At 42.1% G+C, this 103857-nt stretch overlaps 2 protein-coding genes across 9 annotated transcripts in view; one reads left to right on the top strand and one right to left on the bottom strand.

The window, feature by feature from the left end:
- Nucleotides 1-4725: 4725 nt before the first annotated feature.
- On the bottom strand, nt 4726-72014 carry CUNH1orf141 (chromosome unknown C1orf141 homolog). Of its 5 annotated transcripts, none has more exons than XM_021160293.2 (9): nt 71434-72014; nt 65793-65884; nt 58718-58863; nt 54399-54508; nt 29530-29594; nt 16595-16739; nt 10781-10850; nt 9504-9684; nt 4726-5783 (listed from the first exon to the last, which is right to left on the bottom strand). In XM_021160293.2, exons 2-9 carry the CDS (start codon nt 65865-65867, stop codon nt 5235-5237), a joined length of 1341 nt encoding a protein of 446 aa, XP_021015952.1. In that variant the 5' UTR covers nt 65868-65884; nt 71434-72014; the 3' UTR covers nt 4726-5234. The 5 variants fall into 5 exon arrangements, with proteins under 5 accessions (XP_021015952.1, XP_021015953.1, XP_029331726.1 ...); XM_021160294.1 differs by having other exon boundaries at nt 16595-16706; XM_029475866.2 differs by lacking the exon at nt 71434-72014 and adding an exon at nt 65982-66052.
- Nucleotides 72015-95531: 23517 nt separating this feature from the next.
- Oma1 (OMA1 zinc metallopeptidase) overlaps nt 95532-103857 on the top strand; it is a 50753-nt gene continuing 42427 nt past the window's right edge. The window contains exons 1-4 of one of the 4 annotated variants that reach the window (XM_085839133.1): nt 95539-95602; nt 97953-98047; nt 100647-101153; nt 103328-103556. In XM_085839133.1, the coding sequence (XP_085695259.1) occupies nt 100666-101153; nt 103328-103556 (717 nt within the window). In that variant the 5' untranslated portion in view covers nt 95539-95602; nt 97953-98047; nt 100647-100665. Of the gene's footprint in view, nt 95603-95693; nt 95718-97952; nt 98048-100646; nt 101154-103327; nt 103557-103857 lie in introns of those variants that run through there. The other 3 variants (XM_021160442.3, XM_029476664.2, XM_085839134.1) reach the window with 3 other exon arrangements.

Here is a 103857-nt window from a genome sequence, read left to right as displayed (position 1 = left end):
ATGCATATAGTCTACATTTCTGTATTTGTTTGATTCAATGTGCTTGCTTGGTTTTTGAGACAGGTCTTATAGATCCCAACTGGATTTGTACTTGTTTTATAGCCTAGGTTGACTCAATCACCTATCCTCTCTGCCTCCATCTCTAAGAGCTGGGGTTGTAGGGCCAGCACAAGCTGATTCTGCCTTTAGTTTTCTATGAGATTAGTTTCACCCAATCAAGAAATGGAGGCTAAAGCAAGGCATGGTGGTACATGCCTGTAACCCTAGTGCTTGGAAGCGTGAGGCAGGAGGATCAAGAGTTCAAGGTCATCCTCAGCTGCACAAGTTCAGGCTAGCTTGAGCTACATGAGACTGTGGCAAAAGATGATGGCAGGGGCTTGGGGAGACAAAAAGGAAGAAGAAAGAAAGGAAGTAAATGGAAGGAAGAGAAAGGAGGGAGGTGGAAGGACTGAAGAAGAAAGGAAGGGAGGAAGGAAAGATGGAGATAATTGCTGCATTCTCCAAGCTTTTAGATGCTCCAGTGTGGAAAGGCCTGTGTCAGGCAGAAGACCATGGATACTACACAGTGTGTCTCCACAGGAAATTAAGAAATGAGGAAAATTTCACTATATTTTTTGTACACTCATTGTTTATGGTCTTTTATGGTTTAAATATAAAATGTCCCCAATGGGTTTGTGTTTGGTCTCTAACTGGTGGCACCATCATGGAACTGAGGTTGTGAAACTTTGAGATGAAACCTACTTATCCCAAGATCCTACTTTGGGTTCTCCTGCTGCAAACTCCTGCTACTGTGACTCAGCAGCCGGGGGCCAAGTGACATGAACGGAGTCCTCTAAAACCATGAGCTGAAGTAAACCTTCCACCATTCAAATTATTCTCTCAGATATTTTTGTCACAACTGTGCCAAAGCACCTAGTACGTAGCCAGTCAGGGCTGTCCTTATCACTCTACCCCAACCCCCAAAGATTAGTGTCCTAATTTTAAAATTCCTTCCCATTTTAAAGAGATTGCTTCAGATCTGAGTCTTTTTCATTTTTCTTACCCTATGTTGGTCAGCTATATACATTTTGCATCCAGAAGACTCAAAACATACCTTACCATTATGTCACTTATATAGTTATATAACTAACCCAAGATCATAAGGTATCAAGATGGGATGTTATTTTCTTAGGTGGTTTAGAGAATCCTAGGTCTTCTTGTGGTCCTTAGTGACCACAGACCTGTAGGTGGACAAGGTGAAGGGCTTGCCTATTGCCAGTTCCTTTTGTGGAAACGTTAGAAAACATGTAGACAAATTAAATTTAACATTTTTTTGATCATACTGTAACTCATGAATTTGGTAGCACCCAAACCAGAAAAGGCTCAGATAATCTTACCTGGCACTATGAACACTGGATTTCTATAGATTGAAAGCAGAAGTGAAGTAGAGAACTCACATTTTTAGGTACAGCTAGGCTTCTGACTTTGGGGGCTATGGTATTATTGGACATTGTCTAATTTGAGTTTGGTGCCAAAAGTTGTGTACTTTGCTTAGAATGGCAGCTTATGATTGGTGAAACTTGGCCACATCATATTTCCCAGTTAGGTTATGGGTTATTTATATTCTAAGCTAGCCTATCATTGTTAGGCTGAGGCTGACAGTCTCTTGTTTGATCAAAAAACGTGACTGGTGAGATGGTTGAGCAAGGGAAAGCACTGGTCACATGACCCTGCTTACCTGAGTCTGATGCCAGAACACGTGTAAATGTGGAAAGAGATCATTGACATCTCGAAGTCATCCTCAGACCTCTACACATGCTCCTCGGGATGTACACACCACATAGGGGTGTGCGTGTGTGTGCTTTTCACATACAATAGTAATAAATTTAAAATAAAAGAAATAAGCAAACAAGACTACTGATGGGAACAAAGAAAAATTTTTGTATAGGCTTAATGGTCCCTTCAAGTCCTCTTGGGACACAATGAGAACAGGATTATTTCTATGGAAATGAATACACATAACCATGGAATTGATTCACAGACCTCAGCAGCCAGCCAGTTCACCAGTATGGGCCATACCATTACCTTCATTGTAGGCTGGCCTTGAAGGCCATGCTCACATCTTAGAATGAGAATAAAAGCCAAGGCTGACTCTGAGCGTGTTGCTTGACATTCCTGGCAGCTGTTGGTTTAAAGGATGATAGCTTTCCATTGAAAGCAGAAAACAGTGCGGAGTTGAAGTTCTGCCTCCTTGTGCCCAGCTCTCCCAGCTAAGAAACTACTTTAACTGAGTCCCCCAGCAAATGTATGTTTGGATTTTTAATTTGTTTTTGAACTAGGATCTTATTCTACTTTACTCTGTAGCCCAGAGTAAAGTAGGTCTCGAACCTATGATCATCCTGCCTTGGCCTACCGAGGACTAGGGTGAAAAGAGTACATCAACATGAATGCAAAAATGTCATTTTTATGTTTGGAGTCTTTTTCTCTTGGGGGTGGAACTGCTAGGATCTTCTGGTGTATTCTGAACTAGCCTTTTACTCACTGCGTGCAGTGGTTTAAATGAGAAATTCCTCCTTTAGTCTTGGACACTTGAACACTTGGTCCCTAGTCAGTGGCTCTTGGGGGAGGAAGTGTGTCACTGGAGGTAAAGAGGTACATTTGAGAGTAAAGGCCTTGCCTGCTTCTAGTTTGCTTTCTTTGCTTAGTGCTGTGGTGGTTCAAGACCTGAGCTCTCGGTTTCTTGTTCCTGTCTCCAAGCATGCTACTTGCTTGTCATGCCTTCCTGCCATGACAGACTCTTGTTCCTCTGGAGCCATAGTTCAAATGGACTTTTCCATAAGCTGGTCTTGGTCATTGTCCTGGTTTGTCAACCAAACACAAGTCAGGGTCGTTGAGCAAGAGGAACTTCAATTGAGAAAAATGCCTCCTTTAGCTTGGCGCTTGGCTCATAGGCAAGTCTGTGAGACATTTTCTTGATTATTGGTTGATATGGAAGGGGCCAGCCCATGTGAATAATACCATCCCTAGGCAGGTGGCCCTGGGTGGAATAAGAAAGCAGGCTGAACAAGCCATGAGGAGAAAGCCTGTAAATAGCACTCCTCCGTGGTCTCTGCTTCAGTTCCTGCCTTCAGGTTCCTGCCTTAGGTTCCTGCTTTGACTTCCTACCATGACTTCCCTATTACAACTGTAAACTGAAAGAATCCCTTGGATTCCCCTAGTTGCTTTTGGACATGTGTTGTCACAGCACTGGAAATTTAAGTAGGAGGGTCATGGTATTTTCTCACAGCAATGGAAATCTAATATGATTTTGAACTTATGTCAAACTTCAATTTGTTTTTTACTACTGATATTAAACCTAGGCCTCACTGACGCTAGGTAAGAGCTCTAGGACTGAGTTACATAGCCAGCCTTTAGTGTCTTCCTAAAGGATAAAGCTCATAAACAGTCATAGGAACCAAAACAATCAGTTACTCACTCCCTATCCCCACCCCATCCACTTCTTAAGCCTGAATAGTGTAGTTAGAAAAAACTTAGAAAAAAAAAGTTGAGTGAATGACTTCCAAGGACATTTCTTTTAGAAAAGTTAGAGCATGAGCAAGCTTATGGGGAAATGGAATAGAGAGAAAATTTTATTGAATGCTACAATGCTAAAATACCAGGCACTGTTTAACCTGGAAAATAATCTTGCCATGAACCCCTGCTGTCTCTACCTTGAGTGGGAATACAGTAAACTGAGACAGGCACCTTCACAGGCGCATCTGAATCTTCTCTAAGGGCCACTTGTCTGTATCTAATGCTGACTATAGGAAGCCTGTCACCATAGCTTGTGACATATCTTACTAGGGCTGTGGTCTATGTCTTGATTTTCTTGTTGTTCCAATGAGTCTATGGTTTTTTTTTTGACCCAGCATGGGAGTTGGGAGGGAATAGTCTATGTTATAGCAAGCTGTATTAAAGCAGTTTTCTATTATGTAATTAATTCTGTATTAAAGCAAAGAAAATGACAGAATGGAGACACTGAGAACAGACTGGGGGTGTGGGGCGTGAGGGACTTGAACATCTTGGCTGCTGTAGTATCACCACAGATGATACCTAGGTTCCTGCCCTGCGCGGTTTGCAGCTGAGCTTCTGGCCTCCAACTTCCTTTAATTAGATGCTTCTAATCCAACCTGCTTGTCCTCAAATCCCAGTTAACATGGAAAGATCCTTTTTTGTTTTACCTTGCATTTTCTTTTAATTATTGGAAATAAAAAATCATTATTTATTTTCACATTAAATTCTATTTAATAAAGGTATAAGTTAAACAGTCTTTTGTAGAATGATCGTGGAATCTATCACTACCTTTTTATTTCACGTTAGGAATTAAACTAGGATTTTGTGCATTTGAGAAAAATGGTGTAGGTTGAAGGCCTAGCCATTTGCCTGCCTTCAAAGACTGCTTTTAAGTGAAAAATATGTGGGATTCTATAGATTTGCATCCCAAATGAATTTGGGAATAAATTATTGAGTTCATGAAGAGTTCCGTGTTTATACTGGGTCAAGGAGGAAGAGTAAAGGAGTGGCAGTGGGACGTGGGAGTAGCCTGAAACAATGTATCCAGGACACTCACCAGTTGATAGGATTTTCTACCACAATTATCTCACTTACAGACCTTACTCATTAAGTTATTCCAAACTCAGAAGGAAAGCTAAATAATGCTTGGGAAACACAATAATGAAGTTCCAAACAGCTCTAACAGGTTTTATGAAGCCTTTTTAATCACATTACATTGATCATGTGACACGATTTCCCCATGAGTATCTAAAATGCTGGTCTACCATTAACTCCGTATTCAGTAAACTATTGGTGTATCTGTACTGATAGTCAACCATAGGACAAGGTTGTTGATATTTTGTGGCTTCTGGCAGCAACTTTCTCATCAATTTATGCCATAGTTGGTACTAAATGAGAATGTGCTGTAACCAACAGGGGTGTCTGGTAAGTATAATTGAGATAAGCCATGAATAGGCTAGAGAGATGCCTCATCCTGGAAAAGGTAGGCTCACAACCAAAAAGATAAATCGTGAATGAATCCCTCTAGTTCATAATTTCCTAATTATATCCCAGTGTTAGCTAACAATGTTGGTTGATCTTGAACCGAGCACTTCGGACTGAGTACTTCATCCATCAGAACATCAGGAATCAGATAATAATTTCTTCTATGATCTTGGAACCTGGTTCTTCTCGTTTTTAAATATTGCTGGGCAAATGATTCTTTATGCTCTCAAGCTTAGCAGGTTATCCAATGGGGTCATGTTGTTTAGTTTATGTATTTCAAATATATTTTTCAGAGGCTTGGAGTCATACTTGATAGGTAAGGTAGTAAGTTTGCGTGTGGGTGGTGGCTTTGTTTTGGAAAACCTTTCAAATCTGTTTGCCTTATAACTCTTTCCTTGAGTAACATCTTTATCAAAGTAGCCAACAAATTTTTTGCTTAAGCTGGAAAATGTTTGGGATAAATTATAACAAGTGTTAGGAGATATTTTCTTTGAAACCAGGCTGTCATGTTTCTTCTTTCGTTTCTCATTTCTACTCTTTTGGGCATATTCAGCAGAGAAGACTTGCAAATGTTTTTGCTGGACTATAGGTTCAGAAACAGCACTTGGTTCATCACTAAATAAAGCTTTGAGTACTTCATAATTTTTTTCTAATACAATATTCTTTTCTGTACATTTCATAGCATAGGGGGTAAACCTTTTTGTCAGGAACAGCATTTGTACATATTCAGTGTCATAGAAAATTATTGGATTTGCATGGGAATGTTCCTGTAGATTAAAGAAAAAAAATACTGAGTCATAAACCTATTGAAGCAAAGCTATATATACACTTTAAACATGAAAATGAAATTTTAAAATATTTTAAATGACTATAAAGAAGTATGCGATAACAATAATAACATTCAAATACATTTTTTAAAAAGGTGCTTTTCTATAATACACTTCCTTCTCAATAGCCAATAGCTTTATTAGTCACCAAATCCAAAGGCGTGGCTTTCTTAAATCCTTTCTGAAATGTGAGGTATATAGAAATTAAGTACATTTCTTAAATGCTTGTGGTATTGTGAGTGGAGAGAAGAGAGTGGGTAAGAAGAAACACTGTATGAGCATTCCTTAGAAGGCCATGCTCTAGAAAGAAAAGGAACAAACTATAGGGGTCCAGTCCCAACCTTTGGTTGTACTCCAGGCTCTGAGGCAGGACACAAAGATCAAAGGCCAAAAACTGATGATCTCTGGCCTTGTAACTCCCTCTTACTATTTTGTGCTAACAATAGCCAGTTTCTTAGTATTCTGTGGTTAAATGCCAGCTGGTTTCTGATAATAAACTCCTGCTGGCAGCAGCAGGAGATAAAAAAAAAATTACTTTCGTTCTTTTTTTTCTTTGACTCAGGCCTCTCACTGACCTGGTGAGACATTTAAAATTCCTTAACACTTAACACTGAGTCAGAGAAAAAAAAAGAAAGAAAAGAAAAAATAAGAGAAAGAAAGGCATTCATACAAGGATACACACATACTGGATGAAGCTGAAAATGACTGCACCCTCATTTATTTTTGGTTTTTAGCTCTTATACTCTCTCAGGATAATTGATCAAATGGTTTTCTGAGCATGTTTACATTCCATAAGTTCATAGTAAATACAATAGTTTATGTCATAAAATGACAGAGTTACGGTAGTAATGTTTACATGTCTTTCCGTTAAGACTAGTACCTGACTAAACATTAATTATGTTACTAGCTCCATAAGTTCATTATAAGTTTAAAGCAATAATTCTTTTTTATTTACTTATTTGTTTTTTATTAGATATTTTCTTTATATACATTTCAAATGCTATCCCGAAAGTTCTCTATACCCTCCCTCTGCCCTGCTCCCCTACCCACCCACTCCCGCTTCTTGGCCCTGGCATTCCCCTGTACTGGGGCATATAAAGTTTGCAATACCAAGGGGCCTCTCTTCCCAATAATTCTTATGTCACAAGTTAACACAGGTTTGTCAAGAGACAAATCATCTGCCTTGTGTTTCATTAGTTTTGAAGTTGTATATAAATAAACTAGTCAATATTTTATTTTCTGTACTTATACCTACAATAAGTTGTCCATTCCCGGTTTATGACCTTTAGTTACCAGACAATGGCCTCACAGCTAATCTAGAAGGAATGTTTGCCATGATCATAGTTTGTTCAAAGCCTGCTTTCTTATCCTAGTGCAATTAGCCTGTGACAGAGCCCTATTTATAGCTTTTAGGGGCTGGAAATTGCTTGTATAAATTTAAGAATTTTATACAATCATTATGGAATTATGAAATTATCAATTTGTCTACACAGCATTACTACATGAGATACATTTTTATGTCAATCTGCAGAAAACCTATCAAATAGCTAATGACCAGAAATCATTAAAATATGTAATAGTGACAGGAAAAGGTATATCAGCAGCAAGAAGCAATACTGGGACGAAGTCTCTTGGAACCTTGCCTCAGAGATCATACATCATAGACCATGCAAAACAGTGGTCCATCTCCAGAAATGACACTTGCATGCCTTTAGCCTTTCCTAGATGGCTTCTGACAACAAACCCCCAAAATGGGTTGAGTCAAAAATAATAAGAGACATTAGTGAATATAAACCCACATGATCACATATAGCTATTCTAATTTAAAAATTTTGAAATATGTCCATTATTATGATCATACCTTAGGACTTGATACAATACTTGGTAAAGGTATTTAATATATATTTGAATAAAGTAGCCAATTAATAGATGGATATAAAAATAGAACATGCTTTATTATAGTAATAACAAAATCTATAAAAGTTTATTTTTAATTATCATCCCCACACTTGCATAATTAATTTTCACAACCCTTAATTCTCTTTCTAGGTAAAAAGTTAGTTCCATGGAAACTAGTAAAGTATACATATTACCAGTATTTGCTTAGCAAACATTAAATCAATAATTGCTTCATTAAAAAATACATAGTAGCAATTTATTTCTTATAGCTTTGAAAGTTGGGAAGGCTAAACTCAAAAATGGAAAGGGCTTGGTGTTTGGTCTGTCCTTTATACTTGGCACTGTGTTGATGTCCCTTGTACAGAAAAAGATATAAAATCAGAAAACAGCGTAGTCAATTCCCTGGAGACCTTTGTAAGAGAACTGACCCCAATCCTGAGAGCTGGTGTAATCACCTCACAAATGTCTCCCGTGTGACCACTACACTAGCTTTTAATCTCCAGTGCCAGTTCCAGCCTATGGATGTGGGTGAGCAGAGACATACAAACCACACCAGGAGCCATACTTGGGATGGGTCATTCTGCTTCTTTACATAGCCTCAGGGAAAGGGGCTGTGCTTATTGAGTCCTTAGATAAGGAAGGCTTAGGTAGGACCTGAAGAAGTCGAGGTGCCAGAGGGATGGGAAGGTGCTGGCACAAAGAATTGGTTAGGTACCATTATAGGATGTCTGGACTAGGAGATGGACTTGAGGGAGCCTCCTCAGCTGAGGCAGAGCTTTGCCCTTCCATAGTAAACCTTGACATTTGCTCTGTCTTAGGCACAGAGATGGAGTCATCTGAATGAAGTCTTCAGCTTAGGTCCCCTAGACATGGAGCAAGTCAGTGTCTTGTGCTAGCTACAGCTGGGAGGTCTCTAGGTAGAATAAGACAGAAACAGAGCAGGAACCAAGGGCTAAATAAGCCCTGGACAGCAAGATAGCAAGTCTTTCCTAGAATGAAATCAGAAATTAGACTAATGGTACACAAGTGTTCTTAGCATGAAAAGTATTCCAATGTCTAGGACTCCCCAAAAGATGACCAAGGAACCAGTTTAACTATCCTTTGTCGATAAAAATATCACCAACTTAGCCACACTGATGGCCTTCACTTTAGTTTGGGTTTATCCACCACTATAGAGAATTTCTACCCTCTAAGTTAGTGATTCTCAATCTTTCTAATGCTGCAATCCTTTAGTACAGTTCTTCATTTTGTGACAACCCCAACCATAAGATTATTTTGTTGCTACTTCGTAACTGTCATTTTGTTACTTTTATTAATTATAAATATCTGATATCCAGGAGATCTGATATATAGTCTTTGGGGGAAGGGGTCAAGACCCACAGGCTGAGAACCACTGCTTTAAGTCTATGTGTTGTTAGGTAGAGATAGAAACTCGCTTCACCAGCCTTCCAGGAATGAGGCCAATCACATTGTCTATAAGAGTCTTCTGTTCAGAAGAAGTTGCCATGAAAAGGTGTGTTGGGGTGCGGTGGAGAGGACTAGTCTATTTAGGATTGCAGAAGCTATAGAAGTCTGACAAAGTGTCTGTCCTCTCCAGCTTCAAAGTTGTTAATTTCGACCTGTGATAGAGGCATAGAATCAGCAAAGCAGAATAGGCTTTGTTTGGATGCTTTCTCACAAGGAAGATTTCGAGTCACATTCTCTTTTTAGCCTTCCCAGGGCTTGTAATATTCATTTTCCCCAAATAGCAGTAGATCTTACCATGGAAGTATGAACTGTCCCTGCTGGACGAAGGTCAATTGTCTTTATTTTTGGATTTTTCAGTAGGTCCTCACGGTCCAGGGGAAGCATGATGCTCTGTTTGACTGGATGGGGCTTTCTGGCTTCATCATTTCTGGTTAACTCACTTTCTTTTGTAACACCCTTTGGAGGGTATTTTCCCCTGGAAATTAACATTGTTTAGGAAGTGATTTGAGCCAATCAGTTCTCTCCATACCTCTTTTTCAGGAAGTTATTATCAACATGCCCACTGATCCATCCATTAGGTATCAATCAGTCTGATAAGGCCATCCTTTCCTGCCTGCTTTGTGGGAAAGGCAGCAGGAGCAGAGGTGGAAACCAGACAGTTACCTGGGTACCTGTCATTTTCGCGTGGGGAGCATGATCTAGAGGCTGAGTAGAGGCTATGGGCAGAGAGGTGTTGGACACAAGCTTTCCTGGGGCTTTATAACAATTTAGTAAAGAGGGTGCAACACTGTGCACAGGCAAAACGAAAATAAGCTTTTCATCTCAGCTTTCCCTTGATTTAAGCTACAAGTGGGCTTATCCTTGCAGGCTTTTAAGCTAACCGGTAGCATAGACTAGGCAAAGGTAAGACAGATAGCCTCACTCACAGAGGGTGAGCCTGGAGGAGATGACAGAGCCTCAGAAAGCCCATCCTGTCAGTGGGTCCTGAGAGTGGACTCTGATATATTTCGTAGAGAATAGACCACGGCTCTCAGGCCACGATCAGCAGCCACAGGGGACCTAGGGAGGAACCCTGTGATCACTCGTCCTGACATTAGCACCGGGATCTGGTTCTGATCCTTGTCTAGTACCTTTATTTCCTTTTCCCAAAGGTCATCAAGACCCTTACTCATGCACACCTTACAGGTTCTGTCTTAGAGAGAAACAGAAGGGTGACTTAAGCCTAAAGAACCCATTCATCATTGTTCCAAAGTTGCAAAACATCCATCCCCATGGCCAACTTATTATGCAGAGATGCTGATGAGAAGGATCTAGATGCTAAGGAAAAACAAACCACTTTTCCACCTCCCCATGGAAATATAACTAAATTGGTACCTACTACAACACATACTTACACTCTCTATTTTCATTTGACTGCACTCAGTATAGGAAGCCCACTAGCAGACCAGTCTGGGGCTCCTCCTTTGATGGCATTATGACAGTAAATGTTAATAATAAGCAGAAAAAAATCATTATCCTGTATTATACAAGGCAAACTTGTTCTACCAGAGTTGTCATTGAACAATAATTACCTGCTTGTACTAGAATCTGCTGAGTGGTCTGTAGAATGCATGGACTTCTTAGTTCTGCTTTCATGTTGATCTGCAATTACAGATTTTCATAAAGGATACATAAGTACAATGCTACCTAGAAAATGTCTGAATGAAATATCTTACAGTTTAAAATAACATAGAAGGGCTGGAGAGATGGCTCAGTGGTTAAGAGCACTGACTGTTCTTCCAAAAGTCCTGAGTTTAATTCCCAGCAACCACATGGTGGCTCACAACCATCAGTAATGGAATCCAATGCCCTCTTCTGGCGTGTCTGAAGACAGCAACAGTATATTCACATATATAAAATAAATAAATCTTTAAAAAATTGTTTAAAATAACAGAAAACTTCTGGCATAGTGGCAAATTTGTAGTAGTTTGTTGACCTTTTTTGTGTGTGTTTGTGTGTGTCTGTGTCACGTGAGTGTAGGAGGGCAGAGATGTCAGACCACATGGAGTCAGAGTTACAGGTAGGTATGAGTTGTCTGATGTAGTGCTGGGAATCAAAATCAACTTGTCTGCAAGGGCAGTAAGTGTTTTTCACCACTGAGCCGTTTTGCCATCCATACTTCTTGAGTGAACAAAGTAGAAGAAAAGATAGAGCAAGACTTCAGTATTCAGCTAAGACAGTGCAAACATAAAGGAAGTGAAGAGTTTTCATGGACAAAAGTTGCAGGTTTATTCGCAGGCAGTAGGCAGAGTTGCTGAGAATAGTGTGGGCTTCTGAAACCCCAAAGCATGACCCCAGCGACAACTCCAACAGGGCCATACCTCCTACTCTTTTCCAAACACTTCATCGTCTGGGGACTAAGCACACAAACACATGATGAGTCTGTGGGGCCAAACTCATTCAAACCACCACATTCCACTCCCTGGACCCCTTGGGCTTGTAGGCATATTATAATGCAAACTGCATTTAGTCTAAGTTCAAAAGTCCCCAGAGGTTTCTGTCTCAAGACTGCTTAAAAGTCCAAAGTGTTTTAGGTATTTTCTTAACTGTAACCCTGTGTAAAAATAAAATAAAATAAAATAAAATAAAAACCAGCATTTCACATACTTCTAACATATAATGGCACCAAATACACATTACCATTCTAAAAGAGAACGGGAGCAGAGGGAGAAAATACTGGGCCAAAGATCCAAATCTAGCAGGGCAAACTCCAAATTCTACATCTCCATGTCTGATATCAAAGTGCTTTTCAGATCTCCAACTTTAAACTTTGTTGACTACAACACACTTCTTTCTCTTGGGCTAGTTTCACACACAGTCTACACCTCTCATGGTAGGTATCCCATGGCTCTGGCTGGCATCTGCAACATCTTAGGGTCTCCAATGCAATCCAGCTTCATGCAGTGACCTTTTGAGGCCTCCATGCAGGGACTGTGCTGTCAAACTGCTGGCCTTAGTGGCTTTCCTTAACAGTGGAAGAAGATTCCTTAACCCTTGTGGTGGTTTGAATAGCTTTGGCTCTCATAGACTCGTGTATTTGAATGCTTGGCCCACTGGGAGTGACACTATTAGGAGGTGTGTCCTTATTGGAATCGGTGTGGCCTTGCTAGAGGAAGTGTGTCACTGTGAGGGTGGGCTTTGAGGTCTTATGCCCAAGCTCTGCCCAGTGAGGGAGAGATTCTAGGTGTCTGTAGGAGAGTCTTTTCTTGACTACCTTTGGATCAAGATGTGGAACTCTTGGCTCCTCCAGCAACAAGTCTGCCTGGACACTGCCAAGCTTTCTGCTATGATGATAGCAGACTGAACCTCTGAAACTATAAGCCAGCCCCAATTAAATGTTTGCCTTTGTAAGAGTTGTTGTGGTCATGGTGTCTCTTCACAGCAATGAAACTCAAACTAAGATAGCCCTCTTCCTGTATCCTTTACTTTTAACCAAAACCACTGGCTGAAGCTGCCATTTTTTTCTGTTTGCTGGGGCTGAAAGCTGGGACACCCCGCCCACCCCCTAGGGTTTACTTTGACTTGTTGAGGGTTTCTAGGCCAGGGAAATCCCTCAGGCTTATTCTTTTCATGGTTGCAAGACTAGCTGGGTGGTGTCTTGTCCTTTATTCTATTTTGAATCTGGCTTATCTTACAACTTTTTGTCTCCTTCAGCACAGGACTTGACTCCAACTTTACATCTCCAGGCTGTTCCCCACCCCACCCCCTCAAACTGTCCATTTGTACTTCTTTTTGTCCAGCATGCTCCTTTTCATTGTAGATCTAGGTAAGAGTGATCACTAATAAACACACAACGCAGTCAGTATTGACTCTGACTATTGAAATCTCCTCTGAAAGTGCCTTTAGTCTAAAAATCTGCAATTTAGTCATCAGCCAACTTTTTGGACAAGGGCAAAAAGTAGCCACATTCTTTGCCAAAATTTCAAACTCTCCAATATTATTCCCTTCTGAAACCTCTTAAGACGGGCTGCCATAGTCCATATATCTCTCAGCACTATTTTCTTACTTGCTCCTACTAGTATGGCCCACTAAGCTCTGCTTCCAAAGTCTTTCATATCCCTCCAAACAACAAAATGCTCAGGCTTGTCAACAGCAATATGGCACTCTTTGGTATCAACTTCTGTCTTACTGTTCTATTGATATGAAGACACACCATTACCTAGGCAACTCTTACAAATGAAAGCATGTCACAATTTCAGAGGGCTAGTTCATAATGAAAGCAGGGAACATATACGAATGGCACTGGAACAGAAGTTGAAGCCTTACATCCTGATTTTCAGGTGGGTGGGGTCGGGGGCTGGGGAGTCAGGTGGGGAGAGAAGCAGATGCTCATGGCATGGGATTTTAAAACCTTTACACCCACCACCAGTGACAGATTCCCTCCTCCAACAAGGCCACACCTCCTAATCCTTTCCAAATAGGACATTAACTGGACTAATCATGCAGCTATATGAGCCTATCGGTGAGCCTAGTCTCATTCAAACCAGCACACATATCAGTGATACAGTCTGCTTTTTCTTGTCCTCAAGTAGTTTTATTTTAGTGTGCTGTTTGCTTTAGACTCTTCTATATTCTAGCAAATGTCATGATTAATATTGTTAGTAAAGTATTCACTCAAGTGACAGTAAAATAAAGCTATTTTGGAAAATCAAGGGTCAAAAGAATTAACAATACAGCACACATCCCTCCAAGAGTCACTAAAGGTTGTCTAGCTGAGGGAAGCAAGCGTGAATCCAGATGGCTGTGTTTAGAAGCCACTGGTGAGTGCACATGTTGAGAGGTTGTTACACATCCAATTGCTGACTTTTTAAACTAGCATCTGGAGAGGCTGGAAGATGCTCTAGTGGATGTACAGTGCTAGCTATGCAAGCTTGAAGAAACCCTGTCTGTAACTCCACCATTGGGAAGGTGGAGACAGATCCCCAGAGCAAGCTAGCTAGCTAAACCAGCCACACTGGTAAGCTCTGCATTCAACTAAAAGGCCCATCCCAATGAGTAAGGTAGAGAGAGAGTGATTGGGAAACACTCCTGACTTTAATCTCAAGCTCCCAAATGTGTACAAACACACAACCCAAACAATAAAAACTAATATTTTAAATTTTAAATTAAAATTTACTTTCTCAGGTTTTTTTTTGACAATTACATTCTTCTGTCCTGTTTTTTTTTTTTCTTAATTTAAAAAGAGATTTATTTTTATTTGTATGGGTATTTTGCCTTCATGTGTATTTTACTTTCATGTGTATCTGTGCACTATGTTTGTGCCTGTTGCCCATGGAGGCCAGACCTGGGACTGACAGATAGTGACATCCCACGCAGAGGCTGGGAATTGAACCAATGTCCTTTGGAACCAGAAGTCAGTGCTCTTATCCATGGAACCATCTCTCTGGTCCTTTAACTTTGATTTTTTAAAAACACTATTTTTGTATTAGATCTTTGAAAGACTCATACAACATGTTTTGCTCATACTCCCTGCTCCTTTAGCACTTCCCAATCCACTCCCCCCATCCCTTCTTTGAAGGAACACATCAAGGCCAGGTTGTGCTTCCCAGCTATTCTTGGATGTGTGGTATTCACTGGATTGCCATTGGCTTACCAGGCCTACACTTTTAGAGAAAACTGGTTCTACTCCTTTCAGAAGCTATCAGTTACCAGTAGCTCCTCGGCTAGAGGAGAGATTTCATGTTCACCCTGCCCCCCACCACCCATCTCCATGCTGGGAGTTGATCTGGCTTGAGCTATCATGCTGTCATAACCACTGTGAGTTCTTTCTGCAGCAGTCCTTCTGTGTGTACTAGATACTGTTTCCTTATAGCTGTCTTTGTAACTTTGCTTTATTGTGGTATAATTTATATACAATAATGTGTTTACATCTTAAGTGTATAGTATGGTGAATTGTGACAACATATTTGCTTATAGCTACACCTCATATCAAGACTCCAAAGATGGACTTAGAAGGGGAGGGGAAGGGTCACCAGACCTCTTTATTTGCTCTTCTATCCTTTCTTTTTCTTTAAGATTTATTTATTATTATACATAAGTGCACTGTAGCTGTCTTCAGATTCGCCAGAAGAAGGCATCAGCTCTCATTATGGGTGATTGTGAGCCACCATGTGGTTGTGGGATTTGAACTCAGGACCTTCGGAAGAGCAGTCAGTGCTCTTAACCCACTGAGCCATCTCACCAGCCCATGGATCTTTTCCTGCATTTCTGGTGGTGGCCACTCATTTTCTGCACTTTCTGGTGGCAAATTAACCACAGATGAAGAAGAAAGACCAAAGGGTTCCATGTAGCTGCTTGAATAATTTTTTCCAGGGATTTTTTTCCCTATTTCTTTCCATTTCAACCAACATCAGATGTTTTTCACTTCTCTTTGACAAAGTAGAGAAACAAATGATTGGACTTGATTTACACTTGAGAAAATTTAACCCTTTAGAAGCTTCCCCTTGATCTGTGTATCCTTCACTTTGCCTTCACCTTAGTTTGGGGTTGCACTGGGCTCCACTGAGCTCTCAGAGTTATTTTGGTGACTGGCTTTGTTTTTCTGAGTTTTTCTGAGCTATTTTGATTCTGGTGGGCTCTTTGGGCTCTTTGCACCCATGTATGACAGGCTTTGTCAACTTAAAAGGCTTTTGAAGTTGTGCTGTGCCACTGAGGTTCTGCTGGGTCATTTAGGACAAAGAAACAAAGGTTCTGAGGAGGTCTCTATGTAATGGCAACTAAGTATGGTTTTATGAGATGACTCCATAGTTGCTGCCAGGACTGGTGACCTAAGCTTGATACCCAGAATCTACATGATAAGAAGAGTTTCAGGACCATCATGTTGTCCTCTGACTTCTACACGTGAAAAGTAGGATGCATGTACCAGCATAATGCATGCATACATATACAACATAAAAATGTAATTCATATATTTAATTATGTTTTTGCTATCTGTGCTCCCTAGGAACATTCCCATTTGACTCGTCTTTTATAAACTTTGGTTTCTAAGCAGCGAAGAGGACAAGAGATGGAAACAGGGTTAGACATAATGGGAGCAAGGCCCCTGAAAGCAAACAGTTTAAATTCTTGTTCTTGGCCAGAAGCAGATGTCTCTGGTTCTGTTCTGGCTGGAGGTTGGTAGGGCCAGACTGGAGCTAATAAAATAATTTATAAATGGACTTGACATAAGCAGAGGTCTAAGGAACACAGACTTCGTATTTTTTTTCCAGTAGTGACTGATGTTACACAGTAATGGCATGTCATGTCTGTACATCCAAACAGGGCGCTTCCTTGGGCATATATTTCCTTGATGTTTATAATGTAGATAAGATGCTGCTACTTTTGACATAAACATATAATTTGTGTACCTGTAAATGGAGGGGAGACGTTTTCCTTCTTACTAGCATTGGATTCATTGGTGAGTTTGGGAGATAGGACTGAAGACTCCGCTGATTTTTTACACAGGTGTTTAGACCAAAGCTGTGGAAAAGGCAGGGGATTGGCGTATTCTGTCTAAACAGCAGGAGAAATGGAGACCTCTTAGAAAGTGTTTCTATCTGTATTCTCCCCGCACCCCGTCCACCGAAACAAGATCTCATGGATTCCAGGCTGACCTTTAGCTACTTCTTTTATTTATTTATTTTTAAAGATTTATTAATTTAAATATATGAGTACACTGTTGCTGTCTTCAGACACACCAGTCGAGGGCAGCAGATCCCATTACAGATGGTTGTGAGCCACCATGTGGTTGGTGGGACTTGAACTCAGGACCTCTGTAAGAGCAGTCAGTGCTCTTAACCATTGAGACATCTCTCCAGCCCCCTTTAGCTACTTTTAATCCTTCTGACTTCAGTTCTTGAGTACTGGGATTACAGGTATGTGCCACTCCATCCACAAGTTTATACTATAGTAAGAATCCAATCTAGAGGATTGTGTATACCAGCTATATAGCCTGGGGATAATTATTCACATTTCTAATATCTAATTATGATAACTACCACCTATGTGGCTCTTAAAATACTGTTTTTCAGTGCTGAGAATTGAACCTAGAGCCTCATGAATATTAATTAGGCAGGTGCTTCACCATTGAGATAACCCTTTGGAGATAAGTACCTTTGAATATGGCGTTTTATATAATCCACCCCTTGGGCTGGTGTTATCATTAACACTTTATGAATAAGGAAACAAATCTGAAAAGATTTGCCTAGGTTTGTGTACTAATTGTTATTTCCCTTTTCAATCAAAGTTGGACTTCATATTCATAAAAAAAATATTTTTTGAAACGTAACTGAAGTTCAAACCAAGGAAATGATCCAGCTCTGTTCTAATAGCATGGGAACGACAGCAGAACAGTTCTGAGTAGGGGCCAGGAAGGTGGGATGATAGAGCATGGTACTGCTCAACTTCCTCTGGCCTCTGCCCACTTGGACATGGATGCTTAGGACCCCTCCACGAATATGCATATATCACACACAAGCACAGTACACGTGTGCATATGCATACCATAGAACAACAGCAAAACACATTTCAAGTTAAAGAGACAGTCAAGGATTTTCCAGAAAGGAATTGAGTATAGAGAAGGTAATTTCAAAGATGGACGTGTGAGATCGTGTGGCATTAAAAACGCTCCTGCACAGTACATTGTTCCGAGTGAAGAGGTGGTCTGCAGAACGGGAAGAAGCATTTGCTAACTATGCCATCAGGCAGGGAACTGATATGTAAGATTCATAAATAACTGCAATAAACATCAAGAAAACAAGCCAACCACATAGTAAATAGGGGAATAAGCAGAATCATTTTCAAAAAAAGAAATAAATATGGCCAATAAATAGTTGAAAAAGGGTTCCTATCCTTAGCCATTACTTAAATAAAACTAAAATTTCTTTAAGATTCCATCTTGCTGGTAAGGACCTATTGCTGCAGACAACACCTACATACATATCTCACTGAACACAGAGAAGCTGAGCTGGTATCTAACCAGAGCCTTCACCCCTACTGCACAGTGTTTGTGGTACTGGAAAGAATTCTGCATGCTACCAGAGCAGAAAGGTAAACACCAAACCCACATAAACGCTTCCATATAACAATGGTGACCAATGGTGCAATCATGGTACAGAAGTTGTGGGAGTAACCAACCACTGTCTGATTGGATTCTAGGCTGCCTATTCTATGAGATGAAACCCATACTTGACAGCACTTCGGTGGCCAAGAACTTGAGACTAGATAGAGCAGGGACCTAGAAGAGAGCCAAATACTACTCTTCTGGTAAAGGAAGGTAGCAATAAACGACTCCTAGTGACTGCTATAGTCGTAGATAAGTACCTTGCTTAGCCATCATCAGAGAAGTTCCCTCCTGCAGTAGATGGGAACAGAGACCCACAACTGGACAATGTGCAGAATAAGAGACCTTGTAACACTCACTTCTAAATGTGATGTCTCCATCAAATTCCTCCTGTCAGGAAGAGGAAAAATTGCCACAGAGAAAGTAGAAAGAATGCAAAAGCCAGTGGGGATGGAGGACTCTAAGGAAACCATGGCTTCCTGGCACAACAGGCCTGACATACATTATAAACCATAGAGACTGGAGCGGCATGCACAGGGTCTGACAAGTACAAGCTAGTGGGCTCCCAGTAACGAGGGAGAAGTAAACACAATATCCCATCACTGACCAGGAAGCTATATCCACGTGACCATGGCTCACAAGGAAAACTCGTCTCCAATAGAGTCTCACTGGGTATTCAAACCACACCAGAACAGGCCCCATGCCCAGCAGTAGTTGGCCAACTCAAAATGAACTCAATGGTAGTAGTTTTGGAAATTTTTCTGTCTGATGTTTTGTCTGGATCTTTCTTCCCTTCCCTCCCTCCCTTCCCCTTTCTTCCTTTCTTTCTTCCTTCCTTTCTCTTTCTTTCTTTCTTTCTTTCTTTCTTTCTTTCTTTCTTTCTTTCTTTCTTTCTTTTTTCTTTCTTTCTTTCTTTCTTTCTTTCTTTCTTTCTTTCTTTCTATCTCTTTCTTTCTTTCTTTCTTTCTTTCTTTCTTTCTTTCTTCTCTCTCTCTCTCTCTCTCTTTCTTTTCCTTTCTTTCTCTCTTTCACCTTGCTTGTCTTTTGCTTATATATTATGATTTCTGGGGTAAAAAAGGTTCCATCATACCCTAGTCAAAATAGCAATTATGAATAAAATCTACTTTTGTCAAATGTTGATGATATGGGGAAAGAGGAACCCTTATACACTCTTGGAGGAATGTAAATTATTATAGGTATGATGGACATTAATGTGGAGGTCCTCCAAAAAACTAAAACTAGAATGACCGTGTGACTGAACTCTTCCATTCCTTTGTATCTACTCAAAGGATGCCAAGGGTTGTACCACAGAGCTACTTATTTATTGCTACCCTACTCACAATAACTAAGAAACAGAATCTTCCAAGATCTTCACCAGTAGGTTATTGAGCAAAGAAAATGTGATGTTTAAGCATAATGGAATTTTGTCCCTCCATGAAGGGAAAGGAGGCCATGACATTTGCAGGAAATGAATGCAATGACAAGTCTTTATGTTCAGCAAAGGTAAGCCAGACTCACACACTACTAATAGTTTCTCTCATCTGCAGACTCTAGTTTTAAATTGTGTGTGTATATGCACGTGCACACACACAGAAATCATACAAGTTAAGACAATCATAAGAAAGGAAGAGATCTTAAGGTGGGAAGGTGCTTTAGTTATGGTTACGCTATTTCTAATAAAACATCATGACCAAAAAATCACACCGGGGAGGAAAGGGTTTATATGACTTACACTTCCATATTCCATTCACCGTCCAAGGAAGTCAGGACAGGAATTCAAGCAGGGTAGAGACCTGGAGACAGGAACTGATACAGAGGTTGTAGAGGGTGCTGCCTACTGGCTTTTCCCCCATGGCTTGCTCAGTCTGCTTTCTTGTAGAAACCAGGAGGACCAACCTGGAGATGGTACCACCCACAGTGGGCTGGGCCCTCCCTATCAATCGCTAATTAAGATCACTAATCACTAATGAATCACTAAGTGCCATATAAGCTGGATCTTATGGAGGCAATTTTTGTTTTTGTTTTTCTTTTTAAATTTATGTATTTATTCATCATATTAGTGCTCTATCTGCATGTACACCAACATGTTGGAAGAGGGCATCAAACCCCATTATAGATGGTCCCGAGCTACCTCGTGGTTGCTGGGAATTGAACTCAGGACCTTTGGAAGAGCAGTCAGCTATTAACCTCTGAGCCATCTCACCAGCCCCTTGGAGGCAGTTTTTAAATTAAGTTTCCCTTCCTTCAGATAACTAAGTCTAGTTTGTGTCAAGTTGACATAAGACTAGTCAGTATAGAGGCTACAAGAAAAACAAAACTAAAAGTGCACAGAGCAATGGAACACATGTAATATACATGTAACATGATGAGCCCACAGCTGACTCTCTATAGAGTAGCCATACTCTACTCAGTAGGGAATCCTTGAAGACTCCTGCTCTAAGGTCATGAAGAAGAGAAGAATCTCCACTTTGACCAGTTTTAGTCAACACAGGACTAGAAGTCCCAGGCCAAAACTATCAGGCAATGGAAAGAAATTAAGAGTATCCAAATCGGAAGAAAGGTAATCAAGTTGTTTCTATGTACAGAAAACAAGATCTTATTTATAGAAAAATGCAAATATTTCAACAAAAACCCATTAGACTTGGTGAATAAGTTTAGTGAAGTGGATGATACAAAATCTACATACAAAACTAGCCAATAAAGCTGAGAGAGAAATTGAGAAAGCCACTGTAATTGTGAGAGCTGTAAAAAGAAAAAAAATAGCCAATTTTATCAAGGAGATGAAAAAAAATGACATAAACACATCACTGTTGCAGAATGTTTTTTTTTGTGTGTGTGTATTCTGATGCTGATTTCTACAGACATCTGGCTACAGTCTTGAGGGTGGCAGGGTCAAGCATTTCCTGTCTCGATGTTATGTAAAAATTGTTTTCTAACACCTCTGATTGATTGATATAAGAGCTGATCAGCCAATTAGCTGAGCAGAAGAGGAGAGGAATTCTGATCCCAGGCTGGAGATCGTTGGAGGAAAGAAGGACCAGGAGAAGATGAAGGTGTAGAGAAACCACGTGAAGAGAGCAGGAGGATTCTCCACGAGGTCATGATGAGAGAGACACACATGGAGCAGAGCAAGCCGGGGCAAGACCAGATGCCAGTAAAGGACTATTTGTCAAGGTATTAGCAGCATAGTTAGGTTAGAGTATTGCAGAACCTTCCCAGCTTAGGCTTGTAGCTTAAAATGCCAACCATGTCAGGAGCTAAAAGGGCTAGATCACACATGGAAATGCCCTATAGTTACTTAGGAGCAAAAGGGGTGCTAGACACCCCTACCCCCGCCACTCACCCCCACCCCCCGCCAAAGAATTGCTTTATACACCCTGAAAGGGGAAACATCCTATGTTCACGAATTGGAAGAATTACTAATGTTAAACTGTGTCCATACTGTCTAAAGCAACTTACAGATTTACCTTATTTAGCTGACAGCCACATTCTCCAAGTCTATGTATAAAACCCCCAAATTTTGTGCTACCACCAAAGTCCCTAAATGGCCAAAGAAATTGGCCTAAAGGAAGAGAAAAAGCTGGAAAGAGCAGAATACCAAAGTTCAAAACAAATCACAAATCAGGCATGGCAGCATACGTGCAATCCCAGGCTTTAGGGGTTGAGTGTTAGCACCTTGAGCCTAGTTTGGACTACAAGAGAGTGTCTGTCTTTTTTTTTTTTTTTTAATTAGAATTATGGTGCAACTCTATATAGGCTTGCCTAACAAGAGCCAGGCCTGGGTTCCCTGCCCAGCACAAAAGGAAAGATTAAGCTCTATTGTTGTAGACCACAGTGAGGTGACTATAGTTACACATTTCAAAATAACTAGCTGAGAGCATTTGGAATGTTTCTCAACACAGGGAAGTAAATGTTTGAGGTGATGGATATACTACTGATAATTATGCATTGTACGTGTGCGTTAAAATATAAACATGTAACTGAACGTAGTTATTATGCACCAGTTAAGTCTATTTCAAATAACCAGGCCCAAATAGATTGATGGATGAGTTCTTTCAAACTTTCATGTAGGAAACAGACAAACCAACTAACCAACCAACCACAAAAGGAGCCTGTGTCAATTAACTTAAACAAACAAACAAACAACAAAATCCTTTTCAGTTGTTTACATGATCGGGCGTAGTCTTAACATCAAAGCCTGAAAAGATGATGTAAAAACCTACACTCTAATCTCATAATGTTAGGATTTTTTTTTAATAACACACGTAGAGTGCTAAATAAGATGCTAATTAACAATATACAATTTTTTTTTTCAAGACAGGGTTTCTCTGTATAGCCCTGGCTGTCCTGGAACTTCAAATGAAGTTATATGAATGCAAGGTCTCTAAGAGATAATGTTTTTTATAATTCATTTCTCAGTGAGCTAAAATGGCAGGAAAATGATGTAATTTTTTGGTTACTGTTTCAGTATTTGCTTGGTTGCTTGTTTGAGAAAGGGTCTTCTTGTGTGACCCAGGCTGGCTTTGCTGTTGCAATCCTCTTGCCTGTCTGGTGCTGGGATTACAGGCAGGTACCACCACACCAGGTACAATATACTATAAATAGTATACTCAATAGCAACAATACTATAAATGGGTCTGTGTGTTGAGATGAAACCACTATTACAAATAGAACCACAATAAATCTATACAATATAACTATTTTAACACAATTTTAAAGTTTATGACTGTAAAACTAACAACCAGTAGCATAGCTGAGACAATGAACCCAGTAGTCTATGAATTGGTGAGAGTGACACCCAATTGGGATGATACACAGGTCTATGATTGCAGCTCCTTGAGAGACTAAGGTTGGAGGATCACAATTTTGAAGCTACCCTGGGGCAGCATTTTATTCATGTTATTAGCCTCAAAACAAAAAATAAGAGAGGGTGTGTGTTTCGGTGGTGGGGTCTAGACCACTGGTAGAGCACTGCCCAGCATGTGCAAGTCCATACATTCAACCCCTAACCTATGCAAAAAAAGAAAACAAAGAAGAAAAAAGTGACATCCATCATTGTTTATGAATTTTTAGAAAGGACGGAATAATGAACTAGAAATAATGATGGAACCTGTACACTCATGAAAACACACACACACACTCACAGAGAGACAGAGACAGAGACACATACACAGAGAAACAGAGACATACACAGAGAGATAGAGAGACAGAGACAGACAGCACACAAGCACTTACTTGTAAAAGAGAAAAGAAACTGAGCAAACACACCAAACCGGAAATGCCTTTGGCAATTCTGATTCACCATGAGTAAGCAGTCTCTTATCAGGAATGCCCTACCTCAGATAAGAAATAGCACAGACACACACACACACACACACACACACACACACACACACACACACACTTCTATCTCTCTCTCCTCTCATTTAGCAGAGTGAAAGAAAATAGTGACAAAGATAAACCACTGAATTCGGTCTAACTGATTTGAAGAGAGTGAAGTTGGCGTTTATATGAGGTTTCACTGGACGGCAGGCTGCAGCTGGCTTTGAGCATACACTTGATAGTAAAGCCACTGGCCAGGAAAAAACAGGACAGAGTTCAGGGCAACCAAAGCTGCTGGAAGGTGATGGGGGAAGGCTAAGAAGAGAAAGCCAACAGGGCGGTTTCTGACCAAGTCTCTGGCTGACTCAGATCCACACCGTTTGGGGAAGACTATAGTCAGCTAGCTAAGATGAAAATAACCAAGCTAAAATACAAGCTGTTCTTTAAGAGTATTTTGTCTTTTCAATGCATCAAGGGGAACTGATAAGACAATGTTTTTTGAAGGTAGGGAACTGAATGTCCTAAACACAACAGTCATGACATTCAGCAAATCCAAGTTGATGTATAGAGAACCAGGAAAATGAAGCTTCAGTCAAAAAAAGTTAAGTGAGGGTAGCCCTAAGGGGATCCAGATAGTAAGAGATTTTAAAATTTTTCTTGTGTATAAAATAATGGGTTTCATTTTGACATTTTCATATGTGTATAACATGAATTTTGAACCATTCTACCATTACTCTCCATTGCTTTCCCTCTTCCTCTTTCATTGATGCTTTCCCTCAAATCTTAAAAAAGTGAAAATTATAAGGCTAAAAATAAGTAATACTTGAATTTAAAAATATCTCTGGCTGAATTTAAAATAGAGAGATATAAAAGCAAAAGTTTAGGAATTTACAGATAGAATACTGAAGTTATATATGTATATACACACACATGCACACACACATACACACACACACACACACACACATATGTGAATCAGAAACCTGTGGAACAATAACTATACACATGCCTGAGTAACAGAAGGAGAGGCCAGGGAGAATGGATTAGAATAATATTTGATGCGATGAGGCTGGTATGTTTCTTTATTTTGGCAAAACACATGAATAGTAAATTCTGGAAGCTTAGAGAAGTCTATGAAGAATCAATATGAGAAGGACCATAAGTGGGCACAGAGTCAAACTGCTGAGACCCAGACATCATGGAAAAACTTTGAAAGCAGTGTGAGAAATAAGATACAGGACCAGCAACTCAAACCCGTGCTCAGAAGAGAACCCAGGACCTGTGAGGCAAAGGATGCTGGCACATTGACATGGGAAAAGTGAAAATATCACTCAGATACATATTAGTAAGGCAGAGTTTTGTATCAAATAAAAATTTCCTTCAGAAATGTCTTTAAAAGAAAACTAAGGTTTTGGTGCCTGTGAACCTCTACAACAAAGTACTTAGAAATTCATTAAGCCAAAGGAAAATACGAGAAACTTAGCTTCAGTGATGACAGGGAAAAAAATCAGATCTGGTTAATATTCAGTTATTTTTATATATAAAGAGAAACACATATGTTTCTTTGAAATATTCAGGAGTGTCAAAAGCAGAAAATTATGACTATGTATAACAGTACAAATGATAGGGTAATAAAAAGATTTGTACCACCATAATGTTCAAAGCTTTCTTTCATCATTTATTTTTCCAAGACAGGGTTTCTATGTGTAGCCCTGGCTGTCTGGGAACTAGCTCGCTCTATAAAACAGGTTGGTCTCAAACTCACCAAGGTCTGCCTGCCTCTGTATCCCAAGTGCTGGGATTAAAGGCAAGTGCCACCATGGCCCAGCCCATTCAAAGCTTTCTACATCAGTAGTATGGTTTTACTCTAAAGAAGTGGTTTTCAACCTTCCTAATGCTGTGACCCTTTAACACAGTTCCTTATGTTGTGGTGACCCCCAACCATAAAATTATTCCATTGCTACTTCATAACTGTCATCTTGCTATTGCTATGAATTGTCATATAAATATCTGACATGTAGGAGGATATTTGATATGCGACCTCCAAAGGATCATGACCTACCGGTTGAGAACCACTGCTCTAACAAAGTATGAAATGGTAATATGTTTTAATATGCATAGAAAATATCAAAACCTCAAACAAGTATAACATGTAGTTGAAATAGAAAATTAAAATAATTTAATCTACGTGATGATTTGAAAGAATGGCTCCCACAGGCTCATATATTTGAATTCTTGGCCCTTAGTTGGTGGAACACTTTTGGGAAGGATTAGGAGGTGTGGCTTTATTTGAGATGTGTTAATGAGGGCAGGCTTTGAGGTTTCAAAAAAACCTATGCTATTGCTAATTATCTCTGTGTCCCTGTCTCTCTCCCCTTCCTCTTCCCACCCTTCCTGCTTGTGGATCAGATGTAAATTCTCAGTTACTGCTGCCACACCATGCCTGCCTCCCTGCTTCCATTCTCCCTGCCATGATGGTCATAGAAAAAACCCTTTGATACTATAGGCAAGTCCCCAATTAATTTATTTTATAAGTTGCCTTGATCATGGTATCTTTTCATAACAATAAAAAAAGTAATTAAGATGAATCAAGTAATCTCAAAGGTGACAAGAAGAAAGGAACAGAGGAACAGTAAAACAGAAGAAATATTAGGTTTGAGTGTGAAATGTTTGTCACAGACTCATTAGTTAGAATGTTTGGTACTGTCTTGGAAATGGGACATAGCTGGAGAACACAGGAAATGCGAATCAAAACAACACTGAGATTCCACCTCACACTAGTAAGAATGGCTAAGATCAAAAATTCAGGTGACAGCAGATGCTGGCGAGGATGTGGAGAAAGAGGAACACTCCTTCATTACTGGTGGGATTGCAAGCTGGTACAACCACTCTGGAAATCAGTTTGGCGGGCCCTCAGAAAACTGGACATAGTACTACCGGAATATCCAGCAATACCTCTCCTGGGCATATACCCAGAAGATGTTCCAACTTGTAATAAGGGCACATGTTCCACTATGTTCATAGCAGCTATTTATAATAGCCAGAAGCTGGAAAGAACCCAGATGTCCCTCAACAGAAGAATGGATACAGAAAATGTGGTACATTTACATAATGGAGTACTATTCAGCTATTAAAAACACTGAATTTATGAAATTCTTAGGCAAGTGAATGTATCTGGAGGATATCATCCTGAGTGAGGTAACCCAATCACAAAAGAACACACATGATATGCACTCACTGATAAGGGGATATTAGCCCAGAAATTTGGAATACCCAAGATACAATTTTCAAAACACATGAAACTCAAGAAGAAGAAAGACCAAAGTGTGGATACTTCATTCCTTCTTAGAATGGGGAATAAAATACCTATGGATGGAGTTACAGAGATAAAGTTCAGAGCAGAGCCTGAAGGAATGATCATCCAGAGACTGTCCAACTTGGGAATCCACCCCATAAACAACCACCAAACCCAGACACTAGGCAGATGCCAACAAGAGCCTGCTGATAGGAGCTGTCTCATGCGAGGCTCTGTCAGTGCCTGGTAAATACAGAAGTGGATGCCACAGTCATGCATTGGACAGAGCACAAGGTCCCCAATGAAGGAGCCAGAGAAATACCCAGGGAGCTGAAGGGGACTGAAGCCCCATAGAAGGAACATCAATATGAACTAACCAGTACCCTCAGAGCTCCTTGGAGCTATACCACCAACCACAGAAAACACACGGTGGAACTTGTGGCTCTAGCTATATTTGTAACAAAGGATGGCTTAGTTAGTCATCAATGGGAGGAGAGGCCCTTGGTCCTGTGAAGGCTGTATGCCTCAGTATAGGGGAATGCCAGGACCAGGAATGGGAGTGGGTGGGTTGGGGAGCAGGGGGAGAGTGGAGGGGTTAGGGGATTTTCAGAGGGGCAACTAGGAAAGGGGATAACATTTGAAATGCAAATAAAGGAAATACCTAAAGGAAAGAAAGAAAGAAAGAAAGAAAGAAAGAAAGAAAGAAAGAAAGGAAGGAAGGAAGGGAGGGAGGGAGGAAGAGGAGAGAGAGAGAAAGAGAGAGAGAGAGAGAGAGAGAGAGAGAGAGAATTTAGAAAAGAGGGGAGAGGTAGGATTCAAACCTTTTTTCAAGGATTTCTAGTAAGCAGAGATAATAGGACACAGGGTCCCAGAGAGAGGGTTAGTGTGAGCAGACACAAGTTATTAATCTTGTTCTTATTCATGGCCTTTGCAAATAATGCTTTTGAAACTTGGAGAAAATTTCCTAATGTATTCGATCAACTTCTTTGTAAAAGTCAGATCCCAGTTGAAACGCCTCCTTATTAAACCTTTATGCCATGTGCACATCTGGTGCTTTAGTTAAGAACACAACGTTTTCCTGACACGAGCTTATCTATGTCCTTCCAGGGGTGGTAACAACATCTATGGCTGTAGTCTCTGGTGCCTAGCTCATAACAAGCCTTTGATAACTATACATTAGATGAATCTGTGAGTGGTCATAATTTGGTAAAGAAACCTTTAGATAGGGGCAAAGGACTACATGGACACTGGGTAGAATTAGAGAAAATAGAGGTGAAAAAAATGAATGAGTAAAGATTTTGAGTTTCATACAGTAGACTCAAGAAAGTTTGAAAGTTTTTGTGCCACAGTAAGTTAAGAGTCCCTTTAAGTCTCTTTCCAGGAGGGAACGTTTGCCATTCACCAATGCAGGCAAAAGCATCATTTCTGGTGCCACTGGTGTGAAGTGGCCTGGGCATTGGAAATGCAGCTTCTCTGAAGTAGGCTAGTTTGTCTATAACTGAAAGGCTGGTGGCTTAGACAATGAGTGCCAGTTTATCATCATGAAAAACCACTCTTATTATTTTTTACTTTTGTGCGCACCAAGTTTAGAGAAGCACTACTTTCTGCCAACCACATATATAATAAAGTCATTACCTCTTTTCCAGTTTTCAAAAAAAAAAAAAAAAAGAAAAAGAAAAAGAAAAAGAAAAGAAAAGAAAAGAAAAGAAAGAAAAGAAAAGAAAAGAAAAGAAAAGAAGTATGAAACAAAACTAATAGGCTTGGGGGAATAGCTCAGTGGTTGAAGACCTGCTTAGAACACATGAGACCCTAGGCTCAATCCCCAGTACCGCCTCCCAAAAAGATAAAAAATAGTTACTAATGATCGTCATTAAGCATGTGCAGCTTCAGGGCTAGAGAGATTGCTCAGCAGTTAAGAGCACTCACTGTTCTTCTGAAGTTCCTGAGTTCAAATCCCATCAACCACGTGGTGATTGGCAACCATCCATAATGAGATCTGATGCCCTCTTCTGGAGTGTCTGAAGACAGCTACAGTGTACTTACTTACAGATACATAAATTAATAAATCTTTAAAAAAAGCAAGTATAGCTCCCTGCTTCTTTCTCCATGTCAGTAATAATCAGTTAATAGCAAATCAATATGCATGTAAAAGACTCTATAGTAGCTTACCCTCACATAGTTTCTTACCTCTCTAGTGCCCTAGGTATGACCTGCTGAATGGTGGCCAGGTATCTGCCCAATGTCTGAGACAGAGAGGTTTCAGAATGTAACAGGAGCCCTTCAGTGAATGTTGGATTGTGACCTATTCTTGGTACTTACCATAACTGTATAATCTAACCCTAGCTCAAAAAAAATTTCTGAGCTGTACATGAAAAGATGAACAAGTTCATGTGTTTATAGTATAAATTTAAGAAATGTTTAAAGTAGATGTCCGCAGCTTTATCTTATGCATCATTTAATGTTGTCTTCATATATAAGATTTTATGACTATCAGATGAAATTGCTTGTCATCCTTACATGTTTGGATTCTAAACACCACTTGAGTTGTGATACACAGAGACATGAAGTTATTGAACTAGCTTAAATAACTGTTAAATAGTCACAGATATGTAACTTACACTCACCTCATCTTTATCCTGAAGATAACGAAGACATACAGGTCTTGATTTTAAATTTTCTTCTTTGTGGTCTAAGGAAATCCAAACACGCACAAGATGATTTTTAAAAAACTGCTTTTAGTTTCTCTACTACTAGTAAAATTTTTTTAGCTGTGTACTTTAATCATCCCTTTTGCTTATGTATGCAATGTTTTTACATTTGTAGAGAGAAATCTATTCCAAAATGACTCCCTTGAATCTTTTCATCACATTTATTTGTTTTTGTATATGTGCATGTGTGTGGGTGCATGTATGAAAGAGAACATAGATGTACTTCAGGGTACAACCTGTGAGAGTCTGTTTTCTTCTAACATGTGGATCCCAGGGATTGAACTCAGGTCATCAGGTTTGGTGGCAATCATCTTTACTAGCTGAGCCCTCTCACCAGCCTTTGAAATTATTTACTTTAATTCTGGTGTCTGAAATAATAGGATATAATTTTCAAATACTTACACAATTTTATTTTCTTGGAAAAGGAATTTCTAAATAAATTAGAAACATATATGTTATTCAAAATATTCCCCCCCCCCTTTGTGTAGCCCTGGCTGTCCTGGAACTTACTCTGTAGACCAGGCTGGCCTCGAACTCAGAAATCCGCCTGCCTCTGCTTTCCAAGTGCTGGGATTAAAGGTGTGGGCCACCACTGCCTAGCTCAAAATATTCTTTAGGTTATAAAAATAATCTGAAGTAATCCTTGGAGTAATATTCTCCTCATCCTGCATTTCCCTTTTCCTAACTATAGATGCTATTCATTTAGATTATTTTAGAATAGATCTTCTTAATATAAGCATAGTTTATGTGACAAATATCCTATCCTTAGATTTAGATAACCTGGTACTTGAACCAGACACATTTATGTGAGTTATGTTGTCTTGAAAAGTTAACCTTGCTGACCTTTCTACCCCATCTGTTAGTTTCAAATATTAGTAATTCCCATACATGGAAGCTTTGATGGCTGAATAATTCATATCTCAAACAACATGGAACCCGATATTTATTCAGTTAATGTATAGTAGGCACTGGTGCTGGGCTCTGAACTGGGATCACTCTCTAGTAATACACTCATTTTAGTTGATAACACAGAAAACCAACAGAAAGCCCTAAAGAGTGAATGCAGTGTGAATGTATCTAGGCAGAGAGGAAATCTAGAAGTTGTGCTGAGGGGAGGCTGGGGACGAGGTAGTTTAAGAATCAGTGAGTGATGATGCCCAACCTATTGGCAGAGTTCAGAACATTCAGTGTCTTTGTATTCCATAGTAAGGGTTTGGGGATAAGATGCCAGTGAAGAGGCTTCAGGATGGGATGCTAACCACCCTTTCAAAGAACACTAAGATGGCCCAAAAGCAAATAGGTTAGAAACCTCTGCTAGCATCGTGGAGGGTCAGGCAGTTAGCAATAGCTCCCTTTGGGAAAGTAACTAAAATGTTAGGGTGAAACACTGTTACGACAAAAATTTCCAGGTCTTTTATGAATAAACTTTGTTCTTTGACAATTTCATGAGTGTGAGGAGCAAGCCAGTAAGCAGAATTCCTCCATGACCTCTGCCTTAGTCCCTGCTGTAAGGTTCCCGCTTGAATTCCTGCCCTGACTTTTCTCCGTGATAGCCTGTGACAGGGAAGGACAAGACAAATGAACACTTTTATCCATGCATTAGCCACTTTCCTGTTGCTCTGATAAAACACCAAGACGAAGGCAAAGCAACTTATAGATAAAAAACTTTACTTGGGCTTTACAGTTCCAGAGGGATAAGAATACATGATGCCCCCGCCAGCTACCCACGACCCCCGCCGCAGGATTTTGGGACTGCTGGTGAGTGGAACACAGCTTCTGCTCCAATCCAATTGCGCGGGACCTGAGACTGCATTAGTTAGGGAAGCAGAAACCGGCCTGAGTAGGGCCACAGGCCTCACCCGGCCGGATCAGCGCCAGGGTAGCGGGAGCGCAGGGTTGCCTGACACCCGCCAGCTACCCACGACCCCCGCCGCAGGATTTTGGGACTGCTGGTGAGTGGAACACAGCTTCTGCTCCAGTCCAATCACGCGGGACCTGAGACTGCTCTGGTTGGGGAGAGAGAAATCCGGCCCACACAGGGCCACAAGCCTCTTCCGGTCAGAAAAGCACCTGAGCAGCTGGGGCGCAGGGTCTGCTGACACTCGCCAACTGCCCACAACACCCGCCACAGGATCTTAAGACTTCTGGTGAGGGGAGCACAGCTTCTGCTCCAATCCAATTGCGCGGGACCTGAGACTGCATTAGTTAGGGAAGCAGAAACCAGCCTGAGTAGGGCCACAGGCCTCACCCGGCCGGATCAGCCCCAGGGTAGCGGGAGCGCAGGGTTGCCTGACACCCGCCAGCTACCCACGACCCCCGCCACAGGATTTTGGGACTGCTGGTGAGTGGAAAACAGCTTCTGCTCCAGTCCAATCACGCGGGACCTGAGACTGCTCTGGTTGGGGAGAGAGAAATCCGGCCCACACAGGGCCACAACCCTCTTCCGGTCAGAAAAGCACCTGAGCAGCTGGGGCGCAGGGTCTGCTGACACTCGCCAACTGCCCACAACACCCGCCACAGGATCTTAAGACTTCTGGTGAGGGGAGCACAGCTTCTGCTCCAATCCAATTGCGCGGGACCTGAGACTGCATTAGTTAGGGAAGCAGAAACCGGCCTGAGTAGGACCACAGGCCTCATCCGGCTGGATCAGCGCCTGGGTAGCGGGAGCGCAGGGTTGCCTGACACCCGCCAGCTACCCACGACCCCCGCCGCAGGATTTTGGGACTGCTGGTGAGTGGAACACAGCTTCTGCTCCAGTCCAATCACGCGGGACCTGAGACTGCTCTGGTTGGGGAGAGAGAAATCCGGCCCACACAGGGCCACAAGCCTCTTCCGGTCAGAAAAGCACCTGAGCAGCTGGGGCGCAGGGTCTGCTGACACTCGCCAACTGCCCACAACACCCGCCACAGGATCTTAAGACTTCTGGTGAGGGGAGCACAGCTTCTGCTCCAATCCAATTGCGCGGGACCTGAGACTGCATTAGTTAGGGAAGCAGAAACCAGCCTGAGTAGGGCCACAGGCCTCACCCGGCCGGATCAGCCCCAGGGTAGCGGGAGCGCAGGGTTGCCTGACACCCGCCAGCTACCCACGACCCCCGCCGCAGGATTTTGGGACTGCTGGTGAGTGGAAAACAGGTTCTGCTCCAATCTTTAAATAGTGACAACGATAACAACTAACCCCAGAGATTACCAGATGGCGAAAGGTAAACGTAATAATCTTACTAACAGAAACCAAGACCACTCACCATCATCAGAACCCAGCACCCCCACTTCACCCAGTCCAGGGCACCCCAACACACCGGAAAAGCTAGACACGGATTTAAAAGCATATCTCCTGATGATGATAGAGGACTTCAAGAAGGACGTTAATAACACACTTAAAGAAATGCAGGAGAACACTGCTAAAAAGGAAGAAGACAATAAAGAGGAAGCACAAAAATCCCTTAAAGAATTGCAGGAGAACACTGCTAAAGAGTTACAAATCCTTAAAGAAAAACATGATAACATAATCAAACAGGTAGAAGTCCTTACAGAAAAACAGGAAAACACATCCAAACAGATGATGGAAATGAACAAAACCATACTAGACCTAAAAAGGGAAGTAGACACAATAAAGAAAACCCAAAATGAGGCAACACTGGAGATAGAAACCCTAGGAAAGAAATCTGGAACCATAGATGCAAGCATCAGCAACAGAATACAAGAGATGGAAGAGAGAATCTCAGGTGCAGAAGATTCCATAGAGAACATCGGCACAACAATCAAGGAAAATGGAAAATGCAAAAAGATCCTAACTCAAAACATCCAAGAAATACAGGACATAATGAGAAGACCAAACCTACGGATAATAGGAGTGGATGAGAATGAAGATTTTCAACTCAAAGGACCAGCAAACATCTTCAACAAAATTATAGAAGAAAACTTCCCAAATCTAAAGAAAGAGATGCCCATGAACATACAAGAAGCCTACAGAACTCCAAATAGACTGGATCAGAAAAGAAATACCTCCCGACACATAATAATCAGAGCAACAAATGCTCTAAATAAAGATAGAATACTAAAAGCAGTAAGAGAAAAAGGCCAAGTAACATATAAAGGCAAGCCTATCAGAATTACACCAGATTTTTCACCAGAGACTATGAAAGCCAGAAGATCCTGGACAGATGTTATACAGACACTAAAAGAACACAAATTCCAGCCCAGGCTACTATACCCAGCCAAACTCTCAATTAACATAGATGGAGAAACCAAAGTATTCCACGACAAAACCAAATTCACACATTATCTCTCCACGAATCCAGCCCTTCAAAGGATAATAACAGAAAAAAACCAATACAAGGACAGGAACCACGCCCTAGAAACAACAAGAAGGTAATCCCTCAACAAACCTAAAAGAAGACAGCCACAAGAACAAAATGCCAACTTTAACATCAAAAATAACAGGAAACACCAATTTCTTTTCCTTAATATCTCTTAATATCAATGGACTCAACTCCCCGATAAAAAGACATAGATTAACAAACTGGCTACACAAACAAGACCCAACATTTTGCTGCTTACAGGAAACTCATCTCAGAGAAAAGGATAGACACTACCTCAGAATGAAAGGCTGGAAAACAATTCTCCAAGCAAATGGCATGAAGAAACAAGCTGGAGTAGCCATTCTAATATCTGATAAGATTGACTTCCAACCCAAAGTCATTAAAAAAGACAGGGAGGGACACTTCATACTCATCAAAGGTAAAATCCTCCAAGAGGAACTATCAATCCTGAATATCTATGCTCCAAATACAAAGGCAGCCACATTCATTAAAGAAACTTTAGTAAATCTCAAAGCACACATTGCACCTCATACAATAATAGTGGGAGACTTCAACACACCACTTTCACCAATGGACAGATCATGGAAACAGAAACTAAACAGGGACACAGTGAAACTAAGAGAAATTATGAATCAAATGGATCTGGCAGATATCTACAGAACATTCTATCCTAAAACAAAAGGATATACCTTCTTCTCAGCACCTCATGGTACCTTCTCCAAAATTGACCACATAATTGGTCACAAAACAGGCCTCAACAGATATAAAAATATTGAAATTGTCCCATGCATCCTATCAGATCACCATGGACTAAGGCTGATCTTCAATAACAAAATAAATAATAGAAAGCCCACCTTCACGTGGAAACTGAACAACACTCTTCTCAATGATACCTTGGTCAAGGAAGGAATAAAGAAAGAAATTAAGGACTTTTTAGAGTTCAATGAAAATGAAGCCACAACATACCCAAACTTATGGGACGCAATGAAAGCATTTTTAAGAGGAAAACTCATAGCTCTGAGTGCCTCCAAAAGGAAACTAGAGAGAGCACACATTAGCAGCTTGACAACACACCTAAAAGCACTAGAACAAAAGGAAGCAAATTCACCCAAGAGGAGTAGACGGCAAGAAATAATCAAACTCAGGGGTGAAATCAACCAAGTGGAAACAAGAAAAACTATTCAAAGAATCAACCAATCAAGGAGCTGGTTCTTTGAGAAAATCAACAAGATAGATAAACCCTTAGCCAGACTCACTAGAGGGCACAGGGAAAGCATCCTAATTAACAAAATCAGAAATGAAAAAGGAGACATAACAACAGATCCTGAAGACATCCAAAACACCATCAGATCCTTCTACCAAAGGCTATACTCAACAAAACTGGAGAACCTGGATGAAATGGAGAAGTTCCTAGACAGATACCAGGTACCAAAGTTGAATCAAGATCAGGTTAATGATCTAAACAGCCCTATATCCCCCAAAGAAATAGAAGCAGTCATTAATAGTCTCCCAACTAAAAAAAGCCCAGGACCAGATGGGTTTAGTGCAGAGTTCTATCAGACCTTCAAAGAAGATCTAATCCCAGTTCTTCACAAACTATTCCACAAAATAGAAACAGAAGGTACTCTACCCAACTCATTCTATGAAGCCACAATTACTCTGATACCTAAACCACAAAAAGACCCAACAAAGATAGAAAACTTCAGACCAATATCCCTTATGAATATTGATGCAAAAATCCTCAATAAAGTTCTTGCTAACCGAATCCAAGAACACATCAAAACAATCATCCATCCTGACCAAGTAGGTTTCATCCCAGGGATGCAGGGATGGTTCAATATACGGAAATCCATCAACGTAATCCAGTATATAAACAAACTCAAAGATAAAAACCACATGGTCATCTCCTTAGATGCGGAAAAAGCATTTGACAAGATCCAACACCCATTCATGATAAAAGTCTTGGAAAGATCAGGAATTCAAGGCCCATACCTAAACATGATAAAAGCAATCTACAGCAAACCAGTAGCCAACATCAAAGTAAATGGTGAGAAGCTTGAAGCAATCCCTCTAAAATCAGGGACTAGACAAGGCTGTCCACTTTCTCCATACCTATTCAACATTGTACTTGAAGTCCTAGCCAGAGCAATTCGACAACAAAAGGAGATCAAAGGGATACAAATTGGAAAAGATGAAGTCAAAATATCACTTTTTGCAGATGATATGATAGTATATATAAGTGACCCTAAAAATTCCACCAGAGAACTCCTAAGCCTGATAAACAGCTTCGGTGAAGTAGCTGGATATAAAATTAACTCAAACAAATCAATGGCCTTTCTCTACACAAAGAATAAACAGGCTGAGAAAGAAATTAGGGAAACAACACCCTTCTCAATAGTCACAAATAATATAAAATATCTTGGCGTGACTCTAACTAAGGAAGTGAAAGATCTGTATAATAAAAACTTCAAGTCTCTGAAGAAAGAAATTATAGAAGATCTCAGAAGATGGAAAGATCTCCCATGCTCATGGATTGGCAGGATCAACATTGTAAAAATGGCTATCTTGCCAAAAGCAATCTACAGATTCAATGCAATCCCCATCAAAATTCCAAATCAATTCTTCAACGAATTAGAAAGTACAATCTGCAAATTCATCTGGAATAACAAAAAACCTAGGATAGCAAAAACTCTTCTCAAGGATAAAAGAACCTCTGGTGGAATCACCATGCCGGACCTAAAGCTCTACTACAGAGCAATTGTGATAAAAACTGCATGGTACTGGTATAGTGACAGACAAATAGACCAATGGAATAGAATTGAAGACCCAGAAATGAACCCACACACCTATGGTCACTTGATCTTCGACAAGGGAGCTAAAAACATCCAGTGGAAGAAAGACAGCATTTTCAACAAATGGTGCTGGCACAACTGGTTGTTAACATGTAGAAGAATGCGAATCGATCCATTCCTATCTCCTTGTACTAAGGTCAAGTCTAAGTGGATCAAGGAACTTCACATAAAACCAGAGACACTGAAACTTATAGAGGAGAAAGTGGGGAAAAGCCTTGAAGATATGGGCACAGGGGAAAAATTCCTGAATAGAACAGTAATGGCTTGTGCTGTAAGATCGAGAATTGACAAGTGGGACCTCATGAAACTACAAAGCTTCTGCAAGGCTAAAGACACCATCAATAAGACAAAAAAACCACCAACAGATTGGGAAAGGATCTTCACCTATCCTAAATCAGATAAGGGACTAATATCCAATATATATAAAGAACTCAAGAAGGTGGACTCCAGAAAGTCAAATAACCCCATTAAAAAATGGGGCTCAGAACTGAACAAAGAATTCTCACCTGAGGAATACCGAATGGCAGAGAAGCACCTGAAAAAATGTTCAACATCCTTAATCATCAGGGAAATGCAAATCAAAACAACCCTGAGATTCCACCTCACACCAGTCAGAATGGCTAAGATCAAAAATTCAGGTGACAGCAGATGCTGGCGAGGATGTGGAGAAAGAGGAACACTCCTCCATTGTTGGTGGGATTGCAAGCTTGTACAACCACTCTGGAAATCAGTCTGGCGGTTCCTCAGAAAATTGGACATAGTACTACCGGAGGATCCAGCAATACCTCTCCTGGGCATATATCCAGAAGATGTCCCAACCGGTAAAAAGGACACATGCTCCACTATGTTCATAGCAGCCCTATTTATAATAGCCAGAAGCTGGAAAGAACCCAGATGTCCCTCAACAGAGGAATGGATACAGAAATTATGGTACATTTACACAATGGAGTACTACTCAGCTATTAAAAAGAATGAATTTATGAAATTCCTAGCCAAATGGATGGACCTGGAGGGCATCATCTTGAGTGAAGTAACACAATCACAAAAGAACTCACACAATATGTATTCATTGATAAGTGGATATTAGCCCAAAACTTAGGATACCCAAGATATAAGATACAATTTGCTAAACGCATGAAACTCAAGAAGAATGAAGACCAAAGTGTGGACACTGTGCACCTTCTTAGAATTGGGAACAAAACACCCAGGGAAGGAGCTACAGAGACAAAGTTCGTAGCTGTGATGAAAGGATGGACCATTTAGAGACTGCTGTATCCAGGGATCCGTCCCATAATCAGCTTCTAAACGCTGACACCATTGCATACACTAGCAAGATCTTGCTGAAAGGACCCAAATATAGCTGTCTCTTGTGAGACGATGCCGGGGCCTAGCAAACACAGGAGTGGATGTTCACAGTCAGCTATTGGATGTATCACAGGGCTCCCAATGGAGAAGCTAGAGAAAGTACCCAAGGAGCTAAAGGGATCTGCAACCCTATTGTTGGAACAACATGATGTACTAACCGGAACCCTGGAGCTCTTGTCTCTAGCTGCATATGTATCGAAAGATGGCCTAGTCGGCCATCAATGGAAAGAGAGGCCCATTGGACTTGCAAACTTTATATGCCCCAATATAGGGGAATGCCAGGGCCAAAAGAATGGGAATGGGTGGGTAGGGAAGTGGGGGGCGCTATGGGGGACTTTTGGGATAGTATTGGAAATGTAATTGAGGAAATTATGTAATAAAAATATTAAAAAAAAAAAAAAAAAAAAAAAAAAAAGAATACATGATGCCGGGCAAAGGCATGGCACTAAGCTGCAAGCGTGATGGCAAGACCTGGAAGCCAAGCTTGAGCCACAAGCATGAGTCATGGGTAGCAAACTTGAAACGGCATGAATGTTTAAACTCTCAGAGCCCACTTCTAGTGACATACTTTCTCCAACAAGGCTGCACCTTTTAAAACGTCTCCCAAACAATGCCGCCAAAATGGTCAAATACACGAGCTGCAGGGGACATTCTCATTCAAACCACCACACTCCCCCAAGATGCTTTTTCTCATGGTACTCTATCACAGCAACAGAAAGCCAAGAGGACACCTGGAAAGGGGAGCTATTATATGAAATTTTTAGTGCTATTTGCATCTTTGTTGGGTATAGTTGGGAAGATGAAGAGGATGAGAGAAGTCATACTAGGACTCAAGCTAGTATTTATAAATAAGAGGTGAGGATGGTTGGATCAGGATGGCAGTGGAAACAGGGAAAAGAATGAACTCAGCATGAATTAGCATAGAGAGGACTTGCTGATAGGCTGGGCTTTGAGAATGGGGAGAACAAGGAATCAGAGGTGACTCGTAAACTTCACATTGGCGTTGCTTATCAGTCCAGCATGCTGTGTTGAGGATGCTGGAGGAATAGGGTGGAAAGAGTGGTTAGCACTTATGGTGGAGCTAGGGAATCATGAGTCTTGTGGTGAATTTAAGGTGCCTGTGTGAGTTCTGAGACACCAGTATGTAGCTCAAGAGAGGTATCTGACATTCATGAAGATAGAAAGTATAAGTCAGCCTTTCCATGAGACATTTGAAGTGTGTGGGGGTTGGGGGCTACACATGCCACAACATGCACATGTTGAGGTCTGAGTGGTCTGAGGACCACTTTAAGGAAGTGGTTTTTTCATCTTTTACCTTCATATGGATTCCAGACATCAAACTCAGGGCACCAAACTTCTGTGGAAAGTGCCCTTACCCTTCGAGCCGTTCTCATCAGACACCCCTCCCCTTTTAAAATGATATTTGAAACCATAAGATGGGTTAAGTTTAACCAAGGTAACTTATAAAAGGAAGTATTTATTTTGGGCACACAATTTCCGAGAGTTAGAGTACATGACCATCATGATGGGGAGCATGATTGCAGGCAGGCAGGCAGGCATGGGACTGGAGTAGTAGCTTAAAGCTTATATTCTTGTCTGAAAGTAGGAGAGAGGGAGGGAGGAGCGAGGGAGGGAGGGAGGAGGGAGGGAAAGAGGGAGGGAGAGGGAGGGTGAGGGAGGGATGGAGAGAGGGAGGGGAAAGAGAGGGAGAATATGATGAAGGAAAGGTGCAAGAGGAGATGGGGAGAGAAGTGTCAATACCATGGACCCCAGAAACAAGACTGACCACTGCACCAGAATATTTGAATATTTATTTATTTTTTACCTTATATGACTGAGTACTTTTTATACCATATGTGTACTATGTGTGTACTATCTGTGTACCTGGTGCCATCAGAGGCCAGAAGGTGGCACTGGTTCTCCTGTAACTGGAGTGACAGATGATTGTGAATTGCTTTATAGGTTCTGTGACACAAACCTGGGTTCTCTACAAGAGCAGCAAACATTTTTAACCACTGAACCATCTCTCCTGTCCCAGACCCAGACTCTGAAATGATCAGTTGCCTTTGTTCTGGGTCTCTGTAAAATGTTCTGGCAGGAGGTGGCCTGGGGAAGGCCGCTTTTCTGACTCACCTCCATATTGACAGCTCTCTAAGCAGAGTGCTTTAAAAATTAAGTTCCTGCCTCTGTTCACTGGCTTCTGTACTGGCAGACACTCTAACCCCTGGTATTCCTGTTACACTTTGCTCAAAGAGGTAAAGCTCTAGGACTTTCAGTAAGTTATTCAGTTGCCTCAGAGAGCCCAAAGCCTGTCCAAGACTAGAAGGCCCTGAAGTCCGGGGTGGAAAAGCTTCCAAGCAGCCACAAAGTGATTCTATTTTGGGATTTCTCTCTTCCTGGCTTTGCCTCTTTCTATCATCTTCATGTAGCAAATTAAACTGTGGTACTTTCTGCTTTGATTTTTCAGGTTAAGGCATGTCTGGCCTCTGCCTAAAAGGTGCTTTCTGTTTCTGCTTTCTGTTGTGTTTCTACTTCTTTCTAGCTTAGGGCTTATTTCTCCACTTAAAGCTTTTTCTAGCGTGTTCTTTCTGGGTATTCCAGAACTTGGACGATTAGAATGGGTGGGGCAGCTTCCATCTCTGTGACAGTTTTTTGGAGTCTGTTCTAGCAAATTACTCCAGCTATGCTTATGACCACACAAAAAGGAAAATGAGATATATTATTTTAAATTATTATAATATAATTTGAGCCACTCTGTGCATTTGGTTCTAGGGAAATATGTTTATTGAATGGATCTTTAAATTATGTAACTATTTTATACCTATCTTAGAATTGTTTTGCAAGGGAGCAGGAAAGTGGAGAGAAATTCCTGAGGCCCAGGCTTTAGTGGCAGTGCATAATCAGGTTTTGGTCTTGACTGAAGGAAAATCACTGATACAAATCTAAGTGCCAAAGTTGTTTTGGAAAAGCTATAGTCAGGAGGAGGATGAAACGGCAGCAGACACGAGTGGATGCCACTGTCAGAGATAAGACCCTCAGCCCAAGCAAAGTTAGCCATAAAACCTGCTTTTCCACAACCAGGGAAAACTAAGGAAGGTGGGAAGAAAATGAGGGGAGTCTGGAATGGTCTCCGCTTCTTGAACCCTGCAGGGTACTCTCATTGAAAGCTACTCATCCCTACTAACACTATCCCTCCACCCTGTAGGCTCCCCTGCCATCTTGACATGGGGAATACTGGGCAGCTACTTGGCAACTACTAGGCACATACTCCCTTTTTCACACTAGACATTATATACTGGAATTATACTGGGCAATCCTGTTGGGACGACCTTGTCAAACTACTTGAATCAATCTCTAGGTTGGCATTCTAGTGGCCCTGCTCACGATCCTGATGGCTGATAGAGGGCTTATACTGCATAAGACTAGAGAGGCAGTGGGGAAAATACATCAGGGCAATCCAGTTGAAACACTTACCTCTTCTGAGATAGTCCCAGGTACAGAGCCAAATTGTAATGTCAATGAGATTAGAGTATTAAAGTAGATTGCTAGCCATAAAGAGACAGCCCCTAGCCATAAAGAATAGCTCAGCCCCAGCCTGACCATTCAGCTCCACCCGCAGAAATAGTATGTTCAGGTATGGAAAGCACACTGCCCTGCTGCCAGTCAAACCATAAAAACTAGCTGTAACTTCCTGTAACTTCCTGGTAAGTACCCAAGTATGTATGTGTGGTATGGTGTGTGTGTGTGTGGTATGTGTATGGTATACATATGTGTGTGTTTGTATGAGTGGTGGTGGTGGTGGTAGTGGTGGTGGTAGTGGTGGTGGTAGTGGTGGTGGTGGTGGTGGTGGTGTGTGTGTGTGTGTGTGTGTGCATTTTCTCTTAAACAGGTTCTTATGTAGTCCAATCTGGCCTCAAACTTGCTCACAGCCAAGGCTGACCTTGAATTCTGAATCCTGCTGTCTCTACCTCTCAAACACTGGAATTATAGGCATGTACCACCATGCCTGGTTTAGGAGACATAGTTTTGACTCACAAATCCCTCTTTCAGGTAGGGATCTCTAACTAAGCTGCAGGCATAAGTTACATTCTTTTTTCCTAGAAGGCCAACAGTTTTACCTACAGCTTCCTCTGGAGCAGTGGTTCTCAACCTTCCTAATGCTGGGACCCATTAATACAGTGTCTCATCAAGGTTTGGAGCTGAGACAAAAGGATGGACCATCTAGAGACTGCCATATCCAGGGATCCATCCCATAATTAGCCTCCAAACGATGACACCATTGCATACACTAGCAAGCGTTTGCTGAAAGGTCCCTGATATAGCTGTCTCTTGTAAGACTAGGCTGGGGCCTAGCAAACACAGAAGTGGATGCTCACAGTCAGCTAGTGGATGGATCACAGGGCCCCCAATGGAGGAGCTAGAGAAAGTATCCAAGGAGCTAAAGAGATCTGCAACCCTGTAGGTGCAAAAACATTATGAACTAACCAGTACCCCGGAGCTCTTGGCTCTAGCTGCATATGTACCAAAAGATGGCCTAGTCAGCCATCACTGGAAAGAGAGGACCATTGGACATGCAAACTTTATATGCCCCAGTACAGGGGAACGCCAGGGCCAAAAAGTGGGAATGGGTGGGTGGGGGAGTGGGGGGGGGAGGGTTTGGGGGACTTTTGGGATAGCATTGGAAATGTAATTGAGGAAAATACGTAATAAAAAAAATATAGGGTCTCATGTTATGATGACCCCGCAATCACAAAATTATTTTTGTTGTTACTTCATAACTGTAATTTTGCTCTGTTGTAAACTATAGTGTAAATATCTGTGTCTTCTGCTAGTCTTAGGTGACCACTGTGAAAGGGTCATTGGACTTCCTAAGGGGTGGTGACCCACCCGTTGAGACACACTACACTAGAGGAAACAGGTTGGCTGGCAATGCAGATTATGAAGTTCATCACATGATGACACTCATTCCCGTGCTTGACTGGTCTAAATCTGAGCCTCAGAATTCTGCTTCTGTCATAGAAAAGGCTGTTTGTCCTGGTTTGATTTGTTGCTGTGATAAAAGGCTTACAATTCCAGGTCACCATTCCATCACTGAAAAAGTCAGGGCAGTAACTCAAGCAGGAAGCAAAGGAGAATTCTGTTTGCTGGCTTGCTCTGACTTGCTCATAGGCTTACACTTAACTAGCGTTCTTATCCATCTTAGGATAGGACCAACTACCTGCTTAAGGAATAGTGCTGCCTACAGTGGGCTGGACCCTTCTGCATCTGTCAGCAATGAGCCAATATAGACATATCCACACAAAGCCAATCTGATCTAAGCAGTTTCTGAACTGAGGCTTCTCTCAGATGACTATGTCAAGTTGATAATTAAGACTAACCAGGATACTGGAGAACTACTGAATCTGGATAAGACAACAGGACAAGAAAGGAGAGGAACAATATTCCTTCTGGCCTACTTGCTGGGACTAATTGTTAAGTAATTGCATGAGCCTGTTTTTGGAAAGATGCTCTGGTTAATTACAATAAACTGTGGACTACAAGACTGGGGTTATTTAAAATCATATAAAGAACATCTGGCAGATATATAGTTTATTTTCACAATAAACCAAAGTCTGACCTCAACAACAACAACAAAAGATTTTACACAATCAAGGTCAAGACCTATGCTAGAATTGACAACTCAACTTTTACTCAAATGCCAAAGTGAAGAGTTAAAATTCATGCTGATGTGTTTTGATACTTTTTAAAGGTTGGTTTAACTTTCAAGATTCAAATCCTTGTTCTTTGAATTCTATAGTGATAGATATGCCCTTCCCAATCAGGAGACAGCTGAGATAAGTGCATATGAGTGTACTTGGCAAAATACATTTTGGGTAGTTTCTTCATCCTGTGTGTGGGTGTTCACACTTCTGGGGTATTCCAAATTATACTTAGAAATACTAAAACTGGTTCTGATACTTATGGAGACCTATTGTGACTGAAAGGAGGGCCTGTATGCCTTGAGATTAGCAAATTCCCCCTGCTAAAACGTGTCATTTTCATAGACTGCATTAGTCTGGCGAAGGGTAGACTATGATATGTAATGACACCTTCACCAGATCCGATGCCACAAGTCAACAAGATACTAGAGGAATGGCTCCTGCCATTGTAAAAAACAGCTTACTATTCTGTGTCCATGAACTGCCCCAGGGCCTAGGAAGACTCATAGAATAGGTGTCCCAGAAAGCCAATCTGACTTACAGGTATGATGACTGACACTGGTTGTCAATGTTCAGGACCTAGAATCACATGGGATATGAGCCTCTAGGTATAGTGTGTGGAATTGTCTAGATGAGGTTAATTGAAGTGGGAATTCCCGCTGTAAGAACGGGCATCACCGGTCCTTGGGCTGGGATCCTGAACTGTATATATACATGGAGGAAAGAGGCATCCTGAGCTTGTGTTCATCTCTCTCAGCTCCTGTTCACACACGCAACTCGACTACATGTCACCAAAGCATCTCTGATGTGATGGATTGTAAGCCTGGAACTGTGTGCTAAAGTAAACCGTTCCTTTCTTAAGTTGTCTCTGTCAGAATATTTTATCACAGCAATGAAAAAAGTAACTACCTTACTGGGTTTAAAAAAGGGGGAGGGGAGAAAAGCACCGGGGTAGCTAGGGCGCAGGGTCGGCTGACACTCGCCAGCTACCCACAACACCCGCCACAGGATCTTAAGACTGCTGGTGAGTGGAACACAGCTTCTGCTCCAGTCCAATCACGTGGGACATGAGACTGCTTTGGTTGGGGAGGCAGAAATCCGGCCTACGTAGGGCCACAAGCCTCTTCCGATCAGAAAAGTACCAGGGTAGCTAACCAGGGTAGCTAGGGCGCAGGGTCGGCTGACACTCGCCAGCTACCCACAACACCCGCCACAGGATCTTAAGACTTCTGGAGAGTGGAACACAGCTTCTGCTCCAATCCAATTGCGCACGGGACCTGAGACTGCATTAGTTAGGGAAGCAGAAAACCGGCCTGAGTAGGACCACAGGCCTCTTCCGGCTGGACCAGCACCGGGGTACTGCCAGCTACCCACGACCCCCACCACAGGATTTTGAGACTGCTGGTGAGTGGAACACAGCTTCTGCTCCAATCTTTAAACAGTGACAATGACAACAACTAACCCCAGAGATTACCAGATGGCGAAAGGTAAACGTAATAATCTTACTAACAGAAACCAAGACCACTCACCATCATCAGAACCCAGCACTCCCACTTCGCCCAGTCCAGGGCACCCCAACACACCGGAAAAGCTAGACACGGATCTAAAAGCATATCTCATGATGATGGTAGAGGACTTCAAGAAGGACTTTAATAACACACTTAAAGAAATACAAAGGAACACTGGTAAACAGGTAGAAGACAGTAAAGAGGAAGCACAAAAATCCCTTAAAGAATTGCAGGAGAACACTGCTAAAGAGTTACAAATCCTTAAAGAAAAACAGGATAACCTAATCAAACAGGTAGAAGTCCTTAATGAAAAACAGGAAAACACATCCAAACAGATGATGGAAATGAACAAAACCATACTAGACCTAAAAAGGGAAGTAGACACAATAAAGAAAACCCAAAATGAGGCAACACTGGAGATAGAAACCCTAGGAAAGAAATCTGGAACCAAAGATACCAGCATCAGCAACAGAATACAAGAGATGGAAGAGAGAATCTCAGGTGCAGAAGATTCCATAGAGAACTTCGGCACAACAATCAAGGAAAATGTAAAATGCAAAAAGATCCTAACTCAAAACATCCAAGAAATACAGGACACAATGAGAAGACCAAACCTACGGATAATAGGAGTGGATGAGAATGAAGATTTTCAACTCAAAGGACCAGCAAACATCTTCAACAAAATTATAGAAGAAAACTTCCCAAATCTAAAGAAAGAGATGCCCATGAACATACAAGAAGCCTACAGAACTCCAAATAGACTGGACCAGAAAAGAAACACCTCCCGACACATAATAATCAGAACAACAAATGCTCTAAATAAAGATAGAATACTAAAAGCAGTAAGAGAAAAAGGCCAAATAACATATAAAGGCAAGCCTATCAGAATTACACCAGATTTTTCACCAGAGACTATGAAAGCCAGAAGATCCTGGACGGATGTTATACAGACACTAAAAGAACACAAATTCCAGCCCAGGCTACTATACCCAGCCAAACTCTCAATTAACATAGATGGAGAAACCAAAGTATTCCACGACAAAACCAAATTCACACATTATCTCTCCACGAATCCAGCCCTTCAAAGGATAATGACAGAAAAAAACCAATACAAGGACAGGAACCACGCCCTAGAAACAACAAGAAGGTAATCCCTCAACAAACCTAAAAGAAGACAGCCACAAGAACAGAATGCCAACTTTAACAACAAAAAATAACAGGAAACAACAATTACTTTTCCTTAATATCTCTTAATATCAATGGACTCAACTCCCCGATAAAAAGACATAGACTAACAAACTGGCTACACAAACAAGACCCAACATTTTGCTGCTTACAGGAAACTCATCTCAGAGAAAAAGATAGACACTACCTCAGAATGAAAGGCTGGAAAACAATTTTCCAAGCAAATGGTATGAAGAAACAAGCTGGAGTAGCCATTCTAATATCTGATAAGATTGACTTCCAACCTAAAGTCATTAAAAAAGACAGGGAGGGACACTTCATACTCATCAAAGGTAAAATCCTCCAAGAGGAACTATCAATCCTGAATATCTATGCTCCAAATACAAAGGCAGCCACATTCATTAAAGAAACTTTAGTAAATCTCAAAGCACACATTGTACCTCATACAATAATAGTGGGAGACTTCAACACACCACTTTCACCAATGGACAGATCATGGAAACAGAAACTAAACAGGGACACAGAGAAACTAAGAGAAATTATGAATCAAATGGATCTGGCAGATATCTACAGAACATTCTATCCTAAAACAAAAGGATATACCTTCTTCTCAGCACCTCATGGTACCTTCTCCAAAACTGACCACATAATTGGTCACAAAACAGGCCTCAACAGATACAAAAATATTGAAATTGTCCCATGCATCCTATCAGATCACCATGGACTAAGGCTGATCTTCAATAACAAAATAAATAATAGAAAGCCAACCTTCACGTGGAAACTGAACAACACTCTTCTCAATGATACCTTGGTCAAGGAAGGAATAAAGAAAGAAATTAAGGACTTTTTAGAGTTCAATGAAAATGAAGCCACAACATACCCAAACTTATGGGACGCAATGAAAGCATTTCTAAGAGGAAAACTCATAGCTCTGAGTGCCTCCAAAAGGAAACTAGAGAGAGTACACATTAGCAGCTTGACAACATACCTAAAAGCACTAGAACAAAAGGAAGCAAATTCACCCAAGAGGAGTAGATGGCAGGAAATAATCAAACTCAGGGGCGAAATCAACCAAGTGGAAACAAGAAAAACTATTCAAAGAATCAACCAATCAAGGAGCTGGTTCTTTGAGAAAATCAACAAGATAGATAAACCCTTAGCCAGACTCACTAGAGGGCACAGGGAAAGCATCCTAATTAACAAAATCAGAAATGAAAAAGGAGACATAACAACAGATCCTGAAGACATCCAAAACACCATCAGATCCTTCTACCAAAGGCTATACTCAACAAAACTGGAGAACCTGGATGAAATGGAGAAGTTCCTAGACAGATACCAGGTACCAAAGTTGAATCAAGATCAGGTTAATGATCTAAACAGCCCTATATCCCCCAAAGAAATAGAAGCAGTCATTAATAGTCTCCCAACTAAAAAAAGCCCAGGACCAGATGGGTTTAGTGCAGAGTTCTATCAGACCTTCAAAGAAGATCTAATCCCAGTTCTTCACAAACTATTCCACAAAATAGAAACAGAAGGTACTCTACCCAACTCATTCTATGAAGCCACAATTACTCTGATACCTAAACCACAAAAAGACCCAACAAAGATAGAAAACTTCAGACCAATATCCCTTATGAATATTGATGCAAAAATCCTCAATAAAGTTCTTGCTAACCGAATCCAAGAACACATCAAAACAATCATCCATCCTGACCAAGTAGGTTTCATCCCAGGGATGCAGGGATGGTTCAATATACGGAAATCCATCAACGTAATCCAGTATATAAACAAACTCAAAGACAAAAACCACATGGTCATCTCGTTAGATGCGGAAAAAGCATTTGACAAGATCCAACACCCATTCATGATAAAAGTCTTGGAAAGATCAGGAATTCAAGGCCCATACCTAAACATGATAAAAGCAATCTACAGCAAACCAGTAGCCAACATCAAAGTAAATGGTCAGATGCTTGAAGCAATCCCTCTAAAATCAGGGACTAGACAAGGCTGTCCACTTTCTCCATACCTATTCAACATTGTACTTGAAGTCCTAGCCAGAGCAATTCGACAACAAAAGGAGATCAAAGGGATACAAATTGGAAAAGATGAAGTCAAAATATCACTTTTTGCAGATGATATGATAGTATATATAAGTGACCCTAAAAATTCCACCAGAGAACTCCTAAGCCTGATAAACAGCTTCGGTGAAGTAGCTGGATATAAAATTAACTCAAACAAATCAATGGCCTTTCTCTACACAAAGAATAAACAGGCTGAGAAAGAAATTAGGGAAACAACACCCTTCTCAATAGTCACAAATAATATAAAATATCTTGGCGTGACTCTAACTAAGGAAGTGAAAGATCTGTATAATAAAAACTTCAAGTCTCTGAAGAAAGAAATTATAGAAGATCTCAGAAGATGGAAAGATCTCCCATGCTCATGGATTGGCAGGATCAACATTGTAAAAATGGCTATCTTGCCAAAAGCAATCTACAGATTCAATGCAATCCCCATCAAAATTCCAAATCAATTCTTCAACGAATTAGAAAGTGCAATCTGCAAATTCATCTGGAATAACAAAAAACCTAGGATAGCAAAAACTCTTCTCAAGGATAAAAGAACCTCTGGTGGAATCACCATGCCGGACCTAAAGCTCTACTACAGAGCAATTGTGATAAAAACTGCATGGTACTGGTATAGTGACAGACAAATAGACCAATGGAATAGAATTGAAGACCCAGAAATGAACCCACACACCTACGGTCACTTGATCTTCGACAAGGGAGCTAAAACCATCCAGTGGAAGAAAGACAGCATTTTCAACAAATGGTGCTGGCACAACTGGTTGTTAACATGTAGAAGAATGCGAATCGATCCATTCCTATCTCCTTGTACTAAGGTCAAGTCTAAGTGGATCAAGGAACTTCACATAAAACCAGAGACACTGAAACTTATAGAGGAGAAAGTGGGGAAAAGCCTTGAAGATATGGGCACAGGGGAAAAATTCCTGAATAGAACAGTAATGGCTTGTGCTGTAAGATCGAGAATTGACAAGTGGGACCTCATGAAACTACAAAGCTTCTGCAAGGCTAAAGACACCATCAATAAGACAAAAAAACCACCAACAGATTGGGAAAGGATCTTCACCTATCCTAAATCAGATAAGGGACTAATATCCAATATATATAAAGAACTCAAGAAGGTGGACTCCAGAAAGTCAAATAACCCCATTAAAAAATGGGGCTCAGAACTGAACAAAGAATTCTCACCTGAGGAATACCGAATGGCAGAGAAGCACCTGAAAAAATGTTCAACATCCTTAATCATCAGGGAAATGCAAATCAAAACAACCCAGAGATTCCACCTCACACCAGTCAGAATGGCTAAGATCAAAAATTCAGGTGACAGCAGATGCTGGCGAGGATGTGGAGAAAGAGGAACACTCCTCCATTGTTGGTGGGATTGCAAGCTTGTACAACCACTCTGGAAATCAGTCTGGCGGTTCCTCAGAAAATTGGACATAGTACTACTGGAGGATCCAGCAATACCTCTCCTGGGCATATATCCAGAAGATGTCCCAACCGGTAAAAAGGACACATGCTCCACTATGTTCATAGCAGCCCTATTTATAATAGCCAGAAGCTGGAAAGAACCCAGATGTCCCTCAACAGAGGAATGGATATAGAAATTATGGTACATTTACACAATGGAGTACTACTCAGCTATTAAAAAGAATGAATTTATGAAATTCCTAGCCAAATGGATGGACCTGGAGGGCATCATCTTGAGTGAAGTAACACAATCACAAAAGAACTCACACAATATGTATTCACTGATAAGTGGATATTAGCCCAAAACTTAGGATACCCAAGATATAAGATACAATTTGATAAACGCATGAAACTCAAGAAGAATGAAGACCAAAGTGTGGACACTGTGCACCTTCTTAGAATTGGGAACAAAACACCCAGGGAAGGAGTTACAGAGACAAAGTTCGTAGCTGTGATGAAAGGATGGACCATTTAGAGACTGCCGTATCCAGGGATCCATCCCATAATCAGCTTCTAAACGCTGACACCATTGCATACACTAGCAAGATTTTGCTGAAAGGACCCAAATATAGCTGTCTCTTGTGAGACGATGCCGGGGCCTAGCAAACACAGGAGTGGATGTTCACAGTCAGCTATTGGATGTATCACAGGGCTCCCAATGGAGAAGCTAGAGAAAGTACCCAAGGAGCTAAAGGGATCTGCAACCCTATTGTTGGAACAACATGATGTACTAACCAGAACCCTGGAGCTCTTGTCTCTAGCTGCATATGTATCGAAAGATGACCTAGTCGGCCATCAATGGAAAGAGAGGCCCATTGGACTTGCAAACTTTATATGTCCCAATATAGGGGAATGCCAGGGCCAAAAGAATGGGAATGGGTGGGTAGGGAAGCAGGGGGCTCTATGGGGGACTTTTGGGATAGCATTGGAAATGTAATTGAGGAAAATATGTAATAAAAATATTAAAAATTAAAAAAAAGGGGGGGAGGGGCATTTCCTACACACTGGTTCCTGAGTGCCAATCACACCATAGATAGATCATTTGTTCCCTGATGGCTACCTCTGTGACTGCTCCTCATGCCACTCACTCCAGGCCTCTTACACAGAAGTTAAGTAAGTATCTGACTTGATTTATGGTAAAAGCCTGCTGGGGCTATTGGACAGAAATCAGGTCAAGTTAGGAAAGCAATCCTAGGAAATGGCCTACAGTAGATCGTTTGTTACTGACATATCACCATAAACAATGTAAAAGAACGCTGTTTTAACTTGACAGGCAAAGCTTAGTGGGTTGAGCAAAAAACTAAAGCAGTTGATGAAGCTGTCTCTGACATCAAGGATAGAGGGGAACCTTCCCGTTGACCTGCTCTCCTGTGCCTCCTGGCTCCTTAGCCTTCCTGGCCCTGAGCAGCTTTCCACTTTCCGACTGTTTCTGCTCCTCTGTGTAGCTGGCTGCTGTTATAAATGGGCTCTGACTTACACAGCTTCCTTTGCTGCTCAGATGCTGAGCTAACTTCTATATGCCCGGCTGCAGATGCCGTATTTCATGTGAGGCCAATATGAGTTATTATGAACAATAGGAAAGAATAGGAATCAGATATGGGTACTTTGTATTCTAGTATGAGAACATATTCATACTTGCTATCATGCATTAAAAGCAGCGCAGCCAGGCACACTGCTCATGCTTTGTTTGTTCTGAGTTAACCTTTAATGTAGATATAGCCCGGGTGATGACTCAGGAAAAATGCAGGACTTGGAAGCCTTAGGTGTACGTAAGCTTCACACTACAGAGAGAGCTGATAATGACGGGAAGGTGCAGGGAGTGATAAGAAAAGTACTAACATCATGAATCTCAGGGACAGGCTGGCTCCCCAACCCGAAGCTCAAGACAAAACTTTGAAGTGATTAATAGCCTCTGTCCACATTCCCTAGACAATACACCAGCAGGAGACGGCTTGAGGCAGATTCCCTGTTGCTTCCAATATTGCTGATTCTCTACATAAAATGAACTTTCAAGATTCAAGTCCTTGCTCTTTGGTTTCTATGGTGACAGATGTGCAGTCTCTGGTGTTCTGGTTAGACGTTCCACAGCCATTCACTGCCCACTTCTGTGTTTGACCAAACATCCTTGGAAAAACTTTTCTGAATGTGTTAACTTAGCCAACCACCAGATTCCACCGTTCCCAAAGGAAGGAAGTTACCAGATAACATGTGAAAACCCTAGCTGAGATTCCCTCACTTGCCCACTTAACAATCCTAGCAAGAGTCAGAAAACGACTTAGTTTACAACTTTGTTTTGTTGCTTAGGTGTGATAACGTCAAATTTTTTGACATTGGAGCATGCTATTTGGGGCAATCTAAGTCCATGTTCTTAAGCCATGGTAACTCATATTTGGGTAAAAATTAAACTGTTTATTTATTTTTTTTGAATGAGAGGTGCGTTTGGTGTTAACAGTCCCAAAAGCTTAAAGTGGAGAGTTTTAAAAAGGAGGGAATGATCAATGACCTGAGTCTAGAGAAGAAGAAAATGGAAATGAAAAATGTTGTTTGGATTGAGCTAGCACCAGGCCTCTGGCAACCCTGATCAGTGTATTTTAAGGAGAATTGCAAGGGAGGGAGCCTGATTGGAGTGAGTTGCTATTTAAGCAGGAATGAAGAGAGCAAAGGCCACATGTATAAAGAAAGGCCAAGTGCATTTTTAGAAAACTTACAGAGCATGACACAGATGTAAGGCAATATGGGGCAGAGTGTAGACAGAAGCTTTCGTCAAGGAGGCTGGTGACACCGTAATCACCTGGTTGAATATGACAGAAAACCAGAAGTAACAGACAATGCTCATATCCTCAGAGCATCTATGAAATGTGGGATCTCCCACCACGGAGTCCTAACATTTCTAATCCTGTAACTATGTTTCTATTAAAGAAATGATTCATAATTGACTCTTATTTTAAAAATTCAAGGGAAGTCTTAGGGTTGAGTTAAAAGGAAAGTTGCCATCTCCTTCCAGATGAAGAAACTCACTCTGTGGTGGGTGTATCTCCTCACTCTGTGGTGGGTGTATCTCCTCACTCTGTGGTGGGTGTATCTCCTCACTCTGTGGTGGGTGTATCTCCTCACTCTGTGGTGGGTGTATCTCCTCACTCTGTGGTGGGTGTATCTCCTCACTCTGTGGTGGGTGTATCTCCTCACTCTGTGGTGGGTGTATCTCCTCACTCTGTGGTGGGTGTATCTCCTCACTCTGTGGTGGGTGTATCTCCTCACTCTGTGGTGGGTGTATCTCCTCACTCTGTGGTGGGTGTATCTCCTCACTCTGTGGTGGGTGTATCTCCTCACTCTGTGGTGGGTGTATCTCCTCACTCTGTGGTGGATGTATCTCCTCTAGGTGTGACTTGACCATTGGCCATCACGACTCAGCAAGTGCTGTGGTGACACATGGGAAATCTTGACCTCTGCGTGTAAGGAAATAAGGACAATACAATGAGGGGTGTGCCTATGGCAGAAAGCTATTACCGGTCCTTCCTAGGAGAGGGCAGAGTCACTGGGCTCTCTGGTGAGATTCCAGTCACCACTCTCACCCCTCCTCCCATCTCTGTCCCAAGATGTGTGTGGTCTGGGAAAAAGGGATCCCAGTAAATACAGAAGGTGGGAAGGTTGACAGGGTTAGGGCTCTTCAATCCTGTAGCTGATGGAAGAGGGGCTTCCTGGGAGTATCCTGGCAATAGTCACCATGCTCCTATAGGTAACCTCTCACCCATGTACATCTGTAGAAATAATCCAAGTGAATTTTTGATTCATCAAGCTAGACTTGGATAAAATCTTTCTTCTTGGTCTGTTAGTGCCCTATCTGGCTGGGTTGAGTTTCTATTCCTTCATGTTTCCCCAGGAAAGAAATGAAAAAACCCTATCAATGTAAAAATATATTCATAAAAATGTGTTGTGAATCAGGTGTGACAGTGTATGTTTGGAGTCTCAGTTACCTGAGAAGATGAGCCAGAGGGATCTCCTGAAGCCACGAGTTCAAGTTCAGTCTGGGCAATAAAATAAGATTACATCTAAATATAGTGTGTCTGTGTCTGTGTGTGTCTGTGTGTGTGTGTGTGTGTGTGTGTGTGTGTGTGTCTGAGTGTGTGTGTGTTGAGGATGTATACAGTGAATTATAAAAAATTATTTGTTATGCAAATTATCTCAACAGAAATAAAAATATTGTTAAGATACCAGAAGGAGGGAGTGATTAATTAGTAAATCACTACCTAATAGCACTCATTCATTAATAAAAGAAGTAATTATACCACACAGAGCATTACCCATTAATTTACTTTCTTCATAGTTTGTCATTGTTCCAAGAATAGGTGGTCTTAAATCTGACTCTTCAAGATCACTTCTGGAGTTAGGCTTAGATTTGAAAGACACAGACCTGGAAGAAATGAAAATTGTGCTAAATCAAAATAATCAGAAAATTTACAAAACAGATTTAAAATACAAATTTGGAGAAATATAAACACTCCTGCTTTGCAGATTGAAGGCAGAAGACTGAGACTGACTAGAGAAGCCTGAAGTGTTGCTGATGGTCAGCGGGGCAGTGCTGCCAGGGTAGGAACCCATGCACATGGGACGCCAGTATTCACACGCTGACCAGAACACACATCATCACACATGTCTTCAAGATATTTGGGACAGATGTGAGTGGAAAGTGGTGATGGATGGACTCGGGGACAGTTCATCTAGCAGGGAGGATGACGGCATCTATGTAGTACATGGGCAACTTTACTGTAACTCATTTTTCTAGGTATTGCAACTGTCCCAGCAGGAGCAAAGATAGTCTAAGGAGGAAAACTTGTACTACAGTCCTTGAAATGATGGACTCCAAAAAAAAAAAAAAAAAAACCAAAACTGAAATTTCTCAAAAAATCCCACACTGAGCAAAGGAGAGGGCTGAAGTCTAGCACCAGCCAGAGGAAGAACAGGTTTCTGAGAAAGAGACGTCACCCAGTGCTGGGAGATTGTCAGTCCACCTTCGGGGATCTCTGGCGATGAGGCAGAAAGGATGGGCATGACCACACGTTGAGCACGGTTGCTTAGCAATGTACACCTCTTGCCCTCTATTTAAACTGAAACCCCATGTCAGGACCCTGAAAGTGTGTGTGTGTGTGTGTGTGTGTGTGTGTGTGTGTGTGTGTGTTGGGAAGAACTGCCCCTGGACCTAACTTATTTATTTGTTTTCCCACTTAGTGTGGCCACAGTGAGTAACTCTGCTTTCTCAACCTTTTATTGTAATTTCTTTGTATGATGTATTATGGATGGGTGGCCAAGCCTAACTTGTTAAGGTTGCTGGGACCAAGTTCTGACCCTAATAACCCTGGTAACAATATGGTAGTTGATTTAGGTGCCAGTTGACTGGATACAGGATTACCTAAAGAACTGGCAAATAATTATTTCTGGATAGGTCTGTAGAGTGTTTCTAGACCAGGTAGGTGCAGGAATTACTGGAGTGAAGGGGATCTCTCTGCAGATGGGTGAGCACCATCCGACCCTTCGGGAGTCTAACAAGAACAAACTCAGCTTCTGCTCTCCTCTGAGGAACACACTCGCTCTGCCTGTTCTTGGATACCAGGATTCTAGATTCTTTGACCTCTCCAAGACAAAAGTTCTCCCACCTTCCCTCAGGCTCTCAGGTCTTCAACTTCAGAGTGAAAATTGGATCACTAACTTCCCTTATGTGCTACTGTGGGGATGGTTTTTCTGAGAAATGCTGTTTAGAGCTTGCCTTTACAGCTCAAACTCTCACCCATCCTGTGACCAAGTGAATGTGTGATTTGAGACCCTTTATAACAATGTAACTCATCCTGTTACATACTCAACCTGTGCAAAACTGATCAACCATAAAAGGAAGACCCAAAGCACTGCAACTGCTCTTCCTAAGCTCTGGACTCGCCCAGAGCATCACGAATGTTGCTCTTCTTTTATCACCATTTAAGGCCTTGACTCAGAACAGGGTATATGTGTAAGATGCGGTGTCAGACCCAAGACCACTTACTGAAGCAAGAGAGTATTGAAAGCAATGTCTCGGCCTCCTCCAAATGTTGAAAACAACACGTGGCTATAGACTGGTAGTATTTGATAGTATCTGCTCTTGTCTTTGCGTGTTCTTTCGAGTCAATGGGTAAATGACACCAAGGGTTCCGTTCTTTTATGTGGTGACATGGCATCACACCAGCTTCCCAAGGTTTCCAGCCTGCAGAAGGCCTATCTGGGGCTCCCCAGTCTCAACAATTCCATGAACCAATTCTCCTAGTTAGACCCCTCTTAACTCTCTCTTTTACCCACAAGTATCTCACAATTTCTGAGATGTGCCCCACTTAGTCAGTGTGGAGTTAAGATCTATTTATACAGTATTGATTTTTGTGTTAGTTCTCTATGACTAGAAAAGAAAGAAATAAAAAAGAAAAGTTTTTTTTTTCCCATAGCATTGGAAGTTTCAGTCCATGACTTACTGACTGAATTACTTTTGGCCCTATAACAAAGCAGTTTATCATAGTAGGATTGTGTATCAGAATAAAACTGCTCACAGCAAGATCCCATAGTCCACGTCAGAGATTAACTCAGGAGTGTTACAATGAGTTTGATTATAGCTTGGGCTACAGTGAGAATTCACACTGAAAGCTGGGGCTGGGTGATACTTTCTCAGGCAGGTCTCAGTGACCTAAGGCCCTCTCCAAAGGCCCTTCTTTCAGAGGGTTCTATTATCTTCTAATATTTCTTCTCTGGCAACCAAGATTAACTTTACCTCTATCTGCAAACTTTCAGTGCAGCTGGCTTGGGAGTATAAAATGGAGGCAAATTTAATCTAAGTCAGAAAGGCCGAAAAGCACTTATTTTGAAGATTTTTACCTCAAACTCTTGGTGAACCTGTCTCTGGCTTCCAAATGCTCAGATTATAGGTACCTGCCTCTATACCAGTTCACAAACTCCCTTTTCTTAACTTACAATCCCATAATGGAAACATTTTGATGTTTTGTTAAATCTCATATAACAAAAGTCCGAGAGAGTGTTATTTGTACCACAGTCAGAATGCAGACAAGGAGAGCAATGGTTCACACAGTGTGTAACTTTAGATTCGGACCTGCTTGTCCACCTGACTTCTACCTGCCTTTGCAAGACTAATACACAGGACTCTAAAACAACCGTAACACGCCCCAGTTTTTCTCACTGTAACCCCCATTATCCCTAACCTCCTTGTTCTCACTTAAGTGTAAAGTGCCACAGTTGCACTGTACTTGGGCACCAAGCTCAAGGGCGCAGTCATTATGCTGGACATGATTTCAATAAAACCCACAAAACTCCTGGGTCTGAGTGATAGCTCAGTGGCTAAGAGTATATGCTGCTTTCCTAAAGGACACTGGTTCGGTTCCTGGAACCCCCAGCAGGTGGCTCACCACTGTTTTAAATTCCATCTCATGTCCTCTTTTGGCTTCTGTGCTTATCTGTACTCATATGGACACAAACCCCTCCACAGGTACATGTGTGTAGTTGTGTAGTCAAAAATACAATGAAAAGTTTTAAAATTCAAGAACACAAAAGGAAAACGGAGTGCTGACCCTAATCCACCTTCTGCCTCTTGTGTGTGTGACCTTGGGCGCATTACTGAATATCATCGGGATACACTGTTTCCATGACTTCATTCATTAATTTCTCTCACTGAGTAAATGAAAAGGTTTACAACTTCCACACATCATCTAACTGATGCCGATGCTACCCTGCTGCACATTTGGACTCTCCTCTGCATCTCTGATGGCAGTGACTCATTATGGCATGGCATGTCCAGCTATACCAGCCCCAAATAGGCAGGCACTGTCTCTGAGCTACACCCCCAGTTCAAAGTCTCTTCCTAAGAAACTGAGAAAGATTTTAGGCAAATTTAAAAAAAAAAGTAAAATTCTAAATTTTTATATAAAATTTAACATTAAATGAGAGTAGTAGAATTGATTTTAAGAAAAGTCTTTTTTCTTTTCATTTATTCTTTCTCCTTTCTTCCCCTTTCTTTCTTTCTTTCTTTCTTTCTTTCTTTCTTTCTTTCTTTCTTTCTTTCTTTCTTTCCTTTTTGTTTTTTGTTTGTTTATTTTTAGAGGATTTCTCTGTGTAGCCTTTGCTGTTCTGGGACACACTCTTACAGACAGGTCTTTAACTCACAGAGATTGGCCTGTCTGCTTTCTCCTGAGTGCTGGGATTAAAGGTGTATGCCACCACCTCCTAACTCAAAAAGTCTTTCTTTAAAAATTAGAATTGTAATTATCATTAACACTAGCAAAATATTGTAATATCTATTTTCCAAATGGCAATATTCAGAATATTAATCTAGTAAATTTTAACCCACAAATATGTCATAAGATATTGCTGCTTCTTTTTTGTTTTGAGACAGGGTCTCATTTGTAGTTCTGGCTGGATTGAGCCTTGCTTTGTGTACTAAGTTGATCTCAAACTCACAGATATCCCTTGCCTCTACCTTCTGAGTACTGGGATTAAAGGCATACACCACTACGCTGGACTAGTTTAAATTTCTTATATTATCAAACAACCTAAAGTAAATACAATGCTTTACATCTTTCAGGTAAGTTATAATAGTTACCTTTTTGGGTTCCTAAGATCATGTGGTTTATTTTTTATGATCTTAGATGCAGATGGGGTAATTGTGTCTCCAAATTGCACATGAAGGTCAAACAGCAGGGGTGTAATCAAAGGCTTTTTTCTTTGTCGGCGGTGACGATCGGTATTCTACAGTGAAGTCAAAATGAAAAAGTAAGTGCTCTTTCTACAGGCAGATTCTGTCTATTAAGGACAAAAATGAATCATTCTCCCCCTCTCTCTAAACACACCACACACACACACACACACACACCACACACACCACACACACTACACACACAGAGACACACACACAGAGACACACAGACACACAGACACACATACAGACACACAGACACACAGACACACACACACACACACACACACACACACACAGAGAGAGAGAGAGAGAGAGAGAGAGAGAGAGAGAGAGAGAGAGAGAGAAAGTAAGGTATAGTTTGGATTTAAAATTAAAGACCAAAAAAACATTATGAATTAAAATTTGAAAAGAATATTGTCCCTTGACTGTGTGACATTTTCCCATCTATATATGACTCCTTCCTCATCTATTTAATAAAGACTATAAGCTGATAACCATTCAGGAGCCCTTCTAACTTTTTTTTTTTTTAATTTAAGGACAGACCTATATATAGTTGCTGGAGAGTCATTTCCTCTGAACAGAAACCTTCCTGGAGAGGGAAGGTCATAAGACAGGAAGTTCATAAAACGTATAAGACTTACAAAGTTGAGAAAGTTAAAGATTTCCAAGGTCCCTCCCAAAGTTATAGAAGTTGCAACCTAACCAACTGATGGGAAGGAGGGGGTTCTTTCACAGAGCCACGTGTAAGTTGGGAGGGGGCCTCAGAGATGCAGATTTTATGATTTGTCACCTATGCTGGGGTAGATGGTTTGGTGATGTAGCTGCCTCTGAGTTGTTTGTGCTCTCATAACTAACCCCAGTAAACTCATTGGTTCACTAGGTTTTTTTGATCTGTTGTTGATGCTGCATTGGAGGTGAACAGATGTTTGTTTGTGTCTCCCTGGAAAGAGTCATATAATTTGCATCTGGGCAGAAATCAACAGAATCAAATGTGATCTGGGGAGGTGTGAGGCAGTGGACAGTGAGAGGAAGCCTGGTAAGGCTGAGCTAGGGCTTGAAGCCCTGGAGATCCAGAAGGGATGGATGGTAGGATACCAACTCCAGGTCCCTGTCATGTAGCCACAGTCTCGTATAGAGAGAATTGTGTCCATCAGTCATGTAGGGGCAGCACCCACAAGTCCCTCCTCATGTAGCTATGGCATCTTAGGCCAAGCCAATAGGAAGCACCTGCTGTCAGACTCAACTCATCCCAAAGCTATAAGATCCTATCCAGAAGGAATAGACGTGTGTGAGAATTACTCTGTTTTCTATGGGCATCTGTCATGGGAGCTGTAACACTACCTTGGGAAGAGAATGCTCTCTCGAAGCTTTTGACACCAGAAGCTCCCCATATACTGTGCTTACTTGCTAGCCAGCCCTTCCCTGGCTCAGCTTGGCTTGGTTCAGCTTGGTTCAGCACAGCCAGTGCAGCATCCTCAGAACAACAGCAGCTGCTGGGGCATTTGGCAGCAGCAGCAGCAGCGGCAGCAGCAGTGGGGCGTACCCTTTCCCCTTGGCTTGAACCCTCTCACCAGGCTAGGCCAGAGATCTCTGTGGCTAGCTTCCTGTACACAGACCATCAGGGAGGGGCAGCTATGTGCTCCTTTGTGGTGGATAATAAGACAGGCTACTGTGATTGATCCATCTGAGGGTGAAGTATATTTTGCAGACAATCCTGACACGACTTTTACTGTGCTTCCATTCTCTCCTGCTATGGACAAGGCAACCAAGACTGAGCCACCTTAGAGTTCAGCATCCTTGTAAGATATACCAGAGTTAAGATAGCCAACCTTCCTCTATGTAGAATGTGGTGGCATTCCTTCTGGATGGCTGAAGTCTATGACATGAGAGAGGAGATGCTCTTTAACTAGCTAATGGACCAGATGATCTATCACATTCCCTGAATATGATAGTAAGCAGGCTATGGCATTAATTGCATGGTCTTTGCTATAGGTGATAAGACATTGTACTGAGGTTCATCTGTCTGCCCAGAAAGAGCTTAACCATAAAAGGAAGGAAAGAATTCCCATAAGAAAAAGACATGCAGATGCAAACCTCTACTTTAGCCTCTGATTTGGAAGAAAGAATGAAGTAAAAACATGAGACATAGATGTTGACCTGGTATTTCTCACAGTCCGGAGGATTCTGCAGGAGCACTGTGGAGCTGGATCTGTTAAAGATCCCTTCTTGAGAACCAAAAATTTAGAACTTAGGAAGAAAGTTTAGAGAGTGAGAAGCAAGTGATGTAAAAGTGACAGAAGAGAAGAAGTCTGAGTGTTATCACAGATGAAGGAAAAGCCACAGTTCAGCATGCAGATAGGACCCTAATAGGCATAGTGTAGGAAACTGCCACAAGCAGGGATACTCAGTATTTGAACAACATCAACTGGGAGCGACCTCTAGATATGGAGAAGAGCCTCTCACTGATGATACTGAGTGTTGGGATAATCTTCCTGTGTGCTGTGTAAAGGCTGTCTTTGTATTATTTGTTGATTGCAGTACCAGCGGAGAGCTGAGTACTGTTGGGATTTTGGTATTGTTATTTTTGTAAAGCATCACCAGTATCAGTGTTTCATAAACATTTTTCTCCTTCAACTTCTAATTGGTTTAAAAAAGAGTGGATGGGCCAGGCAGTGGTGGCACATGCCTTTAATTCCAGCACTTGAGAGGCAGAGGCAGGTAGATTTCTGAGTTCAAGGTCAACCTGATCTACAAAGTGAGTTCCAGGACAGCAAGGGCTATATAGAGAAACCTTGTCTCAAAAAACAAACAAACAAACTATTGCCCACGCTTTTGTTCCCCCTGGTAAGAACACGCTCAGGGCAACCGGAATCTTCTGCGGCACAAGCTTTATTGCTTACCCCTTCAGGAGCCAGTGGAGAAGAGAGCGCCAGAGAGAGAGAGAGAGATAGAGAGATCCCTCGAATGGCGGAAACCCGTCCCTTTTATGGAGGACTGTCCTCCGCCTCGGACGTGTCGCTCCCTGATTGGCTGCAGCCCATCGGCCGGAGTTGTCGTCACGGGGAAGGCAGAGCACATGGGGTGGGAAACTACCCCGGCGCCATCTTGTAATGGCGAATGTGAGGGCGGCTCCTTACAACAAACAAACAGAAAAACAAACAAACAAACAAGAGCTGATGGCCTATGGCAGAGCAGGAGAGGGAGGCAGGACATCCAGGCAGAGATAGGAACTCAGGGGAAAAAATAGCAAGTGGCATTCGCTAGCTGGAAACAGGTTGGAAGGATGAGGTGCCAGGACTAATTGTGTGTGAGAGATGTAGTGGACCATGTGACAAAGGTAGATTAGCATAAATGGGTTAAGTAAGTGATATGAGCTAATTGGGTAAGCTTTATGCCAGCAGCCATCAAGGAGAATCAAAGAACTAGCAGGTGATCTTCCTGAGGTGTTTCTGTCATGAACTGTTAAAGTTATTGACAGATTTGCTTTTCTAGGCAAGGCCGAGAAGATTATATTTTAGGAAAGATTCCTACTATTAATATGCTTTTCTTGTTATTATATATATAGTACAATGCCCACCCTTCTGAACAGACCTCTGCAGAACAATGAAGATGGACTGTTTTGTAGTGATGCTCTATAGACAAATAGATGATTTCTTAATTCTTGATGATTCTATAAGAATTCCTAAAATTATATCTGTGATTATTAAGCTCTTTTATTATAGGACTGCTATTAAGTCTTCTCTGATAATCAAAACTGCAATGAGAACTCAAGTGTCATCAACTAATTGCTTCTGAGAAAGCAAGCAGGCATCTACAACTTAAAGCACATTCCAAGATGTTGTAAAACAATTTGCCAAAGGTCATAAAAAGGGAACTAAGGACAGAAGATAAAATACTGACTGGGTTTATCAATACAAAACTTCACGAATAACTTAGTCACAAAAATTAAGGTTTTTAACTTTCAATGAACCTGTTGAACTAGTAACAGATAATGAATGTTTAGCTAGATAATTACTCTTAATGGATATGCATGTAACATTCTCTGTAGTAAACTTCTTATTCAATTTACGATTTGAATTTATGTCTGAACTTCTAGTGAGCTTTTGTAAAAACAAGAAAAGAAAAGGGAGGGGATGGTTGGATAAGCCACGTGATCTATTCTCCTGGAAAAGGCACAAAAGACTAAGAAAGATTACATCGGCACATATAGCAATTGGAAGTAAAAGCATTGGGAATAAGGAATTCAGAACGAGGGCATTGTTACATCAGAGATGGAGGAAAGAGCAAGATTAAGAGAAGAGACCATCGAGAACTTTTAAAAACAGAATTGAAGAACAACTTTTTTGAAGAACTTTCGAAGAGAACTTTCATAGAAAGCCTTTTAGAGAGAACTTAGAAATAAAGATTAAAATTACTTTTCAAAATGTCCCTCTTTTCTTCCTGTGACCTCAACTAGCAGGCTAGAAGTTAGAGTGGGGCAGGCTGTCCTACTTTATTCAACCCCTGCTAAGGTGCTCAAGGCTACTTTCCTTAATCCCCTGATGAGATGCTAACCACCAGACATTTCAGTTTTTTGGCCTTAGAGGAACTCAGGTAGGTCAGCTAAAGCAGCAAACTGATTAGACTTAACATAGGCAAACATTTTATTATTAAACAGCAACCCTAAATATTTTGTAAGACCAAGTCTTGCCTCAGCCGAAGTTCTTCCCCATTAGAAAGAACCGCTGGGGCTAGACCCTGGCAGCTTTAATTAAAAATAATAAGTCTCTGTCATTATTTGGGAGCTGACAGGTCAGAGACAGTCTGACAATAATTGAGTGCAGTAGAAGCAGAGAAACTGAGTGATAGAACTGCTCAATTATCCTTCAGACAAGGCTGAAGACTGAGGAAATCAGAGGGATACAGGCTTCCGAGAGACTGCCACCTTTAAGTCGGTTATTAGCAGCATGGGTGCCTGTATATCAGGGGCAGGAAGACAGCAGAGGACAGATAGGTGATTGAGGGAAATGTGGATTTGAGAGCCAGTGTTTGATGCCCATTCCACAAAGCAGGATAGGAATGGGCGTCAAATACTGAAATGGGTCTTCAATGGCTTTAACTGAGCTCTATGGAGGGGTCTGATTTTTATGAGGAAGAAGATCTTTGGCATATCTGAAGGCCTTACACTGACAAATGAATTGGAATCAGAAGGTTCTACAATACCCAAGAGATGAAACGGGTGATTGTAACTGTCCAAGTTACTTGAAAGCAAAGGTGGTAAGATTTCTGTCAAACCGGAGTTCCTGGTGGGAGAGATCCAAATAGTGCTTATGAGTCTCTAGAAGGTTTAAAGGTTGCACAGCAGTTCACCAGTGTGAAAGAAGTAAAATACAAAGAGGGACCTGGCATTCCCCCTTCAACTCCTTAATGTGAGGGAAGGAAATACCCTTTGGTAGGGTACTCAAGGTTATTGGCAAATAGTCATTGCAGACTCCACATTGAACTGCAGACTTGTTGGCTCCTGAGTAATATGCAAAACACTTGTGTTTCAGTGGATACTGGATTTGAGTGTACTTTGAGATTCTCAAAGTACCAGGGGCAATGGCCAGCAGTGGATGGATATGGGGAAAGGACAGTATGCATAAAACATGATTAAGCTTGTCCTGGAGCGGGCAGTTATTTTCCATAGAGAGTATGATGTTTGTATTTCTTCACAAGAAAGTACACCAGGGTGGAGAAAGTTCACCCAGGATGGAGCTCTTTAGCCAGTTAGGTATCACTGATGGAGAGGTGAGGCCTCGGGTCCTACATGGAGCTTGTTATCCTCAAGTGATGGATAGCCAGATCAAGTGAGGAGAATCCCAGGTCAATGCATTGGTGCCTTTGGCTCTGCACCCTGGAAATCAGTGTGAGCTGGCTTCACTGAACTATTGTGGGTGGGAGATGTAAAGTGAACCCAGAGGGGTGTAGCACCCCAGGATGAAGAGGCCAGATTCCTCATGGAAGATGGCAGTGGGTTAGGGAAAGTTAGATGAGGTAGTTGTTTCTACCACACTGATGTATTCAACATTGTCTTTTTGATAAGATAATTGTTTCAAGTGATGGAATTTTTTCTGACTGTATTAGACCTTGCTAACTTAAAATCCCATTATAGATGATTGTGAGTCATGGTTGCTGGGAATCGAACTCAGGACCTCTGGAAGAGCAGTCAGTGCTCTTAACCGCTAAGCCATCTCTCCAGCCCTGAGGAGTTTTTTTTACAGCAGTTTTGGTACACATGTGACCTAGCATATGGCAGCTTCCTAGACGTGATCTCATATAGTTACTTCTTGTCATTGCTGTTTTGTTGTTGTTGTTTGTTTGTTTTGTGGTACCGGGGTCTCCAGAATATTAGGCCAGCTCTCTACCGCTGAGTTACACCCTTGAGTAATGAATCTTTTTGTTATCTACTTAGATGTGTGACATTCACCTGAGAAGTACTTGCTTCTTATAAGTTCATTTCTATCTTCATCTTGATGCACCATTAGTTACAAAGTAAAAAGCTTATCTGAAATGTTAATTTTTTATGAGTACTTTATTTTTAGCTTCTACCTCACATACTGTACTGGCTATTTTTGTGTCAACTTGACACAGCTGGAGTTATCACAGAGAAAGGAGCTTCAGTTGAGAAAATGCCTCCATGAGATCCAACTGTAAGGCATTTTCTCAATTAGTGATCAAGGGGGAAAGGCCCCTTGTGGGTGGGACCATCTCTGGGCTGGTAGTCTTGGTTCTATAAGAGAGCTGGCTGAGCAAGCCAGGGGAAGCAAGCCAGTAAAAAACATCCCTCCATGGCCTCTGCATCAGCTCCTGCTTCCTGACCTGCTTGAGTTCCAGTCCTGACTTCCTTTGGTGATGAACAGCAGCATGGAAGTGTAAGCCGAATAAACCCTTTCCTCCCCAACTTGCTTCTTGGTCATGATGTTTGTGCAGGAATAGAAACCCTGACTAAGACACATACCTTTTCCCTGATGGCTTCAAGTATCCTTTCTTTCTCCTCCAGGGCATCAAACTTTTCCAGGATTTTTTCTGTCATCGTTTGTCAATAAATACCTATTCGAAATGGAGGGAGAAAGAAATATCCAATTTGATTCAGATCAAAACACATGATGATTATTTAAGGCATAAGAGGAGAGTCCCTCTCTATTACCGCTCCAGGTACAGTTCAGAGCTGTGCTGGTCATGAAAGCAGTCACAGAATTATAAATGTACTCAATTGGTTTTAAATAGGAAAAACAAACCAAAATCAAAACCAAAACCAAACCAAAACCCAGAACTTCAAGCTTGTTACACAAGAGCCAGGCGTGGCTCCAACTGGAAGTAAGGCTGCCCGACTGAACATCTGTTCTCTTCTGTCGTGATATAATTTTAATGAAAGGAATTCAAAGACCTCACCTTCATACAGTTAACTGAGTTTAAAATTGGTCCATTGGGGCACAGCACTCAACGGGCACTTAGAAGCAGGTTATCTGAAAGTCCTCAGTGGAGGTCAAGTGACGCAGAGGAACTGGATGGACATCAAGATCTGGCCTAATTTATCTCCATTCTCAGATGAGTAAACTGAAGGTCACACAGGACTCTGATGAGTTCAGTGCAAATGCTTCTGAGTAGGACAGAGGCAAGAACACGGGAGTCCTGGAGGTTGGAGGGATGGACTAGCAACTAAAGCACTTGCCACACAAATGTGAGGACCTGAATTCAGACCTCAAGATCCCAGGTGAATGCTGGATGGGGTGGCTAACCATCTGCAATTCTAAACCAGGAAGGGGAAAATCTGTAATGCTCAGAGCAAGGTGGCCAGTGAGCATAGCCATGTTAGAGTGGGTGGACTCTGATAAATCACCAGGTTACATAGTGAACACTAGGGTTGAGGGTTTTTGAGTTCAGTCAGGAGGCTGGAAAGAACATTTTTTCATCTTGTTGGGGTAAGCTCTAAAAATGTTGAACATGTAGCTGGTGGCCCAAGAGTTTGTATACACTGGTGTGTGTGTGTGTGTGTATTATATATGTGTGGTATATGCACAATATGTACGTGAGTGCCAAAGGAGAGTGTTAAGAGTCCTGCTCTGTCATGCCTTGCACTACTCCCTTGAGGCAGAAGCTCTCATTGCAACAAAAGCGAGGGAGTAAGCCCTGATGATACTCGTCTCTCCTCATACCCCAGTGTGAGTATAACCATGCCTGACTTTTTATTTGCCAGAGATTTGAACTCAGGTTCTTATGCAAAAATGCAAGCGTTCTTGTCATTGACTAAGGCATCTTTCCAGCCCTCAAACTTGATTTTTGAAATCAAGATGTTGAAATGTTGAGCCTCTGGGCCTCATGTGGATCTGTTTTAGCCGAGAGCAGGTATTTTACGTAGGCGGTTAAACCTCCACTTCTTCTCCTACACTCTCACGTTCCATCTCTTCACATCCTCTCGGTTTGTGGAACTTGCTTCCCTGCCTTAAAAATATTTTCCATATATGAATTTCTGTCTCTAATTCTGTGCCAGCCAATGGATCTTAGATGCCCTTCTGTTGTTATAACAAAATACCTGACTGAATACTTTATGAAGAAGAGAGATAGTTACCTATTTAGGTAATAGTTTTGGAGCTGAAGTCTAAGATTTGGATGTTCCACTTGTTCATCTCCAGGTGAGACCTTGTGAGAAATGATATTCGAATGGTGACAGTAGGTATAAGAAGTGCGATATCAGACAGAAAGCCAGAGGGCAGACGGGATCCAGTTTTGTTCTTTTAGATCCACCCTATTGTGAGGTCTGACTACTTCCAAGAGAACTATACAAACTCCTTAGTCTGGAGAGATGACTCTGAAGTTAAGAGCACTGTTTGCTCTTCCAGTGGTCCTGAGTTCAATTTCCAGAAACCACATTGTGGCTCACAAACATCTATAATGAGATCTGGTGCCCCTCATTTAGCCTGCTGGCATACATGCAGGCAGAATGCTATATACACAATAAACAAATATTTAAAAAACAAAACAAACAAAAAATTCTCCCTCGGTGGCAGCACCCCCCACCCTGCCTCAATGACTTCAGTACCTCTCATATCATCACTGCACTAGAGACCAAGTTCTTAGTACATGAACCTTTAGGAAGGATGCTCTTAGAGAAGAGACCATGTCCAAACCAAAGTGCCAATGTGACAAAAAACTTAGGTGGAGAAAATTCTGGACCATGAGGACATAGACAGACATCAGGCCTTCCGCATATAAGCTCAAAGCTCGAGGTGAGGTAGGGAGGTCTCATGGATCATGAGCCAATCCATAAAAGCTTTGACTACTATGGGTGAGAGAGGGAGGTCTGGATCCAGGTGTCATCATGTGTGGACACTGCAAGCTTTGACGGTCTCCAGCAGGAAGACAAGGGAAGATTTTGGAGGAGACAGATAGTTTATCTGGACAAGAACTTCCTCTTAGAGCCAGGAACATTTTGTGTCTGAAATCCATGGAGGGCATTTCATTTCCTGTTTCTAGCATAGAAGTGGAGATTCGAAAATGCCTTCTAGTGGAGACAAACTATTCTCAGTGAGAAATAAGATTAGCACATTGAAGAGGGTAGGTTTCTCAAATGGGAAAAGGCACAAATGATGCGAGAGCAGCAGATCTGCTACTTACTTATGCTAAGGGGAAAAGCAGGCTGCTCTGGAAAAGTGGTCTCTCAACTGGTGGGTCCCAACCCCCTTCAGGGGAGGTCACAAACCAGATAGCCGGCATATCAGATATTTATATTACAATTCATATCAGGAGCAAAGTGTCAGTTATGAAGTAGCAACAGAAATAGTTTATTTTTCTGGGGGAGAGGAGCTGTATTAAAGGGTAGCAGCATTAGGATGGTTGAGACCCACTGATTTAGAGTGAGGTGTCCCAAGTCACCTATCTTTAGCATCTTCCCATCTTCAGCATCGCAATCAACATGATAAGGTACAAAATGTCTCCTCATTTTATACAAGTGCTGGGGTATCAGGGAAAGACGATCATGATGACCACACCTATTATTATCTGTCTTATCTTTTCTTAATTGCAGTGTTTCTTTAAACTACAATCTGTAATTCAGGGGTCTAATTTACTACACACCCTTTGTTCCCAACCTACCATCATCTGGCTTCTATTTAAATCAGCCCCTAGGTCATCAGGGTCATTGTCTTATGAACCAGTGAAGACCTTTTTGCCTTGTTCATTATTTTAATTTTTATAAATTTAGGAATATTATCTCTTCTTTTAAAAAACAGAAATTCTTGTCCCTCTCAGTTTCCATACCATCAATCTTCCCACCTCCCTGGAATATTCCTTACCAATGTCTTCAGGCTTCTCTTCAAACTCTAGTGTCCTCAGGGGCTACACCATGTTTCTGGTTGCTGCACATTCTCCCAAGACAGCCCCTAAACCGATGGCTTCATCTACTGTCATCTATTTCCAAATAAATTCTCCTTTCTGCGTTCCAAACCTATGTATACAGCTCAGTTCGTTATATGTTCCCCCAGTAGCGCAAGTGTGAGTTAAGAGGAAACTTTACCATCATTCTTGTCTTACAACCAAGGCTGTCTTGATTAGCATCTCTCAGGCTTCTGGCTCACACACTGGGGTGTCATAGCCGTTCTCCTTCTCAGCCATGCTACAGAATGAGTCAAAAACTTGGATCCCATCTGACCTCCAAAGTCAAACTCAGGGGGTGATGATTAAAAATGTTCTGACTTTTCTCATGAATTGAAATAGGTCAGGTAAGGTCTTGGCTGCCAAGTTTTCAGTCTAGAAATCAATCCGGTTGTGTGGGAAGTGCTGGTGTCAAGCAATCTCAACCCACAGCTGCATAGAGTATTGACTCATGGACTCTGGTTATCTAGTTTTAAATGATCTTCTAATGCAGGTCCTTCCCAAACCTGGATTTGGTTCCCATTTTGCTGGAGAAGCCCCTGACCTCTTATGTCAACATTCACAATCACGTTATCAGGTATAGACTCTATCCTAAGTAGCTTCTTAGCTCTTCCTGTTTTATCCACGTGGCCTCGATTTAGGAGTCTGTAACTGGTTGCTTGGATTACTGCAATAGTTTAAAATTTGCTCTCTATATTTCATGAATTCAATCTACTCTTCATAGACTTGAAATTTTTTTCAAGAAAAATATGATGTGTCTTCTTGCTTCAAGCTTCAAATCCTTCAAAAAACATTAAACGCCAAACTCCTTGGTAGGTTATGCAATAGTGCGACCTGTGAATTCAGTATCTGTGATCACACACACTCTACTTCCCAGTCACAAGAAACAACTGTGATTTCTCATGTGCCATCTCATGTTGCTTTTCTTGTTACTTCACCTTAATATTCACTGTTGATATCACCAGTCTTCCACTCCCTGTATTCCCAAGTTTTCTTCATCAAGCAACACTTCTAGTGGAGATTCCTGTACACCATGCTTTGGACAGCAAATGTCTGTGTGCAGAAGAAAGCCTGGTGGTGACACATTCTGCACCATACATTCACTGAAAGCAAGAACTATGTCTAATTCACCTCTGAGTTTCTAATACCCTCACAACTTGGTTAAGTGGTTAACTATAGAGAGAAAATGCACAGCTGTGGATGCTATGACTGCCTTTGTCTTCCAGCAAAGCCATTGCCTTTGACGGTGCTCAGAGTCAAGGGTGCTTCTCACACTTCCTAATGTTGCAGCCCTTTAATACAGTTCCTCGTGTTGTGGTAACCCAAAATCATAAAATTATTTTATTGCTACCTCATAACTGTAATTTTACTACTGTTGATGATTGTAATATAAGTGTCTGATATGCAAGATATCTGATATGAGACCCCCAAAGGGGTCATGACACACAGGTAGAGAATGACTGAAAAAGAAAATGACAAGGAATACTGAAGGGACAGTGAAAGGACCAGAGCCCATATTCAGCACAATTGGGCAAATGCTAAATGTGTATATTAGCAGCCCTAAATGGACTCAACAGGTTGTCCTTTACACACATGCACACACACACACACACACACACACACACACACACACACACATATGCACACACATGCACATACATGTGCATGCATGCACATACACACATGGACACGCACATGCAAGTACATATGCATGCACACAGCAGACAGATACAAATACATGCACACACATGTGAGGGCACACACACATGCACATAGACATCAAGTACATATGCAATGACACACATGCACACATGCTCTTGTATGCACACAACCACACACATGCAAATATGCACACACATGTATGCACACACATGCATGCATGCAAGCACTCACACACACATACATGCATGCAAGCATTCTCTCTCTCTCTCTCTCTCTCTCTCACACACACACACACATACACACACACACCCCGCATGCACATGTACACACTTAACAGCAATAAGAAGTTAAGAATTTGATGGGGAGATAAGGGGCATGGGAGGAGTTGGAAGGAGGAGGTGGTAGAAATGACAGCTGTGTGATGGTGGGCTTGTTGCTTAATCTTTCTGAGTGGCCCATTTTAAAAGCTGGAAAAAATATGGAATTCATGAGGTTGCTATAAAGTTTAACTGCAGATACAGGTGGGCAGATCATTGATACATAAAATTAAGTAAGGACAAACTTACCAGTTAGAGGCCTGGTGTGTGTAACTCCTTTATTTCATTTTTATTTTATAATTGCAGCACAAAGGGTCTTCTTGGGCCACAGATCATTTCATCTTCTGCTGTTCTTGTCAAGATGCGATCAAAGGCTTGCATCTGTCTGTCGGTCTGTCTGTTTCTCTCAGCTAACTTTCTCAGATGTCAGCGAACAATAAGCTTCTCGGCCACTTAGTGTTTATTCTTACCGAGCAACTCCACGTCTTCTGCAGAATGGCTTCTCACAATCATGCTTATTTTCCTCCTCATCTTCTTCACTGCCTTACTTGTGCTGACATTTAGATCAAATTCTTGTTTATCTTTTTAGTTTTGGGAACTGAAAGTAAAGTGCTGGACTACCAGACCCACAGGAAGGCCTTGGGTACCCTGTCAGTGCTAAGGGAGAACAACACCAAGTTCAGCATCCTCCTGTCTCCGTACTGGAGTCTCAGCAGCTAATGGTAGTATTGTGGTCAGGAGTTTTTACCATGCTCCTTTCAGCTGATATAACTGGGGGCAGGACAGGTGTACTCACTTCTGAAATCTGCAGAGGTCTGTCCAAAGCTCTCTCTTGCTCTTATATTTTGGGCATGATGACAATTGGAATGTAGGATTCTTACATGTCACAAAGCCAGCCTTCCAGACCCTTGGGATTAGAACAAAGCTGTCCCCCTGCTTTGGGAGTAGCTTTGGGGGCTGTGCTTTCACACAGGGGCAAATCCCCTTTCACCCTTTCTTTGAACCCATTGTCCTCTAGCCCTTCAGGTCTCTGCTTTCTCTCACCAGGCCACAGCAGCATTCCTAACCCTGGATCTGCCTACCTCTCACTGTGGTCCTCAACCTTTGAATGTTGATCATCCAGAAAGCCATCTGAGCAGCCTTTCTTGTAGGACAATGGTCAGGTCCAACTCTAGCTCAGGAACCATGGCTTGCTCCACCTTATCTGCAGAATGGGCCCTCAGGTTTTCAGACAACAGCCACTGCAAGACATGGCTCCATCTACCTTTCCTATGTCTTCCTCTCCACTTAGTGAAAAAGCCATTGCCCAGAAGACTTGGAGTTGCTCACTAAGAACAAACACTAAGAGAAGGTTGCCGTTGTGACACCATAGCCCCTCATCTTCTGCCAGATAAGTCCCACCCATTTCCAGCCATGTCTTTGCACTTAGCTCTCCCCTCTTGTCTGAATGCTCTCTTTTCAAGGGTCCCCGATCAGGAGCCTGCTTGTCAAATCCCAGGGCAAAGCCTCCTCTATGAACCCTCCCTTGGCCGCCTCACTGTCTTGGTGATGTGTCTCTCTTTTGTGTGCTTCCTACTGATTCCTACTGAAGAGATCTGAGCTCCAACTCATCTTGTCCTCAGTGCTGCAGCTCATTTGCAGGATGTCTCCAAGTGGACCGTGTCATGGGTGAGCATCCTGGTGCATCTTCCATGATCATTGTTACTTCATGATGATTCTTTCTGGAGAATGAACTATCAAGTGGGGTGAATTGTTATAAAATGTAGCCTTTGCCAAATTAAACTCGGTAAAATAGTGTTTAAAGGAAACTTGGATTTATGGTTTTAAGTTTGTTGGCTTTTTCCTTTGGGGTGTGTGTGTGTGTGTGTGTATGAGAGAGAGAGAGAGAGAGGAGAGTCAGGGTCTCACATTATAGTCTAGGCTGGTCTGGAATTCTCTTGAATTCATGGCAACCCTTCCGCCTCAGCCTCCCACGTGCTGGGACTTATAAGCATAAGTCATCACATGGTCTTAACTGCTAGCTGTGTAGTGAAAAATTTTGGTGTATGTATGTATTAACAAAATAGAGAAATTAAATTAGAGCACAAGAAATTTCTAATCACTGTTTTCTCTATAATCTACAGCCCTCATACTTCGAAGGCTGTCACAAGGCAAGACTTAGCAGAAACCTTATGAGTTCACTGTAGACTGAGAAATTATAAAAACAAACAAACAAACAAACAAAACCCCTGGGAGGTGGTGGCAAATGCCATAAATCTCAGTGTTCAGGAGGCAGAGGCAGGCACATCTCTGTGACTTTGTGAGTTCAGGGCCAGCCTAGTTTACAGAACTAGTTCTAGGACAGTCAGGGCAACACAGAGAAACCCTGTCTTGGAAACAACAAAGCAAAACAAAAACACTACTTTTTTCCTGTTTATTTCTTTTAATTAGGTATTTTCTTCATTTATATTTCCAATGCTATCCCAAAAGTCCCCCCATACCCTCCCCCCTCCCACTTCTTGGCCCTGGTGTTCCCCTCTACTGAGGCATATAAGTTTGCAAGACTGATGGGCCTCTCTTTCCAATGATGGCCGACTAGGCCATCCTCTGATACATATGCAGCTAGAAACACGAGCTCTGGGGGGGAGGGGAGGTACTGGTTAGTTCATAATGTTGTTCCACCTATAGGGTTGCAGATTCCTTTAGCTCCTTGGGTACTTTCTCTAGCTCCTCCATTGGGGGCCCTGTGATCCATCCAATAGCTGACTGTAAGCATCCACTTCTGTGTTTGCTAGGCCCCGGCATAGCCTCATAAGAGACAGCTATATCTGGGTCCTTTCAGCAAAATTTTGCTAGTGTATGCAATGGTGTCAGCGTTTGGAGACTGATTATGGGATGGATCCCCAGGTATGGCAGTCTCTAGATGGTCCATCCTTTCGTCTCAGCTCCAAACTTTGTCTCTGTAACTCCTTCCATGGGTGTTTTTTTCCCCAATTCTAAGAAGGGGCAAACTGTCCACATTTTTCGAAAGATCTCCCATGCTCATGGATCAGCAGGAACAATATAATAAAAATGGCTATCTTGCCAAAAGCAATCTACAGATTCAATGCAATCCCCATCAACATTTTAGCTCAGTTCTCCAACGAATTAGAAAGGGCAATCTGCAAATTCATCTGGAATAACAAAAAACCTAGGATAGCAAAAACTCTTCTCAATGATAAAAGAACCTCTGGGGGAATCACCATGCCCGACCTAAAGCTGTACTACAGAGCAATTGTGATAAAAAAAAAAAAAAAAAAAAAACTTAATGGTACTGGTATAGCGACAGACAAGTAGATGAATACAATAGAATTGAAGACCCAGAAATGAACCCACACACCTATGGTCACTTGATCTTTGACAAGGGAGCTAAAACCATCCAGTGGAAAAAGACAGCATTTTCAACAAATGGTGCTGGCACAACTGGCGGTTATCATGTAGAAGAATGCGAATTGATCCATTCCTAGCTCCTTGTACTAAGGTCAAATCTAAGTGGATCAAGGAATTCCACATAAAACCAGAGACAATGAAACTTATAGAGGAGAAAGTGGGGAAAAGCCTCGAAGATATGGGTACAGGGGAATAATTCCTGAATAGAACAGCAATGGCTTGTGCTGTAAGATCGAGAATTGACAAATTCGACCTCATAAAATTGCAAAGCTTCTGTAAGGCAAAAGACACTGTCAATAAGACAAAAAGACCACCAACAGATTGGGAAAGGATCTTTACCTATCCTAAATCAGATAGGGGACTAATATCCAATATATACAAAGATCTCAAGAAGCTGGACCCCAGATAATCAAATAACCCCATTAAAAATGGGGCTCAGAGCTAAACAAAGAATTCTCACCTGAGGAATACCGAATGGCTGAGAAGCCCCTGAAAAAATGTTCAGCATCCTTAATCATTAGGGAAATGCAAATCAAAGCAATCCCGAGATTCCACCTCACACCAGTCAGAATGGCTAAGATCAAAAACTCAGGTGACAGCAGATGCTGGCAATGATGTGGAGAAAGAGGAATACTCCTCCATTGCTGGTGGGATTGTAAGCTGGTACAACCACTCTGGAAATCAGTTTGGTGATTCCGCAGAAAATTGGACATAATACTACCTGAGGACCCAGCTTATACCACTCCTGGGTATATACCCAGAAGATGCTCCATCATGTAATAAGGACACATGCTCCACTATGTTCATAGCAGCCTTATTTATAATAGCCAGAAGCTGGAAAGAACCCAGATGCCCCTCAACAGAGGAATGGATACAGAAAATGTGGTACATTTACACAATGGAGTACTACTCAGCTATTAAAAAGAATGAATTTATGAAATGCCTAGGCAAATGGATGGATCTGGAGGGCATCATCCTGAGTGAGGTAACACAATCACAAAAGAACTCACATGATATGTACTCACTGATAAGTGGATATTAGCCCAGAAATGTAGAATACCCAAGATACAAGATACAACCTGCAAAACACAGGAAACTCAAGAAGAAAAACACTACTTTTAAGATCATACTTTCATTTTAACAGTGTGCTTCTGACCCTGGGACTGAATGTAAAAATGAGTGTTATTACCATGAGAGGGTTCCTAAAAAGGCTTCAGGAAGTTCTAATACCTGTTGAAGGGGTTCAGGAAAACCAGGAGTCTTTAAACTTTTAACAGCAGAACTGAACAGTTACTTAGAAAACAAAGGCTTAAGTAAAGAGAGACATCCATTATGTGCCTTTATCAGTGAGGCAGGGCTGCTCTCTCCTCTTCTCTTCTCTTCTCTTCTCTTCTCTTCTCTTCTCTTCTCTTCTCTTCTCTTCTCTTCTCTTCTCTTCTCTTCTCTTCTCTTCTCCTCTCCTCTCCTCTCCTCTCCTCTCCTCTCCTCTCCTCTCCTCTCGCTCGAGCTCGCGCTCCTGCTCCCGCTCTCTGTCTACCACATTATGTTCAGCATTGTGCTAAGATTAAAATAATCTGCCCCTTCGTTTGACAAACTTCCATTTGCTAATGAGATAACTGACTGGCTTCCTCAGTTTACATTTCTAGTGTAGCTGCTGTAATCTTTTTTCCTTTTATATCAAAGATGATAAATGGTCCATGTTATAGAATGGATACTCCATCCCACATAACAGACTCAGAAGTTGAAGTGCTAACTCTTAGGATGTGGTTATAACTGAATATATGCAGCCTCCCCTGTTAAGAGGTCAAGTAAAAATGGAGGTGCCTAAAAAGCCAATCCTACCCATCCCTCCCTCCAAGGCTTAGCATCAAAAACCATGAAAACACACAAGTGCCTGCTGTTTACCCTCCTGGCCTCTAATGCTTTATTATGACAGCCCATGAAAGAAGTAGTTTTTAGCCGGGCGGTGGTGGCGCACGCCTTTAATCACAGCACTTGGGAGGCAGAGACAGGCGGATTTCTGAGTTCGAGGCCAGCCTGGTCTACAAAGTGAGTTCCAGGACAGCCAGGGCTATACAGAGAAACCCTGTCTCGAAAAAACCAAAAAAAAAAAAAAAAAAAAAAAAAAAGAAGTAGTTTTTAAACTCATCCTTGAGCAGGACCTAGTGGATCAGGCTTTAATCCCAGATACTCCAGAGGATGAAGCAAGAGCTTTCACGGATTGCCTAGGAAACCTGGTGAAACCTTGTGTCTTAGGGTTTTATTTGCTGTGAAGAGGCACCATGACAATGGCAAGTATTATAAAGGAAAGCATTTAATTGGGGCCAGCTTACAGTTCAGAAGTTTAGTTCATTACCATCATGGTGGGAAGCATGGCAGTATACAGACAGACGTGGTTGCTGGAGAAGGAGCTAGGGCTTCTATATTGGGATCTGTGGCAGCATGAAAGGACAGTAGACCCTAGGCCTTGACTTGAGCTTCTGAGGCCTCAAAGCTCATTCCCAGTGACATATTCCTTCCAATAATACCACACCTACTCCAACGAGGCCATCCCTCCTAATAGTGCCACTCCCTATGGGCCTATGGCAGGAAATTTGTATTTAATTTACCAAGTCTTGCCTCAGAATAGTGAGAGAAGGACTCTGAGATGCAGCTACATGGCAGAGAGGATGCCTAGCATGGGCAAAGTCTGCACTGACCCCCAGCATCTCAAAGAGACCTAAATATAAACTTGGTCCATGTGCCTCCATTCACACTTACTCTTTTTTTTTTTAATGAGAGAAAATATACTTTTCATTGAATAGAGATTAGTATATATTTGTTAAACATCACAATAGATTCTATTGTGGCAATTTTCTGAAATGCATATAATGTATTTTGATGACATTCACCCATCTTCTTTATCCTTTCTTGCCTTACTTCAATTTTTGCTGATCCCTTTCCCTGTTCCTACTAATCCACCTTCAAAGTGATGGGTTATTTACCAGAGTGAGGCCTACCTACCTACCTACCTACCTACCTACCTACCTACCTACCAGTTGCCTCTCCCTCTCCATGGCAGCCCTAACTTCCTAGAGCCTCTCAGAGAGTTTCATTGATGACACTTCTACTCCACTTCTCTGGAATCACATGGCTCTGTATTTTTCTTGGTGTGGCGATTAGTAGAGCTGTGAGGAATGCATGCAACGAGCCAGTGGCTGTGCTGTTTTGACTTCACACTTCTGACCCACTCTTTGTTGTAATATTTGCCTATCACCAATTTGAGATTAGATGTCATGTTTCAAAGGAAAGCAATCTGAAGATTTTAAAAGTATGATCACCATGCATAGGTGGCTATGCTAGCATGGGAAATAATTTAGCAGCCTGGGACTCCACTTGGTTTGAGTTACACACACACACACACACACACACACACACACACACACACACACATCCCGATGCTGTTTGACAGCCTAGGACCTTTACCTGCATGTGATGTGCAAACATACCTCTTCTAAAAATGCACATAGAAACCTAGGATCCTTGCTTGCATATACTGTGCGTACACACTCCTATCTGAACCATGTATCTGGAAACTTAGTAAGACAGGATCTGCACCTAAGTAAGCTGCATACAAACCCAATTCTGAACAATGGGATAAGTTTCTCTTTAATAACCATCAAACTTAGCTCTGTTCTTACATTCTCTGCTTATGTTCAGGTACAAGAGTAGGAAGGCCAATCTGGCCTGAACTGGTTTTGGTTACATGTGCAATAAGGCAAACAGTTTGTTCAAAGAGAGTTTTAGGGAGAAGCACTTATTTGCCATCTTATGCCTGTTGCGTAGCTGGGCACACATATGATCAAAACAAGATGCATGGAGGGAAGTAATATGTGAAGCAGAAAAATGGTATGTAACAGAAAGATGTGTTAATCAAAACAGAGAACTGCTCTCTCTATGTCTCTTAACAACCAAAGCCTTCTCTTGAACCCTATAATAGGAAGCCTCAAACAACAAACACTTGGGGCCCCAAATACCTTTGCTCATGTGGCCTGTTGCCACACTTGACAGTGGCTCTGACCTGTTCCATCAGTTTGTTTTCAATGAAGGTCCCTTTGAATAAAGATCTTTTCACAAGTCTGTGTGAACTTTTATTTCAATTCTCTGAGTAGAAAGGTAAGTCCCAGAGACATCCTCTGACCACTGAGTTACACAGGAAAGTAACACTTTTACACAACTAAATAAAGGTTCAAAGAGTTAATAGGCTGACCTGAAATTATACTATAGCCTCAGTAAGAGTTGATGGAATTTCTCCTAGCCTTTCCAGGTTGCTTCTGCCTCAGCAAGTTGGGAATCTAACCATTAGTGTTGCCTTGATCATGTCTCCCAACTCTTGTGCCTCACAAGGGCACGTTCCCTGGAAATTAAGCAGGGAACTTACCTCAGACAGTGTGTTAATGAGAAGACAAAACCAGAAATAAAGTTGAGAGAGCTCACTAAACCTTTGTACAGAAAGAGCAAAGGGTTTTTCCCAAAGAACCTGGACAAGCCTGTTGGCTGCACCTGCATCCCAGTCCTCAGCCACCCAGAAACACGTTTTTCCATTTCTTCTACAGGTAAGCATGGTCCTCATGCAGATTCATCTGCAGGGTCACAGAAAGGACTCTGAGCTCTAATACTCGCTCCTCCTCAAATCAACTAGGTCCATGCACCCTTGTCTTTCAGCTTGCTTGCTTTCCTTTCCTCACCTTGCTAAGATAACAATGCACTCTGTAGCCATAGAAACCAGCTTTTCCAGAGCTTTCCCATCTTGAGACCAGCACGCTTACTTTCCATGCATTTAACCCACATGCCAAAGCCAAAGTGACTTACCAAATAATACTCTGCTGAAGCAGTGCAGGGAGAGAGCCTAAGAGGGGAGCGGTGACCTAGGGGAAAGAGCTAAGGGCAGTTACTTTGCGTCTGTTATTGCTATTTATTTTTCCTTTTGTGTTTCTCATAGAAGTGGAGAAAATTTTTAATAAGCTTAAAACTCATATGCGGCTTGCATGTCTAAATGGAAATGGGCAGCCTATATTTGACTACTAAATGGAAAATTGTGTTCATTACTTTTGTAGTTTTTTAAAAAGTCTTTTCTTTTTTTTATTAGATATTTTCTTTATATACATTTCAAACGCTATCCCGAAAGTTCCCTATACCCTTCTCCTGCCCTGCTTTCCTACCCACCCACTCCCACTTCTTGGCCCTGGTGTTTCCCCTGTACTGGGGCATATAAAGTTTGCAATACCAAGGGGCCTCTCTTCCCAGTGATGGCCAACTAGGTCATCTTCTCCTACATATGCAGCAAGAGACACGAGCTCTGGGGGTACTGGTTAGTTCATATTATTCTTCCACCTATAGGATTGCAGACCCCTTCAGCTCCTTGGGTGCTTTCTCTAGCTTCTCTATTGATCCAATAGATGACTGTGAGCATCCACTTCTGTATTTGCCAGGCACTGGCATAGCCTCATATGAGACAGCTATATCAGGGTCCTTTCAGCAAAATCTTGCTGGTGTATGCAATAGTGTCTGGGTTTGGTGGCTGATTATGGGATGGACCCCCAGGTGGGGCAGTTTCTGGATGGTCCATCCTTTCGTCTCAGCTCCAAAGTTTGTCTCTGTAACTCCTTCCAAGGGTGTTTTGTTCCCTCTTCATTCTTATCTACAAGGCCAAGAAGCATCTGATGCAAACTGTAAGATCAGCATTATAGAAGCTGAGTAGCAGCCCAGGACACTTGAAAAAACATGCTCACCTGCATGCACACTCGTGCACACAATCATACACATGTACCACAGCATTACAGCCTAACGATAACGACCTTGCAAACGGCTGTATTTGCTCAGGAATGATGAACTTCTTACATAAACATGGATTGAATTTCCAGTCAAGAGTTCTCTTGGTAAACATTTTGAGAATGTACCTTATATCGATGCCTCAAAGTAGGAAAAAGAAAAACTTAAGCAAGTAGGGACTAATGACAAAACCACATCAAGGGCAAGAATTCCGAAATAAATCATTTCTTTAGTATTGTACAACAGTCATCAAGTTGGCGTCTTGTCCAAAGGCAGAGCACCTGCTCTACAGTGGTGAGTTACCGGGTTCAATAACCCTTTGGCCAGATCATAATAACCTTTAAAAACAGTCCTAAAAATAAAGGAAAAAAAAAAAAAGAAAGGAAAATGACTAGAGACGGTTAGTCACTCATAGCCAATGAACGAACACTACAGACTCAACTTATTCTACACAATTATCATACAAAAAACACAATAATAAAACATATGGGGTGGTTTGACACTACTATTTGTTAAACCATGTACACTGAAGACCAACGGCTTGATTAGAATCATTAACCAGAGTGTAGTTGGTAGCGATGATTTGCAAGATGCTGTCGCACATAAAGGAATTTTCGGCAAAGCCGAAAGTGTCCTCAGGAGTAGATGGAGGGGGTATAGTTGGGACATTGGCAGATTTGGCAACAGGATCCCCAAATAAACAGATGTATATATTTCTCTCTGTCTCTTCCCTTTCTGTCTCTCTGTCCTCCCGCCTCATGTCCCTCTATCCTTCTGTGTGTGTCTTGAGCACGAGCAAATGAAGTTTTAAAAAGTATAAAAGCAGAGGGATTCGTTCTCTTAGAGAAGATCCCCCCACTTGGGGGCAGCATACCCAAGTTTACATGGCTGAAAATTAAAAACAATAGGACTTGAAACAGCACCAAACTTCTGAACACAGCTGGAAAATCACTCCCAAACTGCTGCCTTTCCGGCTGGAAGCCAGGTATGCTGTAGCATCCGAAGCACCGGTCCACGGACCGGCTCTGTGCAGTGCTCTCTTAGCAAGCATAAGGGCTTCACGAGCAACAAGCAAAGGCTTCCTCCAGTACAAACATTTTGTTTTACTTTTAATTCCCACCTATCTCTGCTTTCATTATACATCTGTGGAATGACTTCTACATCGTGGTTCTTCACTTCTGCTGAGCCTCTGGGGTGTCAGAATGCCACTGAGAGCTGCTTAGGGAGGCGAAACACTGAGACGCTAAGCTGCGTTTCTTCCTTGAAGCCGGGGTCTAAGTCTAAGATACACTCCCAGTCTGTTTCTCAAGGCGAGAAACAGCTGGGGCTGTGATAGAAGCTGTGGTTCTCAGACTCCTGGGCACCCAGACGCCACTGGGAACAGCAAGGGGTTGAGAATTTGAGAACGGGGCCTGTGGGCCTGCAATGATCCAGGGGCAATGTGGTGAGGAGGGTGGAGGGGTGGGAAGTGGGGGGTGAGGGTTTGAGGAGGTGGGGGATGGGGGTTGGGGGATTAGGAGTGTGTGGCCAGTTTACCTTCAAATGAGTGCCAGGAGTGTGGCGGGGTTCCTCTATAGGAGACATAGGCACTGCTCTGGATCATGAAGGGCTGTCCCCTCTCCCAGGTCCTTGATGAAGGAGTCAGCCAGTCCTTGCTTGTCCAAACTGCTTTGTTCATGGCAGATGAGGATGCATGTGACTTACTCAGGGTGAACCAGAGATCAAATACCTTTTGCGGAGGAAGGGATGCTCATTGGCTAAATACTTAGGACCCCTAGATACCTCATTAGCATGGAGAACTCTAGGCTCTATGCTATGTGACCTGCTGTCATGGTCATATGCTCCAGGACAGGAATCTGAACTCCTGCCGTTCTCACGTATGAGTTTTATTGGGGTTCTGAACTTGCTACCATCTCACCAGTTCTGTCTGGTGGCACCATCCAACGCCCCATACTGCACAGCAGTGGAAAGGGTTAAATCAATGCTCAAGCTATTTTCTTACATCAGAGATCTGTCTTTCTGTTGCTGCTGAAACCTGATTTATACCGTTTACGTTGGCGTGCCCTATAGAAATAGGACTACCTGTCTCCTCCTCTCCCTCACTCTCTTCTTTCCACTTATCATGACTCTAGCCCAGGTCAAGTCTCAAACTTTCAATCTTCTTGCCACAGACTCTCAGGTGCTAGGATTATAGGTATGCTCCAAGCTCAGTAAGACCTCTTCTTCTTTTAAATTAAATTAATTTTTTTTATTTTACTTATTCACTTTACATCCCACTCACTGCCCCCATCCTGGTCACCCTTTCCTAAAATCCTTCACCCATCCCCTCCTCCCCATCTCCTCTGAGGGGGTGGGCCCCCTGGGGATTCCCCCCAGACTGGCACTTCAAGTCTTTGAGAGGCTAGGCACTTCTCCCACAGAGACCAAACAAAGCAGCCCAGCTAGAAGAACATATAGCACATACAGGCAACAACTTTTGGGATAGCCTTCATTCCAGTTGTTCAGGGCACATATGAAGACCAAGCTGCACATTTGCTACATATGTGCTGGAAGGCCTTGCCTGTGTATCCAGCCTGTGTATGCCCTTTAGTTCAGCCTCTGGGAGCCCCAAGGGTCCAGGTTAGTTGACTCTGTTGGTCTTCCTGGGGAGTTCCTATCCATTTCTAGCCCATAATCCTACTTCCTATTCTTCCATGAGAGTCCCCAAGCTCCGTCCACTGTTCGGCTGTGGGTGTCTGCATCTGTCTGAGTCAGCTGCTGGGTGGAGCCTCTCAGAGGACAACATGCTCCTGTCTGCAAGCATAACAGAGTATCATTAATAGTGCTTAAGGATTGGTGCTTGCCAATGGGGTGGAACTCAAGGTGGGCCAGCTATTGGTTGGCCATTCCCTCAGTGAGGGCTTTTCTAAATTAGAGCTAGGGAGATGGTGCAGCCAATAACATGCTTACTTTGTAAAATCAAGGGTCTGAGCTGTATCCTCCCCAAGCCCAGGTAGAAAAGGGCCAAGAGCCGTGGTGTCTGCTTGCAGTCAGACTGGGAAGGTCTAGTTTACTTGGTCTAAGTCTAAGCTAATCAGAGATGTTATTTCAAATGAAATGAAACACAACACAACACAACACAACCAACACAACACAACACAACAAATCAAAAACCAAGTGGGCAGTGCCTGAGTAGCAACACCCAAGGCTGTTCTCTGGACTCATACGTACTTGTATACACAAGTGTACACGTGCAAACATGGCCAAAAAGTTCTTCTCCCTTGAATGTCAACAACAAACATGGTTAGAAGTGAGGATATCTACAACATTCTTCTTATGGATTTTGTGTTGCAGTCACAGCTGTTCTTGTGTTACTTATGTAATTTATCTACATATCCTGTTGTGAATTGTCACCCTTCAGGCATGGTGTGGTCCTAGTATCTTGACATCAGAGCAATGGTGACATCCCCAGAAGACCCTCAATGAGGTTGGCTTTATTAACATTTGATGGTAGAGGAGGTCCTCAGACACTTTCCTGAGATTGAGGCCACTCCTTTCTGCCTGCACACTCCTCACTGCAGGGCATGGAATAATATCTTAGGCACACATGGCCTCAGAAATGCTGGAGTATGTATAAGTCAGGTACAGGGGACTTCAGTGAAGTGAGTTTCATGACACATATCTTGGTGTGACAGGAAGGTAGTGTGGAGAAAGAGGCATCAAGATTAGCTTGTGAAAGGAACAGATGACAGAGAAAAAGACTGGAACCCTGCCCCTTTTCTACCCACACCAAGGTCTACATATTAGGGGCTGATGGGGCCCAGTGCCATCAAGTTTCTAACTTCCCAGCTCTCTGGACTGCTTTGTCACTCAGAAGTGCTTTTTCTTAATACATCATCTGTTTCTACCACTATCCATGTGTCCCTGGAAGTCTCAGCAGTGCCCTGTGGACCTCAGCATCAGTCTATAAAAGTTGGTCACCATGTCTAATATTTATGTCTGTAATCTCTTACTGTCCTTAAAAGAGGCTAGGATGCTTGTGTTTGTGTGCCTGTCTCCCTTCTTCCCTCCTTCCTTCATCTTCATCTTTCATTTTCCCTCCAAAGCACGGGGACACCAGGGTCCCAGCTGGGGAGATTGTGGGCATGGTGTCAGATAGATGTGAAAGGAGACTTGACAACAAGCCTAGGGATACTGAATCCAACTTTCTAACACAAGGTCAGGAGAGAAGAAGAGTCTCCAGATGTGCCCACTACTGGGTTCCCCAACACTACTGCTCCCCCAAATACTCTTAAACTGCCAGTAGTTGCCCATCTCCACTCCCTTTTCTCATTTTCTCCCAGGACAGTCTTGATGACCCAGCTCGGGCATGCGATAGCCATGGTAGCTGCTGCAGTTCATGCCTGTGTTCTGCAGGCTCTTCAGAGGAGTAGAGCTGACTGAATCTCTCTAGAAAGGGCATGTATTAGTGAGACTTACGGGCTGTGGTCCAGCTACTCCAACGATGGTTATCTACTGATGGACGATCCAAAACTACAGTAGGTGGTCAGTCCCCAAGGCTGGATGTCTCAGCTGGTTTTCAGTATACACCAGAATCCTGAAGACACGGGCTCTAATGCCATGAACTTGCCAATGACATCAAGAGCAAGCAGGCAGAGAGCAAAGCTTCTTTCTTCTATTGTCCTTTATACGGCATTTCAGCAGAAGGTGTGGCTCAGATTAAAGGTGGGTCTTCCCATCTCAAAGATTCAGATTAGAAGTGGGTCTTCAAGAAAAAAAAATCCTTACAGGTGCACCCAGCCCATTGGGCTTTAGTTAATTCCAGATGTAGCCAAGCTGACAACCAAGAATAGTCATCATAGAGCCCATGGCCTCTTTATACCCAGGTGATACCACAGAGACTCATCCTTACTCTGGGAATTGGGCTCTGGCCAGAGTGGGGAGGATGCAGTGTGTTGTGAAGGCTGACTCCATTGCCTGGACACTTGGTGGTTTCATCTGTTGTTTTCACCAGGGTTCATGAGTCTTGATCTGTGCTTCAGGGCCATCCCCTGGCAGAACTGAGGATTCAAAAGCTAGCTCTAATAGAATCAGAGACAAAAGTAAAAAGCAAAGTAGGAGCATTGCCTGGTAGGCTAGGCCAAGCACATTTTAGGGTCTGGAAGCCCTGGGTTGTCCAGCTCTAGGGAGTGAGGGGCACGGGTCAGGAGGGCAATGGATTCTCACCTCTCTCACCATTCTGATTAATTTTGCTCTGCACTCCTCACCCCGGTTTTGTGTGCCCTTGGAGAAAAGCAGAGGATCAGGAAGAAGCTAGAAGGCATGTGGATGAACAATTGATTCAAGTCCCCAAGACCATCTGTTTGCACTATGGGCTCTCCCAAGCCAGAAACTCCCTGAATGGGATTCTCACATCCCAACAGGGATGCACAGATGTAGGATGATGAAGGAGAGTCTCATCACAGGGATGAAAAGTTATACTGAGAATCCTGCTAACAATGATAAGGTCAGGAAGGTAAGCAAGGACAGAAAAATCCTGCTCTATTTCTGAAAACTTCAGAAAATTCACCAGGCTGAAGCCCATCTAAGGATCAGGCTCTCCTGAGATAACATTTCATCCAGCAGTCGGTCCCTGCCTGACATCCATAGAAAACTTCAGTTGGGACCAAATCATTGTATTCGTCCATGGGTCAGATTCATCTCTGATAAACCTGAGAGGTGGAGGACAGAGGCCAGCCCTGCTGACATGCAAAGGCCAGGGCACTGCACAGATGACTGTAATGAACAGCCTCCAGCTTATGTCCTGTAAGTAACGTTGCAGAGCCCTTACACTAGAAAGCCCCTTGTTCTTATTCCCAAAGCAGGAGGGGGCCGATGACCAACTGAGGCTGCCCACGGAAAGAGCACCCTTATCAGAAAGGTAGGTTTACAGATCTCCTGAGATTTAACCTTCTACCCCTACAAAGAATAGGGATAAAATATTTCTTCTTTGTTTGACAAAATATAACCTGATTTAATGAAATTGTGTCCTGGCTGCTCAAGGTAAAATTCTCAAGTAATTGTGCATCATTCTGTGCCTAAGACAGCATGGATAAGACTTCATCTGTTCCTAAAGTTTTTCAAAATAACTGATTAGCAAATCCTGTAGCCTCTTCATTTTTAAATTGTATAATAAAATTACTACTTTTGTCATGTTGGATTAATGTGTGTGTGTGTGTGTGTGTGTGTGTGTGTGTGTGTGTGTGTGTGTGAGAGAGAGAGAGAGAGAGAGAGAGAGAGAGAGAGAGAGAGAGAGAGAGAGAATGAAAGTGCTTGGGGGATAGAGTAAAAGGCCTGAAACTTTTATAAACTTAGGTACTCTTAGCTTTCTAAAATCTATCAAAATGGGGTCTATTAAGTAATCTTCCTAAAATCTTAATATTCTTAAATGCTTCTTGCTTATTTAGGACAACATCCATTGAACTATAAGCGTTTAAAACTATTTTTAACAACTATTGTTAATTGTGCACACGAATGCCCATAAAGTCCAGATGTGTCAGAAAGACCACCTTGGGGATGTTTGTTGTGAGGTGCCTGACATGAGTGTTGGGAGTTGAACTTGGATCCTAGGTAAAAGCAATTTGTGCCAGTAACAATGAGCCATCCCTCCAGCTCCATAATATGGAGGTTTTGCTAATCAATAACATTTAGCATTGGCAGTATAATTTTGATAGTAATTTTCTCCCAAAATAGGTTCTAGAAAGAAACTAGGCTTTTATTTCATTTTTCTTTAATAGTCTAAGTTGACAGAAAAACAAGAATACCTAAAACTGCTTTATGCTAATCAAAATATCTCAGAAAAATGTATATTAAAATACTTTTGTTAGATTAACAGTGCTAGATTTTTTCCAATAATATTCCTAATTTATAAATGATAATTGTGAAATTTTTTATGGATGCTGTAGTATACATGAAATGATGTATATATACGTTTGTCAAATAACTTTATGATAATTTTTCTTTGCATGATGAAAGTTACAGACAATAGGATCTCAGCAAATTAGGGCCAGGCAGAAGGTAGAGAAACTTTTCTGTATGTGAAGGGAAAGGGCAGTGTTACTGAGTCAAGAGAGAGAGTGAGAATGAGAGCGAGAGCGAGAGCGAGAGAGAGCATGAGAGAGAGAGAGAGAGAGCATGAGAGAGAGAGAGAGAGAGAGAGAGCATGAGAGAGAGAGAGAGAGAGAGAGAAAGACTGACAGAGACAGAGACAGAGACAGCACTAAAGACTTCAAGTCTAGGATAATTGTTAACTCACAATTGTGATCTTAAGGCATAAGATGTATTGCCAGTCTGCCTGAGCTCTCCTCTTTTAACAAAGCCCAATGTTTTCAAGGATCTTCTTTTGTCTGATTTAAGACGAAAGAAAACAAGATAGCTATCTTAAAGCTGAGCTGTTGATGCCTGTCCACCATGTTAAGCACTAGAAGTAATCAGGTTAGGTGCAGTGTCTCTATGACCCAAAGCCTTCCACTTCATTTATGTGAAGAGTCCTGGCTTTGGAAGTCCAGATATTGGATTAAGGATTGTATAATGCTATTGGGAAGGTAATCAGATAAGGGTCTAATTTAACATTGACAAATGAGGGGCTCAGCAGTTAACAGTGCTGACTGCTCTTCCAGAGGACCCCGGTTCAATTCCTAACACCCATATGGCAGCTACAATTGCTGGTATATCTAGTTCCAGGCATCTAATGCTGTCTGCAGGAACCAGGCATGTACATGGTACACATATACACGTGCAGGTGAAAGGCACATAAAAAGTAAAAGATTTTTAAAAACCTGACGAATGATAGATGTGAATAAAAGCTTCAAAGTCTTTGGTTCTTAAGTCTGTCCTTATGCATGGTGTGGTGGTCTGAATTAAAATGGCCTCCATAGACTCACAGAGAGTGGCACTAATGGCAGTGTGGCCTTGTTGGAGTAGGCGTGGCCTGTTAAAAGAAGCGTGTCACTGGGGATGGGCTTCGAGGTTTCATAAGCTCAAGCTAGGCCCAGTGACTCCTTTTTCTTTCTGTGCCTACCAATCTGGATGTAGCACTCTTAGCTACCTCTCTAGCACCATGTCTTCCTATAGGCCACCGTGCTTCTCACCATGATGATAATGGACTAAACCTCTGAAACTGTAAGCCAGTGCCAGTTAAATGCTTTCTTTTATGAGAGTTGTCTCGATCAGGGTGTGTCTTCACAGCAAGAGAAACCCTAACTAAGACACATGGCTATGTGTTTGTGTGTGTTGTCCATCTGTGCTCACACAAGTTAACAGTCACATAAAACTATTCAGACCCAATTCCAAATAATGAACCTGGGATTTTAGAACAAAAATCCCCAGCCTTGGCAGCTCCATAGGGTACGCTTAATTGTCAGTTCCATTATGCCAATAAAGAGACAATAATAATGATGGGCAGAGAAATAAATATTTTTAATATGGGCATGATGGGGGAGGAAAGAGAGATGTTTTATGAACCTCAGATCTGTCTTTTGGGTATGACATGAAATTTTCTTAATTACTTAATTGTTTATTTATTTTATAACAAGGTACCTTAAAACCTAGTGATATTAAATAAGTTACCTGTTAAGTCTCAGGGTTCTATGGATGTCCTTAATGTTGTCCCTGAACCTTTGTTGTTGTGGAAAGTAAAATGCAGTGCCATCAGGTTCCCAGACATCAGTGAAAGTTCTTGTCTATAGTGTCAGTTCTTCTCTGTGCATCCTGCAAATACCCAACGAACTTGTCTCGCATCCATTTACAGCATTGCAAGATAGCAATGTTAAATGCTGAAGGTGGAGCCAGATGTTGTTGGTGCACACAACAACAACACTGGCACTGGGGAGGCAGAGGCCCGTGGATCTCTGTAGGAGGGATGGTGGCTGCCACCTCTGTGTAAACTCTGGTAGCTGTGCAGCCACAAAGGCATCTTCTGCAGGAGGACCTAATTGAGGATTTCTTGAGAGACCAACGATTGATGCAGACAATGTCAGCCAATCGGGAACTGCTGTTTAGAGGAGACACTTTCTTGGGACCAATGGGGCACAGGTGAGGAGTATTAAAGGAGCTTGCAGCAGCATTCAGACAAGCTTGCTGTGGTGTTTCTCACCTGCTCCTGAGTCTGTGTCATTGATTCTGAGGGTCAGCAGTAAGTAGTCCAGGGCCCAGGCAGCAGATCTCCATGATGAGTTCAAGGCCAGCCTGGTCTACAGAGCCAGTTCCAGGGCAGTCAGGGTATATAAAGAAACTGTCTTCAAAAACAAAAACAAAGCAAAACAACAAAAAAGGATGAAGGTGGAAACTGTAAGAGTTCTTCAGGCCAGGCTCCAGAATTCAATGACCAGTACCTCTGCCATACTCTGTCAGTTAAAGCAAATAGCAAGGCCAACATGAAGTCATCATCCTGACAGAGCTGACTGGACCTCTGCAAGTAAGTAGCGGTGAAAGCCAGTGCAAAGAGATGAAGGGAAGAGCTTTGTGCTAAGATGTCACTTCTGATATTTTTTGACTCTTTATCTTTGGGTTAGTCCGACCTGGATTTTAAATTTAAGGAGGAGGAGGAGGAGGAAGATGAGGAGGAAGAGGAAGACATGGACAGCTACTGATATAAAATATACCTGTTAAAAGGATATTTTTAACAGAAATTAACTTATAAATTGGCTTTTGTTGTTCTCAAAAACAGAGATAGAATGGAGGCAGCTTAATAGGTCCAAGGAAAGGCAGGTAACCATCGCATACCTTAGAGAACCCCAGGTTTCAGAGAGAGGATGTTAAAGGGGCAGTGCTCACAGAGTTGTGGAAAACAAGGGCCCTGGAAAAGAACTGCCCTCTTTAGAGTTCTTATAAACAAGGCATTATCCCCTTTGCAAAGAGGGAAATCACTGTTAGGGAAAAGATGGTGCCCTACCTTCCAAAGGGAGAGTGGGCCTTCAGCTTCAGTGATGGTGGCCATTACAGATGGATTCTGCCTGAAGTTCCCTGAAAAACACCTGCTCAAGCCATGGTAGATTGCCACTGGAGCACCTTGGGTAACTTTGGATGTAGCAGACAAAAAAAAATGTTATTTTTCTTTTCAATATTAGGGCTTTGTTCTTTGCCTGAATCAATAACCTTGAAGTCCTTACTAAATGAACTTGTTTGTTCAAATTTCTATGTATCTAACAAATGTTGGATAAAATATCTCCAAATGAAGAGAATTATTGATGTCAATTTCAGCTTTGGGAATTGTCCCATACATGGTCCAATAACAAGGCACAACATTGGGAATCCTTACCTAGAAATTAGGGATCATTCAGACCCACAGCTTACTTCTGTAGATCAGATCTGTAACATGTGGCTGTTAGAATTTGTACTCTCTAGGATGTTTATAAACAATAGTAGCAAAAGCAGTGCTAGTAGGTGAGTCTTGCCAAGGTTATGGACATCTTCTGATGTTTGGTGACACTTTCTCAGGGTGAATAAAGACCTGTCCTACCTAGATTAAAAGACCCCCAAAAGTCCTTATCTGAAATAAAACTTTTGCTTATCCCTTTGAATGTCACAGTCTCAGTCTTAAAGACATGGCTGACTATAGAAATAAAGTGCTGAAAACCCTTATTTTTTTTCCTCTGAGGGAACAGAAGGATGTCTGTCTTATCTTCTTAAATACAAAGATAGCCCCTATTTTATAAATCAATCAGCATTTGTCACCTTTCATTTGGTTTTCTTATTATTTTTGGGGTACTTTTGTTATTTCATGATTACTACTTTCCTTATTCTATCCAAGATTTTTTTATATTCTCAATTATATAGCCATCAGTATGCCTCTTCCCACCAGGAACTCAAGGAATTTCATCTTGAGAGCAAGCTGGACAAAGATGGCTTCTGGGACAATCATGACCATGGCTTTCTTGGCTCTTGCCTCTCATGGAACCATTTTTGGTATGATGATGTGACTGCTTCTTAGACCCTTCAAATATTTGTGACATGTGTGTCTTTAAATGTGTGAAAGTTCAAACCAAACTCCTATGATGCAGGTCTGCCAGCGACGTGTCATCCAAAGCCTTGTCTTCCCCTGGGGAATAAAATAAGATGCGCTGTGGCCATCTTATTGGAATGGAAGAAGTTATAGATCACTACTCACCACCCTTCAGCTTCATCAGAAGCTCTCAGTGGGGAACTGAGGCAGGAGAGTAGGATGAAGAGAAAGGCAACAAGATTGAGCCTTTGTCTTAACCACTGCCCACCTCACAGGCACGTCTCAGATGAGAAAGTGGCAGATGCCCTCATCTGTAGGTTTAGAGAAATGTATTTAGAAGTCAGTTTGATCACATGTCCATTTAGCAATGGAATGGTAGGCTCATCCTTAGGGCCTATGAGCTCTTCAGCCAGTTTTCCAGCTAGACTTATAGTATGAGGCATGTTTTTGCTTCTGTACAATGAGCCTTAAATCCAATCAGAAAGAATTGGTTGCCCCCACGACTTTCATGCCACTGTTGTACCCATGGCTGGTCATTACTATGCCTTGCAGACTCACACCTGGGCAAGATTGTGTTGGGCTATGAATCTGCCTCACCACTGGGGTGCTGAGAGCATCACCAACAAGCCGCTCAGAGGAGGCAGAGCACAGCCTATGATAGGGGTCCCGCCCACGTTTTATGTTTCTCCAGATGGGAAACAGGGAGGTCTGGGACAGATGCTGTGGTTCTCAATCTCCTGTGAACCAAGACGCCACTGGGGACCTCGAGTAGTTGAGAGTGGTCTGGTTCTGAGTGAGTGAGTGCTGAGCGTATAGAGGGGCTGGAAGAGAGAAGGCCTTCTCTGAGCACAGTACTTTACAATGAAGCCCCCAACCACAAGCCCCTGTGATCCTTAATGAAGGAGACAATCCTTGATGGAGACGAGTTCTTGGTTGTCCAAACTGCTTTATTGTTATGGAAGATGTCAATGCACACACCTTACTCAGGGTGAACCAGAGATTAACTATCTTTTGCAGGAAGGGACAGCTAGGACGGGAAGCTCATTGGGTGAACACTTTGCCTTATCTAGATACCTCACTAGCATGAAGAACCCCAGGCTTTTACGCTACATGATATGATCGTTTGTCACTGTCCTCTCAGTGGGGTGACATGGTCATGTGTTGCAGGACAGGTAGAGCCTGGCTGGGAGCTGGTTCCATGCCTGCTGCTCTCAGTTATGAGATCTCCTGGGGGTTTGAACCTCCTCCAACCTTACCAGTTCTTCTGCCTGGTGGCATAGTCCACTTGCCCCACAAGATTGTTGATGGGAAAGCTAGCCAGCAGGGAAGGATTTCTAGGTCAGCTCAGGTGGATTTCTCCAAGTTTTGTCATCAAAATGTGTGATATCTTCTGCAATAGGGTCCTATCAAGTTCTGGTGAGACATCAAAAGCAATGTCAATAGCCTGTGTTTGAGGGGTCTCTGGGAGTCCCAAGTCCAACCACTCAAGGGGAATATCCCATACCTGTCAGTGGGTAGTTTATTTGTGACTTCTGGAAAGAACATTTTCCACGGTGTTGGGTGACTCCATTTAAGCACATATTTAAGAAGTTTGTCGAGGTTTCCATGTTTTTTTTCCCCCAAGCATCCCAGTGTTAATTATCCATTTCTCCACATCTTCCTCTGTCTTCTCTTCCCACCCCTTCCCCAAGTATTCGTCTGTTTGCCCCTCCATATCACCTGTGCTCTGTTCAGAGTGCAAAGAGCAAGTGGCTGTGATTTGTTCAGACACGAATGGGGACATCTACATCATACACCTTCCTCTAAGGTTCAGTGAATATCACCGAAGAGGAGGTGGGGAGATTGTATGAGTCAGAGGTCAGGGCAGACTGGGGAGAAACAGTGTTATCTAAATATGACAGGACCATTATACTTGCAGCAGCTGTGGGAGCCTGTGTAAGACTTGCAGAAGACCAAACCAGTCAATGGTCCAGCATGGAGTGGAAGGGGCTCAGAAGATGATCACTGACTCTGCATGGGAGCTATTGACGGCTGCTAGAGGGGGGTTCCCCTCCCCACTGGGGTGGTGGTGGTGGAGGGTGTTCTCTGGTAGTTCAATCACTCATTGGGTTTCCCACCCCACATGTGTGTATGGGCCACATTAATTAAACTCAGTGGGTTACTGAAAAAAAAAAAAGAGGGCATGAAATTGTGAAGGGAATATGGGGGGCATCCTGGATGAGTTGGGGGAGGGGAACAGAGGTGAATATAATAGAAATACATTATAGGCATGTATGAAATTCTCAAATAACAAAAATCTTATATTATAAAAAAAACAAAACCACCAACAAAAATATAGAGCTGAAGTCCTTTAAGAAAGATAAGCATATGAAAGTGACCAATGTCAGAGCTTGATAGGTGGCTTAGTGGTTAAGAGCACAGCTGCTCTTCCAGAGGTCCTGAGTTCAATTCCAAGCAACCACATAGCAATTCATAGTTGATGCCTTCTTCTGGTGTGCAGACTTACACACGTACAAAACACTTATGTAAGGAAATAAATATTGAAAAAAGGAAGTGACCAATGTCAGATAGAGACTGGAATCTCATGTTCATCCATGACCAAGATCTACATGTAAGAAACAAAACATATCTACATGTCTAACATATAAATGAGGGGGCTGGCAGGCACTATGTAAATGGCTCATAAAATGTCACAGCCAGTTATCATTGATCTTCTCCTGCCCCAGTCTCCCACGAGCTGGGACTAGAAGGGTGTGTCACTATACCCAGAAAAATATCACTATCGTTAAATGAAGTTAAGTATTGGTAAGTTATTATTAATTATAGCATGCTGAACACTCACCCAACCCCCTTCCCTTCCTTTTGGCTTTCTCTACCTATCTAATTCTCTTCTTACTTTTCTTGTGTTTTCTTTAGGTTTTAAGACAGAGTTTTACTCTGTAGACCATGCTGACCTGGGATTGACCATGGAATCTGGCAACCTGGTTTTGAATTCAAAGTCATCTTCTGGTTTCAGCCTCTTAAATGGTAGAACTGAAGAGATAAACCACCATGCCCTCTTTTGAGTTTTAAAATGTTTAGGTTCTCTAGGGTTCTGTCTCCCAACTTCTATTTTCTCTTAACCCATCTACTCCTTTCCTCAATGGTAACCCAAGGTCTGAGTCATCTCTTCCTTACTGGTGACTCCTCTAGTTATGTTCCCAGCTCCCATTGGGTTGTAGAACCATTTTCACTTTATGACTGCTTATAAATATTTCCACAGCCCATCTAGCGGATGTGATGGATTGAATAAGTCTAAACCTTCAGTGTAGTCATGCTCTCTGTCCACCCTTTTCAATCCCTGCTTCATGATGTCCTCCTTGCAGTAACCATATGATATTGATCTTAATATCACCACCATGAAGTGTCTGTCACACATTAGATAAATATTTGTTGAATACATAAATAGTTGAATACATGAATAGTATTTTTATCTTTAATGTGTGTCTTAGGTCGCCTATTAGAAAACCAGAATAATTCATATAATCACAAAGCATCTTTTTTTTTTTTTTTGGCTGTGGTGGGTAGTTGCAGCTCCCACAGAATCATGCCTGCCAGTATTCACACTCCTTTGTAAAACATTCCCACAATGAAATCTGGTCTTAGGACACTCCAGGAGCTGTTGTCATGAATACTGCTGACCACTTATAAGTCTGGTGTCCTAGAGCGATCATGGTGAAAGTCTTTCATATTTAGTCTTATTTTTATGCACCTTTATCACTCTAGGACTGAGGGATGATTGTTAGTAAGTAATTGGAATGCTAGAGTTAATGTTATACCTACGATCAAAATTATCAGCTCAGTGCAGCTTCAAGTCAAGGCATCAGAGTCCTCCAGCAGCCCCTGGAATCGCTTTCCTTTTGACAGAACTGGTGTAGAAACTACAGCAGGCACGGTTTTGCATGGATCCAACACAGCCATGCCAAGTACCAAGGAGGTGTAGAGTTCCTGGCAGGTAGCTTAAACCTGGGCTATCCTCCTCCCAACACACGGGGGCGCGACGGCGTCACAGTCCGTACAGCCGCAGCCGGCCAGGACTGGGACTCGGGAAAAGGACTTGGCCCTCTCAAGGGCGGAGCAAAAAGCGCCCGAGAGGTCCCCAGGGCAGGAAGTGAGGGGGCGGGGCTTGGGAAAGGTGTACGCCTGCGCGGAGCCGGCTGTTGGATTCCGCTCGGGCTGCGGCTTCAGTGCGCGCTCACGGTGACGGCTCGGCGTTCTTCCAGAGCGGGGCGGGGAGGGCGGAGAGGGGAGCGGGGCCCGGGGGATTCGGGGACCGCGGTGGGCCTAGGCCGTGCCGGACGAGGCGAACGGCTCGGTGGGTGGAGCTTTCTGGAAGTTTGCCTCCCGCCTCGGGTGGTGGCTTCCTCCTAAGCGGCGCTTCCTCCAGGCGTCGCCGGTCTGGCCTGTGCGGGTCTCCCCTCTGCCTCGCCGCTCGTCCTTGTGCAGAGAGACACACGCTCTTCTGCCCCAGCTCGCAGCATTGGCACAGTCGGAGCAGTTCCAGGGAGCTCATTGGTTTCCTCAAAAACTTGTATTCAAGGATCACTTGTTATAATATTTACCACTCGCGGTGTGACGGGGAGCCACTGTGCTGGGGCAAACCTCTGCCAGAAATGTTAGTCCCAGGAGATGAAAATCCCACATTTGGAATTTAGGAGTTCATCGCCTCCTAGCGTCTCTCAAGGTCTTGGAGCCCTCCTAAAAGGATTTAACTTCATAGGCATCATCCCGAGCCAAGATGCAGGGGTGCAGTGTGACATTTGGAAGCTTAAGAGCCAACCCTGATAACTTACTTTTTTTTTTTTTTTAAAGAAACCGTCCATCATGTGTACTTAGCTGGAATGATTATTTTAAAGTGCATGTCCTATTTTTGCCAATCTGACAGCTGTTTCCATAGAAACTAGAGAAGAAATTGTAGTTTTCAGTAAGAGTTGTTAAAACTGTCTTCTAGCCATCAGCAGTGAGTGCGAGTGAGCGCGCACTACTTGCTCATTCTGAGATGGCACTTGAAGAACTAAGGGTTTGAAATGTTCTTAGAGGCTAGCAATCCAAATTGTGTAATTTTCTCACATCATTAATTTCCTAATCCTACAAGTCTGCCAGCTATGTTTGTTGGCCTGCCACAGTTCTTTGAAGAGCACACGTCAGTCCCAGTTCTTCTTAGGTGCTGTGTAGTGTAGTGACTGGCTCTTTGAAAATATATAAACAGATTTCTTTCCCCATTAAAAAAAATTTTATTTTGAAGGATTAATCAGTGATTACGGATTAACAACTACGGTTCCTATTCTGGATGGCACTTGATTGCCAGGATTAGAAATGCTAATGATTTTAATTATGTACCTAGTGTTGGGAGCTTTTGTTTTTACCTTCTATGGGTAGACTACGTTAAATATGTTTGCACCTGCTCTGAAGTGAGCACTTTTCTCATGAGCAGATAGATCCCAGCAGTTCGATTAGGGTGCATGACTTTTGGAAGAGAGTTTATTTTCTGAGGGGGGATATCTATACACTAGATGTTCTGTAATTTAGCAGTGGATGAAGGAGGCTTGGAGAAGGTGCCTTTGGAACTGGGAAGCTGGAAGCAACATTAGGAAGCTTATTGAAAGGCTCACAGAAAACCAGTGGAAATTACAGAAGAGCTTGCTTGGCTTAGGATTTACAAAGTAACACACCCTGTAAACACTTAAATTGCCCAGAAAGAGGAAATACTGGATGCCTCATAAACACCGTTCTGCCCCCTAAATTTCACGTAGGCTTTTTATAAGACTTATATCTGTATCTATTAGCGTGTTTTGTCTTTACTAGCTTTACAGATTGGGCAGACATTTTTGTCTTGTCTTTGCTTTTTATCTGCTACACAGAGTGGCGTCTGACTTGTAGCATTCATTCCTATAATGATTTATCAATGAATTAATGAATCAATGACTAAAACAACCCTTAACCAATGAGATACGGGAATGTTTGGTTAAGATGATCAACTTTTATTAATTTGGTTGGCAACATTTTAAAGTAGGTAAATTTCACACTAAGTCTGAATTTGCAGCTTTTGCAGAAATGTTTGTAACATTTGGCAACATAAAAGACAGATTTTGTTATATAGTTGGGCCTCCTGTGATTGTTCACATCTGCCTGGCCTCGCTGCAGCTCCCCTACATCTATCACACTAACCTGCGCTGTGCAGAGTTGTCCTCTTAATCATTTTAATAAAAATGAAGCAGAGTACAAATTGTGCTCCTCAGATGCACCTAGCCACACACCAGGGCTGCCATAGTGGACAGCACAGGGAACATTCTATAGGAAGTCTTATGTAGTGTTGCTTTTGACATTGGACTTTGCTTCTCCTGTTATCCTGTTGGACTGAAGTTTTGTTTTTAAATTGTCTTGAACAGCTCTGTGACTCAAGTGCTAGAATACAGGCTCGCTCTTCTCAGCTTCAGGGCTCTTGCAGGTAGTAGCACTTCCTGCAGTTTTTAGATTAGCATATCATCTTGGTTGTGGACCAGAGCAATGTATCTTAATTAATTTCTAAAGAAAGGGTTTCTTTCTGTAGACTTGGCTGTCCTGGGACTCGATCTGTAGACCAGGGTGGCCTTGAACTCACAGAGATCCCTGCCAGCTTGTGCTTCCTGAGTGCTGGGATTAATGGTATGTGCCACCACTGCCCACCTGGTTTGATTTGCCTTCCTGAAGGATTGCTTTAGGTTCCTTGGAGGAGGGGTTGGTAGAGAACTAAAGTGAGGTAGTTACAATATAGTAAAATCTATAACTCGGGGTCCCAAAACTAGGATGAGCTCAGCTGAGGTAGTAAGGAGGTAGATTGGCAGGGCTGACTTAAAGTGACCTTTGGTTTTTCTGGATGTTAAATTCCTAAGGCTAAGTCTGTATAGTTTGGAACGTGGTTTGTAGAAGATTGGGAAGTTTGAGTAGGGAGGATCCTTCAGATTGTCTCATGACACACATGGGTCTTGTACAGCTGCCTCCTGCCATGGGAATGTTGTTGAGCTCATTTCTAGGTAAGACAGGGAAACTGGGTGAAGAGCAGGAGTTACCTTAGAGAGCCTCTGAAGCCCACTCAGATGTGGAAAGCACAGTAGGGTCTCAGAAACATGAAGGCATTCAGGCATCTTCTGCATGAGTCGGTAATCAGCCTGTCTTGGCCCTGTCTTCCCCTCCCTGTGGTCTCTCACGTATCGTAGGTAGGTTTCGTTGTCCTTTTCTGTGCAAGCATGTGCAGAGCCTTTCCTCCCAGGTCTAGCTTACATGCCCTTTGTGTGCTGCAGCACCAACTATAGGCCCTACATGGGTCTTTGTAGTCATATGCTGGATAGGGCATAATGTGAAGTTTTCTCTGTGGTAAGTGTCTACTGATGTCTTTGAGACCAATGGCTACTAGGGACTAACATGACCTCCTGGCTCCTTCTCTAAGTTGAGGTCATGCCTGGACAAGTGTCAGAGCTTTGCAACAGTAAATCATCAGATTTGAAAGGAAGAAATGTATTCATGTCGTCTTTATAGTTTGATCTCTATTAAAAGAGCTTAAATATACTTTCCTATGTGAAACAGTTCAATTTTTTTTTTTGTCTTTCTCCTACCCAGTGTCTTAAGAACGACTTCTGCCTTGTGTAAATAGCTAGCTCACTGCTTTAACACATGGAATTTAGTTATAATAACAACTCGAATATCCTTGTCTACTAATACTGCCATTTGTATTAGATAGGAGTCAGCTTCCTTTGATTAATATTTCTTTAATTCTGTGAATCTCATTTTCTGCTTGGTAATTTTAAATTGTGAATTATATATTGCTAAATGTTTATTTTTTGATTCTTGAGGTTTTTTTTGTTTGTTTGTTTTGTTTTGTTTTTTTTTAAATCCAAGATGTGGCTATTAGAAGCAGCTTGATCCTTTAGAGTGCTGTTTCTCTGGGTGTTTGCTTTAGTCTTTGTTATTGGGGCTAGAGCAGCTCTCATATCCGTGCTGGACTCTTTGGAGTTCCACCCAATTTCTGTGAATTACAAATGGGAATTTTTCCCACTTTGATCAATGGGAGCAGATACTGCACCCTGGCCTGTGCATTGTGCCCAGAAATTATGGTTCTTTGCAAGCTTCAGGGGGATTTCTTACTCGTATGCCCAGCTAGTACTCAGCTGCATAGGGAGGCCTGCAGAGAAGGGAAGGGCCTGCAGAGACCTTGAGTTCTCTCTTTGGGTTTTGTGTTTCTTTCTGCCCATAAGCTCTAGCTGCCTGGTCCACAGGCGTGCCCAGCGTCATACCTTCAGTTCAGAGCACTTATAGGTGTAGTCCTTCTCTTGTGTGTGGTTTGGAGACTCACCAAGGCCATTCTCTGGGGCAGTTGTAGGTCGAGTCTTGTTTCCCATCATTCAGTCCTTCTTTGCCTACCCCCAAGTGTGTGGAAATCCTCATTTTATGCATTCCCTTGAAAAAGTCAATTTTAGGTGGCGTTAAAGTCCCTCTTTCCATCCTGATTCTAATCAAAAGCCCCATGGGTTTATTGGAATGAGTAAATTAAAAGTCTTAAAGATAGCATTTTTTTAAGTTAGCCTTTCTATCCCATTATACTCTTATTACTGTCAACTGATACACATTTGTTGTTTTATCGAAGCTATTTCTTATTTTGCCAAATGATTTGCTGATCAAATAGAGTCCCTGCAACTAAAAAAAAATATAAAATGTTTTTTCTTTAAATGAAGTGAAAAAATTCAAGTGTTGAAAGTAAGCACTGTGTAGTGAGCTGAGGCTGTGTGTGTTCCTCTGGCTTGTCCTGTAGAAGGTGCTGCTGCAAGTGGTGCACTGAAGTACCGGCATCTACCCTGACACGTTCAGCATGTGTCTCGTTTCTCTCTCCTCTCCTCTCCTCTCCTCTCCTCTCCTCTCCTCTCCTCTCCTCTCCTCTCCTCTCCTCTCCTCTCCTCTCCTCTCCTCTCCTCTCCTCTCCTCTTTAAAGAAGATTTATTTATTTATTTATTTATTATATGTAAGTACACTGTAGCTGTCTTCAGACACTCCAGGAGAGGGCATCAGATCTCATTACAGATGGTTGTGAGCCACCATGTGGTTGCTGGGATTTAAACTCAGGATCTTTGGAAGAGCAGTCATGCATGCTCTTAACCGCTGAGCCATCTCTCCAGCCCACAGCATGTGTTTCTTAAGCATTACATTCCCAGTTTGTAAATACACGTTTTCTACAGGTGTTTGTTTATATCTTATTTGTGTGTGTGTGTTCTAGATTACCAAGCAAAAGAAAGATGAGCCTCCTTTATGGACTGCAGTCTACCAGGAGAAATCCGTTTCTCTCTGGAGTGAATAACCTGGCCAACAGGAGACAGTGGACCTCCCCAGCAAGCTGTCCACTGGCACCAAAGCTCCGAGCAGTAAATGCATACTGGGGACTGAACACAGTCAATCATTGTCATTCAGTGACCTTACTGCCTAGAAACTTTCTTTTCTGTAGGACTCTCAATAACAAAAAATCAAGATGCCTCTCAAGTGCCCAAAGCAAGGAATTGGGGGTGCTTACATACAGATGTACTGTGTGGGGTGATTCTGTTCTAAGACAAGGAGCAAGGAAAGTGGCTGGCGTTCCTGCTCTTGCGGCCTCCTGTTCTCCAAGCTGTCCTGCTGTAAAAGAGGCCCGGAGTTTCCGTACATCTGCACGGGTTCAGGCTGCCCCAGTCCCTCTCTTGCTGCTCATTCTGAAACCAGTGCAAAAGCTCCTTGCTATCATCGTGGGCAGGTAAATATACTTTGGGAGGAAGACAGTGTTTGTGTTAAAGTTCATGAAGTTTTATATTCACATGTGTATCAACATATAATAATTTTTAATAATTAAACTTTAGTATTTATAAAACTACTTTTAAGGAAACCTTTCCCTATGCCATATTCAGCTCAAAATTTGAGTTTCTAAAGGTAAATTCTATCAGTCATGTGTGTATGATTTTAATAATCTTGAAATAATTTGTTGCAAATTAATTGTACACAAATGTGATCCTTAAGTTTTGTTGGTTGAGATATTTCTAAAAGATTTTACATTTCTAATTATAGGGATAATGGGAAATATTGACAACGATTTGTATAACAACAACACTTAAGAATATTGCTCTTTGATTTTGTGGAATTTTAGGCAGTTGGCATGAAATGAAGGACTTCATTTATATAGTTAGGGGCTCAGCCTTAGCCACTTTGATAAAGCTCACTCCACCACTCTGTTTTCAGGGGATTTTTCTTATGTTTCTCTTGGTAGTCCTTTCTAACTGTGCACTTTATATCCACGTGGCTATTTCTCAACCCCTTTTCCTTAGTTCTCGAAGGTTGAAGAAAGCAAATCTGTCTCTTCATAAAGTTTTGCTAAGTTTGCTAAATGTGCCGACCCTCCTTGCCATCTGCTTCCTTCCGTACTAACAACCCAGTCTACTTTTATTCAAAATCCAAGAATTTCTCTGTAATGTATTTAATTCTGTTGTTTGATGTTGACAGCAAATAGGTATCTACGTTGGCTCCTGAGTAACAAACTCATCCTCACTTGTAGGGATGATTGCTCTGTGAGGTCTAGTCCTATAAAATTGTTTGATTTTGGTGTCGATCTTACTATTATACATTTCCTCTTATAATCTGTTACACATATACTTAAGTAAGCAGTAATGCTGTAAGTGGTGTAGTAGGAAATGAGCATACTTCATTGTTTTATGGCCCTTCTGGTTCAGTCGCTTTCTCAGTGTTAGTCAGCCTCGGACACTATGATGAAATAACCAAGATAATAAGGGAGTGAGGACTTATTTTGGTTCATGCTTTCTGAGGTTTTAGTCTGTGGTTGCATAGGCTGGGCTCACTCAGTGCCTGGTGTGGGAATGCTTGGCAGAGGAGACCTGTCCATTTCATGATGGTCAGGAAGGTAAAGGCAGAAGCAGGCAGTGGCTGGGGTTCTAATAGCCCCTTCGAGGACATCTCTCTAGAGACCCCACATTCTGTTACTAGTTCCTGTTTCCTGTGGGTCATACCACTCCCAGTAGTGCAACAGGCCAAGGGCCAAGCCTTTGATATTGAATACATAGACTGTTGGTGGATACTTCCAAATGATAGCAGGGACTTAGTAAGATTGTAGTAACTTCACAAAATTGTTTTGTAGAATGAATTCTTGTCAAGAGAAATTTCACATATGTGTGTGTGCATGATAAATTTTAAGACTTAAAAAAAAAAGTGTATCCACAAGGAAATGTTTTGTCAAAATGTTTTCGTACCTAGCCTGGCACTTTAGAGAACCACTGCCCACTACTGCCAGCCAGCAAGGCCCTCCCCAGATGGCTTCTGTAACAGCTCACTTTTATTACTCTGGTACTTCACCTCCCCCACTCCCCCAGGAGGGTAGTGGGGCTGCTGCTTCTGAGCAGGGCTGCTTATTGTCGGTCAGTGCTGAGGTAGTGCCTCCTGTTCCTTGCTGGAGCCTGAGGAGCAGTGGGAAAGGTACAGTTTATCCTCCATGACTCCAAGATGCTTGCCTGCGGACTTCATCCTTGTTAAGTGGTCAGTCTGGGAATGGCTTTCCCTACTGCTGGGCTTTCCTCTTGCTCCCTCCCTTGGCTAGGTTTTTCTCTGTAACAAGGTGTTAGAAAGAGCACAGGCATAATGATTAGACAGCACTTAGCATATGGTAAATAGGAAGTGTTATTAGTGGGAGTTGTAACAACACTGCTCCTTATTCTAGGGTTTGCCTTCACATTAGCCGATGTGGGAAATTCAAGGGAGCCTTAGGAGTTTTAATTATCATTTTGTAGAGTCGATGACTTTCCATTCTCTAGCTGAGAGTTTTCTCCGTTAAAGAGCTATGTGCACAGAAACATAAAGGTGGAAGGGGTTGGTTTTGGTGAGGTGTGAGCATGCACTTACAGACGGGCCATTTCTGATTTGTCATAGGGGCATAAGGAAATGGTGGCAAGCACTTCCCCCTAACAAGAAGGAGCTATTTAAAGACAGCGTGAGGAAGAACAAGTGGCGGCTGCTTCTTGGTCTGAGTGCATTTGGACTGCTCTTTGTAGTGTTTTATTTCACTCACCTGGAAGTGAGCCCTGTCACCGGAAGGAGTAAACTACTGTTAGTGGGCAAAGAACACTTCCGACTTCTGTCAGACCTGGAATATGAAGTAGTAAGTAGTGAGAATTTTCTGTAACTACACTGCACAAGCTAACACACAAAGCGGGAAGCTTTTTAACATACGGAAGATACACTACTTTTAGTTTTAGTTTTGACACAACATTAGTCATCTCCTCCAAGGTCTCCCGCTTGGGAAAGGCCTTTGCACGTGTGCGTGGTTGTCCTCCCAGCCGGCTCCTGCTCTGCTGTGCTTGTGCGTCATGGTGGTCCCACTCAGGAAAGCCTTCCTCGCTGCTCAGGCTGGATCCGACTGCGACTCAGCCCGTAGAGCTGAGAACTGGACTTTTGTGGTC

Source organism: Mus caroli, unplaced genomic scaffold, assembly GCF_978045245.1.
Source record: "Mus caroli unplaced genomic scaffold, Mus_caroli_1 scaffold_6, whole genome shotgun sequence".
NCBI classification, from domain to species: domain Eukaryota; kingdom Metazoa; phylum Chordata; class Mammalia; order Rodentia; family Muridae; genus Mus; species Mus caroli.
The sequence above is the reverse complement of the archived record's forward strand: the minus strand, read 5'-3'. Positions and strand labels throughout refer to the sequence as shown.

Bases quoted from the DNA above. Each gene is read 5' to 3' on its own strand.
- CUNH1orf141 (XM_021160293.2), bottom strand. From the start codon at position 65,867: ATGACAGAAAAAATCCTGGAAAAGTTTGATGCCCTGGAGGAGAAAGAA. The intron at 29,595-54,398 runs GTAATGCTCTGT...GGATTTCCTTAG, and splicing joins TGAAGAAAGTAAATTAATGG to ACCACAAAGAAGAAAATTTA. The intron at 5,784-9,503 runs GTAAGATCTACT...TTTAATCTACAG, and splicing joins GGACAGTTCATACTTCCATG to GAACATTCCCATGCAAATCC.